The sequence below is a fragment of the Sparus aurata genome, chromosome 4 (genome assembly GCF_900880675.1).
Source record: "Sparus aurata chromosome 4, fSpaAur1.1, whole genome shotgun sequence".
Classification (NCBI taxonomy): domain Eukaryota; kingdom Metazoa; phylum Chordata; class Actinopteri; order Spariformes; family Sparidae; genus Sparus; species Sparus aurata.
The window spans coordinates 40,124,969-40,252,474 of record NC_044190.1 but is presented as its reverse complement, the minus strand read 5'-3'; the positions used below and the strand labels follow the sequence as shown (position 1 = coordinate 40,252,474).

Here is a 127,506-nt window from a genome sequence, read left to right as displayed (position 1 = left end):
TCTGATGATATAAAGTCCTCCTCTCCGCCTGATGATATAAAGTCCTCTCCTCCTGAGGATATAAAGTCCTCCTCTTCTCCTCCTGATGATATAAAGTCCTCCTCTCCTCCTCCTGAGGATATAAAGTCCTCCTCTCCTCCTGATGATATAAAGTCCTCCTCTCCTCTCCTGATGATATAAAGTCCTCCTCTCCTCCTCCTGATGATATAAAGTCCTCCTCTCCTCCTGATGATATAAAGTCCTCCTCTCCTCCTCCTGATGATATAAAGTCCTCCTCTCCTCCTCCTGATGATATAAAGTCCTCCTCTCCACCTCCTGATGATATAAAGTCCTCCTCTCCTCCTCCTGAGGATATAAAGTCCTCCTCTTCTCCTCCTGATGATATAAAGTCCTCCTCTCTCCTCCTGATGATATAAAGTCATCCTCTCCTCCTCCTGATGATATAAAGTCCTCCTCTCCTCCTCCTGATGATATAAAGTCCTCCTCTCCTCCTCCTGATGATATAAAGTCCTCCTCTCCTCCTCCTGATGATATAAAGTCCTCCTCTCCTCCTCCTGATGATATAAAGTCCTCCTCTCCTCCTGATGATATAAAGTCCTCCTCTCCTCCTCCTGATGATATAAAGTCCTCCTCTCCTCCTCCTGATGATATAAAGTCCTCCTCTCCTCCTCCTGATGATAGTAAAGTCTCCTCCTCTCCTCCTGATGATATAAAGTCCTCCTCTCCGCCTGATGATATAAAGTCCTCTCCTCCTGATGATATAAAGTCCTCCTCTCCTCCTCCTGATGATATAAAGTCCTCCTCTCCTCCTGATGATATAAAGTCATCCTCTCCTCCTCCTGATGATATAAAGTCCTCCTCTCTCCTCCTGAGGATATAAAGTCCTCCTCTCCTCCTCCTGATGATATAAAGTCCTCCTCTCCTCCTGATGATATAAAGTCCTCCTCTCCTCCTCCTGATGATATAAAGTCCTCCTCTCCTCCTGATGATATAAAGTCCTCCTCTCCGCCTGATGATATAAAGTCCTCTCCTCCTGATGATATAAAGTCCTCTTCTCCTCCTGATGATATAAAGTCCTCCTCTCCTCCTCCTGAGGATATAAAGTTCTCCTCTCCTCCTGATGATATAAAGTCCTCTCCTCCTCCTGATGATATAAAGTCCTCCTCTCCTCCTCCTGATGATATAAAGTCCTCCTCTCCTCCTCCTGAGGATATAAAGTCCTCCTCTCCTCCTCCTGATGATAAAGTCCTCCTCTCCTCCTGATGATATAAAGTCCTCCTCTCCTCCTCCTGATGATATAAAGTCCTCCTCTCCTCCTCCTGATGATAAAGTCCTCCTCTCCGCCTGATGATTAAAGTCCTCCTCTCCTCCTGATGATTAAAAGTCCTCCTCTCCTCCTCCTGATGATATAAAGTCCTCCTCTCCTCCTGATGATATAAAGTCCTCCCTCCTCCTGATGATATAAAGTCCTCCTCTCCTCCTCCTGATGATATAAAGTCCTCCTCTCCTCCTGATGATATAAAGTCCTCCTCTCCTCCTCCTGATGATATAAAGTCCTCCTCTCCTCCTGATGATATAAAGTCCTCCTCTCTCCTCCTGATGATATAAGTCCTCCTCTCCTCCTGATGATATAAAGTCCTCCTCTCCTCCTCCTGATGATATAAAGTCCTCCTCTCCTCCTCCTGAGGATATAAAGTCCTCCTCTCTCCTCCTGATGATATAAAGTCCTCCTCTCCTCCTCCTGATGATATAAAGTCCTCCTCTCCTCCTCTGATGATAAAGTCCTCCTCTCCTCCTCCTGATGATATAAAGTCCTCCTCTCCTCCTCCTGATGATAAAGTCCTCCTCTCCTCCTCCTGATGATATAAAGTCCTCCTCTCCTCCTCCTGAGGATATAAAGTCCTCCTCTCCTCCTCCTGATGATATAAAGTCCTCCTCTCCTCCTCCTGATGATATAAAGTCCTCCTCTCCTCCTCCTGAGGATATAAAGTCCTCCTCTCCTCCTCCTGAATGATATAAGTCCTCCTCTCCTCCTCCTGATGATATAAGTCCTCCTCTCCTCCTCCTGAGGATATAAAGTCCTCCTCTCCCTCCTCCTCAGATGATATAAAGTCCTCCTCTCTCCTCCTGATGATATAAGTCCTCCTCTCCTCCTCCTGATAAGTCCTCCTCTCCCTCCTGATGATTAAAGGTCCCTCCTTCCTCCTCCTGATGATATGAAAGTCCTCCTCATCCTCCTGATGATATAAATTCCTCCTCTCCTCCTCCTGATGATATAAAGGTCCTCATCTCCTCCTCCTGCTGAGGATTAAAGTCCTCCTCTCCTCCTCCTGATGATATAAAGTCCTCCTCTCCCTCCTCCTGATGATATAAAGTCCTCCTCTCCTCTCTCCTGAGGATATAAAGTCCTCCTCTCCTCCTCCTGATGATATAAAGTCCTCCTCTCCTCCTCCTGATGATATAAAGTCTCCCTCTCCTCCTCCTGATGATATAAAGTCCTCCTCTCCTCCTCCTGATGATATAAAGTCCTCCTCTCCTCCTCCTGATGATATAAAGTCCTCCTCTCCTCCTCCTGATGATATAAAGTCCTCCTCTCCTCCTCCTGATGATATAAAGTCCTCCTCTCCTCCTCCTGATGATATAAAAGTCCTCCTCTCCTCCTGATGATATAAAGTCCTCCTCTCCTCCTCCTGATGATATAAAGTCCTCCTCTCCTCCTCTGATGATAAAGTCCTCCTCTCCTCCTGAGGATATAAAGTCCTCCTTCTCCTCCTGATGATATAAAGTCCTCCCTCCTCCTCCTGAGGATATAAAGTCCTCCTCTCCTCCTCCTGATGATATAAAGTCCTCCTCTCCTCCTCCTGATGATATAAAGTCCTCCTCTCCTCCTCCTTATGATATAAAGTCCTCCTCTCCTCCTCCTGATGATATAAGTCCTCCTCTCCTCCTCTGATATATAAAGTCCTCTCTCCTCCTCCTGATGATATAAAGTCCTCATCTCCTCCTCCTGATGAATATAAAAGTCCTCCTCTCTCCTCTTATGATAATAAAGTCCTCCTCTCCTCCTGATGATATAAAGTCCTCCTCTCCTCCTCCTGATGATATAAAGTCCTCCTCTCCTCCTCCTGATGATATAAAGTCCTCCTCTCCTCCTGAGGATATAAAGTCCTCCTCTCCTCCTGATGATATAAAGTCCTCCTCTCCTCCTGATGATATAAAGTCCTCCTCTCCTCCTCCTGATGATATAAAGTCCTCCTCTCCTCTCCTGAGGATATAAAGTCCTCCTCTCCTCCTCCTGATGATATAAAGTCCTCCTCTCCTCCTCCTGATGATATAAAGTCCTCCTCTCCTCCTCCTGAGGATATAAAGTCCTCCTCTCCTCCTCCTGATGATATAAAGTCCTCCTCTCCTCCTCCTGATGATATAAAGTCCTCCTCTCCTCCTCCTGATGATATAAAGTCCTCCTCTCCTCCTCCTGATGATATAAAGTCCTCCTCTCCTCCTGATGATATAAAGTCCTCCTCTCCTCCTCCTGATGATATAAAGTCCTCCTCTCCTCCTCCTGATGATATAAGTCCTCCTCTCCTCCTCCTGAGGATATAAAGTCCTCCTCTCCTCCTGATGATATAAAGTCCTCCTCTCCTCCTCCTGATGATATAAAGTCCTCCTCTCCTCCTCCTGATGATATAAAGTCCTCCTCTCCTCCTCCTGAGGATATAAAGTCAAGGTGCGGTCGAGCTCGTGCACGTGAACACTTTCACTTTATCACTTTAAATCACTTTAAATGTACAAAACTAATAAAGACTTTAAAAACATTGAATCAGTCATTGAATAAACAGATAATAAACACATTCATTGACTGAATGTTTACATTAAATGTGACAAATTGAACTTAAATGAAAAAACATTAAATAATGAACAAATGAATAAATGAAGCTTTATATGTAAAAAAAACACTTGACTTTTTAGGCAAAATGCTTCTTTGCGTTTATGTTTTAGTGCACGTTTGTGTATTTGTGAGTAAAGATCAGGTTCATAATGTTCTCTCTGAGATCAGTTCATGTTCTGCGTGTTTCCCTCCATGTGTTCACTGTTTCACCCTCCTGACTGTGAATCTGATCTGAAGAGAAGAAAAGCTGCTTCTGATGAGAGTCGAGATATTCAGCCGAGCGGCTTCACCGTGTCCAGACTCAATAATTCATGCTTACAGAGCAGCGCTGAATTATTGAACTGAGCTGTTAGTCCGATGATGACACACACACACACACACACAGACACACACAGACACACACACACACACACACACACACACACACACACTCACACACACACACAGATTCAGAGCAGACGTCTGATCTTCTATCAGCTCAGCTCTGATTGATCGAGCAGCTGATCAGAAACAGCTTCACCATCATCTGTACTTTTACTCGTGTTATATTAAAATACAATCATAAGATATTTTGTACATCACTTCAATACTACTGTCTATTCAACAAAACCTCCAGCAGCACATTAAGTCATTAACAGTGAGAATTATAACTCAATAATACATTTTATTCTGAAATGTGGCATTCTGCAAAAATGCTGCTCATCCTAAAAGTACCATGAGTAAGAAGTATTATTGCAGAAAGTTGCAGAAAATAAAAATATAACATTTTCAGAGCTAACACAGCGTTCATCCGTCTCACGTGTGTTGTTCGTATCGCAGCTGATGTGTCGACCATCACTGTTGGTCCTTCATCACCGTGAACACACACCTGCTGCTCCCTGTGCTGGAAGGTGAGCCAGCACATTTACTCAAGTTCTGTACTTAAGTACAACTTTTAGGTACTTTTTGTTCTTCTTCTGCTACTTTCTGCGTCTACTTCACCACATTTATTTACAAAATGAATCAACTACCCAGCAGATGAACTATATTTACTTAATAAACCACTTTTACTTCAGTATTAAAGTGATGAACACATTAATGCATCAACAGTTATAATCCAATGATACATTCTTACATGTTGATGTGAATACTTTTATACTTTTATACAGTAAATATATTTGATTATTTAGTTTAGTTTACTCTGATTACTTCTTCCAACTCTGCCAAACACTCACTTGAGCTGCAAATGTGGATTAATCCACCGCTGAAAATAGTCCCCAACAAACTGAACCATTTCCTCCTGTCTGTTTAATAAAACTACAGTGAGCAGCTGTTTGATTAAATAAGACCAGAACTGGAGTCTCACTTAGTTCCAGTGTTTGTGGTGTAAATCTCAGCCAGCACTTTGGTTTGAACACTGTGGAGAGTTTCCTCGTCCTTCATGTGTTGGTTCGTGTCTGGATTCCTGCAGCTGGTATCTCCTCTGCACATCTGACCCCTCTGACCTGCCGTACTGAGATCTCTGCACTCGACCCGACTGAACCTGGCGCTGGTATGTGAGTCTGCACCGACAGACGATGCTGGTTCTGAGGCTCAGATTAACCCTTTAAGACACAGTGTTTCCACCAGGTGTTTCCACCAGGTGTTACAGAGAGACACTTCACTCAGTCTGTCAAAAGATGTTCAATACTTATGAACTCTGATATGATATTAAAAGTTGACTGACGATTGAAACAAGAAGCCGACCTGAGCTCTGAGGGGAGGATCACTGATGATGTTTGATAAAATCTGCTAAAGGACGGAGATAAAAGTGTAACTTTGTGTCACATAATGATGTTATGATGTAATGATTTTATAATTGTTACAATCACAGCATAAATGTCTTGTAATTTGTTTTTATTCCCATTGAATTTCCTGCTTGTTTTCATTGGCTACCAGTTGGTTTATGACCAGAGTTATTTCATTAACTGTCGTCCTTTATTTACAGATGAGAACAAGATGAGAAAACACCAGAATAATGTGAGTATGTTTCTGCACAGAGAAGCTCAAACTGAACGTTTCAGTAGGTTTTCTATTTCTCACTCTGTGTTGATGTTGTGGTTAAGTTCAGGCACAAAAAACAATTGTTAGGGTCAGAAAATGTGGCGGTTTGGATTAAAACAGCTGTTTTGGTCGCCGTGATGACAGACGGAGATGGTTCCAACTTCCTGTAATAAAATGTTTCCATTTTGATGCAACAAAAACAGCTTAAAATGTCTCCAGGTGCGACTCAAACTGTGCAGCAGCCTTATCAGGAAGCAGAATCAGTCTCCAATCACACGACCACGTAGTCATGATGTGAAGACACTAACCTTGTTAATATTTGAACAGCTTCCATGTGACCGCTGTGTCTCACTGACTTTGCTGCTGTTTAATTCTCTTCTAATTTGTTTCTAAGTAACTTGCCGTCCGACTTGTTAGAAATGTTTGATTTGACTTCTTTAAGCTGTGAGTGGACTGGATGTGTCACCTCAGTCTGACTCCCTGAACTCTTACTTTTATTAGTTTGCTGTGACTTTAGTGTCGTTCACTACGAGGACAAACCGTCTGCTGAGAGCTTCACTGCCTGTTGGATAAATGATGACTGCCCTCAGAGCTCGAGCCGAGGAGGAGGAGGAGGAAGAGGAGCTGCTTCACATTCAGGCGGCCGGTCGACTACAGTACCTGTTGGCTCACTGCAACACCTGGTGGTCAGCATCCCTTCACTGTAAGTATGAAAAATAATCAGTGTAGAACTTTTTATTAAAGGGATATTCCGGTGTAAGTTTAATCCATGGTCTAAATCACCGTGAAACTGTGTTAGACTCCCTCTCCAGAGATCAAGTTAGCAGACCGCTAATTTACAGAGTTTTATCAACCTCAGAAACGACCGCACGACAACAATACACTGCAGTAAATGGATCCAAATATAAACCGCCACCAAAAAGCCACAAATAATGCTCAGAACAGCACCAAACTTCAGCAACAGTACAAATAGGGTCTCAGCACATAGTCCGGGGCATCTAACCTCCGCTAGCTTAGCTGGATTTCTATTGTGAAGCTAAAAACAGATTTCAACTCTCCTCCATCAGCTTCCGGGTCGGGGAAGTCCCGACGCGACGATTACCGAGTGCGGTTAGAAATGCTCAATTCCGTTCTTTTCCCTGTCCACTCTCGATAATAACTGTTATAAACTGGCAGGTAAGACACATATGAACTTTGATTGCTTTTCCATGGAGTCATAATCATACATTTTCATCCATGAGCCGCGGAACTCTACTGCACTCGGTAATCGACTCGTCTGGACTTCCCGTCAACAGGAAGCTGCTGCAGAAGAGTGGTAAATTTAGTCAGCTGTTCAGTAGAAATCCAGCTAAGCTAGCAGAGGTTAGATGCCCCGGACTATGTGCTGAGACCCTATTTGTACTGTTGCTGAAGTTTGGTGCTGTTCTGAGCATTATTTGTGGCTTTTTGGTGGCGGTTTATATTTGGATCCATTTACTGCAGTGTATTGTTGTCGTGCGGTCGTTTCTGAGGTTGATAAAACTCCGTAAATTAGCGGTCTGCTAACTTGATCTCTCGAGAGGGAGTCTAACACAGTTTCACTGTGATTTAGACCATGGATTAAACTTACACCGGAATATCCCTTTAAATCTCCAGCATATAATGTGAGCAGGTAACGTGTTCTGCAGACCGCAGATACGTCCGAGGTCGACAAACGTGTCACATCATGTTCACATCATATGATTATTAGCTGACTGTCACAGCAGGAGGTGGAGTTTCACAGAATCGCACTGAGCGACATTTAGAGTGTGTGAAGTCGTCAACCAGCTGAGGAAACTGAGCTCAAGTGAGTGGACGCCATCTTTGAGTCCGGTGGTCAGTTCTTATTAAACTTCGATGTTCACACACAAGTCACCTCCTAAAGCATGCTGGGTAATACTTGGCTCCTCCTACTCTTACAACAGCCTGTGTGTGTGTGTGTGTGTGAGTTGAGTTTTATAGGATGAGGTGGTGGTGAGCTCCACCCTGATGTGTGTCTGATCACAGGTTTGGGTTTGACGGAGCTGACGAGCAGGTACAGATAATTACAGCTTTAATCACACCTGTCTGTATCACACCTGTCTGTGTCACACCTGTCTGTATCACACTGCGCCCACTTCTGCTGTCAGGATGAACCTGTTGACCTCCTGCGTTGTAAAGATAACTTGTAGCAGCTGAACTCAACCAGAGGAGCCTGTTGGGTTGAACTCCTGTAAGGACTTCAGTCACACTGCATCACCTGGAGACCATCACAAATAAAGAACACCTGTGTGCAGCCTGCTTCAAAACCTGCTTAAGAAACTTCCTCTTGAAGCTTTGGAGCCCTGTTGAGAGCTTTGAAAGGAATCTGTGGTTCTGAAACCTTCTGGAGAGCCTCTGAAACCACCTGAAGCTCCACAGCAGCTTCACTGATGGACCTCCTGTAAAGCTGCAGTCATGGAGCCTGCAGAGCTTCTGAGACCTCCTGATAACCTCTGTGACAGCACCAGATCAGAGCAGAGCAGAGTCCTCTGATCTGACATCAGTGTGAGGCAGGTGGACGGGTTCTGTAACGCTGAGATGAGTTAACGTGAGCGCTCCTGAGGCTTTTCACTGCAGGCGAACCGAGACCGCCATCCGCTTCAGTCCTCATCGCAGCTCTAAATAATCCTCCTATTCAGCTCTTTTTATTTCATCTGAACTAATTAAAGTGATGAAATCTGGAGCAACATCCTCGTTTTCAAATGTTCCAGGCACTGTGAAGCTTCTGGCTAAAAGGAAATTAGTAATAGAAAAAAGGCTGATGATGAAAAGGTGGAGAGGGAGGCGGCAACACGGCCAGCGGCAGGACAGAGACCAGGACCGAGGGAAGACCAGGACAGGCTCGAGTCCAGGACCGGAGGAAGACCAGGACAGGCCCGAGACCAGGACCAGAGGAAGACCAGGACCAGAGGAAGACCAGGACAGGCCCGAGACCAGGACCGGAGGGAAGACCAGGACAGGCCCGAGTCCAGGACCGGAGGGAAGACCAGGACAGGCTCGAGTCCAGGACCAGAGGAAGACCAGGACAGGCCCGAGTCCAGGACCGGAGGGAAGACCAGGACAGGCTCGAGTCCAGGACCGAAGGAAGACCAGGACAGGCTCGAGTCCAGGACCGGAGGGAAGACCAGGACAGGCTCGAGTCCAGGACCAGAGGAAGACCAGGACAGGCTCGAGTCCAGGACCAGAGGAAGACCAGGACAGGCTCGAGTCCAGGACCGAAGGAAGACCAGGACAGGCCCGAGACCAGGACCAGAGGAAGACCAGGACCAGAGGAAGACCAGGACAGGCCCGAGACCAGGACCGGAGGGAAGACCAGGACAGGCTCGAGTCCAGGACCAGAGGGAGACCAGGACAGGCTCGAGTCCAGGACCGGAGGGAGACCAGGACAGGCTCGAGTCCAGGACCAGAGGAAGACCAGGACAGGCTCGAGTCCAGGACCGGAGGGAGACCAGGACAGGCTCGAGTCCAGGACCGGAGGAAGACCAGGACAGGCCTGATCCAGCTGTAGGACTGCTTCATTTCATATTTGTGTCTTTATAATTCAAATCAGTTGTTTTGTTTTTAAACGTCACAGAATAATTAAAGGGTCAATTTTATTGAACCAAAAGATCCAAATATTCAAATTAAACAGCTGCATGTTTGTAACATGTTTTAAAAAGTGCCATACAAACAGTCTATTATTATTATTATCATTATTATTATTATTATTATTATTATTATTATATTAATGTATCTTAATTTCTTGTTTCACCACTGCAGTTTAGGAATAATGAAATAAAACTACCCTTCACAGATGCACGTGCACATTTTATTTTGAAGTTTTAAATGATCACATTGATCCGGTTCCTCCGGTCCATCAGAACCTCACGTGTGTTTCTTTATTATAACAATAATGTAATAAGTGAAACATGATGAACTGGAGGAGGTCAGGGTCAGACGGTGCAGCAGGACAGCATCATCACTGAGTGACCTCATTAAGTTGGATGACTGTTCTCCTCCTCAGGTTCTGTGTCCGACCCAGAGCATCCTCACAGGTTCTGCTGCAGGAGGTTCTGTCTCCTGGTGTCACAGACAGCTGCAGCTCTTTCTGTCCTTCAGTATTTGAGACTGGACTTTGTAGTTGCTGAGAGTGTTTGGACCGGATTTGTTGGTGGGTTCTGTCCGGTCCTCGGCCTCCAGGGAGCGCAGCCCCGCTCCGCACAGCGCCGCCCTCCCTCCCTCTCCGCCCGGCTTCTTCTCCTCCACACTGCGCACAGCAGCAGCGCTTCTCCCGCTGCTCGCACACCGCGCTCCGCCGGCCGGTCCCAGGCTCGGTTCTGTACTCCTGACTGGATTCTGTTCGTGTTTTTTGGAGTTAGTTTTATCGGTGCATGGATGGAGACTTCCCCGCAGGATTCGGTGAGCGATCCGGGCAGGAGCGGCTCTGAGCCCGCGGAGACGCCGGCGAGTCTGGAGAGTCAGCCGGGCGGAGAGCGCCTGACTCCGGCGAGGAGGCTCAGCAGCTCCGGGTCCAGCTCCTCCGGCTCCGGCTGCAGCAAAGGTCAGAACTCAGCTGGTGTCTGTTACAGCAGCCACACACACACACACACACACACACACACACACACACACACACACACACACACGGCACTGTGTGACACTTGTACCCGGCAGTCTGCCTCCTGTAGTCGGGCAGTGAGAGAGCTGACAGCCGCTGACTGCAGCCGGAGGAACTGAAGTTTGAGTTAATGAAGGGAGAGATGGAATAATTAACTTTATAATAATAATAATAATTAACAGATGTTTTATTGTTCTTCCTGTTCGTGTCAGAAGTTTGTTTGATGGGAGGAGCATGACGTAACGACAGTCCTGCAGCTGTGGGATCAACAGGAGCCGAATCGATTAGTTGATTAGTTTTAATAATCAGCTAATCGATTGTGTAGTATTGTCTTGTTCCAGCTCCTCAGTCAGGAGGATCTGATGCTGGTCTTGGTCAGAACACGAACGCTGACTTCATGTCTTTGGGTTTGTTCTGAATGTTCTGACATGTTTTAAACTGCCTGATGATGAAAAGCAGGTCAGTGATTCAGAGGTTAGAGAGGCAGCTTACCCTCCATTACCACCACTGAGCCTCAGTGGATCTGCTCAGTGGCTGCAGGTCCGACTGTGACCAGGGCAGAACTCTCACTGAAGAGATACATGAATAAAAATTACAGAAAGATCGATCGATAATGACAATGATTAGTCGCAGCCTTGATTTGAACCCGACTGTGAGCCGGACCTGATCACATCATCAGGATCTGAATGGGATCAAATCCTGCAGCCGGTTCTGTGAGTGAATGATGTGTTCATGAACATGAGACTGGTTCCGGTCCAGTGCAGATGATGATGAGGCTGTGACCTTCCTCATGAAGACTTTCAGGCTCTAGACGTCACATTTGGCTCCTTCAGCTGTGGGAAGGAATTTTATGTTTCTGCAAACCGTCATGTTAATATTTCTGTTTCACACAACACATGAGCTGACACCAGACCGGACCCGGAGCACTGGGTCGAGACAAGACTCAGAACAGAACCTGAACAAACGTCAAGTTCAGCATGTCAACATGTCTGCTGACCGGCTGCATCTGTTTCTAATGACATTTTATAGACGACATCAAAATAAACATAATCAATAGTTGTGACCACACACACACACACACACACACACACACACACACACACACACACTGAGCTGTTTGTTACGTAACAGCTGTTGACGGTGGAAATACCCACAGTGAGTGTTTGAGCTGTGAGGAAACTGTTTCTGAGACGAGTGAACACTGAGAGAAATGAGACGACACCACCAGAGATCAGCGGGTCACACGATGCTTTCAGGGACACCTCGTAATCTCAAGAAGGCAGTAATTCTGTGGTGTGAAATACTAACTTACTTACTTAAAGTACGTACGGCCTCTGATCCTGCTGCCTGTTCTGTCACTGTGACATCTTCTCGAGAGCTGCGTTCATGAGCGTGAAGCTTTCTGTTGTTCCTCATTCATCAACACTTTGAGAGTTTTGGCAGCGCAGAGACGTCCTGAGAAGAGTTTGTGTCTAATGGTCACTTTACAGAGCAGAGAGTCAAATCAAACCAATAAACACAATGTGGATTCATGAGCGAGGCTGCAGGGAGAAGATCTGACCTCTGACCTCCACCTCCTGCCAAACACAGAACACAGAACTCAGAACAGACGTGACTTCTCTGCAGCTAAACGAGCTCGTTCAAACTCATGTGAGGACGTTTGTCTCATACGGCTACACCTCTTTAAAACAGTTAATCAGGCATCTTAAGGAGGACAAATAAACACATCAGTGAGTTTCTTCAAAAGATCTTTAAGACTTTTTATTCCTCACATCAGTAAACAGATTGAGGTTCTGGTTCTTCAGAGTTGCTGTGCACCGTGCTGTCCACAAACTTTTGTCACTTTCTTATACTTTTTGGTTCAGAAAGTCTTCTAAATGAAATCAACACTGCAGATAAAGGAGAATAAAAAGTGAGCTTTGAATGAAGTATTGTGTAAATAAAGGGAATCGTCTCCTGTCAGCTCTGCTCTCACTCAGCTTCAGCTTACAGTCTTGTTTTCCCTGACGGCACTTGAAAGCAGCATGTGTGTTACGTAAGAGGAGCCTGCGACACCAACCTGCAGGACAACAACGTTTATTCATGCAGCTGAAGTATCACAGACAGTCTGTGGACACCAGCCGCTCTGAGCACCAAACACTGTTCACACTCTTCAACATGTCGTCGTTGTCCGAACAGGAAGTGTCCTCGCTTCTTAAAATAAGAAGAAAAAACTCTCTCTGGTCCTCACAAAGATAAAAGTACAGACACAGTTCGCTCTCATCTGTTGTCTCGTGTCGGCAGCGTCTGCGTCCTCTCACCGCTCTGATGATGTTTTGTTTTTCCTCTCCTCCGGGATGTGACGAGGATTCTCTGTGTTTCTCTTTCTTCCTCCTCCAGCGGGTTTAAGCATCATTACAAACAATAAATCTGAGCCTTGGTTTCTCCTCTCAGAGTCTCCAGGAGTCGTCTGGTGTTTGTGGATCATGAAGGTGTTTATCATGAACGATTCTGTGATTCTGTTTCTGATCGCTCTCTCGGTGTCACTGACTCCGATGCTGAAGCTACGAAGAGAGTTCAAAGATAATTCAAACGTCTTTTCTGATTCCAGATTCTGAAAGCAGGTCTGAGTTTCTCCTCTGAGCTCTGACTCTCTGACCTCCACAGACGCCCGTCAGGTCAAAGGTCGCTCTGCACAGAACTCAGATCAGGTTTTGTCACTTTCAGAGCAGCTGAATGTGAACGTGCGACCCAGTTTGCAGAGTTTGACTAACTGGGTGACGCTGTGCTCCGTTTGTGACTTGTGTGGAGTTATTTGGGCCGGCTGCTCCCTGGTGGCTGTGGTTTGGATGCTGCAGGAGGTTTGCTGTGTTTCTGGCTGGATGCAGCTGAAGTGAACTCCACAGGGAGCCGCTGATGATTTACTCTCTCCTTATTTTATACAAAGAAGAAACATAATCAGAGGATTTTGGGGTTGTTGGTGGTTTGCCGTTCAGCAGAGCTTCTCTTTAACCTCAGTGTCTGGAGATAAAACCTTTCTGTTTTTACAATTTTTTACATTTTAAGTTGAGTTTGGTTCAGCTAGATTCTGTTGTTCTGTGTTTGTGTTGGTGACACACGTGGTGATGATGAGTCGCTGGCAGCTGAAGAGTCCAAACACAGCTGTAACGTTCAGCGACTCGTTCGTCGCTGCCATCTCGTTACGTGAGCAGCGCTGTGAGTCATCCTCACACCGACTGTGAACGAGCGCCGTACAATCTGCTGCAGGTCGCTGACTCGTCCGACAGCCTGCGACGCTGGCGGCTGATTGTTCTGATCCGGCTGCCGGATCAGAACCGTTTACTGCTCACATCCGACCTGAAGGAGATCAGCTGGAGTCCTGAATGTAATAACTTAATGAGTGAAAAGTTTGGATCTGAAATCGTTAACAGGTTGACTTTTTACAAAACCACCAAAATAAAGTTTATTAAATAGCCAAAAGGTTTTTCTGTCAGTTCAGAGGAATGTCTGAAAACATTATTTACATTATTAACACTGTGAATTTATTCTTTTTCAAAGGTTAGCTTAGCTGCACGCGGTGTAACGCAAAACGTTCCCACAATAAAAGCTGCAACATTTGAGCGGTTGTAAGGCTTTTAATGTGAAAATTCTGTGTAGGAACTTTAATATTTAGTGAAACAACATCAAGTGAAACATCTGGACCTGAGATCATGAAGCGGTCCAGAACCTCTGGCTGGCTGTTTCTGCTGCCCCCCCTCTTCTTCCTCTTGTTCTTCCTCCTCCTCCACCTCCTCTTCCTCTTCCTCCTCTTCCGCCTCCTCTTCCTCCTCCTCCTCCTCTTCTTCTCTGACAGGTGGCTGACCCGACTGCAAATATCAATTAGTGTTAAAGTGAGTGGCTCCTGGTTGGACTCTGATCGGGTCCAGATGGCGAGGAGCGATGAGTCGAGGAGAATAAGACGAGATGGTTTCCTCACTGTGTCACACACGGTCACATGTGTGTGAGCCTACATTCAAATCCAGAGCTGTGATCAGAGCGATTGATTGATTGATTGGTTAGTTGACAGCAGACGTGTGTGTGTGTGTGTGTGTGTGTGTGTGTGTGTGTGTGTGTGTGTGTGTGTGATTGTGTGTGTGTTCAGAGAGATGCTGACAAACTGTAGCTGTCTCTTTAAAAACCTCTGGCTGACTCCGCTTCACTGGAAACCTGCGAATCTGTCACAGCCGCTGTTTCCTCCTGCACAGATGAGACAGCTCGCATACACACACACACACACACACACACACACACACACACACACACACACACACACACACACACACACACACACACCACACACACACTTGGAGAGGATCCTGGTTGTTTGAACACATTCTCTTAATCTTAAACATTATAAAAGTCACGTACTTCACCATCACATGTTGATATGATGAGTCATAATAACACTATCATTATTTATGTGCAGTTTTCACCTGATTGAATCTTCTTCGTTCTGTGTTTCTCATGGAGTCGTGATGAAAAGAGCTTTAATGATTGAAGGACTAAAGTTTATAGATGTGGTGGAACACAGATTGGAGGAGAAGCTGCAGCAGCATCAGTCACTGCAGTCGATCACATCAGTTCAGACTGTAATGATGAAATGATGAGGTCATCTGTCTGAGCTCACAGACACACGTCAGACTGAAGAGCTGGAACTGTTCTTCCTGCTGCACGTCCTCGTCAATCACCAGCAGTCGATCAGATCCATCCTGTTAATTAAAATGTTGAATCTGAATCATTTCATTTTCATTTCATCATTTTCATCCTCCCTCATCGATGAGAGTTTCTGATTCATTTGGAACCTGAGCAGGTTTGTTGAGCTGCTCTTCTACCTTTTATAACAGAAAACATTTAGTTCTGTAGTTATGTTTCCTCTCAGGCAGGCGCAGAACGTACGAGCTAGTTTGCGGTCGGCTGGAGTCGTGGTGGTGCGTTCAAGTGCAGCTTCTTGGCGACACAACAGTAAAGCGATGCTGTTAGTTGAGGTTGGTTTGGTGTGTCGGCGCCTGCTGGATGAATAGGTCTTTATATCTGGCGGCACCATCAAGTCAAGTGTGACCAATTTTAGAGTTTTCTAAAATGTCAATATTTCGCTCAGGAGAAGCAACTTGTGTCCTGCGTCACACACAGTGTTGTGTGTCTGATTCAGCTCTCGTCGTCTCACTTTGGTGTCGTCACACGAAACTTCAAACAGAAATGATTTTTACTCTTGGTGATCGTCGCTGCTCCGACCCTGTGAGAAACTAAAAGACGATGCTGACCTGCTGATTGGATCCAGAACATGTTCTTTATTCAAAACACACCTGAGATGAGGTGAAACACACAAACGAGTGGAAAACAACCTGCGTTGAAGCGTGCAGCGCTACGTCCTGCAAAACATCCCAGCAACGTCCTGCAGAAGTGAGATTCCTTCCCATCAGTCCTAGCTGTACGTTGTGTTTATGCTAACAAGCAGACTGTCGTTATGAGCGTGTTAGCATAACGTTAGCATTTAGCTCAAAGCTGCATCTCCTCACAGAGCTGCTGGTTGTTTCACACAGTTTCACTTTATGCACTTTATAGATTATGTGGTTGTATTAAATATTATTCTGATTGTTGTGTGTGTGTGTGTGTGTGTGTGTGTGTTCAGGTGAAGTTCCCCTGCAGGATTAAAGTGAGCTATCATTAAACTGCTGTGAATCCTGATCGGCCTCTCTCTGTTCGCTGGAGTCATGCCAGCCGCTGCCTTTGATGTCAGCGCGTTTATTCCGGCATCGGTGGAGGTGGAGTGGGTGCGAGGGTTGATTTGCATACAAAGCTATTCTCGCTTCCTCTTTGTTCTTGCGCAGAGTGTGGAGAGAGTAATTGTCTTCATCAGTCAGAAGTGTTTATCTCGTTGGTTTGCTGCAGATTCGGCGTGACGTCGAGCGACGGCAGAAAGTGCAGAATGGGAAAATTCTTGTGTGGAATTAGTGCCGAAGACGCCGGCATTGTTCTGTCGGATCACTGCAGTGAAACGGTGAGTTAACAGTTCTGACAGAAGCACAGAGGCTGCTCTGAATGGAGATGTGTTATAAAGTCTCGCTTCTGGTTTGACCTCCTGCTGTTTCTGCTTGATGTCAGGAATTTCTTATTTTCTCTCCACACACACCACAGCTCAGCAGAATCTCACACTCAAATTGTAATTACTTGTAATTAGGAGCCATCACATTCACTAACCTTTAACCATCCAGCATCTTTAGTTACATTCTCAGTCTGTCCAACAACTTCCACCCATAACGCCTGAACCAGACTCTGCGACATCAGGCCCGTAGTCGCCCAACCAAACAGAGAAACAGCTCTAAAGAAATGTAAATCCAAACATGTAAACGATATAAAGGAAAGGTGTGTGTACATTAAGGGAGGGAGAAACAAAATATAATATCCTGACAGCGATGTCTCGTTAAAAATATCCAGTGGTTTCATGCTGACAAATGTGTAAACACAGTCAGAACAGTGGTCACTGGCTTAGCAGCCGATCTTACCAAGCTGTAAACATTTTATTCTGGAAGCTGGACTCCAATCAAACTAAAGAGCTAAACATGTAGCAAACATCTGAGCACAATACAGAACAACAGGGAAACTTGCCTGGACCTGAACATACATCACAACTCAACGGTCACTGAAGGCACCATGAGATGTTTGAGGTGTCCTGACACAGATGAGACTTTGATAATGGAGGTCAGCTGGCTTTTAATGCAGCGCTGAGATGAAGTGATGACACCGACCAGCAGCTACAGCCGTGTGTGTGTGTGTGTGTGTGTGTGTGTGTGTAGGTGTGTGTGTGTGTGTGTGTGTGTGTGTGTGTGTGAATCCCTGAAGACTCTGAAGCCAAAAGAAAAATGAAAGAATCTGTTCTGCCTCTGATTATTTTTCTCTGTGTGAATCCACCAGGGAACCACACATGATGCAAAGATGTTTGTTTTTCTATCTGAGATGAAATAATGTGTGTGTGTGTGTGTGTGTGGTACAGAAAGCAGACCAGTGTGTCCTTCAGTTGATCATCTGCCAGAAAAAAGTGAAGCAGCAGCGTGTTCAAGGTGACATACTGTTATAATGTGTGTGTTCCTGCCTGTTAACACACACACACACACACACACACACACACTCACACACTCACACACACACACACACACACACACACGCACACACACAAACACACACACACACACACACACACTGTATCATCTGTCATCATCACGTGGATGTTTGATGGTGTGTGTTTATTCACTTAACTCCAGAAGCCCGATTACTTTAATCTACATTAGCTGTAAGTCAGCACTCAGCAGAGACTCTGGTTCTGGTTCTGGTTCTGGTTCTCTGTCTCCTCTCTGTAATGTTACGTTCCCCTCCAGCTCCAGTCAGCAGAACAGAACCTGGAGGTCCGCTCCGGATCACTGCTGCAGTCAGGCTGATCAACAGAGTGAAGATAAGTTACAAAGTCCTCTCTGAGCTCTGCTCCCGTCGGTAACCGGATCAGAACAGAATCTTCTCCCACGTGTTAAACTAAGTCAGATCATCAGGCTGTTTCTTTTTCTTTGCTCAGAATAGGTTTAAGTTCTGCAGATTCCTGGTTTCCAACATTTGGGTGACGTGTTGTAAATCCACCGCAGCTGACAGACGAACTGTAAACCTCCTCAGCATCGTCTCGGCACGCCGGACTGCAGAGAGAGAAACACCGACAGCCAGCAGCTCTTTGAAATGCAAAACTGAAGCTCAGCTGAGATCAAAGCGGGAGTTTCCTGTCAGCCGATCTGATCTGGTGTCAGTCTGCAGCTCAGACCGCTGCTGCAGTTCAGATAGATAGATAGATAGATAGATAGATAGATAGATAGATAGATAGATAGATAGATAGACAGATAGATAGATAGATAGACAGATAGATAGATAGATAGATAGATAGATACTTTATTTATCCCCGAGGGGAAATTAGGTCATCGTAGCAGCGGTACAATACAATCAGAAATACGAAATACAATCAGAGTACAATACGCAATTTAAAACACTATACACTATATACAATATACAATAAGATGCTTAGCAGTTCCAGATAAATATTAAATAATATTAAATACTGAGCAAAATTAAATTATGTGTGTGTATTGTGTGGGCGTTGCTGTGAAGCGTTGTAGAGTCTGATGGCACCAGGTAGGAATGATTTCCTGTGCCGTTCTTTAAGGCAGCGAGGTTAAATGAGTCTGTTGCTGAAGCTGCTCTTTAGCTTGTCCAGGGTTTCGTGGAGGGGATGAGAGACTTTGTACATGATCACCAGCAGATGAATTGCAAAAGTTTGATAAGAGCCTGATAGAAAGGCCCAAACTGGACTGAGTCACTCAGACAGAAGCTGACATGATATCGAAGGAAAAGAAAAGAAAACAGGCCGACATTCTTCAGTCGTGTGTTTTATATTGAAAATGTTGAGCAGTATTTAAGTTATGTGACTAAATAAACTGATAAAAGAAGGAAGAGGACCGAGAAGTTCATATAATGTTTTATTGGTGTCTGATGGTTCTCAGTTTGGTCGGTTTCAGATGATTTATGGGTTATAGAGTTTGTAAAGGTCGGGAAGGTTTCGGCAGGTTCTGAAGGATTTGATGTGGTTCGGGGGAGTTCTGGTGGGAGAGAAGTAAAAACTCTTCAAGGCTTCTTAAATGTCTTGAAGGTATTTTGAGTTTTTTTTTAAGAGGGTTTAAAGAGTTTCGGGGAAGTTTAAATTGTTTTTAATGGTTGTAAAAGAGCCTTTAAAACATTTGAAGGTTCTGGAGTTCTGAAGAGTTCTGAAAGTGTTTTGATGGATTTTTAAAGAGGTGGTTTAAAGACGAGTTGTGAGGCTCACGGCTGCAGTCAGAGGGCGGTGGAAGTCACGGAGCCTCTTTGTTGAACCTTATTAACTTTACAGGAACACACTGGTTCGACTGCTCCGGATCAGAACATTAGAAGACAGGACTATAACATGGAGTGTTTCTGTGGATACGATCAGTTGGACCATGAATCCTCTCACCACAGCTGCTCCTCTGGTGGAGTGTTAATGTGTTTGGTTTTGGAGGGTTTTCTAAAACAAGACGGACGTCCACGTTCCTCACAGAGCTGCAGGAAGTCGTCCAGATCAAGCTGAAATATGGAAATGGACATATATGATGTGTGGAGCAGTTATGGAGCTCTTTGCCTTGTTGTCCCAAAGTGTTCAGAGTCCTGCTGAGAGGACGTTGTGGTGAACATCACACATGCCGACACACAGTGTGGCCTCCTGCCAAAACAGCTCACATGACTTTGATCTGACTGTGGTTTGTCTCAGCCAATCAGGATCCTGACAGGTGTGGGCTTTGACCAATCACTGTCTCCTGGTGGCTTCCCAGGCCCCTGGACCTGCACCTTGAAGACCTGTAGGCCGTCCATGAGCTCATGTCGGTGTAAGGTTCAGGTGTCCACATACTTTTGGCCACGAGGAAAAGAGAAGAATCTCGTTGGATTAGACTTTTAAATCATTTGCTTTGTGTCTGAAGTCCACAACGTCCTGTTTTATCGGCCCTGTTTCAATCTGAAAGAGTCCTCGAGTGTTCGTCTAGTCCTCGGTGGTGACTTTGCTCAGGTGCAGCGGCGCTCACCTTGATCACCGCTCACCTTTCAAGAGCGCCACGAAGGACGCCGAAGCGGTGTCGGCGGCCATCTTCCTCTCTAAAAGTGGGACGATATCTGGGCAGCTGGTGATCGATGAGGAGCTTTCTCTCATCCTTTATACCAGCAGGTCGGTGTGAGCTGGTATTCTTAGACTGACCTGACACAGACACACACACACACACACACACACACACACACACACACACAGTTGTCTTTGTATAATAATTTCTCTGAAGGAGGTCGTCGTGTCTTCTCTCTGTGAGACGTGTCGGGATGGATCCGCCTCTGATGGAGGATTTGTCTTCCGTAACTTTGAGCAAAGTTAACCAAAGTTGAAGAGAAAGTGAAGCCTCACTTTTTTTTCTTCATCTCTCTGTTTCGCCCTCAGGAGCTCAGCAGCTTCTCACAGTATTGATTCATATCTGTTTCCCAGTTGAGATATTTAGGGAGAAAACCCGACATGCAGACTTACAGGATGATTGATAGCACAAAGAGAAAACAACCTACGGAGCCTATTTAAAGGTCAGAAGGGAACTTTTGTCTTCAGGTGACAAAACTTTACAGACATGATCTTCTGCGTTAGCAGGGTAATAAACTTAATGAGGTTTTGTCCCCTAAACGGAGTCTTAAAGGCATCATTTAATTTATTGGAAGAAAAACAGACAAACACAGATGATTTCTGATTTCTCTTCTAACTCACAGTAGACGAGTCTTGTTACATATCAGACGACATAATATACTGGCTTATTTAGAGGAGAGGACGAATCCTAATTAATGATGTAAGGGATGAGGAAGCTCCCAGCGAAAAGAAATGGTCTGATGAGGAAGCAAAGGAAGAGAGAACTTAGACAGTGAAGGAAAACTTGGAGCAAGGAAAATAAGAAGCACTTTATTTTGAAAAAGAAAGAAAACAAGAGGTCAACAAGGAAGGAAGACTCCTAAAGTTACCAAACATACAAGGAAACTTCCCTTTATAGAGCCAGAGAAGAAGAAGATATTCAGATACAAGGATGAAAGAGAAGTGTAGAAGGAAGCTTCCTGTTTAGGGAGGAAGGAAGTCTGTGAGTAAAAACCAGGAAAGATTGAAATCAACTCAAGCTCAATTCAGATTCAGATTCAGAATACTTTATTAATCCCCGGGGGGAAATTGTTTTTTGTTCCAATGCTCCATGCAAAGTAGAAATAGAAATACAGCATGAATGGACACAAGAAGATGAAGATGTAAATAAAAAGAAAATATTAAAGTAGACATCAAAAGAAAATAAAATAAAATATCAAAGTAGACAACAAAAATACAAATAAATAATAAAATAGTAAAGTATACAATCTGAAATATATACAATATACAATGAATGAGTATCCCAAGGAGGAATTTTCTAAATGAAAGAAGTGATGATGTTAATAATTCATGAGACAAGGATTAAAGGAGTGTACTAATATGGAACAAAGGAGAAAAGATTATTAGGAGGCGGGAAGGAAAGTTTTTCTCCAATAAGGGAGCAAGTAAAGGAAGGATCAACGTCAGGAAGCTTTTAAATAGAGAGCAAGGAACAGTGGAGTATCCTAGTTTGGACACAATACAGAAGAAGAAGAAGAAGAAGAAGAAGAAGAAGAAGAAGAAGAAGAAGAAGAAGAAGAAGAAGAAGAAGAAGAAGAAGATGATGATGAGAGGAGCAGGAGGGGAAGACGATTTCCTGATTTCAGTGGAAGGGTGAAGAAAGTTTCCTAATCAGAGGAAATGCAGTAGGATGCTTCCTCTATGAAGGGAGGGAAGGAGGATGCTTCTTATTCAGGGAAGTGAGGAAGATTCCTGAGGAAGGATAAAGCGAACACACCTCCAGCTCCCTCCCACCTCCACCTTCACACTGTCCATGAATCATCAGCTGATGGAACAGAAATATTTCAAACATTCAATTTCCCAAAGTTAATTTACTCCTCCGAGCAGGAGGCGAGCGGCCAATCTGACTTTAATTTGTTCACGAGGGAGAGGTGACGGAGAGGAGGTGACTGGGAGGAGGTTATGGAGGGAATATTAACCAGGAAGGACACAACTTCTATCTTATAGAATATTAAAAAAATGTAAACATCCATATATACCACCTCCTCCTCATCCTCCTCCTCCTCCTCCGTATCTACAGTGAGATGACACGCTTTAAGTTTTTCTGACATGTGACCAAACAACTTTGTCTAATTACAGTTTCCATTAATAAACAAACGTATAGAAACTCGTCAGGCTGTGGTGTGAATGATAAGCTCCAGCGCCTGATATTGGATTTTAAATGGGTTTGGAAACGCCAGCCTCCCACACACACATGTGGCTGAGAGATAACGCTGGACTGTGTGTGTGTGTGTGTGTGTGTGTGTGTGTATGTGTGTGTGTGTGTGCGTGTGTGTGTGTGTGTGTGTGTGTGTGTGTGTGTGAGTTCTGCCTCAGGAGAAATATTACACGCAGGATTTGACCGCTGACAGCTTGTTTTTTTTTCGACTTTGTGTTTCTGAGTCGCCTCAGTTTCAGTCGCTCTGGTTTCCGACGGCCCATGAATGCATCAATCATTTCAGCCTCTGGTCCTGATCACTATTTCTTCTTGTGTCCTCTCTGAGCTGCAGGTGCTTCTTCTTTCACGAGTGCAGACTGATGGAGGCTTCCTCTTTCTTTAGGAAACTCTCTTCATACACCGTTGTTCCACACACACACACACACACACACACACACACACACACACACACACACACACACACAGGTGGTGTTTGAACACATTCGTCTCGTATTTCACTCTGAATTTGAAGCACATGTTGCGTAACAACCTGCAGTTATATCACCATTTATCCAGATATTAACCGGAGGAACTCGTTCTCACATCAACATTTTCCTGACCGAGTGATTTCTGTTGGATCTGTGGATCCACGTCTGCCAACGCCTTAAAAAGTGTAGAAGCGAAGCTGCTGTACCTGCAGCAGTCTGAAATATAAAGACTTGATAAAGACAGACTCTCCTTGTCACCACACGGAGCTCCAAGTGTGAGTAGAAACACACACACACACCCACGCATGTTAGTCTACACGTGGCGTGATAGTGTGCGTTTGATTCGTCATCATTCTTCTCACCTCGTGACAGTGAGGTCTGCCGGGCGTCACCTTTCACCCCCTCAGTCTGCTGCGAGCAGATGGAAGAGGAGACACTCCATCACCTCTTCCTCCTCCACCACACTGAGGCGACACTGAGATACACGAAGAATAAAACAAAGACAGAAGAAGAAGAATAAACTTGTCATGGTGAACCGTGGAGGATGAATTTAGGTGTCTCAGTCTGAGGAGTGAAGCTGCTGTGCAGTCTGGTGCTACGGCAGCAGCTTCACTCCTCAACTGTGTCTGAGGAGTGAAGCTGCTGTGCAGTCTGGTGCTACGGCAGCAGCTTCACTCCTCAGGTGTCTGCACACATGTAGACCAGTGGATCAGTGGATCTGTGTCTCTACCCCCTTGTTCTAAAATCAACCAGATACAGTCACACCACTAGATGTTTGTCAGCACACTGAGCTGAGCTGAAGTTGACAAACAGCATCGTAATTTAGCTGTTCTTATGTTTAAGGTGCAAGAAGTAATAATTAAGACATGAACTAGGAGAATACAATATGAAAACAAGAAGCTGGAAACAGCACTGAGATGCCACTGCTTCATGTTTTATTTAGCAGAAATTAAAGATTTGTTTTAAACTTTGAGCAACAGTTGAACGATAACGGCCTCTCTCGCGCTGTCTCGCAGCAGATTTGTGATTCTTTGGCCCGACATCTTTCTGCAGTTTATTTCTGGACGGATTCTGATTACTCTGGTGGGATTCAGCTCCGTTTGATTTGTCTGACTGGTGTTTATACATTTTAGATATTTTTGTTTTGCATTTTATTTTGGCTGGTGTTGAACAGAAACGTGTCGGCCTTTGATTCGTCTCTGACAGTTTGCTGCTGCAGAGGCAGACAAACCCAGTGCTGCATTCAGGCTCCTGACGGAGCTTTGTAGTGCCGGTCTGTGATATGTGGCTGATGAAACGTTGATGTAACATGAACCCTCAGAGCAGTTTGTTAAGTGCTCAGCAAACACCGCCAGGACAAACTGCACAGATGTGGGCAGCTTCACATCTGTGGTTCAGTACAGACCAGAAACAAATGATTTAATCCTTCATTGTTTCACTGCTGCCAACAGAACAACAGCAGCTACAGACCCGATAACATGCACACCACTTTGTCATCTGGTTTGAGTTTATTTTACCTTTTAACAAGGCAGTTCAGAGTGTTTCACACAAGACACAAAGGCTTCGATATAAAAAAAAGAAATTTAATGAGAATTTAAAAGATAAATCTGAATTAAACATTGAGGCCAACCGAAACGTTGTCTCTTCTTAATTTCCCCAAATGAACTAAAATGACAGTTTATAAAAGGATTTGGGTTAAAATGGTTTAGTGAAAATGAACAACAAAGTAAACTCAGAAGCATCTTGACCAAGTTAAAGTGGGACAAAATGTTCCTCAGTCTGAACGAACAAAAGACAGCAGAGTTTCTGTCAACAAGGAATCAGAGCGCCTCAGGTGTGTCAGTCTCACCTGTCTTCAGCCTTCATGAGAGGTTCTCGTCACACTCTGATTGGCTGTGAGGGGAACCACCCAACCTGCTCTGCATCATTAATCAGGAGTCAGTCTGCACACAGCTGGTCTGAATCTCCTCCGATCGGTCCGGAGAGACTCTCTGAAAACTCTCTGAAAACAGAGATCAGTTAGCAGGACTGCTACAGTCCTGAACAGCCTGAAAAGGACACAAGACAACAAGCACTCCGGTCGTCAGCGGTCTCAGCGAGGCAGAACCATCTGGACCAGCCAGTAAAATGTGTTGAAAGCAGCGTTACCTCACCGAGCTACATGTGTAACTCCTGCAGGTCAACACGTCGCTGTGAGCTCAGTGTCACCGACAGACTGAGCAGTTTAAACTGTTTCCAGTCTGGAAACAATGATCTCACGCTCACACTGAAACACACAGAGCATGTTATCTTTGGAAAAGTCTTATTAAAGCAATTTGTTTCTGCTTCAACAATGAGTGATTGTGACAGTCGGGCAGCGAGCCGCGGAAACTCCAGATTCTAGAATGAGAGGGTGTGATGTGAGGGTGGAGGAAGCGGAGGAGGTGCAGGAGGTGGAGGAGGTGCAGGAGGTGCAGGAGGTGGAGGAAACACCAGAGATCACAGCTCCAGAACCTCCTCACTGTTTCTCATGACATGTTATTTCTTTAAAGATAATTAGTTTCTGATTCTGAACCAGTGTTGGTGGAACGAAATGTGGTAATTCTCGTTTCTGATTCGCTTTGTTTTCAAAATGACCAGAAACAGAAATCCATACTGTTGGTAATGTGTGTGTGTGTGTGTGTGTGTGTGTGTGTGTGTGTGTGTGATGGATGCAGTGCGGAGCCTCAGGTAATAATAGCCATGATGGATTCTCACCTGGCCTGGTGAGCTACGAGCGGCGAGCTTCGGCACGGTCGAGGAAGATAAAGATGTGTCGGCGGCGCTCGGGGTCCGAGGGGGCCGAGCCGGGGGAGATATTAATGACACACACCGTCACACCGATTGGTCCTCAGCTAACAATACTGTTTTTAGGGCAACAGCATCAATCTGAGTGACTCCCAGCATGCAGCTTAATTAAAACAGGGAAACACCTCATGAGTTATAAACATCATCAGTTTGACACAAGGATGGGAACATCAATGAGTCATTCTATTATATTATATTACATTACATTATATTATATTATGTTATAGAACATTAACGGCGCTGACAGGTGAGGTGGATTTTGGGAGCTTTGATATTTGTCACTTGCAGGATGTGTCGTATTTCCTCTGTCACTCGTATAAAGTACAGATTGAAATACCTAATGAAAATGTTGGAAGTTTAATCTTAAGAACCAACAACAACAGATAGCACATTTTGCTGTATAGAGATCGTGTTCTGAGTCCTGCACCGGGCCGAGTCTTTGCAGGGCAGCAGAGATATTTCAGATGTTTCTCGATGCTCCTTGGGGACGAGCGGGCCGGTGCCGGCCTGTTTTTAGCTCCTGAAGGTCCGGAGACGCTGCAGTGATTTATTCAGCCTCTCTGCTGCGGCTCAGGTGAGAGTCGACTGTACCGACAGGATGAATGAACGGCTGTCACACCTGCTCACACACACACACACTCACAGCTTTATGTTTGGACCGTGTGTTCACTGTACATCCAGTCAGGTTAAATAAATAAATGCTCCTGTGGTGGAAGTCGCTGGTGTTAAACACACCACTAAACATCCTCACTGCTGATGAGACTCTGTCTCTGTGACTCAGACGAGGTGTTTTAAAGTTTTCTTCTCGTTATGTTTCGTCTCATTCACAGACTTCCCTCCTCTCTCTGACTCTCTCCGGAAGTTACAGCGACAGGCGACCAGATGAAACGCACGCTTATCTTGATTAAACTTGTGGATTTCTCTGGTTTGAACATTGTTGGAATCAACCCCGAATCCATTTTTGGGAGTATTTCCTTTTAGTGACAGAAGCTGTAACAACTCATTCCCTGCAGTGAGCTTTTATTTAGTGTTCATTTTTAGACTGAGGTCTTCCTGGTGTCAGTGTAACCCTCAGCCTCACTGCTGCTGCTGCTGCTGCCATCTTTAATCCACACAACACTGTGCAGGTACGAGACACGAGGACGTCAGGGAGAAGCTGCCTGTAGTAAATCTATTAGTCACATTTCTTCACTTTCCCACCTCCCAGTCAAGTAGAAGCACGGTTCACATCTTTATTTGTTCCCTCTCTGCGCTGCACTCCCTCCTGCTTCCTCTCACAGTCGCAGCTTTCAGACTTTCTTCTCTCACCAGATTCCTCCCAACTCCCATTTCAGCGTTTATTTTGGTCGCCCCACGGCAAGGATACGGATAAAAGGATTAACTTATCGTCTACCAGTTTAGAGCTCTTAAACTCAGCCTGACGGCCCCCCTGAAAATTGACAAGATGGATGCCAGAGAGGCTCCATTCAATACGTGTTAAATTCATTTCCAGTGTTCTTGACACAGATGGATGTTGATGTTTGAAGCCTGAAGAGTTTGAACAATGAAACATGCTCCATCGGTTGGAGCAGATAGGATGGATGAACCTTTGTGTGATGGATAATGTTGGAGCTAAACTTCGCACTCTCTCAGGAAGATGAAGTCCGGTGATCCGGTCCGACTGGCAGCCCGACGCCGTTTCTGCTGGTTTCCATGTTTCCACTATATGAATGAATAATCTCAAGTTCTGTCCTGTGGAGCTGCGACTCAAACAGCAGCAGCTCCGAGCACAGAAATCATCTGATTCCAGTTTATTCATCTTATAATCTGTAAACACACATGGTGGCTGAACTGTAAACACTGTTATTAACCAAAGTAAACAAACAAACAAACAGACAAACAGACAAATAAACACACGGCAGCAGCAGAGGAGCTGAAGCTCATCACCAACACACACCCACTCTGCTCCCAGCAGATGTCAGTGTTACATAATGACTCTCTGATGTAACACACACACACACACACACACACACACACACAGAACAATTGTTCACTGGCACAAACAGACGAGGAAACACAAAGAATCTACTTGAAATAGCATCACAATGTTGCAGGAGAGGATCTGAAGTCCACTGAGTGTATTTATGGAAAACATGTAACGCAAAAATCTTATTTTTCTGCCACAGTAACAGCTGAACATGTTGACTTCACTCTGCGTCCACGTCCTCACCTGCCGTCTGCCTGCTCGTCTCTTTATGCTGTCAGACAAAACACAACAACCAACCGGAGCATTAATGATAGAAATAACAGATATGGACCTCATATTCTCATATCTGCCTCAGTTAATCCGTGCTGCGTGTCAAACTGAACAGGGAAGCTGTTCGAGGTTTCCCCTGTACTGTAAATACACCTGAGGCAGAATAAGAAAGACTGACAAACTAAAATAGTTGCACTTCACATCAGTTACCTCGTTAGCGTGCTCGTGTGTAATGCAAGCAGACTTCCTCATTGAGTGAGATAGTGAACAGTACAGTGTGCTTATGTTAGCGGTAGCTAGCTAGCAGTGTGCTAGAGAACCGACACTAACATGAGGTCACTTACAAATCTGAAAACGTTGTGTCGTGCAGTGGTGTGGAAGTGAACGTTATCCGACGTGTCCGTGGTTTGCAGGAACATTAACTGCCCACGTTTTGTTCTGGTAACTGGGCAGATTTCAAGGCCCGGGTTGAGGTCAGGTGACTGAAGATGAGTCTTTTGTTCTGTGAGATTCTGATCTTTGGGTTTCAAACATCCAGCATGTGACACACTAACTTTGTTCTTGTGATGTCAGATAATATCTTGATGTGAGCGATAAGACTTCAGGAACAGTGGGCCTCTGATGAGGACGTGACTTTCAGCAGGCAGGTGAAGATTCAGCTGAATAAGTCGTTGACAGTGAGGATTAATGAGAGCTGCGACACCGTCAACAGCTCAGTGAGCCGTCTGACTACAGGTCCAGTTCTTATCCACTGGATGATGTCATGATGTCTGTAGCTGCTGCTCACAGCCGGTTAATCAGTCTGTCATACTTTACTGTGACTCCACGCTCACCACAGAGACTCCAGTAATTGTGCTCCCAGTACACCTCAGAATCACATTTTGACATCCACACAGTCTTTAACGACTCACTTTACCTAAAATAAGACACCGACCTGCTGAGGCTGCTTTTAGCTGCTAGGCTGGAACAAACCGCCAGAAAGCTGTTCCTCAGGAGGTGGGATTGCTTCACCGTTACTACAATAAAAACACAAACCACGGCTGTGCACACGCTGTGTGAGGAACACAAACCCTCTCAGGCTGTGACAGGTTGACGTGTTTGTTGCACATTTGGAGGAAAGTTGCAGGGAAACAAAGCGAGATTGAATCACACGCAGACACGTTCACAGTTGGAGTATCTTCAGTCCTTCAGCATCGCGTCTGTCTGCAGAACAGAACAGCAGTTAGTGCAGAGATAACACACACACACACACACACACACACACACACTGTGCTGTCACAGAGCTGTGTTTACCCCCGAGGCCTTTGCAAACACACACACACACACACACACACACAGATCTTGTCAGTATTGTATGAACACCTACTGTTGAACCTCCAGCATGTCGTTATCAGGACGTGAGAAAAGCAGCTTTGTTTTTGTATGAACTTCCTGAGACAGCGGCGGCTGAACGCAGCTCTGAGACGCCACAGACGCTCCTCTGGTCTGGGGGATTTACCGTACAGACACCTAAAAATGACCAGATATACGTGTCGTGCACATCCTGCAGAGCACATCTGACTGCTGCAGCACGATCATGTGACAGGCTTTCACATTTATTTACGGTTTAGCCGTCATCTGAGCGAGTATCTCAGAACGGCCATGAAAGACGATGAAAACTACAGCGGGACAAACTGGAGCTCACAGCTAAAACCTGTGAGTAGTAATAGAGTTAGCAGACATGATTGCAGGTTTGTGGCTGAATGAATCAGGAGCTCATGTGAAAGTGGTGAATTTTGCAATAAATCACGTGATCAGGAAGAGAGCTCCAGGACTCTGCACCTCTCTCAGAAAAAGCTGACTGAGCAAAAGATGTTTTGCAGAATGAAACGTGACGACTGCGTCTCGAAGCTGCTCTGCTATCTCTCCATTTCAATCTCTAGTTTGGACAAGAATCTCGTTTGCACTGTCACAGAGCAGGTGTGTGTTCATCAGTGCTGGAAGAATTATTCAGATCATTGGTTTGCACGTATTGTGTTAATGAGGTCACTGGTTTGATTCTATGGTTGCATGTCAAGTATCCCTGAGCAGGACACTGAACCAAGAGTTGCTCTTCAGCTTCTGACATCAGTCTGTGAAATCATCAGCAGACTGGAAGGATCACCAGCCACATGGTCATAAGTGAAACCTGGTTCCACTGGGGATTGAACCCAGGACCTTCTGCGTGTAAAGCAGACGTGATGACCACTACACTATGGAACCTGTTTGCGGTGAATCTGTAATCTAATTATTGAATAAATTTAGACCTGAATGTAGTTGAGAGGTAAACTTTGCCATCACAGATGTTCTACACATTTCTATCATGTGTCTGAATCTGAGTTCTAACTTACTGATTGAAGTAACACTATAATCAAGTAAAGTCATCATTTCACACAAGTTCTTTCTTCTCTCAGATACAGAAACAACATCAATATCATGACTGTATTGAAATGAATTGTGGGAAATTAGTGAAAGCCAGTTAGGTTTTCAACCAAACCTGTCTTTCTGAGTGCTGCGTGTGTGCAGACATCAGTGTTGTTGGTTCAGTTATACGTTTTTTGTTCAATCCTCAACTTGGACAGCACTAAGAGAGAATTCTGGTTCCACTGGGGATTGAACCCAGGACCTTCTGCGTGTAAAGCAGACGTGATGACCGCTACACTATGGAACCTGTTTGCTGTCCCTTGGTAAACTTTGCCATCACAGACATACATTTCTATCATGTGTCTGAATCTGAGTTCTAACTTACTGATTGAAGTAACATTCCAATAAAGTAAATCATCGTTTCACACATAAAAAGTTATTTTCTGTCAGATACGGAAACGACTTCAACATCACGGCCGTATTGAAATGAATAGTGGGTGATTAGTAGGAGTGTCACGATTCTCCAAATCCTTGATTCGATTACATTTTCGATTCTAAGGTCACGGTTCGATTCTCGATTTTTACATGTATTTTTTTAAAGCACAGGTTGCTATGCCATTTTTAGACTAGACTTTTATGCAATATAATATCTGACCTTTGTTCGCATTGTACCACACTATATTGTCAAATTTAAAACATTTATTAACAACATAATGAAACAATAACTTATATCTTAAGTCAATTGGAAACAAAACAACCTGCCATCTAGTTTCTGCAGAGCTTGCAAACTGTGGCTTTTTTGTCGACAACGCGACTGTTATCAACAAAACTCTCTGGAAATCCAAAATACTTCCACACCTGAGACTTCAGTGAAAAAGGAGCAGGTTCAAGTTCTGTCGATGGGTCTCCTGCGTCTGCAGTTGCCATGGTTGTAAGAGTGGCGTAGCCCCTTTCAGGAACAGGGCGGTGTGTGAGGTGTGTGTGCGTCAGGTGCGTGAGGTGTGTGTGCGTCAGGTGCGTAAGGTGTGAGTGGGCGAGCGAGAGTGAGGGAGCGTGCGTGCCTGAATGAATGAGAGAGGAAGGAGAAGTGAAAGCAGTAGCAGTAGTAGCGACGGCAATAAAGTGTACAATACAGTCTGCAGTCTGGCTGTGAATAAAGGCGACGGCTCCTCCAGATACAGCAAAGCTCCCTGGTATCATTTCCCGACCGGCTCAACACGTGAAGGTGTTCACCCCGCAGGTAAACACAAACTGCGACCCTGGAGGAAATCATCTCCCCTGTGCTTCCCGACCACGGTCCAGGAGCCGGACAGGAACGGTGTGACACCATGCTGTCGTTTGACTGGCTGTAGCTAATAGCTGCTAGCTTAGCTAATAGCTGCTAGCTTAGCTAATAGCTAGAGGAGGTTGACTCGCAGCACGTCAACACTGGTGTTTTTTTTCTGCTCACGTGACGTGGGGGTGTGGCAGCATCGACGATCCCATTTTTTTATTTGAAGTTTGAGATTGTGAATTAATTTCGGTCTAATTAAAATAGAAATCGTGGCAACCTTAGTAATTAGTGAAAGCCAGTTAGGTCTTCAACCAAACCTGCATTTCTGAGTGTGTGCACACATCAGTGTTGTTGGTTCACTTACATGTTTTTTGTTCAACCCTCAACTTGGACAGCACTAAGAGAGAGTTCTGGTTCCACTGGGGATTGAACCCAGGACCTTCTGCGTGTAAAGCAGACGTGATGACCGCTACACTATGGAACCTCTGACATGATGACAACTTCATCACAGAAACACGTAGTTAAAGTCTTAAAATAGAAATCACTGAACATGTAGAAAAACCCTCTTTTAGAAGGTCTGTTCAGTAGTTTTGGATTCGTCCTGCTGACAAACCAACAGGTATCGTTACAACACTGCCACCAGAGTCACACAAGAAAATAGATGTTTTTATTGTTTACTCTCATTATCAAAAATCTATAAGTATAAGTACTGTTACAGAGTATTATTGATATATTTCGACCAGCCTCTGAGCTGGATGAGCTCTGTGGGATCAGAGGAACTCTGTACTGTGAGACATGTGCAGCTCTATATACTCATGTCTGTGCAAGCTGCTTCTAAAAGACGCATCCATCAGGTCCATATGGGGCCCCGAGGGCGGGAAGGGGGTGGTGTGTGTGGAAGTATGTGTGTGTGTGTGTGTGTGTGTGTGTGTGTGTGTGTTGGGGAGGGTGCACAGAAGGCTGAGCAGCATGTTTCTCTCTCAGTATGGGTCCAACTGGATCACCAAGAGGCTCAAACTACCTATTTAATACATTTAATAAGCACAGGAGGAGATGGTGTGATCTGTGTGTGTGTGTGTGTGTGTGTGTGTGATCTGTGTGTGTGTGTGTGTGTGTGTAATCTGTGTGTGTGTGTGTGTGTGTGTGTGTGTAATCTGTGTGTGTGGGTGTGTGTGTGTGTGTGTAATCTGTGTGTGTGTGTGTGTGTGTAATCTGTGTGTGTGTGTGTGTGTGTGTGTGTGTGTGATCTGTGTGTGTGTGTGATATTTATGTTTTTTATCTCGTCAATAAATATGGCGTGCAGAAATCAAGTAACAAGTAACAAGCAGTGTGTGTGATGTGTGTGTGTGATGTGTGTGTGTGATTGTGTATGTGTGTGTGTAATAGTTGTGTGTGTGATCTGTGTGTGTGTGTGTATCACAGGCTGATCTGTATCTTCTCTGTGTGTCACAGAGCTCCGTGAAACAAAAATATAATGAGCCACACTGTTGTTTCTTCATCACCATGAACACACACACACACTTAGTTTGTTGGGTGGTGCTGCTGGTGCTGCTGGTGCTGGTGGTGCCGGTGCTGGTCCTGCTGCTGGTGGTGCTGGTGGTGCTGGTGGTGCTGGTCCTGCTGCTGGTGGTGCTGGTGGTGCTGGTGGTGCTCGTGGTGCTGGTGCTGGTCCTGCTGCTGGTGGTGCTGGTGCTGGTGGTGCTGGTGCTGGTGGTGCTGCTGGTGCTGGTGCTGGTGGTGCTGCTGGTGGTGCCGGTGCTGGTGGTGCTGGTGCTGGTGGTGCTGCTGGTGGTGCTGGTGCTGGTGGTGCTGGTGCTGGTGGTGCTGGTGCTGGTGGTGCTGCTGGTGGTGCTGGTGCTGGTGGTGCTGGTGCTGGTGGTGCTGGTGCTGCTGGTGCTGGTGGTGCTGGTGCTGGTGGTGCTGCTGGTGGTGCTGGTGCTGGTGGTGCTGGTGCTGCTGGTGCTGGTGGTGCTGGTGCTGGTGGTGCTGCTGGTGGTGCTGGTGCTGGTGGTGCTGGTGCTGGTGGTGCTGGTGCTGCTGGTGCTGGTGGTGCTGGTGCTGGTGGTGCCGGTGCTGGTGGTGCTGCTGGTGGTGCTGCTGGTGGTGCTGGTGCTGCTGGTGCTGGTGCTGCTGGTGCTGGTGGTGCTGGTGCTGGTGGTGCTGGTGCTGGTGGTGCTGCTGGTGGTGCTGGTGCTGGTGGTGCTGGTGCTGGTGGTGCTGCTGGTGGTGCTGGTGCTGGTGGTGCTGGTGCTGGTGGTGCCGGTGCTGGTGGTGCTGCTGGTGGTGGTGCTGGTGCTGGTCCTGCTGCTGGTGCTGCTGGTGCTGCTGGTGCTGCTGGTGGTGCTGGTGGTGCTGGTGGTGCTGCTGGTGGTGGTGCTGGTGCTGGTCCTGCTGCTGGTGGTGCCGGTACTTCCCCGGCTCAAACACCTGAGGAACACGGTGCTGGAGCTGCTTCAGCTGCCGCAGTGTGTCAGTTGTGTTTGGCTGCTGGTGATAAGCTGCTGCTGTTTCATGTCGGCAGAGAACGTTACTGCGGTTAGACAGGAAACAACTACCAGGAGCCCTGAGTGTGTGTGTGTGTGTGTGTGTGTGTGTGTGTGTGTGTGTGTGTGTGTGTGTGTGTGTGTGTGTATTATACTGTTGCTGTATATATTTACACTTTAAATGTCGCTGTGTCTTCTTGTTTCCAGTCTTTGTGCAAAGCAAACATTCATATAAGTAAATAAAAAACACATTTCAGAGATTACATTTTTTTAATTTAGATTTAATTCTGGTTCTTAACAACAACATCAAGTTTTAGCTCTTAGTACAAAATGAAAGTGTTGTGTTTCACAGTCAGATACCTGAAGCTGCTCCTCAACAACAGACCGGATCTCCCTGCAGGAACTCACGACCCGATTCAGGGAACAAACAGCACCACAGTTGTTCCCACATTGATGTCTAACACCTCCTGCTCAGCCATCTGAGTCAGAGCATTTACAGATCGGATGAAGATGCTGAAATAAGGTTCTATAGTGTAGTGGTCATCACGTCTGCTTTACACGCAGAAGGTCCTGGCTTCAATCCCCAGTGGAACCAGAACTTTGTCCTCTTGCCATCAGAAGGGTCATGGTTCTGGTGCGGCAGGGATTTGTGGGTCTACCTGTTTGAAGGTGAGTCTTCAAACAATGATGCTTGTCTCGAACAGTACCGCTAACAAAGTGGATCCACTAATTCAGTGACAAACTCATTTCATTTCCTCTAACTTCTTCACAATAAAATAATTACTCAGTAATTTAACAGCTTTTATTGTGAAGTAGCAGGAAAACTGTGGGACGACTTATGGGTTCTATAGTGTAGTGGTCATCACGTCTGCTTTACACGCAGAAGGTCCTGGGTTCAATCCCCAGTGGAACCAGAACTCTGTGTCCGCAGTGACACAAAGCTGTTTCTCTTTCAGCCATCAGCAGCAGCGTTACTTACTTCCTCTTGTCCTTTTAGAACAAGTCACCAGGAGTTCACTCACATCTCTCCGTCTAATCCTTAAATCTGGTTTTATCTGCACCATCTTAAGTCCTCGGTTCATGTGATGCTGCGGGCGACTGAAGGCGGCGAGAGGAAGGGTGGCTTCTTTTTTCCTTTTGTTTTGAGCTCCCTGATGAGCGCCGATGAAATGACTTTGGCGGTGACGGCTAATGCGCTATAATTGGTACGAGGGGCCACTCGCTCTGAACAATTATAAGATGCGGGAGCTGTAATCTCTGCTGAGACTGAGGGAGACAGATTCTCTGCATCTTCGGTGTCAGCCTGCTGTGTTTTATATCTTTCCAGGCTTTAAAACTGTTTTCAGACGCAGTTGAAGCAGCACGTGTCGTCTCTGACAGCTCAGGTTGAACCTGCTGCAGCCTGCAGGACTGACACCTGACAGCTTCAGTCCTGAAAAGGTTCTTACTTCACTTTCATTTGGCAGAGATCAGTCTCGCTAAGCCCTCTGGATGTTTACATTGAGTACATTTATCACAAAAAGTAATGAATGCTTCTCCTTTTTCATAAAACATGAAACATGAAACATGAAATTAAATCTGGAACATTGTTCTCGTCTGTAGTTCTCCTTCTTCTTCTTCACTTCTGCTGTATTGCTGTGTTTCCTCTCTCTCCAACACTGAAGAGTCGGCAGGGTTTTGTATTGTGTCCTTTATCGCATTACATATTTTATTTAAATGGATTTAATGAACATTTCTGCAGCCAACAACCTGTAATCACAAAGTGGAGACACACTTTTATATCGTTCAGACTGTTTCTAAACTGAGTTCCTGTTTGCTGCGATTATTGAGAGATCTGTAGAACCTGATTGGAGTCCACCTGCAACTGATGGGGCATAATTAATTAGTTTTGTGTGTGTGTTACAGTTCAAAGTGTTTTTCAGACTAGAAAAACGAAGCTGTGAAGTTTACGGGACCCTCAGCAGATGAGCACAGATCAGGTTAAGTGTTTTTAGAGCAGGCTGTCCCTCAGACTCCATAAACTGGCTTGAAGATGGCAGTAAGAGAAACAGTTCATATAAATCAATCAGTGTCCATTTACACGTGAAGCTCCGAGAATGTACCGTGTGTCAATCCAAAAACTAACCTGACTCCTGAACTGCTTACAGACTCATCAGGGCTGATCAGAACTAACATGTCTCATATTTAAAATACGGATGATGCTCTCCCATCCAGATCTCAACAGCCAATGAGAGAGACAGTCTGGAGCAGCTGACGACAGCCAACAACAGTAAACACTCTAGCCATTGAGGCTAACGTTAGCTAGCATACTCCTGTCGAAAGAAAATTAAAGTGTCACCTTCAGCTCTCTCTGAAGAATAAAACACTGACGGTGTCTCTGCGATCGTCCGGACTCGTTTGACCTCCTGCTTTCGTTTGTTTCTCGCTGCAGAAACTAATCTCCATTTTGTTTACGTCTGCTTCACCATGACATCACGCGTTAGCACCGCTTCAGTCTGCAAAGTCATGAAACCGGAGCGCTGAAGCCACGACCTCGCTGCTCCACGGGGTCGTTGTTACTGTTCACCCAGTCTGAAGTAGATCTGATGTTCTGGAGCTACGTGAACAACATCCAGACAGACAGAGAATCCTTGTTTTACAGTCTGATGAAGCAGCATCAGCCTCCTCGTCGCTCCGCCCTCTTCAGGTCGTCGTCTCGCTCTAACATGTGAACGTTGTTCAGTTGATCTCTGAGGTCTGAGAGCAGCTGTGAGCGTTCATCACACCGTGCGGTTCTGAGGGAAACCTCTGAAGATGTTTGGATCAAACAGAACAAAAATAAATCAAACGGGTTTGAAATCAAAATAGAAAAATGTGCAGAGGGAGTTGAATGAAATGACAATGTGACATCAGGATAAAAACAAAAACTAAATCTTTTCGTTATTGGATAATTTCCTTCATAAACTTCTTGTCAAGGTGACAAAAATATAAGCATCATTTTTACTTCAGGGAGGCTGAGCTGTTTTCTGCCGCCTCGAGGTTCTGAAACATTCTGAAACAGGCCCGGGAAGATATGGAGCAGCTTCAGTGACATTAACAGTTTCCATCTTGATTTTTTTACAGAATGCAGCTAGAATGTTTATATCAGACACTTCATCATGTTCAGACTGAACACAGCTTCAGCAGCTGAGCTCTTCTTGTAAGTGAAACACGTAACGACAGCAGACAGCTGAGTGAAATATACATGAGCAGAGAGAGTTTGTGTGTGTGGAGCAGCTCGGTGAGAGAGAGGACGTAATGCAGATAAAACAGTGTTTGTAGAGAAGCCGTTCCTGCTGATGGCAGGATTAAGTTGGATGTCTGTCCGAGCTGTTCATCCGTCCCAGAAGAGTTCTTCCTCCAGCGTCCTCCAGGCTCGGGCTCGTTGTGAGCAAATGTTTGCCCCCTCCATCCATCAGAGCCCGGAGGGTCCGCTCACCACGTCGCCTGCTCCTTGTTAATGCCTCCTCTCTCCGCCACGCCGTCCAGCTCAGGTCCAACCCTACAGGGAGGCCGCTTCTATGTCCCTCATGTGTTTCCTTATGTTGCTGCCTTCTGCTCAGCTCCACTGATGAATTATGGAGGAGAGCAGGATGACAGAACACCCCGGTGCTGAGTGCATCCTCAATGTTTGATTAGATTTAGAGTGTAACAGTAAAATGAGACTGAGGCACAGAGCACAGAAATCCTTTGAGGATTTACAACAGATGACTGAAGCCTCTCTCACACACAAATCCAGAAATACCATCGTGACTAAAGACTCGTCTTTACGCCGGCTTAGCTGTTATTGTTTTACACTGAACCAAACATCACTTAGTGCTGCTGCAGTGTGAGTTTAGAGTCGTGATGTGTAACACAACAACGCTCTCAAACAGAAGCCGATTTGGCTTAAAGGTGGACCAACAAAGCCCCTGGTTCTGTGTTCGTATCCTCCTGAACAGACTGTGCAGCCGTGCTGACAGCCCAGTGAAGCTGTGTTCAGACACAGCAGTCCTTTCAGCTAAATGCTAATGACATTATGCTAGTTTGCATTTAATAACTAGCACACAAAGCACAGCCGAGGCCGACGGGATGTAAGTAGCTTCGTAGCTTTGAGTGTAGGAGAAACTTCCTGCCAGCTGGTGGCACCACAGGAGACGTCAGACGATCAGATCCGTCCTCTGGAAACCATGAAAGTCTCAAACTAAACTTCACAACAGTCCATCCAGCAGTTGTTGAGACATTTCAGGCTGAACAGAAGCTGCACACCGACCACACCAGCGTCAGAACCACGCAGCCGGGCGCGGCTCACAGCGTCACACGGGTCAGAGTAACCTGCTGAACGGCTGCAGCTTTGTTTCATTTTGTACCGATTTGCAGTAAAAAGTCAGTAACTACTAATCTACACAGCACAGATGTGATTGGACAGTTCCTTCTCACAGTGTTGTTCATTCCTGCATCATTTTCTTATTCAGCAGCTCGTTAGAACAGAAAGTCGTCGAGCTCGTTGATCAAAGTCGTTCTCACGTGGTTGAATAGCGCAGAAAACAAGTGTGTGATTGGTTTCAGTCTGTCGTGTGTCAGTAATGAAGTTAAAACCTCTGAGTTCTGTTGGGCCGCAGCAGCACACACGTCTCCAGGTTCTGTTGGGCCGCAGCAGCACACGCGTCTCCAGGTTCTGTTGGGCCGCAGCAGCACACGCGTCTCCAGGTTCTGTTGGGCCGCAGCAGCACACACGTCTCCAGGTTCTGTTGGGCCGCAGCAGCACACGCGTCTCCAGGTTCTGTTGGGCCGCAGCAGCACACGTGTCTCCAGGTTCTGTTTGGCCGCAGCACATGTGTCTCCAGGTTCTGTTGGGCCGCAGCAGCACACGCGTCTCCAGGTTCTGTTTGGCCGCAGCACATGTGTCTCCAGGTTCTGTTGGGCCGCAGCAGCACACACGTCTCCAGGTTCTGTTGGGCCGCAGCAGCACACACGTCTCCAGGTTCTGTTGGGCCGCAGCAGCACACGCGTCTCCAGGTTCTGTTGGGCAGCAGCAGCACACGTGTCTCCAGGTTCTGTTGGGCCGCAGCAGCACACGCGTCTCCAGGTTCTGTTGGGCCACAGCAGCACATGTGTGTTCAGGTTCTGTTGGGCCACAGCAGCACATGTGTCTCCAGGTTCTGTTGGGCCACAGCAGCACACACGTCTCCAGGTTCTGTTGGGCCGCAGCAGCACATGTGTCTCCAGGTTCTGTTGGGCCGCAGCAGCACACGTGTCTCCAGGTTCTGTTTGGCCGCAGCACATGTGTCTCCAGGTTCTGTTGGGCCGCAGCAGCACACGCGTCTCCAGGTTCTGTTTGGCCGCAGCACATGTGTCTCCAGGTTCTGTTGGGCCGCAGCAGCACACACGTCTCCAGGTTCTGTTGGGCCGCAGCAGCACACACGTCTCCAGGTTCTGTTGGGCCGCAGCAGCACACGCGTCTCCAGGTTCTGTTGGGCAGCAGCAGCACACGTGTCTCCAGGTTCTGTTGGGCCGCAGCAGCACACGCGTCTCCAGGTTCTGTTGGGCCACAGCAGCACATGTGTGTTCAGGTTCTGTTGGGCCACAGCAGCACATGTGTCTCCAGGTTCTGTTGGGCCACAGCAGCACACACGTCTCCAGGTTCTGTTGGGCCACAGCAGCACACATGTCTCCAGGTTCTGTTGGGCCGCAGCAGCACACGCGTCTCCAGGTTCTGTTGGGCCACAGCAGCACATGTGTGTTCAGGTTCTGTTGGGCCGCAGCAGCACATGTGTCTCCAGGTTCTGTTGGGCCGCAGCAGCACACGCGTCTTCAGGTTCTGTTGGGCCGCAGCAGCACACGCGTCTTCAGGTTCTGTTGGGCCTCAGCACATGTGTCTCCAGGTTCTGTTGGGCCGCAGCAGCACACACATCTTCAGGTTCTGTTGGGCCTCAGCAGCACACACGTCTCCAGGTTCTGTTGGGCCACAGCAGCACATGTGTCTCCAGGTTCTGTTGGGCCTCAGCAGCACACGCGTCTTCAGGTTCTGTTGGGCCGCAGCAGCACACGCGTCTCCAGGTTCTGTTGGGCCGCAGCAGCACACGCGTCTCCAGGTTCTGTTGGGCCGCAGCAGCACACGCGTCTCCAGGTTCTGTTGGGCCGCAGCAGCACACGCGTCTCCAGGTTCTGTTGGGCCGCAGCAGCACACGTGTCTCCAGTTTTCTGTTGGGCCGCAGCAGCACACGCGTCTCCAGGTTCTGTTGGGCCGCAGCAGCACACGCGTCTCCAGGTTCTGTTGGGCCGCAGCAGCACACGTGTCTCCAGGTTCTGTTGGGCCGCAGCAGCACACGCGTCTCCAGGTTCTGTTGGGCTGCAGCAGCACATGTGTCTCCAGGTTCTGTTGGGCTGCAGCAGCACACGTGTCTCCAGGTTCTGTTGGGCCGCAGCAGCACACACGTCTCCAGGTTCTGTTGGGCAGCAGCAGCACACACGTCTCCAGGTTCTGTTGGGCCGCAGCAGCACACACGTCTCCAGGTTCTGTTGGGCCACAGCAGCACACATGTCTCCAGGTTCTGTTGGGCCGCAGCAGCACACGCGTCTCCAGGTTCTGTTGGGCCACAGCAGCACATGTGTGTTCAGGTTCTGTTGGGCCGCAGCAGCACATGTGTCTCCAGGTTCTGTTGGGCCGCAGCAGCACACGCGTCTTCAGGTTCTGTTGGGCCGCAGCAGCACACGCGTCTTCAGGTTCTGTTGGGCCTCAGCACATGTGTCTCCAGGTTCTGTTGGGCCGCAGCAGCACACACATCTTCAGGTTCTGTTGGGCCTCAGCAGCACACACGTCTCCAGGTTCTGTTGGGCCACAGCAGCACATGTGTCTCCAGGTTCTGTTGGGCCTCAGCAGCACACACTTCTCCAGGTTCTGTTGGGCCGCAGCAGCACACGCGTCTCCAGGTTCTGTTGGGCCGCAGCAGCACACGCGTCTCCAGGTTCTGTTGGGCCGCAGCAGCACACGTGTCTCCAGGTTCTGTTGGGCCGCAGCAGCACACGCGTCTCCAGGTTCTGTTGGGCCGCAGCAGCACACGCGTCTCCAGGTTCTGTTGGGCCGCAGCAGCACACGTGTCTCCAGGTTCTGTTGGGCCGCAGCAGCACACGCGTCTCCAGGTTCTGTTGGGCCGCAGCAGCACACGTGTCTCCAGGTTCTGTTGGGCCGCAGCAGCACACGCGTCTCCAGGTTCTGTTGGGCTGCAGCAGCACATGTGTCTCCAGGTTCTGTTGGGCTGCAGCAGCACACGTGTCTCCAGGTTCTGTTGGGCCGCAGCAGCACACACGTCTCCAGGTTCTGTTGGGCAGCAGCAGCACACACGTCTCCAGGTTCTGTTGGGCCGCAGCAGCACACACGTCTCCAGGTTCTGTTGGGCCACAGCAGCACACATGTCTCCAGGTTCTGTTGGGCCGCAGCAGCACACGCGTCTCCAGGTTCTGTTGGGCCACAGCAGCACATGTGTGTTCAGGTTCTGTTGGGCCGCAGCAGCACATGTGTGTTCAGGTTCTGTTGGGCCGCAGCAGCACATGTGTCTCCAGGTTCTGTTGGGCCACAGCAGCACACGCGTCTCCAAGTTCTGTTGGGCCGCAGCAGCACATGTGTCTCCAGGTTCTGTTGGGCCGCAGCAGCACACGCGTCTCCAGGTTCTGTTGGGCCGCAGCACAAATGTGTCTCCAGGTTCTGTTGGGCCGCAGCAGCACACGCGTCTTCAGGTTCTGTTGGCCTCAGCAGCACACGCGTCTTCAGGTTCTGTTGGGCCTCAGCACATGTGTCTCCAGGTTCTGTTGGGCCGCAGCAGCACACACATCTTCAGGTTCTGTTGGGCCTCAGCAGCACACACGTCTCCAGGTTCTGTTGGGCCACAGCAGCACATGTGTCTCCAGGTTCTGTTGGGCCTCAGCAGCACACACGTCTCCAGGTTCTGTTGGGCCACAGCAGCACATGTGTCTCCAGGTTCTGTTGGGCCGCAGCAGCACATGTGTCTCCAGGTTCTGTTGGGCCGCAGCAGCACATGTGTCTCCAGGTTCTGTTGGGCCGCAGCACATGTGTCATGTGTTTTCTTCTCCTTCTCTTCCTGACAGAAACTCGGACTGAGTCACACAAAATGACATGTAGTTTATTAAATAAAACAAAACAGATCATGTTCCTGAGTATCATGAACTCTGTGAGCTGACAGTTTGGGCTTCATCTGATTTGTTTTCTGTTCCATTTGAGTTGTTTGTTCCAGACTGTTAATGTCCTGAACGATGAGTCTTCTGACAGAGCGGCAGTCGGTCGTCTCTCTCCTCAGTGGAGCTCTGAATATTTCAGCAGAGAGCTGCAGGTTCTGGGTCAGTGTGTCAGTGTGTGATCTGTGTGACAGACTGCAGAGACACTGAGAGAGGGGCAGGGAGGAGGAAGAGCAGGAGGAAGAGGGGGAGGAAGAGGGGGAGGAAGAGGGGGAGGAAGAGGGGGAGGAAGAGGAAGAGGAGGAGGAAGAGGAGGAGGAAGAGGGGGAGGAAGAGGGGGAGGAAGAGGAGGAGAAAGAGGAGGAGGAAGAGGAGGAGGAAGAGGGGGAGGAAGAGGAGGAGGAAGAGGGGGAGGAAGAGGGGGAGGAAGAGGGGGAGGAGGAGGAAGAGGAGGAGGAAGAGGAGGAGGAAGAGGGGGAGGAAGAGGGGGAGGAGGAGGAGGAGAAAGAGGAGGAGGAAGAGGAGGAGGAAGAGGGGGAGGAAGAGGGGGAGGAAGAGGAAGAGTATGTTGAATGATGACATCACAGACAGATCTTGGTACTGTAGAATCACAGTGACGCTGATGAAACCACAAACTTACGGATCCCGCTTCTATACTACTAAGACCCGCCCACAGTGCCTCTGATTGGTTGTCTTTGTTTGTTGGGTTGTGAGATGTGTCAGCATGAGCCAATCAGAGGCAGAGTTAGTGTCGTAGCAGAAAAGAAGTGGGATCTGTAATAACGCGTTCCTGTCTCAGTCGTTTAGTCTGACTTGAATTTTGAATTATTCATCTTCGAGTGCCGACATGTGAGCGGGCCCAGTGGGCTCAGCTTCACGGACCCACATGGGACCACTACAGCCACCAAGAGACCACAAGGAGACACAGAACAGCTACAACGCTGCACAAAGTGTCTACAAAGAGACGACACAAGACTGGAGAGATGAGCAGGAACCGCTGAAGTCCGACAAACGTGCTGTTTGGTTTGACTCACATCAGCCCAGCGGGGCCAGGCTGAGTCTTTAACTGATGATGCAGTTGTCTTTACCAGAGGTCATCGGAGTGACTTCCTCCCTCCAGTGCTGTTAAAGAACAAAGCTGCACCAATGCAGAAAATAAATATGTTTCATATCTTCTAAATTCTTCATAATAAACGTCTCCCATTGTTTATTTATCATGAAAGAATCGATCATTGATTTCAAACAGAGGTAAAACAACAGGAACACTTCCTGATCTCCGGGTGTCTTTAGTTTGAGTTTACTTCGTAATGTTTCCAATTCAGTTATTTGTAAAGAATGACCCTTTAAAATCATCTTAAATGCATCATAACGCTGATGATAGTTTATCAGAGTACAACAGAAAAGCATCGTGTCGTCTGCGTAGGAGAAACTCTGTTGTTCTTCAGCTCCGTCTCCAGGATATAATGTCAGCAGTGACGATTCTACAGGCCACAGATAAATGTTCCATCAGCAGGTGGAGGGGAAGGTGACGGAGGTGTTACAATCACAGTTTGATTCACACCACTCGATGTTGTGAAGGACACCACAAACAAACGTAACGTGGCAACATAACGATGGTTATGCAGAAACGTTAGCTAACATTGGGTCGGTGTTCTGGAGGGTAGAACTCATGAGTCCTGGTCAGGTTTGGTCTGTGATCTGAATCAGAATCTGTGATTTGTGGTCATATTGTTTATTGTTTAACAGTTATGAAATGTATATTGTTTTTTTAATTTAAAAGAGTGGGTCGTTACAGGAGATGTTAAAGCAGCCCGCCTGGTGAAAGGTCCGGCTGTGGTCCTGCTAGAGGTGGTCCAGGCTCGGCAGAACTCAGCACATCAGAGCGCCGAGCTCGCCATGGCCTGAGGTGCCAAACCTCAAACATCAGGAGTGTAAATCTGGACTGGAGCCGTCTGTAACTCCCTCACACCACCGTGGGAGGCAACAGGACGACGACCAGACACAAAGAGATGCAAAATGATCAGAAGAGACTTTAAAACATCTGAGAAGAAACACAATGCGTCTGATATTCAAATATGTATCTAAAGATCTCAGTTTCATTACTTTGATTGGACTGAGGATTACAGATACCGATCTGAGCGTGGTGTCAGAGAGCAGAGAGGATTCTCAGATTGTTGTGTTGACTCACATCTTCTTCCTGCCTCACGCTGACAGGCTGCAGCAGCTTCTCCTCCTGCAGCCTCGAGTTGAAAAGGGCAGAGCTAATGAATATTCTAATCTGGCCTAGATTCCATGATAACGCCTCGTAGGTGCCTGACGACGCCTATTATCATGTCTTTGAAATATGAAGTGTGTGGAGCGTGTGTGTGTGTGTGTGTGTGTGTGTGCAGGCAGGATTAATTTTTGGAGGCAGTCAAAGGTCGCTGCAGATAAACGACGTCGCCCGCTGAACCTGGAGAGAGAGCGAGGGGGTTTTCTGCAGATGAGGGTTTTCTTATTCGGGTGTAATCAGGCTGTTTCCAGGTCGGCGTCGATGATCAATGAAATCAAGTGGATCGTTATGTTTTACCTTTTCTTTTCTCCCCCTGGAGCTCCGGTGCCGGCGCGCACCTCGCTCAGGTTTTCTCAGTGCAGTCGGCGTTCGCTCTGACTCATCTGACAGGAAGCAGATCAGGTGTCTGACACCCATCAGCGACTGACTCAGCTTCAGTGATGGGAAGCGTTAATGATGTAAACAGAGACACTTCACCTCCTCCAGATGTTTACAGAGCAGACAGTGACATGAAGTTCAGCTCCCAACAACTGAATATACAAACGGATCATCACAACTTGGATTTAGACTTTTCCTGTCAGTGTTCACGTCGTGCTCCTCATACACAGTTTACAATAACAGCAGCAGATGAACTCAAAACATTTAAATTCATTTATAAAAGCCTCTGTAATGTTTCCAATTTAATTATTTGTAAAGAATGACCCTTTAAAATCATCTTAAATGCATCATAACGCTGATGATAGTTTATCAGAGTACAACAGAAAAGCATCGTGTCGTCTGCGTTGGAGAAACTCTGCTGTTCTTCAGCTCCGTCTCCAGGATATAATGTCAGCAGTGACGATTCTACAGGTCACAGATAAATGTTCCATCAGCAGGTGGAGGGGAAGGTGACGGAGGTGTTACAATCACAGTTTGATTCACACCACTCGATGTTTTCAAGGTCACCACAAACAAACGTAACGTGGCAACATAACGATGGTTATGCAGAAACGTTAGCTAACATTGGGTCGGTGTTCTGGAGGGTAGAACTCATGAGTCCTGGTCAGGTTTGGTCTGTGATCTGAACCAGAATCTGTGATTTGTGGTCGTATTGTTTATTGTTTAACAGTTATAAATTGTATATCGCAGAAGTTACCAGGTGTAAGATTGGCTGTTGTTCTTTAAAAAAGGTAACAGAGAAGCTCAGAACGTCTTTAACTGGTTCTAACTGTTACAGAACATCAGCAGATCAACTCTAAACTGTATTAATTAGGTTTAGTCACAAAAACACCTGGTCAGTGAGAGAAAACTTCACGGTTTGACTTGAAAAATATCTGTTGTGGTCGCCACGATCTTGGACAGAGATGATTCAAGTTTATATGAAAAACAGCTGGATTTGACGCCATGAAAACGTCTGGAAATGTCCACAGGTCACCTGAAATATCCAGCAGCTGGACTGGAACCAATCCGCAGCCACTTTATATATATTGACTGGAACCATTTGAACCTCCTGACCTGAACGTGACATGAGACATCGTTCTGATCTCAACAACTCTGTGATAAAATGTGGTTCAGACATTCCTGTTCCCCTCTGGATGAACTGCACCATCATCATCATCATCATCATCATCAAGTCAGTAATGTGTCCAAAACCTGCAGAACTAAAAACATTCTTTGCTCAAATTCATGCTTAGTATCAATTAGCGAATCTTAGCATGCTAACAAAGTTAGCGTTGTGATGTTGCTGCACAGCCGTCCTCACAGAGCTGCAGCTTCAGTTCCTCAGCTGCTGCGTTACGGCTGCAGTAAACTCTCGTGTTTCTCTCTGAAACGAGGCTCGTTTGGTTTCTGTCCCATTTTTTTCCTCCCAGTCTGACCTGGAAACCAAACACGCCAACAGGCATGAATCACCTTCTGTGGCCCTCAGGGGACCGTCGTCATGTTCCCGCGTGATTATAGGCAGTAAAATGTAAAACAGGTGACATACAGAAAGGTTACTCTGATCTATCAAGGTCATTTCTTCTCTGTTAGTTTTTCATTATCTTGTTCCACTGTTTCATGGACAGTTTGGGGACAAACTTCTGCCAGTCTGAACCACAAACACCTTTATTCTCCACTTTAACACCACGCTGTCCTTGTTGTCCTTCAGGAGTCACTCGGAGGTGAAGCGACTCATCAGCGCTGAAGGAGCAGCAGCTTTTCTTCCTGCTGTCACAGAAAATAAAACATTAAACTGAACCAGAAATGAACCGACAGAGGAAATAAAGAAATCCTTCTCTGCTCTTTAACACATCCACACAGTTCAGCCTGAGCCTCAGAATCAACACGTCTTTCAGTTTCCTTCACTTCAGTAACGAGAGGCAGTTAACAGGTGTGAATGTTGAAGCTCATTAACAAAACACATCTGTGCTTTAATCAGAAGGAGAAGATGTGACGAACACACACTGTGTCTGCAGGTCAGATTCTCTTTTGTTTCTTGTCCGTTCTCAGCTGCAAACCAAAGAACCGACTGTGGAGGTTCTGTTTGTAGTAGTTTTTAAGTAAGTTACTTTAAAATGTACTCTGAGTAAACATTCTCAGATTATCTGTCTGTTAAAACACATTCAGGCTTCAGTTGCATTAAATGTCAGTCACAACTCGGAGCTCTGACGTCCGAACACAACAACAAAAACATGATGACAAACCTCCATCAGCGTCCTCTGAGCGTCCTCGCTACACTTCACCTGTTAATCAGAAACTGATTAACAGGTGTAGTGGGAGAATCTGTGACACGAGTGTTGGTGACGTCATCAGCATGATGTCATTGTTTCCTATCAGTGTTGTACGTGTCGCTCGCTGCACGCCATTTAAATCACAACACTCGTTCTGAATCACATACTTAATATTTTTAGGACACTCTTCAGTAACATCTTGAACTTTGACCCTCTCGGTCGCTCTACCTGTCGCAGCCTGAGTGTAAAACAAAAGGTGCTCACACCTGAACGTGCTGTCAGGTGTCGTCCTGTCAGCGAGCTGTCAAACGTTTGTGCTCTCAGTTCTGTTTGTGTTCATCTGACGCATCAGGACGTACGTGATGGACCCTCGGCTGTGCAGAGGATTGTGGGTCAGAACAGCCAGTGAAGTGTGCTGGGTTGGCAAAATGTGTTTGGACATCCTGGTATCTCTGGAATATTACATTTCACAGGCTTCATATTGGGACTTATTAAATCCTTTTTTCTGGCACACTGAAGAGGTTAGTAGTCTGAATATATGTTTTTATTTTCATTCCAGTTCACGTTGAAAGTGCTGATTGATTGTAAGTTTGGAATACGTCCAGCAAAGAAACGTCAGAATTCAAAATATAAAATGTGTTTTCTGTGTACAAACGTGCGATCAGAGCTTCAGTTACCTACAGGAATGAATATGTGTAGTTTACGGTTTGAAATAATGGAAAGTTTATATTGTTAGTTGTTGTTCTCAAATATCACGAGAGACTTTAATAGAAGAGTTTGTTCTGCCTCTGGTGATGAACAAGGAGACCCGACGCTGCACGTCTGTCTCCACAGGCTGTGATGAAATGTGTGTGTGTGTGTGTGTGTGTGTGTGTGTGTGTGTGTGTGTGTGTGTGTGTGTGTGTGATGGCAGACCACCAGATGGCTGATGGGAGGAGATTTGACAGAAGAGGTGAACTGTACCAGAGGGGAGAGCTGAGTGAAAGAGCAGACAGTACACACAGTTAACTCCAGTATCTGAGGTGATGGGGGACAGCGAGAGTATACCCTCACCGCCCACCTCCACCACCTCCACCAGCTCCACCAGCTCTCAGCCTGCACTGTTCTCTCTCTTTATCCTCTTGAACTCGAGGGGGAACAACATCGTCATACTTCGTGGTGTTGGGCCACCCAGCAGGCTGCTCATTCATTACATCACAGATTCATGTGTGTTGTTATGTAGCGTTCATAGAAAACTACTCGATCTGCTCCTGAAGAAACCAAACTCCCTCCAGTCTGCAGCGATGGCGACATGTTCTGCTCGATGTCTTCAGTGTCTCTGTATGCTGTGATGTGATGCTAATCTGAAACATGAAGCGACATTACCCGCCTGACACCGTCCTGTTCATGGCTGCAGTTCTGCCACATCTCCATCACATCAGCCGGCCTGACTCTGCTCCGTTTGACTCATCGCAGCAGGGATTTAAATTTCCACCACAACCTGTCTACCTGCTCAAAGGTGCGTCTTAATCTGATGACGCACTCATCTCGATCCTGCAGAACTAACGAAGAACCACCATCAGTCATATAAAAGCTGCTTTTATTGTGAAGCAGCATCATGTTACATGTTTAGTTACTGTTGTGTTTTCACGACCAGCCGAAAGTGCTCGTGGAGAAACAACGCAAGAAGATGATGTGCTGCAGATGAACCACACACACACACACACACACACACACACACACGTCCTGTATGATCTGCACCTGATTAATAACTTTGGACCGGTCACCACGGTAACAGCATCCACCTCTTGCTTGCTGTCGGTGTCGATGTGCAGAGAGACTTACACACAGGTGGACACAGAGGCCGACACACAGATTGAGATGACTGTAATCTCCTAACACACACACACACACACACACACACACACACACACACACACACACACACACACACACTCTGTGGCCTGGTCCAGATGGGCTGAGCGAGCAGAACGCACCAGAGGAGCGATCACAGATTTTGGCCCCGGGACCGTCTCCGGCCCCCCACCGTCTCTGGAGAGAAGCCAGAAAAAAGAGCTGCGAGACTCTCTGATGCTCTGTGTCAACATTTACCCCCACATATCAGAACCGGTACCACACTGAGGTGTGTACATCAGAGTTATCGTTCTGTCTGTGGTAATGTCTGCTGGTTTGGTGTGAAACATGAAGGACTGACTCACAGAGACGGAGCTGGTCGAGCAAACGCTGCAATAACACCATCAGCTGTGCGTTAAAGATGATCTTCTTCATGTGTTCATGTCAGCAAACATCACATCATCATCACCTCCTCACTAAAACACACCTGAACATCCTGCGAGAGACGACAGAACCTCTTCTGAAGCTGACTGAGTCTCTTTGTGTCTGTGTTGCAGGTTCGTCAGCGGCCGTGAAGAAGACGCACACATGTGAGTTCACTGTTTGTTCGTCTGTTTGGATGTGAACTGAGAATAACCACCGAGCTTTGTGGTCACTGATGCTCCGGGTTGTGTTGTGTTCACTCCTGGTGTATTTCAGCTGCTGGCCTGTTGGCTTCAGTCATCTAGCTGCAGATCTAGAACACGTCTGACTGTTCAGAATATGACCGTGGTGAACAGCGGGTACTGACGGTCATACATGGGTTTTGTCCTTCGGGGACGTCTGACTCATCATCCCAACTGTGCTCCAAGAATGATATACAGTAAATCAGGACGGCAGCTCACGAGTTTTATCAGGATGTATTCTGAGCTGCTGGGACGGTCCGAGCTCTGTTTCATCGTGATGCTCAGCACCTTCGACTTCTGTCAGACGTTCTGATCTGAATGTCTGATGTGGCCGGACGTCGTTGGATTATCAGAGACATGAACACTGTCCCTGTAAAGATGCAGTCGTATTGAGGACTAGATGATGATAATTTGGGTGAACTGTAGATGAAGTTGATCCCACCTGAACTGTAACATGTTCAGTATGTGAGTGTTATACACAGTTTCTGCTCTCTGGTGAACTGTGAGTGCATTTCTTCCACATTAGCAGCAGTTGGACAGTAAAACAGGGAGAGCTGGTGAGTTTTGCGGATTGATGAGGATGAATGTGTGACGGGGGAACTGCTGCCAGAGCTCAGCCTCTCTCATTAGAGCTGATAAGGATGGATAATGGATGTGAGATCCTCCTGCAGTCGACTGTGCGTGGGATGATCGGAGGGAGAAACACTGACGCTTCAGGCGCTGTGGAGGCTTTTTCCAAACAACTCGTAACGTGCTGCTGTGAGTCTATTGACGGGGTGTGATGAGGGGAGGCGGAGAGCTCCGCCGCCAGCCGACGAGCCATTCGAAGCGTAAATCGTCCCCCTGTTCTGCCAATTTAGAGGAAGAATGAAGCTCCTGCTGCTCCTTAGTTTCCCCTCTCTGCTGGCAGGAGTCGCTCTCGCCTGCAGCCCTCACGTCTTCAACACACTCACATTTACTCTGCCGGCTGTTTTCAGGCAGCTTAATCATTTTCAACGAGGCTCCGCGGCTCAGGCGGGATTTGTTTTATGAAGCAGAGTGGGATGTTGGTAGAAGAACCTTGTTAGCTGGAGATGCACTTCAGTATTTCTGTTACGTAACTTTATTTGTTCTGAGGAAGTTTTCTGTGTTTCTACACTGAGACAACAGAAGCAGAAGCATTGCTGAAGGCACTGAAGTGTTGCAGTGGAGGGCTGATGCAGCCGGTCAGCTGAAGTCATATAAGTCTGCAGTTTTATTCCTTGAAGACATTTAAGATTTCTGCAAACAAATGTCTGAATCAGCTCGTCCTTTGTTCTTCCTGTTGTGTTCTGACGTCATCACAAAGTTCAAACCAGTGAAATCCTCAAGTTTACTCAGTAACGGTGAGTTTCATCTGCTCGTCTGTCGCTGTAACTTCAGGACAGAGTCAGGAGGAAGGAAGTCGTTAAAGAAATCTATAAAACAGCTCGTCTGTGAGGTCGACCCGTCAGGCTGACGACAGGAGTGAAGATAAATCCACTTTTTAATACCAGAAGTTATAAGTTGTCTCTGAGCTCTGCTGCTGTCGGTAAACGTCTCCGGATCAGAGCAGATTCTGATGAGACTCCAGGTGTTTCTTCCTCCAGGACGTCTGGATCGGATCCCTCTCTCCTCCAGAACCGTCCGGCTCCTCTTGGCCCTGGTGGCCTCGATATCTAGAGGTCCACTTTGTAACACAGAACCTGACAACAAACAACAAATTCAGATGTCATCAGGTTTCTAACAGAATCAACGATGTGATGTCGAAACTAAAATCTGTCAGCTGAGTGTTTTTGTGCTCGGCTGCTTGATGATGATGAACAGTTTTGTGTGTTTGTGTGTTTTGTTGGTCTTCACTGTGGGAGCGGTGAACAGCAGAGTTCAGTACAGAAGGAGTCTGAAGGTGATCGGCTGTTTTTTATTTGATATGAATCCATTAAAATGTGACCAGATCTGCAGCAACGAAGAAGATCCAGTTTCCATTTCACCAAGTCACATTTTTTACTTCTGATCAGCTTCAGACAGTCTCGGCCGACGCAAAACGACTCGCTTGTTAATCTGGAGTTTTTTCATTAAGCTCCCTTTTAAGTGATTTTACTGGATCTTAACTGAAACGAACTAAAAGCCACGCCGAGGTGTCGAAACTGTGTCGGGCAGCTCAAACTGAGTCAAACTGATCGACAACAAGTCTGCAGTCCTGACACAAACTGCTGACTGAGTTTGGGATGGAAACCAACAACGTGAAAGACTACACGACATTTCTTATTTCTTGTGCGGGGTCGACTTCCTCCTGTGGGCTGAGGACATCCTGCAGGGTCTAATTGAGCATCTTTAATCATGAAAGCTGATGAGCCGTCCTGACAGGCAGTCATTGATGATATCTGTGCTGTGGGAGGATGAAGAGATGTGACGGTTTCTTCTGAAGCTGCGTTTCTCTGTTATCTTCCTCTCTGGTTTTCTCTTTTCCTCTGAGAGTGAATAACCATCGCTCTGTTCTCTGCATCACACCTTCTTCCTTCCTTTTCATGTCTTCTTCCTCTTCTTTCTCCGAACTGTTTGTTGTGTTAACCGCAGTGACGAGAGGAGGACGCACAAACACGCTGTGAGTCTGTGTTGTGATGTGACCATCAGGACCCACAACATTCAGATCCACATGTAGCGGACGCTGTCGTCCAAAGACACTCACAATACGTACATTTGTTAAATGTTTTACAGCAACATGAAACTCTAAACTCTTGATTAGAAATATAAAACAAATGTCCAGAATATTGTCAGAACTCGTGTGAACATGCTGACATTCAGCTCAAAGCGGCGCTCTGCCTACGTGCCGCTGAGCACGGCGTCATCACTGTCTCATCTGTTCACTGGTTGATTCATTTCTGGGAAGATATAAGAGATTGAATGAGGAAAAAAAAGAGAAGCTTTATCTGAAAATATAAATCTCGAGCTGCTGTCGGTATGTTAGCTTAGCATAAAGACTGGAGACAGTTGGAAACAGCTAGCGTGGCTCTGCACTGATGTTACATCCTGAAGTTTAATCTGGATGAAGACTGAAGAGGAGAACCAGCAGCGCCACTGATTCTGGACTGGACCCGGAGACTTCCTGTCAGCAGGTTCTCCTGGTTGTTGTTGTGAGTCAGCTGGTGGCGACAGCTTCACCTGTGGAGACAGAAACATTAACATATTATAACATATTGTTAGGATAACATATTATACAGTTTAACAAACAAACAGACAATTAAAATATTTAAAATAAAAATGGGATAAAAAGAGTGATGTCTGTAAATAAATAAATATATTTTAAACTGAATTTTGATCCAAATCTTTATGGAGACGTGAAGACACACACACACACACACACAGACACACACACACACACGCACACACACACACACACACACACGCACTCACACACACACACACACTCACACACACACACACACACACACACATGCACACACAGCCCATCTGAGCTCAGGCTTTCCTCTCCTCTCCTCTCATTGGCTGACGTCCCTGTCAGTCAGAGAGGCGGGCCTGTGGAGGGCGGGGCCGCCCGCTGACGTCACAGTCACATGGACCCTCATGTGGTGCAGAGAGCAGCAGAGGATGACAGAGCTGAGAGAGAGCTGCTGCTGATCACACTCACACTCAGAGGGTGCTGCTGGTTCTGGTGCTGGTTCTGTTGCTGGTTCTGTTTCCTACATGAGTTTGGATTATAATTATGTATTTTGTGATTTCTGCCATGAAAGGTAAGAGAACAACTCTCTGTGGTGTGTGTGCAGCTCACCTGAAGTTTAGTTTGTGTGCTGAGTTCTGTCAGAGATGTTCTGTCTGAGAAGATGCTCCACTCTGTCGCTCGTTTGCTGTCTGTCGTCTCTGAACAGCTGATGTGATTTGGTGAAGAACTCATTTTAGCAGTTATGGAAAGTAACTAAGTACATTTACTCAAGTACTGCACATCACTTGCGTATTTCCATTTTCCCCTGTAGCACGCTGCTTTACACTGAAAGTCTTCTTCATTTTGGGAGAAACAATATTTGATTTTTTATTCTGCATTTATTTGACAGCACAAGTTAAAATGTGTTTATATATATTTAGTGATATATACACAACACAGCAGTAAATAAAAAGAAAGTTACAGTTACCAGAGGCATAATTAAAGTGAATGACACATAAATGCATCATTGATTATAATCCAGTAACATATTTTATTCTGAAAGGGATCTACAGGAGGAGTGCTTTGTATATTTCTGTACTTTTGTACTTTTACTTCAGTTACATTTTGAACGGAGGACTTTTGCTTGTAACAGAGTATTTCTACCTGCTGGTGAAACTACATGAGTACTTCATTAGTGTTAGTGTGCAGTTGTTCAGGTGTGTGTGTGTTCACTGTGGAGCCTGGAGACACGTCACCTTCACTCATCGTCTTAATACTCCTGGGAACTGTCCGTCAAATTAATTTCCCTGTGCAGGAATGTGATATGAGAGAATATGGAGCAGGAGATGAGGTGTGTGTGTGTGTGTGTGTGTGTGTGGACAGGTGGAGGATGTGAAACAGGTACAATGAGGATGTGGTTTTTCAGATTTGCTCATGGTTAATGTAATTAGGCAATTAGAGTAAATAAAAGTTTCCCATGTGCCAGATGGTCATCAGATGTTTACACTCCACACAATCCCAGTTTCTGTTATCAAGGCAGCGTATTCAGGTTTACCTGGATTAACAGCTAATCCAGGTAAACAGAGTCACCATCAGGGACAAATATACAGAGAGGTGAAGAAGAACACGACGTCTGAAACGTTGGTTTGTGAAAATAACAGCAGGATTGATAATTCAAACCCCAGAGGCAACATCCAACATGTGTCTGTGTGAGATCCCCTGAATGTCGTAGTTACCCAGAATGCATTTTACTTTAAGGTGACTTAAAGTGTGTGTGTGTGTGTGTGTGTGTGTGTGTGTGTGTTTGTTAAGTGTGTCTGGTCCAGATTCAGTCTGTGAGAAAACGCCACAGGAGGCGTTTGGCCAGCCTGTTATGTCACAGGATTACAACAGCCAGCAGATTATTTAACTGTTCTGTGCAGGGAGGGGCCGTCGGGCCGGTGACATCACTGGTGACATCACTTTTACCTCAGCCACTGAAACACATGAAGAAACATCTGAAAGCGACGAGCATCAGTCCAACTTTGTTTTATTCCCTGGTGGAGCTGCTGCATCCTTCTCCTCTCTGCTCGTCACATGACCACACGAGCTGAGATCTGATTGGTTCCCATCAATGACCCTGATGTAAACTGATGGAGGGAGACAGTGGAGACAGACTGAGGTGTAGATGAGGGACAGAATTCAGGTGTCAGAGGTTACACAGACGAACCGACCCGAGCAGGAGGAGTCAGGTGACTGTGAGGCGGTTAGCCCGGGAGGAGGAGCTAAAGATCGGACCGTGGGAGAAGAGAGCTGTCAATCACCAGCCTCATCACCTCAGCAGCAACTCAAGCTCATTATGTCAGATGATTAAAGGTGCAATATGTAGGAATTTTGGTTGTAAACATAAAAAAAACCTCTAACAATAATAGAATCAACAATAATAATGTAAAGAGATAACAGTGTTGAACAGATGTTGAGTTAGCATGCTAACTTCAGTAGCATGCTTGTCCCTGTCTGGCATTAACATGAACACCAGCGCTTCATGCACAGCTAATCAAGCTAACAAGCTAACAAGCTAACAAGCAGCGACAGCGAGCAGCAGTTAGTGAGTTCCATCTTTAACCTCCGGCTCTTCATGTTTAGATTTTAGCTTTGAATAGAATCTCCTCTTAAAAAAATTAATCTGGTGAGCCAAAGGACAAAGAAATGATTAATCCACATGAATAGAATCTTCTTGTTAATTAATTAATCTGTAGCTGAAGAGAAGAGAGGAGAAGAGGAGAGGAGAGGAGAGGAGAGGAGAGGAGATGGAGGGATGGAGACTGGTTTCCACATCCAAAACAGTCCTTGACATATTTCGGAGCCTCGGTGTCTAAGCAGCTCTGGTCTCTCGTCCCTCTTTGATCCAGAGAAACTTTATTATTTTTCAGCGCTGTGTTTCACATAATTTATCCATCAGGGAGCTGTTTTGCTCGAGCTTCAGCATTTTGGAGTAAACACAGTAACCGGCGGTGACTCTCATGAAATTCTTCCAGCTCATTAGCCTTCACGTAGCACCGTCATACTGCTAATTACACATTATACAGCGGCATCTATACAGCGAGCATCTGCAGCGTCCACAGGGAAAACTGTGGAGGGTTTATATGCAGCTCTGAGTTTAATTACATTAGATGCAGAATATGGTTAAATCGTCGGACCAAAGGATCTGAAGACGATGCTTCAGACGATGAGAACAAAGTGTGAGACGTGCTGCAGAGGACGAGATCTCTGAGCTGATCACCTGTTTGTACTCTGACAGAGAAACAGCGACGATGTTGAAGCTGTTCATCAGAAACTCGTCTCCTCAGTTCAGCAGCTGGTTCAGATTCAGTCAGACGACAGAAGGAAACAAGACTAACGGCCCAAAAACACCAAACTGGTATCAAACAGCCGACTGCTGCGTCGCATCACGTCTCCGGTGTCTCAGCATGCACCTGAACACACCGCCAAGACTGCAGCCGCCGGCCGACGAGCTCGTTCTGCCTGAGAGGAAGTAACTGTCAGTAACACCAGGCGGCGTTAGTCTACAGTCAGAAAGGGAAACTGAAAAACTGCAGCTAAATAAACTGTTTGTATGATAAAAAGCTGTTAATGTCAGCGGTGAAGCGACGGAGGAGAGACAGCTGCATTCCTTCTTCTCTTCTCATGCACTGATTTTACATTTGAGATGATGTTTTTTAATCAGAAGTAGAAGTTTTGTAGCTGCGCGTCTCTTTACGTTCATCTGTTGGTAGATTAGCGTCCAGAGCTGCTGTGAGGTGACTAAGCAAACCGCCGGCTGCGTCTGTTGAACCAGCAGCTGCTTCGTCTGCTGACAGGCTCAGTGAGCGTGCTGCTGTTTCTCAACGTGCTGCCATATGTCTGCCGTTATTACATCCTCTCTGAGATTATCTGGAAGCTGGACGAGCAGATTAAAGAACCGCGGCTGCTGGCGGGGCAGATGTTTGGCCCATGAGCAAGGCATCTCATCATCGGCGTGCTGAGCATTTATAGTCTGTGAACAGGCTGCAAGTGGTTCAAGACAAACTGCAGCGGTGATGTCTGTGTGGAGCCGCAGCACTTCATGTCGGATGTATCTCAGTTTGACTGAAACTCAGTGACGAAGACAAGAAGGAGACTTTATCTGAGAGGAGGTGAGGAAGAGGAGGAGGAGGAGGAGCGTCTCAGAGGGAGCGTCACACTCAGGTCCAACATTCCTCTGATCCACCAACATGAAGGCTGCGACACACTCTGCTGTGTGCAGCCGAGCTGACGCACGTGAAAGCTGAGCTGAGCTGATGAGTCACTGCGACTGTTTCCTCTGAGCTTCACTCGTTTAGAAGATGATCTGAAGCAGGAGGACGAGGAAGGCCCGGTGCATCATTAAAGGTCCAGTGTGCTGGATTAAGCCACATCCAGCAGTGAGTTAGCGCCTCACTTCACCTCCACCGCTGTGGCCCTCAGCGTTTGGTTTGTCTGTTCAGGGCTCCTGTAGAAACATGGCAGACGGATATAAAGGTTCTTTATACGGTGACAGAAACACGACAGTTCTTCAGGTGATTCTGAAACAGATTTCTGTGTGTTTGAACATTGTTGGAAACATTTGACGGAGAGTTATGAAATATGTATTTAAGATAATATGAACACAACTGACCAAAATATATTGAAGGTTGTTTTTAGAAATTTAAATGCAGAAATGTTACACGTTATATGTTACATCATTATATCTTTAACTCTCAGGGAGAAAGAGAAGAACCACTGAGCATTAATCTGGAACAAATCCTGCTTCACTGTTCATTCACTGCGCTTTAAACCACGAGGGCTTCGTACTCAGAACCGCTGCAGGAAATAAAAATACATTTACTGTTTCCCTGGATGTGACCTGAAACCAGCTGAACACCAGGTTGACCTGCGTCGTTGTTCTGATGTGGAACAGACTCGCCGTCCTCTTCACCGTCGTTCCACCGGTTTCTGAAAGGAAACAGAAGAAGCTCAGAAGCCTTCAGAGCTCCTGCAGCGAGCCCGAGGCCGGCTGAGAGAAACAAAGCAGATGTTTGTGTTTGCAGCTGGATGAGAGTATAAATATCTGCTGCTGCACATCGCCTCTAATTTCAGGCGGTGGCTTCGCTGAACGACGTCTTTGATGTTGAAATGCAGAATTCAGAGGGGATTAACACTCGGAGAGCTAATTACTGCAGAGAGGAAGCTGTGTGTGTGTGTGTGTGTGTGTGTGTGTGTGTGTGTATGTGTGAGAGGCATTTTTTTCTTTTATAATTTTATTTTCTTGATGCCAAAGCTGAGCTAGTCTTCCATACTGTTCATCTGTTTCTGTGTTTATCATCAGTCCAGTTGAATTATTGACATATTATTTATTCTGAAGTAAAAGCACAAAAATCTCTATGAATTCATGTAAACAATGAATAAGTTATAACATACCTGACTCCAGTCTTTATGCTAAGCTAGGCTAACCGGCAGTGTACAGTAACACATTACATTAAGCAGCAGTGGAGTGGTTTAATGTGTTGTTAACACAGTTAGCATGACGTTGTTGTCCTCTGTGTCTGTGAAAGTCGACTCACTGAATCGTTTCCTTCTCAGTTGGAAACAGTCGTGAGTCTCTGAGCAGCTGGAAGTGTTCTGTGGTCACAGAAGAACTTCTTGTTCCCACTAAACTGATGTTTGTACTCACGCTAACCGCCGCTTCTTGAAAGTGTGAATACCACAGCAACACCCGACTGGTCTGTGGGCATCCTGTGTGCCGACATGCTAACGGCCAGAAGCAGTCAGCTGATCTCTGCAGACGCAGCGAGGAGACAGTCTGCTGTTCTGCTGCTCTGTTGTTCCTGCATGTGTGAATGTGTTGGACTTGTTGTGTCGACACCTTGAAGTGACTAGTTTAGTATTTGCTCCTCATGACTTCAGTGTCTGAGTGAGGAGGGAAACCTTTCTATAACAGGCTGCACAGCGTGACACACTCATGTCTTCAGTCATCACGTGATGTCACGATGAATCGTTCACGTTTCATGTGTCCCTGCTGGATCCTCAGGTGCACAGAGGGCTGATGTCACAGAGACAACATGTCAGGTGGCGTCCTCGCTGACGCTGTCTGTGTCCCGCGTGAGACCACAAGCCAACTATGACTGATTTTAAACTTACATCATAACTTTTACACTTCAAACCAGAACAGTCATTTTATAAACCTGACCCATGAAGACGAAGGTGACGTGATGAAGGTTACACCGTTTAAACACAATTATAAAAGTAAAGTCACAGAAACATTCTGACTTCTTCATGATGATAAATCAGAAAGCTGATTCAGTCTTCTGTTGGTCTGCATCCATCAGAGGAGAAGTTCAGGTACTTGTGTAAAAACAGACTCTGGTAGAAGTAGAAGTACTGATTCAGCTTGTTTACTCCAGTAAAGTAATAGATTACAGGCTCTGACATGTACTCAGAGTATCAGAGTAAAAAGTCTCCCTCTGAAGGACATTTGTGCTCAAAGCTAACTGAAGCTCACGTTATATTAATAGAATTCAAAGACTATTAAAGTTAAAGGTAGAATCAGTAGGATTTGTCCCAGCTGTTCCTGAACGCACCACAAAGACAGTTGATTGTTGAGTCTCATTCCCAGGACGTCAAATAGACACATGTTGGGTTGGTAAAGCGTCCCGAGCAGCAACAAAGAGAGAAAATCAGAAACTCTCTGCAGATACGAGACACTAACACGCCTTTTCTCCACATTCCAGTCTCCCTCTCTGTCTGTTTACGCCTTCTTACGGCTTTTACGTCTTTGTCTCGTCTCGCTGCGTCTGCCGTGCGTGATGTGCTCTGATTGGTCCACATCAGTCTGCTGATGGTGGGAAGTAACTAATACTTTGTTACCAAAAAGGGTCATTTGTTGTTTTGACTGACTGAGAGAGGACACACACACACACACACACACACACACACACACACACACAGTTAATCGGAGGTCACTGGGTGGTCGATGCTCACGGAGGCTCACAGGGACCGAGAGGTGAAGAGGTTTATGTGCACTAATTCTGTTTCCTGGATTTGTGTGTTAGCAGAAGGAATCTGACAGCTGATTGGTTGTCATGTAATCAGATCCCCAACTCAGTTAATTTATTGATCTAATTGAAAAAACGTAATCAAGTGTTCAGTTTGTCACCAACTGACAAACAGCTGGGAGACGATCCGGTCTTTACTCAGCGTCCAATGACTCCTTTATACCCTGTTGGTCGTGTGTGTGTGTGTGTGTGTGTGTGTGTGTGTGGCTGCACACTTACATAACTTCCCACTACTATATATAGCAGCTCAGAGTCGAGCTGTCACACAGTTATAAACTGCTGAGTGTATAAATACAGTCAGTCAGTCAGTCAGCCATGTTTACAGATTCAGTCTGACTAACTGTCACTAAACTCTTCTGGTCGTCCGTCTCAGGACTTTGACTTGGACCTGGATCAGAACCACATGAATCAGATCCTGGTTCCCTTCTCTGGTTACATGTTGACTCTCTCCAGGTTCTGTTATTGTCTCGTGTCCCGTCCTGCCGCCTCAGATCCTCTGAGGTCCAGACTAACACAAACAGGCTGACAGAACCAGTGCAGCTCTGATCCACGGCGGCCTTTAAATGTTTTTAGACTCTGTGTTACTTGTTAGTTGAGTTTTTATGCATTATTCTCTTCTCTCAGTGTTTTGAAGGATGCTGTGTGCATGAAGTACAAATCAATCGATCAGATCAGCTGAGTGTAGTTGATCACTGATCGATGTCTGTGTGTGTGTCGGGATATATGTTAAAGGAAATGTGGAAACTGAAGAAATGTGTTCGATTGTTGAACTGTATTTTTCCGCCTGGACAGAAATCAGATTTCTTGTCGATGAAGTATCAAATAAAACATGAAGGTGAAATATCTAATGTGATGAGTTTATTATAGTCATGATTTATGTGTGATGAAGAAGCAGCAGAACTTTTCCATCTGTCCTGAGGTTCTGCTGCCTGTCTGTCTTTGAGTAAACAGAACCAGCTGTTGTGTTGAACCTGCTGCAGCTGCTGACAGGTGTGTGGATGTGAGGAGTGTGTGGTTCTGACACTGTGTTCTCTCCGTGTGTCTGCAGCTCAGATTGAAATCATCCCCTGTAAGATCTGTGGAGATAAATCCTCAGGGATCCACTACGGGGTGATCACCTGCGAAGGCTGCAAGGTAAGCCCCACCCCCTCCTCGTCATCACCTCACTTCCTGTTCTCAGTTATTTCCACTTCCTCTGTTGTTCCGTCACTTCAGACTGTGTGTGTGTGTGTGCTGCCAGTGTCACCAACACAACTGAACTGTCCATCAGAATCAGGTCCCTGTGACTGTGCCCTCAGGTGTGACTGTGTCCTCAGGTGTCCTCAAGTGTGACTGTGCCCTCAGGTGTCCTCAGGTGTGACTGAGTCCTCAGGTGTGACGGGGCCTCAGGTGTCCTCTGGTGTGACTGTGTCCTCAGGTGTCCTCAAGTGTGAGCGTGTCCTCAGGTGTCCTCTGGTGTGACTGTGTCCTCAGGTGTCCTCAGGTGTGACTGTGTCCTCAGGTGTCCTCAGGTGTGACTGTGTCCTCAGGTGTGACTGTGCCCTCAGGTGTCCTCTCAGGTGTGACTGTGTCCTCAGGTGTCCTCAGGTGTGACTGTGTCCTCAGGTGTGACTGTGCCCTCAGGTGTCCTCTCAGGTGTGACTGTGTCCTCAGGTGTGACTGTGTCCTCAGGTGTCCTCAGGTGTGACTGAGTCCTCAGGTGTGATGGGGCCTCAGGTGTCCCCAGGTGTGACTGTGCCCTCAGGTGTCCTCTCAGGTGTGACTGTGTCCTCAGGTGTCCTCAGGTGTGACTGCGTCCTCAGGTGTGACTGCGTCCTCAGGTGTGACTGTGTCCTCAGGTGTCCTCAGGTGTGACTGTGTCCTCAGGTGTCCTCTCAGGTGTGACTGTGTCCTCAGGTGTCCTCAGGTGTGACTGTGTCCTCAGGTGTGACTGTGTCCTCAGGTGTCCTCTCAGGTGTGACTGTGTCCTCAGGTGTGACTGTGTCCTCAGGTGTGACTGTGTCCTCAGGTGTCCTCAGGTGTGACTGTGTCCTCAGGTGTCCTCAGGTGTGACTGAGTCCTCAGGTGTGATGGGGCCTCAGGTGTCCCCAGGTGTGACTGTGCCCTCAGGTGTCCTCTCAGGTGTGACTGTGTCCTCAGGTGTCCTCAGGTGTGACTGCGTCCTCAGGTGTGACTGTGTCCTCAGGTGTCCTCTCAGGTGTGGACTGTGTCCTCAGGTGTGACTGTGTCCCTCAGGTGTCCTCAGTGTTGACTGAGTCCTCAGGTGTGATGGGGCCTCAGGTGTCCCCAGGTGTGACTGTGCCCTCAGGTGTCCTCTCAGGTGTGACTGTGTCCTCAGGTGTCCTCAGGTGTGACTGCGTCCTCAGGTGTGACTGCGTCCTCAGGTGTGACTGTGTCCTCAGGTGTCCTCAGGTGTGACTGTGTCCTCAGGTGTCCTCTCAGGTGTGACTGTGTCCTCAGGTGTCCTCAGGTGTGACTGTGTCCTCAGGTGTGACTGTGTCCTCAGGTGTCCTCTCAGGTGTGACTGTGTCCTCAGTGTGTGACTGTGTCCTCAGGTCCTCAGGTGTGAGCGTGTCCTCAGGTGTCCTCAGGTGTCCTCAGGTGTGACTGTGTCCTCAGGTGTCCTCAGGTGTGACCGTGTCCTCAGGTGTGACTGTGTCCTCAGGTGTGAGCGTGTCCTCAGGTGTCCTCTGGTGTCCTCTGGTGTGACCGTGTCCTCAGGTGTCCTCAGGTGTGACCGTGTCCTCAGGTGTGAGCGTGTCCTCAGGTGTGAGCGTGTCCTCAGGTGTCCTCAGGTGTGACTGTGTCCTCAGGTGTCCTCAGGTGTGACCGTGTCCTCAGGTGTCCTCAGGTGTGACTGTGTCCTCGTCTCTCAGGGTTTCTTCAGGCGCAGTCAGCAGAGTAACGCCGCCTACTCGTGTCCTCGCCAGAAAAACTGTCTGATCGACCGAACGAGTCGCAACCGCTGCCAACACTGCCGGCTGCAGAAATGTCTGACTGTGGGCATGTCCCGAGACGGTGAGACACACACACACACACACACACACACGCACACACACACACACACACACACACGCACACACACACAATTTGTCAGTTAATTGATTCATTAATTGATTAATTGATTATTAGACCGAATTAAAAATTATTTCCCAACTCTTCTCTTCAATCAGCTTCATTTCTTTACATTTGTTGTCTGCGCTCGTATATAAATCAGTAAGCTGAGCAGGACACAGCAGACAAAAACAGTTTAATGATGTTAATTGTGGACAAATAAAGGAACAGTTCACCTAAAAATGAGAGTTCAGTCATGATCTCCTCTCAGATTGGGGATGAATTGATCCCCAGTCTGAATCCATCATCCACATTCACACGTCTGACTGAAACAACGAACCTCTCCACAGCTGTAAAGTTTGGTCGCATGTCCAAGAAGCAGCGGGACAGTTTGTACGCGGAGGTGCAGAAACACCGCCTGCAGCAGCAGCAGCAGCAGCAGCAGCAGCAGCAGCAGGGCTCCATCCTCGCCTCCCACCCGGGCCTCAGCAGCCCGAGCCCGGCCGAGTCTGAGCCGGTGTCCCCACACTACTGCCTCTCCTCCACCGGCCTGACGGAGCTGCCGGATGAGCTGGGAGGCTACATGGAGCAGAACTCACCTGAGGGAGGCTCGGTTTCATCCAAGGTCTGTGCTGTTCACTTTTCACAGGTGTTGGAGCAGAAACTGGATCCTAAAACTGATTTAATGACCAAACGTTTACTTCCACAAACAGGCCGACTCTGGAGGAGGAGGAGGAGGAGAGGGAGGAGGAGGTGGGTTCTACCTGGACTTCCAGCCATCTCCGGACCAGTCGGGCCTCGATATTAACGGTATCAAACCCGAGCCGCTGTTTGACTACGGATCCAGTAACGACTTCTTCCCGTATTGCTCCTTCAGCAACGGAGACACATCGCCCACCGTGTCCATGGCTGAGCTCGGTGAGAGGGAGGAAAATGGATTTATAGTGTTGATAAGCAGACAGCAAAGTGTCAGCGGGAGGTGAGGGTGAGGACGTCTCACTGCTGCCTCTGTGGAGGAGCATTCTGTCTGCAGGTGGAGGCAGGTGGAGGCAGGAGGAGGCAGGAGGAGGCAGGAGGAGGCAGGAGGAGGCAGGAGGAGGCAGGAGGAGGCAGGAGGAGGCAGGAGGAGGCAGGAGGAGGCAGGAGGAGGCAGGAGGAGGCAGGAGGAGGCAGGAGGAGGCAGGAGGAGGCAGGAGGAGGCAGGTGGAGGTCCTGTTACAGGTGTGATTCCTCCATAATGGATATAAAGTCTGTATCCAGGTCTAGAGAGATAGAAAAGAGTAAAACTTATACCATCTGTTAGAGGGCTGCAGAGAGCTGCAGGGAAAACAAACAGAGAGAAGATGAGGAAACATCCTGAAAGAGGTGAAGCAGAGATGAAGAGGAGGAGGAGGAGGAGGAGGAGGAGGAGCTGGTGGAGGAATACGAATCTGAAAAGAAGAGTTAGAGAGACAAAAGAAAGGAAAGAGAGGGAGGTGTGGAGCAAACAGAGGCAGAAAGGTGTTTTAAAATAGCAGGAGGGTGAAGCTCCTGTTCAGAGCTCATTAAAATCTCTGTGTGGTAATTAGTCGGCTGTTAATCAGGCCGAGCGGGACGTTGCAGGGCACTCGATGGGGGAAATCATCTCTGTGTTCTCCCCGGAGATTTTTTATCCACTGATTTTTTTCTTTCACAAAGCATATATCATAACACCCCTCCACCTCCACCTCCACCTGCACCTGCACCTCCACCCTCTGATCCAGAAGCTCTCTGATGTTTTCATTCATTCATTCATGTTGGAGCAGCCGCTCACACAGATGCTGAGCGTTACTACTGTTACTGTGTGTTCCCCACTGAGCTGCGTTCACAAACAGTTTCACACAGTGTATAAATGTGAGTAGAGGACTGAACTCCTCTTCTCAGCAACAACACTCGTCTCCGTACAATATCAACTCATCTGATCGCAGGCGTTCCTTTAAAGTGCACGATTTTATTATTTTATACACACTCATAGATTCACATCCCAGTGGATCTGTGTTCACCAGAAGTGGATCAACAATATTCTAAATATTATTGATGGTAAATAATATGATCACAGTCATTTGACCCTCTGTTAACGACCTGGAGTTACTAAGCAGGTGATTAATGAAATAATCTAGAAAAACATCATCCATCATCTATTCCGACAGGTTTTTGAGTTCTTGACTTCCACTGATTATTGATCCTTAGGTAAGGATTTGAAATATATGAAGCGAAAATGTTTGCTTCATATACTTAACCCTCCACCAGCATCCTGACAGACCCTGTTGCATTATGGTCCGGCTTCTGCAGCCTCGCCATGACGAGTCAGTCTGAACGCAGCTCATTCTTCATATTCCAACATCTTCTGAATAACTTCTGAACTCATGAAGAGTTAAAGTCTCTAACTGTTGATGCTTCCTCGGTATAAGTTTTAAAGTAACGATCTATGAACATGTTTGCATCTTGTTTTGTGACAGTAGAAGAAATGAGGAATTAAATCGAGTCAGTTAAATCCAAACACAACAGTTGTGAACATTACAGGCAGAAGAAACACAACTACAGCAGTGAGTCTGTAACGCTGCCAGAGGCTAACAAGCTAACAAGCTAACAGGCTAACAGGCTAACAGGCTAACAGGCTCAGATGCTGCTGTGACTCTGGAACATGAACAAACATGTTGAGCCTGATGAGAGCCAGACAGACTCTGTCACACTGAACTGAGTCTGTGCCTGTGTTTAAGGTTTGAATAGAGAGATTCACTCCTGTTATTATATTTTATTATCCTATCTGAGAGAAGCAGGAAGCCAGAATATAACACTCACTGATCCTGCAGACTTTAGTGACTGAAACACTCGAGGATGTGTGATGCTCCTGATCCGTCACCAGCTCACTGTCCTGTGTTGTTGTGCTGCAGATCACCAGGTTCAGCTCATCTCCAAGTCTCACCTGGAGACGTGTCAGTACCTGAGGGAGGAGCTGCAGCAGATGAGCTGGCAGAACTTCCTGCAGGACGAGGTGGAGAGCTACCAGAGCAAGGTGTGTTCAGCGTGTTGACTCTCTGAGGCCTCACGTTCATCACACACTGTCACAAGTTCTAACTTCTTCATCTTACATTTCTGCTGTCTGCCCGTCTGTTCTGTGCAGCCTCGTGAGGTGATGTGGCAGCTCTGTGCCGTGAAGATCACCGAGGCCATCCAGTACGTGGTGGAGTTCGCCAAACGCATCGACGGCTTCATGGATCTCTGTCAGAACGATCAGATCGTGCTGCTGAAAGCTGGTGAGAGGGACCGACACGGGTCTGACGGGGTCAAACTGTGTCTGTCACAGCATGAATTATCTTCTTCCAACACACTCAGCAGGATGAATGTTAGCTCAGTACGCTTCTGCAGAACCACAGATCAGTTCAAACTGAATGTTTCTTTATGTTGCACCGTCACCGTCACGTTTGTTTAGGTTGAATCTTCTCTTTGTCTGTGCTGATGCTCTGCTCCACACACAACACTCAGTCAGGGTGAGAAACATCCGGTTTAGATTAAAACAGCCACAAACAACGATGGAAACGTCTCCAGGTGTCGAGTGCGGTGACGTGTCCTGGCTGTCATAATTAACATGAATCTGGACTTTATGTGTTTGAGGTGTTTTGAAAGATTTACGTCTTCAGTGTGAACTGAAGTGTTCAGATGAATCAGAAGCACACAAACGTTCTCTCAATATTCAAAGTGGAAATTTGGTTACCGGTTTAAAAGAAGTCATACAGACGCCTTCTTCAGCGTCCTGTATGTTTCTTTTCTGTCCTCCTCCGACATTTTACAACATCTTCTATATGTTCTTGTTTATAATAAAATCAGTTTCCCGTGTTTTAAATCTCTATCACATGTTTCAGAGAACACAATGTCAGAACGCTGATGTGACTTTTAACATGCTTCTATGTGAAAATCATCTGGTCTGAAAAGGTTCCTCAGTTAGTAATGACTGATTAATCAAATGAATCAGATATTAAGAAGTGAGTCATTAAATGATCATTAGATGCGACATCATTGGATGAGACATTAATCATCATGTTTGTCTCTGCAGGCTCTCTGGAGGTCATCTTCGTCCGGATGTGTCGGATGTTTGACTCTCAGAACAACACCGTCTTCTTCGACGGGAAGTTTGCAGGTCCGGACGTCTTCAGAGCGTTAGGTGAGAGGAGGAACTCTAACCCTAACCCTCATGACTGTCACGCCGTCTCACAGGGAGGACGCTGCTCCTCCTTATAGTGGGAGACTGCAGTGCAACATGTATTTTAATACTAATACTTTAACTTAGTGTGTGTAGGTCAGTGGAATCAAGCTGATTAATGCACACAAACATGTCGTCTCACCTCCAGAACACGAGTCAGTGTTTGGTTTGTCCATTCTGGGCTTCTGTAGAAACATGCTGGACTCTTAACATCCGTCTGTAGATATTAAAAACTCTCCGGTTACACAAACACAACAAGCTTCAGGTGACAATTCAGGTGATTAATCACGGATGGAAACATTAATCATTTCCCTCTCTCTCTCTCTGTGTGTGTGTGTGTGCGTGTGTGTGCGTGTGTGTGCGTGACCAGGTTGTGACGACTTGATCTCATCAGTGTTCGACTTCGCTAAAAGCATGTGTTCTCTGCATCTGTCTGAGGACGAGCTGGCTCTCTTCTCAGCGTTCGTTCTGCTTTCTGCAGGTACGTCTCTTTACTCAGGTGTGTCCAACTGTGTTTATTCATCCCCCAGTGTCTCATAGTGTGTGTGTGTGTGTGTGTGTGTGTACAGACCGGTCGTGGCTTCAGGAGAAGCTGCAGGTGGAGAAGCTGCAGCAGAAGACTCAGCTGGCTCTGCAACACGTCCTGCAGAAGAACCAGAGAGAGGACGGACTGCTACACAAGGTACACACACACACACACACACACACACACACACACACACACACACACACACACACACACACCACAGTTACAGTCTGGCTGCAGCCATGTGTGGACAGAGAGCCACTCTATATTTGTGTAAATTGAATAATTTAAATCAAATATTAAATCTGCATGAACATAAAAATGAAACATTTCCAGCTGATTGCAGCTTCTGTTGTTCACATATGAAACTCTCAGGTAAAGACAGGCAGGTAGAACATGGCCTCACACTGCCCTCTTGTGGCAAGATGTTAAACTACAATCTTCACTGTGAGCATGTTGAAACAACAGCTTGATGATGAAATACTAGAATGTTTGTGTCCTGACCCTAAAGAGACTCTAACCATCATTTGACAGTAAAATCACTTTCTTCTACTGGTGTAATAACTCCTCACCTCTTCCTCCCTCTGTCTCCTTCCCTCCTCTGTCCTCCTCCCTCCTCCCTCCTCTGTCCTCCTTCCCTCCTCTGTCCTGACTCCTCCCTGTCCTGTCCACGTCTCCTACCTCTCCCTCCTCCTCTCCTCTCGTCTCCTTCCCTCCTCTGTCCTGACTCCTCCCTGTCCTGTCCACGTCTCCTACCTCTCCCTCCTCCTCTCCTCTTCCCTCCTTCCCTCCTCTGTCCTGACTCCTCCCTGTCCTGTCCACGTCTCCTACCTCTCCCTCCTTCTCTCCTCTCGTCTCCTTGCCTCCTCAGCTCAGATGTAAGGTGTCAGCGTTGCGTTCACTGTGCAGTCGACACACAGAGAAGCTGTCTGCGTTCCGGGCCGTGTACCCCGACATCGTTGGGACTCACTTCCCTCCTCTCTATAAGGAGCTGTTTGGTGCCGACCTGGAACTGACTCTGCAGACCGACGACGACTAAAGGTCGACCGCGCTGCCAGATCCGGATGTACCGAGCCCGGTTTCTGTGGCCGCGGAGGACCGGACGATGACTCATGCTGTCGCTGCACTAATCCTGGACAGTCCACACAATCGGGGAGATTTGAACTCCTCCTTCAGCTCCTCTCTGGTTCTGGATGCACTGAGGAGTCCGGTGGTCTCCCTCCTCACGCACTGACACACGTCTGGTATTCAGGATCAGGGATCTGGATCAGATTCACCTCTGACTTTAACAGAAAGCTTCAGCATTCGCACTGAAAGTTTCATATGTGAGTGTGGCGCAGCGCAATTCATTTTTATGTCCTTGAGAAACCGGTTCACCTGGAGGCTGGGTGACGTGGTGAACACCAGCAGACAGCAGGTGACCCAACAAGACTTCACAGCACTGTTGTGGAGCCGTTTATACTTCGAGCATAGCAGGTTTTATAAAACTGGATGTGACAACAAGCTGTAGCTGCTCCTCTCCACCCGCAGATCTGCAGACTCAGGCCTGACAGTGAACGCCTCATCTGTAGGTTTCCATGTAAATGTTCCACCTTTTGATTCCGTCTCATCTTCTTCATGTTTGTACGGCTGCACCACGTCTCCAGATCATTTTACAGACACATCTCCCAAAATTCAGTCTGAAAACTTTAGTATCTTATGAAGCAAATAACGTCTGTGAGGTTTGATCGGTACGTTACAGATTCAGACGGGTTTAGATGATTTAGTCCAGTCACGCCTTTGATTGACTGTTTCCAGCAGCACCCAGTTATTCCAGGATCACTGGGTGGAGTTTTGGTCTGCTGACCGGTCTGATCTCTAATTTCTTTGTCAAGATAAGAAGTCCAGTTTCATCACTTCATGTTTAATTGCATCCTAAAATGACCACTGAGCTTCTTTTTTCCCCACAAAGCAGAAACAGGAGGTTTCTGTCGTCTGCTGATTGGACCAGTGAAGTTGTTTCTGGTTCAGGTTTGAATGAGTTCAGCTGGTTCCGTCTGAGCAGAACGTGTTCTCCTCCTGGTGTCTGTTCGTCTGTCACTCAGGTCAGCTCAGATCTTTATGATCATGTTCACGTCTCTTCTCAGGCTGAAATGTGACGGCTGCAGTCGTCATCTCATCTGAGGTGAAAATGGATTTCCGTGTTTGTGGCTGTTGATGATTCGTTGATCACGTTATTTTGATGAACAGCTGATCCAGAAACAGAAAGCAATAAAGTGCAAATGCACACGTGACTCAACACACAGCTGAGTACAAACAGTGATATCTCCTGTTCATGAAAACATTCAGAGCTTCTTGAATATGATTTGATTTATTGTCGTCTCCGGAGCAGCGACTGCTGAGGCTCATGGGTACTGTAGTATTTAGAGTTGTTCTTAAAAGTTTAAAAGTCAGTTAACAGGGAAAATGAGCTCCTGCTGATTTTACTACTCTTTAAAACAGAACAAGTCGTCACTTCTCCAACAGTAACAACAGAGCAGCAGGTGACTTCAGACTTTGTTCAGGAGTTCTGGTTGGTTTTATCGTGTTTCACAGGAATAATTTCATCCTCCATGATTTCATTCCTCCTCCCAGCAGCCTGTCTGATGCTTCTGTGCTGCATCTGCTAACTTCTGCAGACAGCAGCACCAGACAGAGACTCACTCACTCTAATGAAGCAGTGGACCTGTAGCACCATCTGGTGGCTTTGACCCGACAGTGCCGGTTCTGTTCTCCTGTCAGAGTCTCTGCTGCACTCATCCAGTCTGAATCCTGTTAAATCCACTTTGAATCTGATTAGGAGTCGATCCAGACGAGCTCCAGGGCTAACGATGAGCCATGAGCTAATTACCTGATTCTCTGGTGATCTGCTGTGTTTTATTTTAAAATGACACCTTTGAGAAAAACACATTGAAATCTGTCGGTTTTGAGAGTCGGTGACGTGCTTCTCCTATTAGTCCTTATTTTTATTATCACCATCAAACCTTCATGTTCATGTCCGACTTCCTGTCTGCATTGTGACGACAGATATAAATTAAAAAACCCTCAAAAAAAACACATTTCCATGCTTTAAAAATAAACGTCCTTAAACAGCTGCTCACTGAGTGTTTTCAACGTCGGATTAAAAGTTGTTGAAATGAAACAAAACGAAGAGAGAACTGCTCAAACCTCAAACATCCACTCAAACGTTTGTATATTTACACATTTAATGAAAGCAATACTTCAATAATCACAGTATGAAGAGCAATATAGACGACTTCATGAAGAGAAACTATGCAGACTCGAGTTCGGTGAAGTGGTGAGAATATTAACATGTTGCACTACAGAGAGCCTACTGCCAACCCAACAGAGTGTGTGTGTCTGTGTGTGTGTGTGTGTGTGTGTGTGTCTGTGTGTGTGTGTGTGTGTGTGTGTGTGTGTGTGCATCATCTCAGCGACTCATTCCATCCTGTCGTTCACTGTTCCAGCATCCAGAATGAGCGTCCGTCTCAGCTTCAACCATCAGCTTAATATTTTAACATTCATATTTGTATTAATATAATTAATAATGTCATCATGTTTTATCTCCTGCTGCAGTCTTGAGGTCTAACGCTCAGTAATAATGTGTATTTCTGGCAAATAATGAAGAAAACTTCAGCCATACCTGAATGTCGAGCAATAATGTATAAGTGTATTTTTATGGCTGTTTATTGCGTATTCTTTGCAGCTGTGGCATGTCAGTGAGGATTCTCATTCATACGTTTTCATTGGAGCCGTGTCATCAGCTTCCTGTTGTGTCTCGACCCGTCACGTGATCCCATACGCTGATGACACGCCCCTCTCCCTCCACGCCACATGTTTTGGTTCCTCGTTCTGTAAGTAACTTTATTGATAAATCTGTACAGGCCACAGGAAAAACTGCTATAGATGCTGACGAGCATCAGACTTTTTATCTGTTGATTGATATGCATCCTGATGTATAATATCTGGTTTGATATGCACTGCTCTTCTTTAGATTTAGTTCCAGAGAGCGTCGTTGTGTTTTAGGCTAAGCGTGTGGTGCTAGGTTACCTTTTGTTAGCGGGGTCTTGATTTTACCAACTATGCCACATTGTTCGTTTCCCAACAGGGTAAAACATCAAGAGGAAAATTCTGTTTTTCTTTTTACAACCTGAATGCAACCTTTTCAAGTGTTTTGCATTTCCTGGAACTATTGTATCCTGGGATTTCTGGTGTCCAAATGTTTATTCAGAATAATGTCATAACTCAAGTTAATGATTGATAATAATACAGTTATCTGACACAACGTATCAGTTAAAGTCCTGCAGCCTCAGTCATATTTTGGGTCGTGGTGCACAAAACCAGCCTGCTCCAACCAGCAATTTATGTTCCTCAACTTCCTGTAAGTTGTCATGTCAATTAATTTATATATTCAAAGGGTACAGACACTCATTAGCAAAATACTAACAAGCTGAACAGTTGCGACCTTGTTGGTTCATCTCACCTCTGAGCCAATCAGAAACGTCTGTGTACTGAAGCTAACGAGTCTCCTGAGCTCGCAAACCTTCAGGTTCATTTTGTGGAACATAAAACCAGGAAACTGTTGTCAGAGTTGTATAAAAACAGAATTTTCCTTGAAATGGTCAAATGTTATTATGATGTTGAAAATATCATAGTAGAAACATGTTATTTCCCAGCCTGCACCTGCATCAGCGTGCCGGGCTCGGGTCAGTTTCTTTGTTTAAACAAGTCGAACGCGACTTCTGTTGTTGTGATACGAAGCAGAACTGCTGCATCTGAAATGTCTTTGAAATAAAACAAAGAAATGGATTTGTTTGTTCTGGTTTCTTTCAAACTCCGTCTGCTGCTGATCAAGTATTAAAGCATAAATGATGAAAGTGATAACACAAACTGTTTATGGTCCTGGGTGCTCACTTCCTGTCTCGGATCTTTCAAAGTAAAATACAGTTTGCAGTGTTTGAACAATGAACCTTTACAATCTTGAAACCAGCAGAAAGTCTGAGGCCAAATGTACAAACTGCGTTCACACAGAAGACAACACAACATTTCTACGCAGGTTTCAGAAGGTAAAAAAAGAAATCCATGTGCGATAAATGAGACGTGGCTTTGATTTTTACAGTAGGAGCTTTTTCTGTTCTGCTGAACTGGACCTCCATCGACAGTACAGGTGTTGATAACAATCATCATTTTAGTGTCGGGACCTTTCAGTGGGACCTCGCAGGCAGATCGGGGACATTCAGTCCGTCCTGAGCCGGGTCATCCCCATGATCTGCAACATCAGGCCCAGAAACACAGGAAGATTCTGGAGTATTGACAAGTAGAAATAGTTCAATTAGAGTAAAAAAAATGTGGAAAAAAGTTATCAAAAGTCAACACTTGAATGAAATTTGGAAGCATATTTCTTCTTCTCTGGACCGTTTTCATTCATTTTCTGAGCTCAGTGAGTCGAGGGCGTGCGTGTCGAGGATCGTTTACATGCTGCACGCTCACGTCAGCGCCGGGTCACCTGGTACCATCACACACATCCAATCAGACGCTGGAACACTCCCGTTGATTTGTATCACTGTAAGACGGAGACTTGAGTCGACTCGTCTGTGTTTTTATTCATTTGAAGTATTTTAGTCCGTCAGTACTTCACAGATTAAAAGTGATGTGAGGGTTAATAGTGTGTTAATACATTGATTTGTTTTTGTTTAACTGTACATAGTGTCAGTCATAATCCATTGTCACTTTAGAGGAACCTTCTCATTTCTGTTTATTAAGAACAATGACTGCAGAGTCTTTGGGACACAACCTGCGACGTGACTGAGGAAAAGTGACTTGTGAGTCACTTATCTGCTGTTAGATCAGATAAAGGGTAAAACAGGAATCTTCTTGCAGAAACTGGGAGTGTTGGCAGGTTTGGCTGTGAGGTGGCATGATGTCATCATCAGGCCCACATGTGTGCAGCGATGTTCTGTTTCTTTGATGTTTTCTCAGGTTGACTGTAGACGCTGCGGGGCCGGCGCTCCAGCAGGATGGATCTGTTTACAGAATCAGCTCAGATCTTTGGTGCTGCATGAATGACGACGACAGAAGTGCTTTTAAATGTCCACGATTCATTTCTACTGTCTCATACTTCACATCAGCTGGCAGGGCCGTCACCTGCAGAGACAGAGTGCAGCTCAGTGGTGAGGTGTTGTTCCTGCACCTGCCTGCAGCCTGTCTGTCTCTCAGTAGATGGCGCTGTTGTACAGGTGTATCTGTGAGAACCTGCAGAGGTTGAGACATGCAGATTAAACCAATTTTCCTCCTGACACACACTGCAGAGCTCACACACTGTGTCTGAATCACATTCCTTCTGCTTTATGGACTTTGTATTTATGTGTTCAATATCAAGTTGTACGTTTTCACAGGAGGAACCAGCCGACAGTCATGAATCTCTCTGACAGCTGACAGACTCGCTCCACTTCTCTCTCATTGTTTTTTTTACAGCATCGTTGTTACACTTCAGCACCTCCTCGCTCGGTGTTTGGGATTTCTCACCGGCTCTTTACAAACTCTGAACTTTAACACGTAATCGCAGCTTCAGCGGGAGAAGTCGTCTTCACTTCCTCTGAGTGTTCTCCACCCGTCTGTCAGACCTCGTGCTCTCTGCAGACTGTCCTCCTGACAGAACATCACCTTCAGCTCCTTTTGTCTTCAGCCCGTCCTGAACGTCTCTCATATAAATTCGTCGGCCGTGACCTTCAACACATGTCAGGAGTTGTTTTTCTTCTGTCATTTGGTTCCATTTTACAGACTGAAACAGTCCAGAGAACTGAGGGACTCGTTATAAAACTCTCCTGCAAACATTCTGCATGAGAAATTGTGACAGTTGCGACACTTCAATGAAAAGGTTCGAACACATTCATGCCAGCTCTGCTGAATCTCCCGGGGAGGGTTGGATCTGTTCCAGCAGACGGCCTTTCTGTCAAATATGACGTTCCTGTCCGCCCACGTGGACCCAGGACAGGATGGTCAGCACCAACACCTCCGTCAGACACTTCTGCTGAGCTGTGGAAGCTGTGTGTGTCTCTGTGATCAGACTGTCTCTGTCTTCTCATCTGTGTCCCTCTGCTCGGTCCACATCAGACTGTCAGTTTGGTGGATGCCAGACTTATTTTATGTATTACTGTTTTTGTTTTGGACTTTCAGGGTCCTGCTGGACTGATTGCAGTGGATTCAGATCACCTGTGTGCAGGTGTGGACGCTGAATGACAGCAGCTTGGGTCATTCCCCTCTCAGCCAATCAGGGTGTGACGACGCCCTCCTGTGAAGGCTGAAGAGAGGTGAGACTCGGCTCTGTTCAGGTCCAGTTCTGATTCCTTTACCGTCCTTTCTCTTCATAGTTGAGGGAAACTGTGAGCGGCTGGTTAGTGCCGAGTGTCGCTGCTCTCAGCAGACGGACACTTCTCGTTGTTTGTCTTCACTGAACTCTGACAGCCGAGTTCAGTTTGTTCCCATCACATCACATTACATTACATCACATTACATTACATTACATGAGGGATGTAAGAGGCTGTAACAGATGAAATACTGAGTTCCATTATTCTCTAAAGAGGCATTTCTATGATTATCAAGTCTGTGTGACCTTTAGGATTCCCCTTTAAATAAATCTATGTTTTGTTTAAATCTTTCTGTGGTGTGTGAAGAGTTTTACTCGTGCTGTGCTGTTGGAGCATTTCCTGGTTGTGTCACCAGATGTTTTACACTTACGTCACGATTTCTGCCGCTCAGGCCCGCGAAAGTGACGATCTACGCCACACAATGTCGCCATTTTCTCTCTTTCTTTCTTCTTTTTTGGGCGCGTAAAGAATCTTGGGATATGTGAGGCTGTGAAGGATCGTAGCGGTGCATCCTCCAGAAACAGGGAGCAGAAGGAGCATCTGGAGGAGCCTTCAGACTGGGACAGCCTTCACACAGCGTTGTGATGTAAATGGCCTTCAGATGCTCCTCTGAAGGATGCAGACCTGAACTGAGACACAGCAGCTGTCTGTGTCTGTTCGAGCTGTATGAGGCTAAAACCACAACGTGTTCAGCTTCTGTTAGCATGAAGACGGGAAGCAGAACGACAGTCTGGTTCTGTTCAAAGTTAAAAACTTGTTTTTTCATGCAGAACTTATAAGAAAAGCTCATTTTCTTCTTGCAAATTAGAGTTTTTACAGTCTAAATGTATTGAAGTCAAACACTCAGTGTAACTAGCTAGCATGCTACATAAGCATGTCGTGTGGAGTGTTTTTCTTCGTGGATCAGAGATATTTCAGTTCTCCTCAGACTGAATGTGGACTCCAGAACCAAACATCCATCTCAGACTGAGCGACGAGCCGCTACACAACGTGAATTGCCACAATTTGTCATAACTGATTTTCAAAATTGGATTGAATCGACGCTGCTGAGAAACGTTCCCGTGTCTGTGTTTCTTCTCCGGGATGATTACTGGAGGCTGATTGTTTGTTCGCTCACAGAGCTCATTCACCTCTCAGAAGCTAAATGACTTCATTTCTTTTCGACATGACTTTAAAACTTTCAATTTCAAAGTTCAGTTTTACTTTGTGATTAAAACTCCATCAGAAGAGCACCTGCAAACTGATCAGTATGAATTATGTGACATCTAACTCATACAAATTCACCACAGACTAAGAGGGGAAATTGTGTTTGTGTCTGTGAGGAAGTAAAACTGAGGCATCAAATGTATTAAGTTATCTCCTGTAATGAGAATCCCTTTGACGAATCAGCCCGTCGCTAATGAACAAGTAACAGAAGCTGTGGAGGGACTTTAATGAAATAGGAAGTTTTAAACAGGTTACAGCAGCTCATTCTGTCGTCATTACAACCTGTTTAGCCTCACACACGTTCAGGAGGGATGCAAAGATCAGGGGAATATTAACAACAGACACCCGAGACGGATCACGTTCAGACGAGATCACGTTCAGACGAGATCACGTTCAGACGAGATCACGTTTGAGCGTCTGTGAACACGTGAACAGACGTTAGCTGGCTTTCTTCAGTCCGATGTCAACAGTTTATGAATCATCACTGAATTCATGAAAAGACGGACAACAAGAGAAAAAAGTGGCTGCTAGCAAGCCAGTTAGCTTTATTAGCTAACTCAATCAAATGTTTTACCAGTTGAAGCAGAAGAGTTAAAGGGATATTCCGGTGTAAGTTTAATCCATGGTCTAAATCACCGTGAAACTGTGTTAGACTCCCTGTCGAGAGATCAAGTTAGCAGACCGCTAATTTACGGAGTTTTATCAACCTCAGAAACGACCGCACGACAACAATACACTGCAGTAAATGGATCCAAATATAAACCGCCACCAAAAAGCCACAAATAATGCTCAGAACAGCACCAAACTTCAGCAACAGTACAAATAGAGTCTCAGCACATAGTCCGGGGCATCTAACCTCCGCTAGCTTAGCTGGATTTCTATTGTGAAGCTAAAAACAGAGCTTCAACTCTCCTCCATCAGCTTCCGGGTCGGGGAAGTCCCGACGCGACGATTACCGAGTGCGGTTAGAAATGCTCAATTCCGTTCTTTTCCCTGTCCTGCTCTCGATAATAACTGTTATAAACTGGCAGGTAAGACACATATGAACTTTGATTGCTTTTCCATGGAGTCATAATCATACATTTTCATCCATGAGCCGCGGAACTCTACTGCACTCGGTAATCGACTCGTCGGGACTTCCCGTCAACAGGAAGCTGCTGCAGAAGAGTGGTAAATTTAGTCAGCTTTTCAGTAGAAATCCAGCTAAGCTAGCGGAGGTTAGATGCCCCGGACTATGTGCTGAGACCCTATTTGTACTGTTGCTGAAGTTTGGTGCTGTTCTGAGCATTATTTGTGGCTTTTTGGTGGCGGTTTATATTTGGATCCATTTACTGCAGTGTATTGTTGTCGTGCGGTCGTTTCTGAGGTTGATAAAACTCCGTAAATTAGCGGTCTGCTAACTTGATCTCTCCAGAGGGAGTCTAACACAGTTTCATGGTGATTTAGACCATGGATTAAATTTACACCGGAATATCCCTTTAACTCTTCGTGTGCAAACCAAAATCCATGTTGGCACTTTTTTACCAAGATCATCACCATCAACAGGTGGAGCGTATCCAGATGCTAACTAAAAGACACAATTGGTGCACAGGTGAGCTGTGGACGGTTACAACAGAAGATCTAAAGTGTGCAGTTTCATGACAACACGATGAATCACACTGTTGGCTGACAGCAGGAATGAACACAACAATCCTCATGTTCTTATATTTATATGTAAGCTAAGATTATCTTCAGCAGTGTGCTTATGTTCACTTCATGAAGACGCCTGCTGACACACCTGAGACCTGTCAGCTCGCCATCAGCCTGGTAACGACTCAGTCATCTGAATCAGGTGTTGATGCAGAGAAACATCTACGTTATCTTAAAGTTCACATGATAGAAATATGACTGGACCACCTTCTCTTCAATATTGAAAATAAAAAAGGGAAAGTTAATCTTAGTTTTGCTGTCAAATGTAAAAACGTGAAATAAATGCAAATGTGTGTGCAAGCCAGCCGCCCCTGATAGTATTGGCAGCCTCCCTTTGCTTTTTGGAGCATTGTTCACACATTTGTTTTTTCTGTCCTCGTCCTGGCTGAAGACAATCTGCACATTAAATCCTGCGAGAGACCAGTTTTAGAACAACCAGGATAAACAGCCAAAACAGGGCTCAGCAGCGCCGGTCCGTTCAGCGCCAAGCTGTAATGACCAAACACTTCCTCCGGCTCTGCAATGAGACTTTGATTTACACAAACAGCTTACATGTGCCTCCTCTTCTTTTACCTCTTTACCCCGTCATCCAGCCCTCCGGCTCTAATTACCCGGACACACGGGAGGACGTCCCTGACGAGGGAGCGAGGGGACGAGGAGAGGAGGGAAGTCGCTGGGGAGGAGTGTTTGTTAATGAGATGGATCAGACTTGGCAGGCAGCAGAGCCTGGCAGCAAACTGTGGACAGAGAGAGACGGACGCTCGAATCTGTGAGCTCCACTCACACTTAACCAAACAAATCTGGAGCAGCAGCAAAGACCTGGACTGTAAATAGCCTCCGAGTCCATTTTAGAGCCGGGGGATTATCTGCATTTTCATACCGTCAGTTTGATAAAGCCTCAGTGAAGCATATGTGAAGCGGGGCTGCTATCGTGGAGGAGCAGAGTGAGCACAGAGCTGCAGAAAGAATCCTCAGCAGCACAAATCACCGGGCAGAAAAGTAGATCTGGAGCATCTGGCCACACCCCCAACGGTGATGTCACAGCAGGTGTTTTGACTGCAGCCCACTCAACATGATGTGATGTTAGCAGTTAACATTTCTGCAAACGCATCCAAGGTTGACATTTGTAAATATTAGCGTGTCATTATACACACACGTCACAGAGAGGTGGAGGTGAAGGTGGTGTCGCTCAGCTGGCAGCAGGCCGAGTCACAACGTGTGGTTGGTTTTAAGGACAACACTGAACATTTCCAGCCGTAACCACGGCGACTAAAACAGGTACATCAGGACCTGAGCAGGACCGGATCATTCACACAGAGCTGAGACAGCAGAGGCATCAAACATGAGCCTAAACAAATACAACATAAAGAATCCTTCAGTTTTAACACTTCTGTTGTTTTGCAGAAATGTATGATGACCATGAGAATATTACTGTTTTGGGTGAACTGCTCCTTTAAGGCTGTTTATGTCGGAAGTCGATGTTTCCGAGTCGGTATTCCCAACTTCAGATGGAAATGCTTCCAAGTGTGTTTGCACCTGGACTCCCGTAGTTCACTTCTGATTTAACAGGTTAGGGCTTAAAATAAAAGGCGGGAGGATCAAGACTTCTGAATAAAAACAGCAGCACAAACACTACAGCTGTGATGTCTGCTGGGTCTTGCCTCAGGTTCTGACCCGGATGACTTTTTCTCCTGCACTTTTCTGTCTGGGTCTTTTTTTTTCAGTTCCAGGTGCAGTGAAATGAAGCATCATCCCACCATGTGCTGGTTGTTGGTAGCCAATTGAAATCCAGAGCGAGGTGATGAAATGGATCCGCGAGTTGGAAGAAGAAGCTTCCATTAATCCTCGAGTGATGACGAAGCCCATCTGAAGTCTCTGCAACCCACTTGGAGTCGAGCCATCCGAGGCACGGCTCGGCGCGCTTTAAACCGATAATATAAATGCAAATCAAAGTGGCATGGTTTGACTTGGCATGGAGTCCTGCTGCTCCATCTGCCTTCATTTCCTGTTCCGTCTCTGCTGAGTCTCCCTCACCTGATACGAGTCGAGATATTTCTGTCTCGAACAGTGAACCCACACTGACCTCAGGCCACTCCGCTAGTAAAGCTAAATATCTACCCACTAAAATCCCGTGATTTTCCTACAATCAACCATGAATGAGGCTCGTCCTGCAGTGAGTTTCCTCCCAGCAGCCTGAGACAGCAGAGCGGAGTGATGCTGACAGCAGATGAGTGGCAGCCGAGCGCAGAGCTGCAGGACGGACGCCCTCCGGCTGTCGCTCACCTCAGATGGATCACATTTAGCAGCTTTCACCCCTGCATGCTCCATCCGCTGTTCTCCAGTTTCTCATCTCCACCGCCTCCACACACACACACACACACACACACACACACACACACACACACACACACACACATACTCCTGTCCATCATATTATCTGCTCGGCGAGGCCACATCTCCTGTCTGCCTGCCTTCAGTGTCGGAGGCTCTCAGAGGTTCATCACTTCCTCGGTCCACTCAGAGTCGGACGCAGATCGTCTGATAAAAATCACATCATGGTTTCTGTCCAATGACACGCCTGAAACTGCTCCGGGGCCAAAGCCATTAGCTTCTCTTCATGGTTGTTTTCACTCAGGTCCTCAAACACTGCAGCTGTTGACTCGATTCATTTCATTCCCGGGAGACTTCAACATCTTTCATATCATCACGCGCTCACGTAACACTGTGTGTTGGTTGTAGTCACGGTGCGTCTGAACTGATGTAAAGACAAACTGGTCACAGTGGAAATAAAGTGATGTTGTTGACGACACACTTGTTAAAATCCATCTGCAGTCAAACATTTAGAGACTCATCAGAGGAACGGTGACGATGTGAACCAGGATCAAACGGACACCTTTCAAAATCCACCTGAGTGTTTGTAGATGGACGTTCGCTTCATCTGTGTTTCTATTTCAAAGACAGGTCTGGGATCTGCTTAGCTTAGCACAAGTCTATACTGGAAGCAGGGTCAAACTGCTAGCCTAGCATAGCCAGTGCAGGTTTGTCTGTAGATGAACTGGTTGTTGGAGGGCGACACGATGAACACAACCTGACTGCACATCTACATAATCATTAAATAAAACCTTTATTGAATTGATTGATCATTTATTAGTTTCAGCAACAAAACGTATCAATAATATGTAAATGACTGTATTCTCATTAAAATCAACATTCACACGCAGAGAGCGTCCCAGTCTCTGGTGTCTGTCCCTCCCCTCCCGTCTGTCAATCCTGCTCCTGTAACTGCACATAAATACTTCTATATTTGCTGAAAAGAATATTTAAAATGGCTCAAACACGACCAAGAGGAGAGGATCAGGTTCAGCTCACACACAGTTGTCACGAGGAAATGAGCTGTTGAGACCATATTTTCCTCAGCAGGCAGTAAACGTGTATTTAGAATAACTCTCTCTTGGAGCCAATCGACTAACTGCAGTTCTTGTTCTTTGATTTCAGGCTGCAGTCAGTGTGTGCAGCAGTATATTGAGACCCGGCACTATATTTGTTGATTAGCATATAAACCGTGTGTTATGATGTCAGCTCTGTCCTCTCACATCCTCCCTCTGCAGCTCGGATCATCTTCTTCCGCAATTCAGTCACAAGCTTCTGTTTTTCATCTCCACCTCCGACATCCTTCATCCACTTACCTTTAACCCCATCTTCTTCCATTTCCTCCAACTAGATCCCATTACCACCACCCCCTGTGTTCCTGCGTCCCCTCCTCCACCCGACACTCTCCTGCATCCATCTATTTTTTCCTCTCTCTCTCTGTGTTTGTGTCTAAATCACACACGAGTGCCAGCAGGACTCATCCACGCCCTCCATTACCTGCCCCCCTGCCTTCCTGCCATTTTTCACTTATTTCCCAGGTTCCCCGTGTCTCCGCGGCGCTCTGATCCTCTCCCGTGGCGTGTGGAGGTGTGTGGAGCGCGGCCCGCAGCTTCTTCTCCACCTTGTTACATTCAGAAATAACTTCCTGTTAGCTGAGTGTGGAGGCAGAGATCTGAGATGGGCGGCTCCGTCACTTTCACCGTGTTCTCACTTTCATCCTCCACTTTCCACCTCACTCTCTGTTGCCTCTCCGGCTTTGCCTCTTCCCTTCTGCTTCACACTCTGTGTTCCTTCCTCATCTTTCCAATCTCCTGACAAATATTCAGCTTTGTCATCTCTTCTCCGGCTCAGCCTCCACGTCTCCGGCTCAGCTGTGTTTCAGTGTTTCTAAAGAGGTCAGCGTCTTCAGATAAGTGGCGAACTAAACTGGACGTAGCTCACGTCGCGGTCTTCTTGCAGCAGTTTGCATCGGCAGCTGCCATTATAACCTCCTAACACTAATGACTCATCATCACTCGTGCAGTTGTCATGACAACAGAAACAGAGTCATATGTAATCAGCTGGAGTGTGTGATCAGCTGTGACTAAGAACCACATGATGATGGTGAAGTACTGGAACCAGAAGAAGAGGGAGTTATGTTATACGTTGTCATGGTTACGGCGGCACACGTCCAGTCCATGGAAGATATATCCTGTCGTCATCACCGGAGAAGAGAGCAGCTGTTTATGAACTATGAGCAGCAGACTTTGAGACAATCGTGACCCGCGGCGTCTTTCAACCGTCCAACCTGCTCGCTTGGGTCGACCCGGGGAGAGAGTCCGAGAGAGAGCGGTGCTGACCCAGCTCGGGTTAATGCTGCTCCTGGTTGATGTCCAGTCACAGGACAAGGAAGTGGACACACTGAGACGCAACATGATACCAGAGACTGTCCCGTCTCCACCACAGCATCTCAGATCAAGCTGTGCAGGACTGCAGCTGGACTCTGTGTTTACAACATCGATGCTCGGTGCTCACATCACCATCTTCTTGTTGCTGCTTACATTCACCATGATGCAGATTCACAGATGCAAATACAAAGATCTGATCCTGTGGACTCGGACCATCAGTCTCTGTGGTTTTGGGCAACTGTTTAATCTTGAATGCCCTGAAAGACAAAGTTTAGCTGCCAGTTCTGTCAGAGGACAGTAATCAGGAGAAACTCCACAAAGTGAACTGGAGCTCACAGGTTCAGATAACAAACGTTAAACTATAAAGTGCTGACATGTCGGGGCGACCGTGGCTCAGGTGGTAGAGCGGGTCGGCCAACTGCATCATGGTCGTTGTGTCCTTGGGCAAGACACTTCACCCACCTCGCCTCGTGTGCATGTGTATGACTGCTGTTTGAGGTGGTCGGAGGGCCCGTAGGCGCTGAATGGCAGCCACGCTTCCGTCAGTCTGCCCCAGGGCAGCTGTGGCTACTATCTTAGTTTACCAACAGACTGTGTGTGCATGAATGAATGCCAGCGACTTTGGGTCATTGAAAAGCGCTATATAAATAAAATGAATAATAATAATGTCACCGTGTAACTGTAGAGACTCAATCAGAACATAAAGCTGACAGGATGTGAGTCTCTCTTTCTTAATGTGGTAGAATTCTTTTGTTATTCTTACTTGTGACTCTTGACAAGCTTCATGTTGTGGTTGTGAATCTGACCGTCTCTTCCCTGCAGCCTGTGGATCAGATCCTAATGAGCAGGTTATTGAACAGGACGTGACTCTGATGATGACGCTTTTTTAAAGTCAGTAAAGTTTGTTGCCCACATCTGTGAGCAGCGGTTCACTTTGTTATATATTTAGAATATCCTGTCTGCTTATCAGGCGACCCCACACGGAGTATTCAGAGCCTTCAGTGATCGTACAGATCCCACAGCGTGGTTGGAGTTTATTTGGTTTAAGATGGAGGAGGATTTTCTCCACATAAAAGAAGGCTTCATCCTTCAGTTTATCACAAACAACTGCAGAGGCATGATTTTACCTGGACAGGAAGGGGATGGAAAATAATCTGCAAAGGAACTAAACTCCATCTGGCGGAGGAGAAGTGTGCAGTTGACATTTAGACTTTTCTGTTTGAGTTCTGCAGAACATCAGTAAAACTCCTCTGAGCAGCAGCATTACAGAGCAGCCTCTCCAGGTCCCAGCTAACATCTGAATCCTTAAAGCAATCAATGTTTTTATCATTTATGGCATGAATCAATAGTCCTTCCCAACTCTGCAGCTCCTCCTCTCTTCAATGTTATTTCCAGTTACGCTGTTACTCAGGCAGCGGATCAGGCTGCCCGAGGCATCAGTGTAATGGAAGTGTGGAGGGCTGGGCAGCAGGTCGATGGACATTGATCCGCCTCATTATTCCGCTCCATCGAACGCTCACCTCGGCCATTAACGGCTAAATAAAAACCAAATGCTCTCCTGCTCTAACTCTCAGTAATATTCCAGCGCTCGGCTCTACCTCTGCTCTTCATTGTTGTTTAAAAGCTGCAGCACTTTATCGACTCTTTGTTTAGGCGAGTGGCTCGCCGTTCCGGAGAGGTGGAGGTAATTACCGGCTGTTTTAGCTTTGGTGGGGCTTTCGGGTGGAGCAGAGGAACCCAGGAGGCGACGGTCGATGGCGCCTGGCAGCGCGGCGCTCTTATCAAGAGACCAGAGATCTAATACAAACTCTCAACTTTCCACTTTCGTGCACCTGGGGAGGAAGGAAGGAAGGATACAGGCTGTTAGTGCTGCATCGCTCTGCACTGTGGGGAAGATCTCCACCAGGCCACACACACACACACACACACACACACACACACACACACACACACACACACACACACACACGCGCGCACACACACACACGCACACACGCACACACACACACACACACACGCACGCACGCACGCACACACACACACACACGCACGCACGCACGCACGCACATGCACACGCACACGCACACACACACACACACACACACACACGCGCGCACACACACACACGCACACACACACACACACACCGTCCCTGTCAGTATCAAACCATCACATCAGTAACTCCGCTGCTCCTCGATCTGTCCTCCGGTTTCTTTCTATCCTCCAGGATTTAAACACTCTGTACAAACTTTTCAGTCTTCAGGAGCAACTTTTGATTTCTTTTCCACCCACACAGTTTTAATCATTGTTCCTCAGTTTTTTCTAGTTTTCTGAAGTTCATTTTGACACAACACAAATCCTGTCTGATCCTTTTTCCACTGGTTCTTTTTGTTTTAACAGTATTTTGCTTCCCGTCTTTGCAGCTGAAGATGTGACAGACGTGTATGTTGAATTCATGGAGGACACATAATGTGTGATAACTAATCAGTAGTTTGTGGCGTTATCTTCTCTGGTGTTCATTAAAGAGGAAGCAGCGTTCTTCAGTCCGTGCACTGGAATCAGTTCCACACTTTGCTAAAGGCTCATTAACTCTTCCTTAACTTACAAAAAGCCCGTCAGTTTCAAACGAACTAACCATCGCTGCACACGTACATCCAGGCTTTGTTCACGCTGGTGTGGATGTTGAGTAAAACAACCACTAGAGGACGCCACCGTCCAGTCTGCTGCACGCTGTTCTGCAGTAACGATCCGTCTCTGTGCACGAGTGAAGTGTCATCATGATTGATCAAGATGATTAAAACTTCTCAACAACTCGCCTGAGCTCTCCTCAGAAAGCTACTTGTACAACTTCTTCCCTTTGAACTATTCCCCACATTGTCCTCACATAACTACAGGAGGTTCTGCTCTGTAAGCTCGGCCCATATCAAATATCAAATGTAGAGCATAAATCAGCCTGAAGATGTTGATGATGGAAACATGAACTGAAGCGTTTCCCTCAAAGCCTCCGCTCGCTGCCGGCCCGGCTGCAGACGGCTGTCCTGACGAATGAGCTACAGACACCAGAACCAGCAGATCACACTGAGACGTGTGAGATGTGAGTGAGCTGAGATCTTTTAAGGCTTCAGCTTCATTCTTCCCACTTGCACATGATCGGGTTTGTGAGCTGTCACAGTCTCCTGAGAGCTGAAGGATCCATCAGTGCTGCCGCCTCTTCAGCGAGACTCGACTCAGCAGGAACACAAGTGAAGGTGAAGCTTCACCTCAGTCGAGGAACTTTACCTGACTCTGCACTTCATACTGTGTGTGTGTGTGTGTGTGCTCAGTTTCTTTATTTGTGCTCATATTCGTGTTTACAGCAAGATAACCTTGACAGCTCTAAAATCTCACATTTTTTATTATTTCAGCAGCGTTGTGTGTGCAGCCAGATAAGAAGCCTTATTTGGGATAAATCTGAGCTGCACAAAGCTACTTTAAACTGCAGGAAGGCGGATAAACACATTAGAAGATGGTAAAAGCGTTGATAAGCTCGGCGGGTTTCTCTGAGCATAATGCTGTTTTGCTGCTATCAGGGAGGAAATACAGAAGATAACAGACATGAAAGGAAAGTGACTTCAGCTCAGATTCCTCAGCAGCTCACATCACCGCCTGACTCGCCTTCTGTCCTCCGAGGAAACACGTTCTACAGCAGAGTACAGCCGGGAAACACATGCAGACTCACAAACGCCTCCTGTGTCCTCACCAGATTGTTATTATGGCTGTGATCGGTTAATTACCCAGCATGCACTGGGTTTACATGAAGGACGGGGATGCACTTTATATGTGCAACTCTGCATCTTATAAATGGAATCAAACTGTTGTTAGCAAACATTTGCAGCCAATCTGCAGAGATATAAAGTTAGCAGCTAACGTTGCTTCACACCACAGATACATACAAGGTTGATATTTGTACTGATCATCATTAGCTGACTTTCACATCAGCAGGTGGAGGAGATGGTGGTGGAGTTACTACAGCCAACAAGCCCCTCACAACGCTGGATATATCCAAGACGCCTGCAGACATGTCCAGTCGTTTTTGTGTCGACCGAAGCCGATTATTTTAATCCAAACCAGATATTTCTCTCCCTGACTGTCCTGAACCTAACCAGAGCATCAGCACAGCATTATAGAACAAACACACGCTGGTCACGCTAAAAATCATTCAGGTTTGGTTATTATTGTAGTCAGCTGCCGCACAACAAGAAGGACTTGAGTTTGAGACCAGGCCGGGTTCTCCGGGTGCTCCGGCTTCCTCCTACAGTCCAAAGACATGAACAGAAGTCAGGTTGACCAGTTACTTTGTCTGTAGGTGTAATTGTGAGTGTGAGTTGTTGTTTGGTTTGTGAATTGGCGACTTGTGAAGCAGTTTCAGATGAAAGATGGAGGATTTTATTGTTGATATTCCCTCGTTTCCCCTCATCTGCTGCCCTGTGTTTCACACTTGCAGCCATCAGAGGACTTTCTTTTATTGTCATTACAATAAAATGACAATTTGCTCAAACCCGGTGCAATGCATCTCTCCTTGTTATATACAGGGTTAATGTTTTATTGTGCACTGTCCTTTCAAATAAAGAAATAATAATCATTTGATTTACACTTTACAGCGCAATGGGAACAAAATTTTGTTTCAGTGGCTCAGGATAGTGCAGGATAAAAAACAACAACATATAACTTTCAGACGTTGGAAAGCATCATGGAGGGAAGCGGCGTGTGCAGATTTGCCTTTAGCTTAGCTTTTAGCTCCGCTCGACAGCCACGCTTCCGTCTTCAGTCACACCGCCTCCGCTTGCTCCTCTGTCATCTTGTCGTCCAGTCGCGTCTATGAAGCTGAAGTCACTGATGATCCAAATTCCAGCAAGAGATGGCGATCATGGATTAGTTTGTAAAGATTTTTGCCGGTCCTCGGCATCGTACGCAGCAGATCTTGATAAAAACATACTAAACTATCATGAGCAGTGTAGCTGCAGCCGGACAGAGCGCCGCCATCTTTGAAAGAGATTTTTTTTGTATATGACGAGTTAAAAGCGTTATTCCAGATCCACATAAGAAAAGTGGAACTCTGTCTCACTCTGACTGACTGCAGTGTGCTCTTACCTTTTGACCCCCCCCGGCGACATCTCTCTGCACTGATCAGGAGTCTGCTGGAGCTCCGACCTCAGTGACTCAGCGCTGAAAATCCATGAAAAGGAATCAGGAGTGCAGAGAAATCCACATCATGTGTGTCGTTCAGGGTTCATCTGTGGAGAGAGGAGAGCAGCTAGAGGGAGCCGGAATCAATGGAGCGGGAAATTAGGCCTTAATTAATAAATATTTGTATTCAGCACATCCACCGCTGCAGGAGGAGACACCTGTGTGCATACTAAACATGACACACACACACACACACACACACACACACACACAGGATTATATAACATGTTATCAGCTGTCTGCTTCCTCTCACACACACGTTGATACAAATCCTTCAGAATATATAAAAATAACTCGTTCTGTATTCTGAGCACTTTATGAGTTCTCATCACTTCCTGTTCCACTCGACTCCTGCAGTGTAATTAACTCCGTCTGTGTGTGTGTGTGTGTGTGTGTGTGTGTGTGTGTGACGCTGTGCTTCAGACAGGTGAATGTGTTTTGGTATTCATTCGTCACGCTGTCAGAGTGCTTGTTGCTCATTTGGTGTTTAATTCCGTCACTAATGAGGTGATGAGGTGTTTCACAAACGCACGTCACATCTGAACCTACCAGTGATTTCTGACCGAGGGGAGGCGGTCGAGCTCCACCACACACACTGAACAGCTGTTTCTCAAGTTGTGTAGCTATCTTGTTAGCAAACAGCTGCCCTGTGCGCTACCTGAACAGGTATTTACCTTCCTCAGCTGCTGGGTGAGAATAAACTGTGTCTGTTAAAATCAACCAGTACTTCAGGACAGTTCACCTCATCAGATACAGCAGCTCGGTCTGTGTGAGAAATAATAACATGCAACATCAGGTTAATTTTGAGCTTTATAATTGTTTATTTCACGGCTCTTCTTAATGCTGCAGAATGCTGCATTCACTTGAATGAGCCTTCTCAACGTTCAGCGGTCAATTATTTTCATATAATTGATCGTTGCTAAGCATATTTGACCGTCGTCAAGGAAAGTGGCCTTTTTGCCTCTGATTCATGTTTCGTATCACTCCGCGCTCTAAAGTCTTTGCTCCACAAGTAGTCCGGTCACTCATCACTCCAGCGTCTTTGGTTGCTAAGCAACGTCAGCTGATCTGTAGTCTACTTCATATCGGAAAAAACGTCCTCCTAGGCCACTAATATGGATGAGTTTCACACTAACTTTAATATTCTTGGAAAATAAGGTGATTTCAACTCTTGGCAAAAGGCTGAGTTGTCGTCACCGGTCAAGAAAATAAAAAGAGAGGAAAGCTGTGTCAAGTTTTTATCGTGTTGGCAAGTGACCGTGTAATAATCGGGATAATGTATAGAATGGTGGTCGATAACGGGAAAATAAGTCCCTTCGGTTCTTCCTGTCGGGACTTATTTTCCCGATAGTGACCACCGTTCTATACATTATCCCTTACATATGTGTTACTTCTATCACAGGTTTACATGTTTAAATGTCCTCTGCCTTTCAGCTCCTGTCTCTTTAAGGCTGAATACTCATTGGGTTCTGATTGGACACCTCACACCTCACTCTGTGTTTCCAGCTTCCAGTTAGCTTCACCTCCACCCTGCTCCTGTCCTACAGGAGGGCGTCCAACAGGTGAAGCTAGCGTGGCGGCTACAGACTGACTGCTGTGTTTGACGTGTTGATAGTGAGAGCAGGTTGTCCGTAGCAGCAACACTTCCTGTTCAGAGAGCCTCGTTAGAAGAAGGAAAAACTCCCATGAAATGTTTTAAAGGGGGGAAAAATGGGAGAAACCTCAAGAAGAGCGACAGAGGAGAGATCCCTGAGACGGACGAGTGAGTGAGTGAATGACACTGTAAGACACTGAAAGAGTGTGGTCATCAAACAGACCATAATACATCACTGATGCTGATGTGAGCAGTGTCAGGATGAGGAGGAGGGATACGCTGTTGTTCTGTAAATAGTTCCTGAATATTCTGTGGATTCTATATTTGTGTTTGTGTGTGAGATAGAGTTCATAAGTCGGCTTCAGAGGAGCGTTATGAGTCACCAGTCGGGTGTAATCAGGTGCAGGATGACGTCACACGGGCTTTTTACAACAAGTCATCACCTCCTCGTAACAATGTGTCATCTCTACTGATGGAAATGTGTCGCCAAACAAATAAAAAAAGCCCGTCTGACACGACAACCTCGTTCATCAGAGAGCAGTCTCCCACCAGCGAACACGCCTCTGTGAAACATGAGGAACATTAATTTCCGGCGGCGGCGGTGACAGCAGATTCTCAGGGGGGCAGTTCGGCTCCGAGTGGCTTCCTGGGAGCGCTCAGGTGGGTGCGGCGACAGCCGAGCGGCCGCCACGACTCATTCGCTTGTAAATTGGGGGAAATAACACGACCAGATGTTCTCATTATTTCTGCTCGGCCCCGGAGCATCACTACCAGTCAGTGTTTCAGACAATTTCCCACAACCAGAAGCTCTCATTTCACAGAGAGCTGCGTCCCTCGCTGCTGCTGCTGCTGCTGCTGCTGCTGACGACAGGTAACAACAGGTGACATGTGACTCCGGTCAGCTCGACTACAAACCTGTTTGTATGGATGAGTCCACAAACACTGTGAGGGATGGAAGCTGTGCAGGAGTCAGTCTGAACACAGTTACTGCAGTTTCTCCATCTCCACGTCACTCTGAGGGAATTATGTGACATTTGTAGAAACAGTTCTAAACATGTTTAGCTTAGCTTATCTTAGCTTAGCTTAGCTTAGCTTAGCTTAGCACAAAGACAGGACGACGCTGCTCACCTGGCTCTGTTAAACGTGTGTCCTGTGAGCTGTGTTACATGATGTCAGCTGTTTAAGTGCATTCAGCCCCTCAGACGACTGATCTGGGACCAGTGGCTGCATGAAGCTTGTTGTCTGTACAGAACTATGAAACTGGAGGAAACTCGGTCTTGGACTCGTCGATCGGTTTCCTGCCAAAACAAAATACAACATGTAGAAAAGTTTGGAGATTCTGGAGGCTGATCGCTGCAGCTCGAGTCAAAAATAGAATTTCAGAATTAAAGTCAGCCAGTTACAGTTGTGTGTTTCCATGGTGACATTATTTAGATGATGGATGATGGGAGACAATCTGATCTCCTGCAGAGAAAAGTCATTATTGTGAGAATGTGTTCGATCATTATAAACTTTATATGCAGATGGACAAGTGGAAAGTTATGGACAATAATTTTGAATATCTAAATGATATTTTAGTCAGGAGTGATTATGATATATATAGCTGTGAAGGCAGTAATGAAACCTACTCACAGTTGATTTTGGAGCTAAATTTGTCTGAGAAAAGTGAATAAAACTAGCTGAGTGTGTTTGTGAGCGTCCCAGTCAGTCAGAGTATCTTTAGTGAGTGACGGTGAGGAGGCGAGAGGAATCCACCTCGACAGGACGGCTGCTGCTCGCCGCTCCTCTGAACGTAAAACAAACCGACCGGCCCGGCTGACAAATGTTTGCCAACCTCACGTCCGCCCACTCGCCGTACATCAGGCGCACTCCAAGCGCCGTGTTTGCCGAATTGAATTAGCGCCCGCGGTCTCGTTAATGTGCAGCATCAACAAGGCTTAACGGGAGCCGGAGCTTTGATTGGAGCTGGTGTGGCTCGACAGTAATTCCCTGGCAAACAACGCTATCAGGAACGCCAATGACCAGGCTCGGATTAGTGCTGACTAAAGTATAATTGGATTTCCTGTACAGTTAATTTAATTGGGCTAAGTGTCTCTGCCATAGTTTGTTTTAGGGTTTGGTCGCCTGCACAGAATATTTCAGACTGCTCACATCTGAATACCAAAACCTGAAGGTTTGTGGTGCACACAAAACACATTTCACCTGCTCAACATTAGCATGTTAGCAACTTTAATCAATCAATGATTTTAACACGTGATCGTCTTTATTCCAGAGTAGTGTGGCATATTTCTCCTTTCACAATGTATTTTCCTTCAAAATATCTTTGAATCCGTCGCGTTCAGTGGAAGAAGAACAGATCTACAGTGTGCAGCTGGAGATGTTCTGAGGAAAGTTTCATGACTTCTATTAACGTCCTTGTAAGAAGCTTAAAGGTTGAATATGTAATATGCTTATTAAAAGCTATATTTTTTCAAAAATAATACATCCACGGGGCGTTTAGAGGGGCGCAGATTAAAAGTAATGCGTTTCCTTGAAATACTATATTTAGTCTGAAATAAATAATTTAAGAAATTTTGACGGGTTCGACAATGACTTCCTGTTTACATCGTACCAGCCAAATAGCGGCCGGCATTGCGGGTGGCCAATTTCGCAACCTCGGCACAGCTCGGCACAGCTCGGCTGACACTGGGTAACATGGCGGAGTCTGCAAGCTCTTCAGAGCCCCAGCGAACGGTGCGTTATCTGTCCCAGCAGCTGAGTGACCGGAGAAGAGCAAAAACAAGGGTAAAGGATTTCCACGGCATCAAAACACACGCGGAAATGGCGAACTTTCTCCTGGATCGGTAAGCTAACTCGCTTGCTAACTTAGCTAACGTTACCTGTCGGTCAAACTCCTCTGCTATACTTATTTTCATTATATCACGTTGATCCTAGATATGAGAATACTGATCGTGACCCATCGACCTCCACACACAGTAAACGGAGGAAACGGAGGCGGCTCAATCCTCCTGCCCTGTCCAAACCTGGCAACCCGACCGCTGGAATTACCTTTTTGTTGTCGCGAAAACGATCTTGAGACACTAGATGGCTGCATTCAGCTCATATTCCATATTTCACCTTTAAGATTAGTTAATAGGTAAGAAATCCTCAAAACATAAAACATCACTAATCCCATTTACAAAAAGTGAACTGGCACAAAGTTGAGAGCATCACGACCCGTTAGCGTCGCTGCGTCCTGTAATCTGTAGAGAAACTGTTAATGAGGCATAAATAAACTTATATTTATTTTTATTTATTCATCTTAATAAGGTGTTGTTCTCACTGTTCAGTTAAAATCTTAATGAATGCATAATGAAGTATGAATCATAAAGCTTCGTAAAGGTTCAGTAAAAGTTTCTTAAAAATGTTTTATAATCCAAAATAAACCTGTTTGTTATGATTTTAACATTCATATAGTCTTATAAACATTAACAAACACCGTATAAGAACTGAACTAACGCGTCTTTAAAGAGCTGAACCATGAGGATCACTGTGTCTGCAGACATAGCAGCGTATGAAAGTGAAACCGGTGCTGATGGATGAAGAAGTAGAAACATTCAACATTTCTTTGTGTGTAAATTGTTCTCATTAACGTCCTCGGGGCCGTTAATGACTCATTAACGCTGCTCGGTGTTTTCTGCAGTGTGATCTCGACGCGTCGTCACAGAAACTCCAAACAAGACGAGTCACGGGTCGATGAGGCTGCGGCGCCGATGGGCCTGCAGTGCAGTGTGGGTAATTAGGCAGCCCAGACAAATCAACCGTCGCTCTCCTCCTTCTCTTTTTATAAAGGAGCAGATTAGCAGCTGTGTGGTTCTTTAATGGGTTTCACTGAATCCAACCAACAACACGCTTTCTGCTGATGTCTCACCTGTCAGCTCTCATCACGTCACACACCTGGAGAACCTTCAGAAAATGACTGATCACCGCTCCTGATGAAAGCGATTAACAAAAACCTTAAACTGATAAAACTGCAGTTTACTCTGTCAGCCGTGATCGATGCAGACGGCCGTTTGGACCAATCAGCAACAAGACGCTCACAGCTCGTTACTGAGCATCAATTAAAAGTGAAACTAATCCAGAAGCTTTTCAGAGATGAGAGGAAAAACTCACATTCATTAAATTAACATGAAGTATCATATGAGATGGTTTGACACGTACAGAAGAGTCGGTGGCGCTCTGCTGTGACATCATCGGCTCTCGGTGACATTTGGAAGCTGATTCTCAGATTTATAGTCAAAGTGTTTTTTTTATTATTGTCGATGTTGTTCGACCTTCTCTGTCTCTGTCTGCTGAACAGGGAGCAGATCTAACACTTCTGTTTAACACCTGAACACACCTGCAGGGATGATGACATCACAAGCAGCTCAGAGCCAATAGTGGTCCAGTGTGGAGAGGAAACCTGAAGCCTGCAGGCGACAAACACTTTTGTGACGGTTAGTCTGCTGTCCTAATGTCAGGACATCACCTGCCATCTTCTGCAAAAGACTCAAGACTCATTATTCAGACTTCACCTCAGCTCAGCTTTGCATGACTCCCTCCCGGCGCCAGAGGTCCACCAACACTGGAGAGGTCGAGGAGAAACAAAGTCAGAGCGGAGGAGACGCAACAAATCAGAAGCTAGAAGGTCGGCCATCTACAACGCTGCAGAGTCACAGTGTTCACCCAACATTAGACTGTTTCTGCAGCAGATTAATCCACGCTTGGTGCTCGACTGAGTTCCAGTGGCAGCAGGACACTGTGTGTGTGTGTGTAGGTGTGTGTGTGTGTGTGTGTGTGTGTGTGTGTGTGTGTAGGTGTGTGTGTGTGTGTGTGTGTGTGTGTGTGTGTTCATGCTGATAGAGGAACAACACTGTGGCTCTCTGATGTGTTTTTAATGGAGCTCTATGTCACAGACGCAGCAGATCCGTCAGGCTGTGAAACGTTCACCCTCACAGCGTTTGTTGATTATAATACAAGCGTAGAAAAAACTCCAGCGTTGTTCTGAGTTGTAACTTTCACACCGACATATCTCACTGCTCCTACAGTAAGTACACACCAGGTAAACAAAACACTTTGCCCTCAGACAGGATGATAAGATGCAGGTTTGCAGCCATTTCTCTCTGCTGCTGCAGCTCCTTTAAAGTGGTTCTCCCTCCGGATGGAGGCAGAGTGGAGTAATATCCCCCGTGGAGACCGGTCGGACTCCAACAGGACTTTCTCCAATAGCTCAGCGGGAGAATAAAGCTCTTCAGAGTCACGGTCGATTCATCACGGTACCGAGGAAGCTGGGAAACATCACCTCTGCTGGGGCGCCGAAGCCCAAACTGAAGCAGTGGAGGACACGAGGACGGAGAGGGAGGAGGGAAACCTGCTCGCTAAGGTCGCCGGGTCAGACGGAACCAGCTTTTGTGGATTTTTGCAATCTGACAAAAAACTGCCAGAGAAAACTGAGCTGTTGCTCCTCGTTCAGCTGACTTTAATGTGAGCTTAGAGCGACAACAGGTCTGCAGCTCCAGTCCCAGCTCCAGTCCCAGCTCCAGGACCAGCTCCAGGACCAGTCCCAGTCCCAGCTCCAGGACCAGTCCCAGTCCCAGCTCCAGTCCCAGTCCCAGTCCCAGCTCTAGGACCAGCTCCAGGACCAGCTCCAGGACCAGCTCCAGTCCCAGTCCCAGTCCCAGCTCCAGGACCAGCTCCAGTCCCAGTCCCAGTCCCAGCTCTAGGACCAGCTCCTGGACCAGCTCCAGGACCAGCTCTAGGACCAGCTCCAGGACCAGCTCCAGGACCAGCTCCAGGACCAGCTCCAGTCCCAGCTCTAGGACCAGCTCCAGGACCAGCTCCAGGACCAGCTCCAGGACCAGCTCCAGTCCCAGTCCCAGTCCCAGTCCCAGCTCCAGTCCCAGCTCCAGTCCCAGCTCCAGTCCCAGCTCCGGGACCAGCTCCGGGACCAGCTCCGGGACCAGCTCTAGGACCAGTCCCAGCTCCAGTCCCAGCTCCAGTCCCAGCTCCAGGACCAGCTCCAGGACCAGCTCTAGGACCAGTCCCAGCTCCAGGACCAGCTCTGGGACCAGCTCCAGGACCAGCTCCAGGACCAGCTCTAGGACCAGTCCCAGCTCCAGTCCCAGCTCCAGTCCCAGCTCCAGTCCCAGCTCCAGGACCAGCTCCAGGACCAGCTCTAGGACCAGTCCCAGTCCCAGCTCTAGGACCAGGACCAGCTCCAGGACCAGCTCCAGGACCAGCTCTAGGACCAGCTCCAGTCCCAGCTCCAGTCCCAGTCCCAGTCCCAGTCCCAGCTCTAGGACCAGTCCCAGCTCCAGTCCCAGCTCTAGGACCAGTCCCAGCTCCAGTCCCAGCTCCAGGACCAGCTCTGGGACCAGCTCCAGGACCAGCTCTAGGACCAGTCCCAGCTCTGGGACCAGCTCCAGTCCCAGCTCCAGGACCAGCTCCAGTCCCAGTCCCAGTCCCAGCTCCAGTCCCAGCTCCAGGACCAGCTCCAGTCCCAGCTCCAGGACCAGCTCCAGTCCCAGCTCCAGGACCAGCTCCAGGACCAGCTCCAGTCCCAGCTCCAGTCCCAGCTCCAGGACCAGCTCCAGTCCCAGCTCTAGGACCAGCTCTGGGACCAGCTCCAGTCCCAGCTCCAGGACCAGCTCCAGTCCCAGCTCCAGGACCAGCTCCAGGACCAGCTCCAGTCCCAGCTCCAGGACCAGCTCCAGTCCCAGCTCCAGTCCCAGCTCCAGTCCCAGCTCCAGGACCAGCTCCAGTCCCAGCTCCAGGACCAGCTCCAGTCCCAGCTCCAGGACCAGCTCCAGGACCAGCTTCAGGACCAGCTCCAGGACCAGCTCCAGTCCCAGCTTCAGGACCAGCTCCAGGACCAGCTCCAGTCCCAGCTCCAGTCCCAGCTCCAGGACCAGCTCCAGTCCCAGCTCCAGTCCCAGCTCCAGGACCAGCTCCAGGACCAGCTCCAGTCCCAGCTCCAGTCCCAGCTCCAGGACCAGCTCCAGGACCAGCTCCAGTCCCAGCTCCAGGACCAGCTCCAGTCCCAGCTCCAGGACCAGTCCCAGTCCCAGCTCCAGGACCAGCTCTGGGACCAGCTCCAGTCTCAGCTCCAGTCTCAGCTCCAGGACCAGCTCCAGGACCAGCTCCAGTCCCAGCTCCAGTCCCAGCTCCAGTCCCAGCTCCAGGACCAGCTCCAGGACCAGTCCCAGCTCCAGGACCAGCTCCAGGACCAGCTCCAGGACCAGCTCCAGGACCAGCTCTAGGACCAGTCCCAGTCCCAGCTCCAGGACCAGCTCCAGTCCCAGCTCCAGGACCAGCTCTGGGACCAGCTCCAGGACCAGCTCCAGTCCCAGCTCCAGGACCAGCTCTGGGACCAGCTCCAGGACCAGCTCCAGTCTCAGCTCCTGACACTTTGTTTCTCATCAGGAGTGACAGACTCGTCACCGCTGCATGTTATTTCCTCGTATGATTTCACTGTAGAATCACATCCAGTCAGAGGAGACGACACTCAGACATGATGTAAAAACTCTGTCAGCACAGGAACGAGCTCCGTCTCTCTCTGGTTTCATTCATGAATGTGTTCCTTATATCCGACTGTCACTCATATCTCACACACACACACACACACACACACACACACACACACACACACACACACACACCTCTCCTCCTCTTTGTGTAGCTGCTGTGTGAATATGTGTTCAGTCCGTGCTCTTGTAAAACAAACCAGAAAACGCCCGGAGGTGAAATCCTCCCTCAGCGCTGCAGGTTGTGTATCCGGGACTCATTACGTCCTGAGCGTCCTTGGCTCATCAGGTTCACCTCTCTGTGTCGTGCATGCTGAACGATTTCTTCATCTCATTTGGAAAATCTTTATTTAGACAGAAAACATCGAGCTGATCTTCCATTCTGCAGTGATGAGATGATCTTTGGGTCAGCTCGTTAAAAAGTCCAACTACAGACTGAAACATGTTGAAGACTGTTTTCATTTACTTCCTGAAGGTTTCAGTGAAACAGTTAATTTGATCTTTAATCAGTCAGTCAGTCAGTCAGTCAGTCAGTCAGTCAGTCAGTCAGTCTGACAGCCGCGGACCTGAAATCCTCCCAACAAACAACATGTCCATCGTTTCACATGACGGAGGAGAAACATAAAGATTAGAAGACGCTGACACGATCTGCAGCAGCACTTTACTTTCAGATTCTGGTCCAGTTCTGTATTCAGTTACATGTTTTGTTTGCAAGTACTAATATTTGCATGTCTTGTGCAACTTTACATATTAAAACCATCAGTAATTTGATTTGCCACAAAGTAGCTAACTAAAGAGCTCCCTAGCTTACATCTTTATTTTCCTTCTTCTTTCTGTGAAACAGCTCAGTTCACTTTCTCTTTGTGAACGAGGGGAAAATGAAAGTGTGGAGCAAATTCGATCAAATCAAAATATTATCTTGGTAATCTAATAAACCAATTTTGCCTTAATTAGCTCTATATTTATATATTTAAATTCTGTATTTTGTGTGAAGCATCCGGCTTAAAAATAAAGCTTATAATGAAGAAACAAGATGTCTGAGCTGCACTTCACCTCTCTGACCACTCGTAGAGCCTCGAGCTGTGTTGATGAGCCTCGTCTCTCCGACACACACACACACACACACACGCACACGCACACACACACACACACACACACACACCCTGTTCGGTGTGTATCATGTACGAGGATGCTCGAGTGTGTGCGTGAGTCCTTCTGGTCTCAGATGAGCCTCTCTGCAGCCTCTTCACAGCAGTCCTATCTGCACATAATGGACTTAAAGAGGTTGTGGGGCCACCAGCAGCGCTCCCTGCTCCTCTCTGCTCTGCTGTAATGTGCTCTCCATTGTCTCTGCTCCATATTGAATGTTTCTGTAACTCTGAGTGAAGCTCTGGCTCGTCAGAGATTGCTGCTGTGTGTTTTGTGTCCGTGTGCATGTTCGTCCTGTCGGCTGGCTGATAACGCTCACAGAGGAACAGAACCGCCGGCCTCCTGCGGGACCAGATAAGGAGCTGCAGACCGGGGTTATGACGGAGGAGCCAAATGTCAACCTGTCACGGCGCTGATGAGTCACATGGTGGAAGAGCCGCGGTGACATTTCAGCTCAGACGAGGTGTTGATGGATGGAGGGGACGGAGGAGGAGGTCGGGATGAGTGTGAGGGTGGAGATCCTCACCGTTTCCACCGTTTTCTCTTCAGCAGCTGCTTGAATGAAATTAAAGATGTCACAAATATCTGGCGATTGTCAAGTCAATTTTATTCATAGAGCCCGATATTACAACTTTGCCTGAAGGAGCTTTAGAACCTGCACAGCCGGCAGAAACGTTCTATCTTTAGACCCTCGATGCAGACGAGGAGGACGCCTCAAACACAACTGACCCGGGAGCTGAGGAGGGATCCTTCTTCAGGCCGGACACACAGGAAACAGAAGTGTGTGACGGATGACAAGATGATTGATTGTAAATATAGATGAAGGAAATGGATCTGTGACGACGCTGAGAAACTTCAGGTGTTGCCCTCCACACAGAGAGGATGAAGGAGCGCACACACCTGGAGGAGAGGTCGGAGATCTGGATCCAAACATCTGGAATGAGGCAAACATCTGTGGTTCCTCCAAAACCTGCTGCTGACATTACCCACAATGCAACGCAGCCTCGGACAGTGAGGTGGGAGTCAGGAGCGATGCAGCAGAGAGGAGGAGGAGCTACAGACGTCTGGTCAGCTCACTGCTCTCTAACTCCGCCCCCTGACACGGACTCGAGTGACATCACTTGAGGTCATTTGTCATCGACAGCTGCTCCTGCAGACACTGAAAGATTTCAACTAATTAAAGGATGCAGTGAAAGTAAAGATGGTGTTATAATATTACTTCAGTCAAAGTGAAAGTCAGATATTAAAAATACAGATAAATATACGTTTAACATTTATTCACTTTATGTATATATTGTTTATTCTGCTCAGATGATGATCAGATCTGATGTTATTGTGTTTTTAATTATCAGAATCTCTTTGATCTAATATAAATATGAGTTTCTGGCTCTGATGCAGCAGGTCATCTGCACAACGTGCCTCCAAAAGGAAGCAGACGCACAAAGAAGCAGAAAATAGAAATACTCAAAGAAAATATAAGTACCTCAGAATGCTGCTACAGTACAGTATTTGAGTAAATGTACTTAGTTACATCCCATCGCTGCCTCTACGCTCCTCTGATGTTTAAATAAATGATAGTTCTGTGTGTTTTTCTGAACCAGGTGCAGAAGTTTTACTTTAAATATGATTTAATATTCATCATGTTTTAAATGTTTGACTGCATCATGACTTTCTGAACTCTGGAGCCTTTTTTATTCTCATCAGACGGTCTGAGTCCATCAGCTAGAACCCGGTTCTGTTCTGACTCTGCAGCTGAACTAGTTTGTCATTTTTAGACATGTTTCTCTTGACATGTCTCAGATTACAGAAGACGTGACCGGAGTGTTGGAGGGTCGGCGTGACATGAGGCGAGCGGTGAAACTCACCAGCACATCAAATGAAATCTTCACACATGTCAGTCTGCGTCTTCAGCTCAGCATCACGCTCGTGATTGGCTGCTGCCTCCTCTTAAAACAAGCCGACGGCGGTGTCAGACACAAACCGCCTTGAAGCGTCAAACCTCGAGGATGTCTCATCAAACAAACTTCACGGCCCCTGCAGCCGCGAGGGTTTTCGTGGTTTTTCTGTTCTCGAGGCCAAAAGACCAAAGACTGACGGGAGCTGACATGACAACCGCTCCGCTGCACGTATCTGCTCTGAGGCGAGGTATACGCTCGTCTCCTCCAGAGACGACCGAGGGGGGAAAAAATAAACCTGAAGGCAGAATGTTGACTCGAGATGTGCAGATTATAGAATATATTAATAATATTTCAGGAGAAGTTAAAAAGGAATCCAAAGTTTTAATGGTCTGATATGACATGGAATAAATAAGGCAGAGATAGCGTCTCAGTCAAATTGGTTTTCTATAATTAAAACACGGCCGGCGTGGTCGTGGACTCACTGCGTCACACAGGCAGCGTTGAATCCCGGCTCAGATCTCCCAGATTAGGACTCATTTCTGGGGATTTGTGTGGCGGTATGGCTGCAGATAAGAACGACTTAAATGAGCAGACAGTGTGAATGTTTGACATGACGACGGATTTAAACACGGTTCGCATCAGTAACGCACACACGTACAGAAACGCTCGGATTTCTTTCATTCACTCTTCTGAGAATCTGAACCTGCGTCGCGATAATAAGAACTGTAACACAGTTAGAGTCAGAACTCTGTCAGCTGGAATAACATTTGGTTTTTAAGATCATCAGTTATCAGATACTGAGGGACAGTTACTGGAACACAGTCGGACCTTTTGATGAAGGAAAAAATGCATGAAATGTACAAAAAGTTTCCCAAATGATCTCAGCTCCGCTCAGTGTTAGCGACATGGCTGCGCTGTGTGATACACGTCGTTGTTGGAGTCATCGTGATCGACCTGTCGAGTCCTTTAAGAGTTGAATCTGCTCCTGAATACATGTTAGCTGAAAGCATACAGATAATCATGGTCCTAGCATCTCACTCCTGTCCTGCAGCTGTCTCAGGGTTTGACGTTTCTGAGTAACTGGCTGATCGACCGCGACTCGCTCGTCCATTTATTTTAGGAGGGAAGATTCATGGTGAGTGTTTGAACGATCGTCAATCAGCTTCTTCAGATGTGGTGCGTAGTTTCTGCTCAGTGGACGAGCCCGCAGAGCTTCATGTGGACTGTAAACTCACTTTGGACTGCTCCTCCTCCTCCTCCTCCTCCTCCTCCTCCTCCTCCTCTCTCGGGTGAGGAGTCCTGAGGGACCGCGCTGTTTTAGAAAAGCTCCGTCTCTGATGTGATTGATGCTTCTGCTGATGGCGAGCTGTCGGCTTCCATCGGCAGCGGAGATCTGCCGCGCTGCTCGTCCTGAATATCAAACGGCTCACGACCTTCCCCGAACTTCTTCTGCTCTGTAAGACACACATGGAGGGTGACAGTGTGTGTGTGTGTGTGTGTGTGTGTAGACTCTGATGCAGTTTCTCAGCTCGTCGGTCTCTGGCAGAGTTGTGGTTACAGTGACGAGTCGTGCAGAAGCATCTTTGTTATGTAAAGTGTGACAGACTCTTTCTCGGAGCATCTTTTGGCTCAGTGAGCGTCGTGCTGCTGCTGATTGCTGCGTCTGAAGGACTGTCTGGGAGGACAACATTGCTCTGAAGACTTTGGACCTTCGGGAACACGTTCGATCCAACAGCGGCGCTCCTCTCTCTCTGTTAGCGATGTCTGAAGTACTTCCTGCCCCTCAGGACCCGACCGTACTGAGTATACCTGCAGTGTGGATCACTTTTGATTGATTTTCAAAGACAGGCTGATCCAATAGCGGGCTGATAATCGACTGTCCCTGCAGCTCCGGGGACACGTATCCTTGAGGGACGGCAACTTTTTCTATAAGAAAACAAAACAGATTGAGTTTCAAGGATGGCAGAAACTTTAACACTCCTGGAGTTTGGAGTTCTGCTTAGTTGACCTACTTTTTAAAGTGTCGATGTAGAAAAATCAACCTGATCATAATAAATAAAACACACATGAAGAATGCTGTGACTCTCCGTCCTCTGTCGCTCCGGTCGCTGACTGGGAACACTTGTTCTCAGAACCACCTGAAACAGAGGGCTGTTTCTGCAGATGACTCATTTTGGGCCATTTGGCAGGTTTTTTTTGCCAGGACAGGAGTGACGGGGCGGCGGCGGGGGGCGGCGGGGTGTCGGGGGTGTCGGGGGGCGGCGGGGGGTTCTGGCTGCAGGTGAAATGGAGCGACGTCGTTCAGCTGCACATAAACTGCCAAAACTGCAGCGATACAAAGCTGAATGACAATCAGCAGAGATCTATTTGGGCAGATTTCAGTTTCACAAGACAAAGATGGAGACGAGGTTCAGCCAGCACACACACACACACACACACACACACACACACACACACACACACACACACACACACACACACACTGTGTTTGTGTACCAGCTGCTATTGTTGCTGACACATATTATAATCGTCATTAGAATTTCAAAGCAACGTGTGTCAGTGCACAGTCAGTGTGTGTGTGTGTGTGTGTGTGTGTGTGTGTGTATGCCTGATGGGACGATTCGTCACTCCGTCACCTGCACACACACACACACACACACACACACACACACACACGCACACACACACATACATATTCAGAGGTACTCAGATCCCAGAAGTATTTCTGCTCTACTTCCTCGGCTGCGACTGGCGGTCTCTTGCTGTCTCTTGCTGTCTCTTGCGGTCTCTTGCTGTCTCTTGCTGTCTCTTGCTGTGGAGCGTTTCGGGGGAACAAGGTGCAGTTCACAGCGTGGAGAGCCGGGATGTCACAGAGAGGTCACGGCCGCTGTTGGCGTGTTTAATTTGGAGGCATCATCAGGAAACAGGCGTGCTGTTCTGATGACCGTCGTTATCTCGGGTCAGACTTCAGCAGTTTCGCGTCTTTAATTGTGTTTTTGGGGCGTCGGCACAAGTTGTTATCACCGTGTCAGAAGATTTACAGCTTCATCGGGGCCAAACGGGTGAATCACTTCAGCTTGACAGTTCACTCGTCTGCAAATCTGCACACAGTATATTAAGGGTGCAGGTAACCATAGCAACAGTGGTGATGCTTCACACTGGTACCTGTTAACTGAATAGTGAAATTGACACAGCCAACCTGACGAACGACAGCAGACGGGGAATATTTGGGCACACATGAAGCTCTCGGCTCCACACGTGAACTTCTGCAGGGAGATAAACTGAGACGACCTCATGAGCACGACACATCATCAGAGAGTTTACCTCTGTCATCACAATGACTGGGTCTGTCAGCTGGAGGTTACATTCAGCCTCCGTGTATCACTATCATCATTTCACAGTTATTAATCTTACAAATAGATGAAATTATTCATCCTGCAAACAGTTGATGTATTCTGTCCTTCTCTCATCATGATGCACGAGCCGGTCAGATGAAAGTTTCTTGTCGCTGCTTCATTAAAAGCTTTTAGTTAAATCACTGAGAACGATTCATGAGATGCTCTGATGGTTCAGTCTCCTCCTGATGGTTTTGTAGGTTTGTGTTACGTTGTGTTTTTGTCTCTGTGATCTCTGATGAGTTTCACCTGTCCTGATTATCCTGCTGTGTGTTTCCTCTTTCAGCTGTCAGAGTTCTCCCACTCTTCATCAGTTAGCTCTTGGTTCACTCTTGTTTTTCTCTTTAGTTTTCTTCCTCTGTTTGTGTTTCTTCCATCTGTCGATTCCTTCCCGACCCTGAACTTGTGTAAGAGGGATTTACTTCTGGCTGAATCGGCTTTATTTTTTATGGTTTTGGACAATGTCATCATGTGTTCTCTGATGTGAACCCAGAACATTTAAACATGCATGAATATGTGCAGACATAAGAAACATAAGAAAGCACAAACACAATGCTCGTCAATGTAAATGGGTCAGAAACAGAAACATGTTACATGAGAAAACCAAATGTAGACACGACAGACGTGATCGTCTCACTGCAGACGTGTCTGAGTCACAATGATGAATCAAAGTCAAACGTTCACTCTCCGTTCGCTCTGTTTCTGGTTCCTGTGTGGAACTGAAACTTATCTAAAGTTTGATGAAAACCTGTCGAGCTGACTCTGAGTCTGCTGAGGGAAGAACAGACATTCCATCAGAACTGTGAAAGTAAACACACAATTACACAAATAGTTTGTTGGCCAGTTTTACTTTGTGATGACTTGTTTCTGCTTCAGCACTCTTAAATTCTCACTGTGTGATTTGAAGAAGTTTGGGATCAGATGTGAGTGGCTGTAATCTGTGAGCGCTGCTGAAACTGTGCTCGGCTGCAGAGGAAACACTGAGATGAACAAAGACTCGATTTCTTAAAGCAGAAAGAATCGTTCAACAATAATAAACAGTGAAATGATTTATATGTAAATCCTCAGTGGAAGAGCTGCACAGCCTCACAGCAGCAGCGAGAGTCTGAACGAACGACTCGTCTTCTTTTAAATAATGTCCTTATGTTATATGACAGAGGCGAGAAGCTGAGCCATAAATATGCATCACTGCCTCCTCTGTGTGTGTGTGTGTGTGTGTGTGTGTGTGTGACCTAAACAGCAGGTGGTGGGGGGGCTGTGACAATCATTACAGGTGATAAATATTTAAATCGCTCCTCCGCCTCGACGGCAGCAGGAAACATTTACTGTGGAGGGAACAGAAGCTATTTGCTTTACAAGCTCGAGTGTACCGCAACAGTGAGGCAGGTGTGTGTGTGTGTGTGTGTGTGTGTGTGTGTGTGTGATGGAGGAGGCAGGGAAGCAGTTAAAAAGATTGAATTCCTCCCAGATTTAGACAAACTGCACAGCAGCTGAGTGATTCCTGCTCTGTGTGTGTTAACCGATCCAAACACTGACCTCCGCCCGGCGTCGCCTCCGTCCATCGTGACCTTGAAGGTTCCTGAAAGCTTCTGTCTGCCAGGCCGAGACACAAACATGACAGAGAGCCAGCGGGACGGAAATCTCTGGTCGTGTCTAAAGATCTAAAGACTACACAGCAGTAAACCAACAGGATATTAACAGCTACCTGGAATCTATTAACACTAAATATCCTGGAGGTGTTTTCAGACGGAAGCCGGGTGAACGTTCTGCTCACATCTGTGTGAATCTGACGTCTGGACTGTTTGTCGGACCTCCAACAGAGCGACTTGAGTGGAGCGAGTACTCGGCAGACAAGAGTACTCAGTACAGATGATGTAGTTTGTCTGGAGTACAAATACCATCCAAGTATAATGTGTTAACATCTGCACTCAGGATAAAACAGAGTCATCAGGTCGCTGACTGACGTTGGTTCATTAAAGTAGAAGTGAAAACTCTCCACAGTGATGCACCCTGGGTAAAAGTGAAGCTGTTTTCTGATAGAGAAGTAGAAGTAGTCAGATTACTCACTAATCTCACTACATTTACAGGCTCTGGACTTTCTGAATCACCTCCACCGCAGACATGTGGGCAGTGACTGCAGAGGTCAGAGCTCCAGCAGAACCAAAGTACTGGTGTCCATGTTGCTGAAGGAAGAAACTGCTGTACAACTGACTTCTGTTTACTCCCAGCGTGTGTGTGTGTGCGTGTGTGTGTGTGTGTTAGTGTGTGTGTGTGTGTGTGTGTGTGTGTGTGTGTGTTAGTGTGTGTGTGTGTGTGTGTGTGTATCACTCTGGACGCGAGTGCTTTTCAATTTCTTCCGCCCACTCACAGCAGCAGCAGCAAAAGAAGCACACGACTGTAAATACATGGAGAAAATCCTCAGTTCTGCTGCAGACACACACACGCACACACGCACACACACACACACACACACACACAGAGTTTTTATCACTCCCGCGTAACGTAACAGATGTTGAAGCTCTCGCTCAACAATAACTCGCTTCTTAAACTAATGATCCGCGCTGAGATAAATAGATGAAGAGTTCAGAACAAGAGTGGAGCTGGTGAAGAAGCGTCGCAGCTCGCAGAATAAAACTCGAGCGTCTGGCAGCCGACCATATGCTCATCCTCACTTTAAATGCAATATTGACGCGGTTGGAGAGTCGGGAGCGTGCTGTGATTCTGAGAGCGGCTCGCCACACTGGGCTGAGCTCTCAACAGGAAAATGACTCAATGATGCTTCATAATGCAAATTCAAACTACAGTGTTGTCAGGAGAAGTGATTGATTCGCTCACGTCAGCTCACCTCTGCTCTCAATTTCCCTCGATGCGATCGTAGATGTGAGCGTCCTCCCGTCGCTCTCCATCCGCCTCAATCAGCAGCTACAACTGTCGCAGCGGGCGGCAGAACGATACGATCAGTCGCTGCTGCACATATCACAAGTCACGGCATATTCCCACAGGCCAACGCTAATACACGGTTTAGCTCACATCGAGAAGGTAGATGGAGTTACGATGGGCTCACGCAGACACGCAGCAGCTCTGAATCTAATGTATGAAAGTGAACAGAGGAAGTGTTCTGGATATGAAATCATTCTCTGTGTGCTCGGACACGAGACGATATTGATTCTGGACACATTTCTCCAAATGAAAGTGAGATTCTGTGTCGTTTATCGTTACAGGGACAGAAAGGACGGAGACGCATGTTGGTGTCTGAATCTGACAGCGGTGGTGCAGAGCTGGTCAGCTGTGGAGGAGAGAGTTGGTGCAGGTCCAGATGTTCAGGAGGAATAAACACCTGGAGTCTCATCAGGTTCTGTTCTGATCCGATGGCAGCAGAACTCAGAGACGACTTTTGAACCTCTGGGATTAAAAAGGTGATTTCTCTTCACTGTTGATCAGCTCGACCGCAGCAGTGATCCCGAGCTGACCTCCACTGTCGGGGGAAATGGACTTCACTTCATGAGCGTAACATTACAGAGAGGAAAACCAGAACCAGAACCAGAACCAGAGTCTCTGCTGAGAGCTGACTTCACTCAGAGGTTGAGCTGAACTCAAACACACCCTCCCTCAGTGTGTGTGCTGTCTGCTAGTTTCAGACTAACACACTGTAAAGTCATCTGGCTGTTTGAGGCGAGTGGAGACAAATGATCCTGGTGAAACTGGTGAACACCATCAGAACACATCAGAATCACTCTGACACGACTCAGACGTTCACTCTGACTCTCTGACTCTCTGATGGAAGTCATAACGACAGCCGGCCAAATGAAACACACCGTTAACTTTGATGAGAATTTCTGAGATAAAGCACAAAACAGCAGATAAAACAAAGGTTGAATTGTTTTTAGACATTTTAATGCCTTTTGCATTTGGATCTGAACACTATGAGCCATGAAAACTGTTCTAACTGCTGAGTATTATGTGCAATACTTGTATTATATTATAAATTATGCCACACAGTGCCCTGGATCCAGGCTGGCATCAGGACAAGTGCCATTCAGTTTGCCAAATGACAGCAGAGTGAAACCACAGCCCACAAACCAGCAGCAGCGTGCCAGTGGTTTGTCTGAAGCACAGCGGGCCTGGAGCGGTTCTGCTTCACTGTGTCCGCTCCAGAACCAAAGTGCTCGTTAGCCTCTCAGCATCTGAAACCGTCCTTTCGCTGGCCGACTCTTTGTCATTTTTCAAAACAACAATCTAACGGTTCTGCTCACTTTAGTCGTGCACACGTGTGATTGACCCGGTGTTAACGGGTCAGAGAGCGGACGTGTCGTCTCTCAAACTCTGATGTTGTTCTTCAGACACAACAGCAAAGAAGAGATGTGTTTGAGGAGAGACTGATCACATGTTTCCTCTCTGTGGCAGGTTCTGATGGAGCGGGACCAAGTGGAACAGCTGGAAACACTTTGGTCTTTGGCGACTTTGTTCACAGGACTGAATTCAATCAGTGAAAACGATGCGTTCAGGTTCAACTTTGATTTGTACATGTATGCAGCAGTTTGACTGAAGCTTGTCCTCTGAGGAAGATTAAGAACGGGTCAGTTAAGAGGCCGGAGTTGATGGTACGAACACATCTTTTTATTAATCTTTTGAGTGAACTTGACTGAATTATTGAATGAAATGATGGACAACATTTCAGGAGGGAGAAACAAAGTGGCACGTCAGCGGATTAACAAACCGATTGGTCTGAAGGCAGCACGCAAACAAAACAAGCTGAAATGAATAAATGAAGACGTGTCTGTCTCCTCCTGTAGCCTGAGTGTCTGTAGATCCAAGAATGAAACACGAAGCTTAAATCTGTATCGCTGGAGGACTTCTCTATGTTCGAGCCATGTGGGGAAATTGTTGTTAATTATTTATATGTAACTGCATTTGATGAACTAAGCATCAACAGCTCTGTAGTTTAATTGCAGAATCCTTAATTAGAATTAAACTGCAGCCAGCGCTTGCTACTGATTGGTTTAAAGGTACGCTGCCCTGCGCCAACTAGTCTTTATCATTTAATAAGTGAAGCACACTGGCTTGACTATCTTACCTCCAACAGACAGACGGGCCTGATGCAAATTAATTGTTCTGAGCGTCAGAAGGAAGTGGCCAGAGGAGACGTTTATTCACACAGCAACAAACCCTGCAATGCTTTTAATAGCGAGTTTATTCAATTTCAGTCCTCGTGGATTCACAAAGAATAAATCAGCACACAAATTCCCAGTGAGAGACTAAGAGAAAAACGAAGGAATAATCAGTGAGTGCTGCTGTTGAGCAGCCTCTGAGCTGCAGCCTCTCAGCTCAGCAGAGGCTCATCAGCCTGAACCGCCGCCCGCTGAGCAGCAGCACCGATGCAGAATATGTAAATAGCATAAGTGCACTTTCTGTAGGTACATAACACGCTGATGATTACTGAGGAAGATAACATCTGTGGAGGATGTGAGCTCCATATCAAGGTTGAACATGAAGGTTACGAGTGTTCGTCAACAGTGAGGAATAAACACTCGTTACCAACAGACAGACAGCTGCAGCACACGTGATGTCGTTCATGCACTCTGAATGCACCGCGGCTGAATCAGCATTTAATATATATATGTATATATATATATACATATATATACATATATACATTAGGGCTGTTTTCGACTAAGGATTTTCATAGTCAATCAGATTCGTCAGATTTTGCGGTAGTCGACTGATCGTCAAACCTTTTGGTTTTTTTTTAGATAGCAGGCTCTCGTTGTCGTGTGGACGGCAAATTTGCATACTTTCCAAAGCGATGACGCCATCGCCCCGCCCCTCGACCTCTGAACCCCGCAACGTCTCATAACAACAACAACAACAATGGTGGACTACATGCTCGTGTTCATGCCGCAGAAGATATTGAGTTTTCTTGCATCTTACTCGCCTTGAGTTGAGTGTGAGTCGCAGCAGCAGTTTGCCCGTGTGGACGGGGCCTTCGTAGCCATTGTGAGCTAATAAATCCGTAAACGCTAACGGTCCTGTAGCGTGCTGCTCATCTCCACTCATTTGGATTGTGCAACTGCAGTGGGTGAAGAAGCTAAGACTACTGTTTAAACACACACATCATTTTGAACTCTTTATTAACAGAAAGTAGGCAGATTTTGTATCAAAATAGGCTTTTATATAACGAAAAAGAGACATTCTATGTAACAATTTATGCTCAGCAGCCGTGGGCACCCCCATATAGCCAGAATGGTACGGTCTTGTTTACATAACAACATTTTCGGACCATTCGACTACAAGGTTCATAGTCGAATCAGACCTCTCCGAATCGAATCGTCATGTGTATATATATATATATATCTCACAGGCTGTTTGTTGCTGGCTTTACTTCCTAACAGCATGTTGCAACATTCAATTCTGAGTATTTGTTTAAGCCTGAAAAGGGGAAACTGACACAACACTTCCACTCACTGAGAATCAAATTATTACATTATACGAAAATACATATTTGTCCTGCAAGTCCATGTTTCTCTGGTTTTCTTCAGTCCATAAACAGGTAAACAAACAGGTCAATGTATTTACATTTTTCTCTTTCATCCGGTCAAACCAAAAACTGCAGGTAAGTAATGAAACATACATTTTAATTAACTCAGCTGTGACGGGAATAACAAGATGTCAGACACTCTTATCTCCATATTTGTTATATTCCTTGTTCCTCCTCAAGGTTTCCTTCTACAGTTGCTTTAGAAATGAACTTACAAACACATCTGCAGCATTATTCTCTGTAGCTGGTTCTGACTGGTACCGTCATCAAACTGCACATAATACGGGTCAGACTTCAGCTTTCACAACATCTGCTGCCCGTGAGAGGACGGAGCAGAGCGAGCTGCTGACCAGCAGGCCCGTCAGGGATCAAAACATCAGCATGTTCAGTAGATATCACAGATTCACACCTCTTCTTTAAACATATTGATTAACCCGAACCTGTTGCAGAATGTTTTCCTGAAAGAGCCCGTTACAGTCCTCATCGTACACTAACTCCACTAAAAGCTTTTCTGCTGCACCGACTCTTTCTGCGTATGAAAACAGTCTCAGTGAACGGGCGCTCGCTGTGTGTGTGCGTCATGATGTTTGTGTCGGTCTGTTTCCTTTGTGTCGATCAGGAGAATCTTTTTCCATTTTAACTCTGCTTTTGTCCTCAGTGAATGGAGGCAGCAGCAGTGCGTCTCCTATAGACATGAGCCCTGCAGGAGGGTGTTTCCGTCTATCAGAGGACATTGATTCAGTCCATCAGGGCTTCAGTGGACACTGTGTCTTCAGATTCAATCAGAGCTTTAATGTTCTTCTCTGACTGAGGTTCATCGCAGCAGGAAGCTGATTCAGAGAGACGTCGGACGTTAATGTTTCAGCTGATGTTCAAAGTGTTCCAGGAATTATTATTTTACGATGGACTGACTTCTGAGTGATGAATCCATTTTAACATCAACCTGCCTCGTCTTCCTCCACGTCAGTTTATCATTTCCTGTATTTCCCAAAATGCCCTCTGACAAACTCCAGCGAGAGGACTTGATGTGTTGTCTTCAGCCGCGGGGTTTCATGTGCAGGCTGATGGAGAAACACTTCCTCCGGTTTAGAAAAAGCACGAACGAGCCACATGAGCTCTGATGTCCTTGAATCAGTCATTAAATGGTGTTTGTGTCCTGCTCCTGTGGGCGTGGACAGAATCAGGTGTTTGATTTCTCTCTGATCGTCGAGTCACGTTCACCTGATGAAATTTAAGATGAGTTCAATGAATATTTTAATAACAGCTGGACACATGTGGTTGTGACATTCAGCGTGATCTGAATACTGTCAACCAAAAAATCGATCCTATTTATTTATTATCTGATTATATTTGCTGACATTAAACCTGTACGTCAGTTTGTTTTGCCGTCATTTTGTTCGTCTGTCGTTCCGTTCCATCCGGCGCTCTGTGTTAAGTGCCCTCGGCCTGTCATGAAGATTTGACAGCTCATTATGGACGTGATTAGATGGACCAGGATGAGCAAAGCTTTTAGCTTGTCTCAATATGGCAAAACATAATTTCCCTCCCCTCAGACAGGCCGGTCTCCAGCCGTAATAAGTGCGGGGCAGAGTGTGTGATAATGGATGGACGTGGAACAGAGGCTGACAGAATAAAAAGTTCTGTCTGAATTCTGTCGTCAAAGTTTCCATGGTGAAAAATTCAAAGCTTGTTTTGTGAAGCGGAATTATTCGTCTGAAAGAAACTCTCGTCAGTGTGAAGATTTAAGTCTTTACGTTTAATTATAATGATGAATTTAAGTCGTCAGTAAATTTATCCTCTGACTGATTTCTGTGTTCAGGTTTTCAGGTCTCTGCTGTTCCTGCGGCCGTATCGCTCCATCAGCACTCTGTCACAGCTGAGGACTCGTGTGTCGATGCTGCTCAGGTCAGCGGCGGCGCGGGCTGTACTCAGTGCTAAATGCTAACACTAGCATGGCATTGTGTTCACAGTGACGATGCTAATGCTAACGATGTAGCACAACAGGAGGAGTGTTTATCACAGTCAGCGTCTTTAGCATGTTAGCATGCTATAATGTGCTACTGCACTCTCACTCTGTGGTCAGTGTTTGGTGTTGGTGTGGATTGTTTTTAAAATTCACATCTTAAAAAGAGTTTTTATGTGATATATGTTTATAACTCACACCGTCACATGCGTCTCTCTTTGGATATTCTGCACATATCGACTGTTCTCATCTGATGGTCGTCTCCATGTTGGGAAACATCAGCTGGAGGGAGATGAATCAGGTCTCCATGAGGTGGAGAAGTGTTTTATAGACAGGCAGTTATTGAATATGTGTGAATATCTTTCATGTATTGGCACTGATGGATTGATCTGTTGCCTCTCTGTTCATCTATTTTAGTCGTTATTGATTCCAGCTGAACTCGTCTCAGTAACAGCGTCTTCACCCACCAGAGCAGCAGAAAATAGACCAGCATGCACTGCAGCGGCAGCAGGTTGTGTTTGAGTGCGGCTGAGTGTCTTCATTACCTGAACTACAGACTGATGGTATCTATCAGTGTGAGTTTCCTCAGGTGGCTTCTTACTTTGACTAATTAGAAGATAACATTTACTGCCTCGTCTCCTCGCTGCCGTCTGCACCGTCTGACTGTCTCTCTGCAGCTCTTCACACGTCCCTTCGCACATTTCCCTCCTGTGCTCACCCACTCACATGTGGAGAAGACGTTTTGACATTTCCGTGGCTGTGAGGGCGGCACCGCGCCGTTATTGTGTGAAAAGAGGCCAACAGAGTGAAAATACGTCCGGGCGGAGCTCCCACACACAGAGCTGCAGTGGGGTATCGCAGCCGTGACCTTTCTGCTCCTTCATACACCGACGGAGGTGAAGCCGCCGCGATGACGACAGGACGGCGAGCGGCTTTCAGAAAATCCATGTGGGGAAAAAAAGGACAAGAAAAATCAAAGGACCCCTGACTCGCTCTGAATAAAGGAAAAGTGTTTTCTTTCCAGTCCAACAATAACCACCAGACTCCAACGTTAACGTCTACCGCTTTGACAAGTCGGCAAGTTCACATGAAGTGAAGGTTTGTGACGACGAGTGGGACGTTTGGTTCAGTCCAGAGTTTCTTATCTTCCCCTCGACTCCGGCACCGACACTGAGACTCAACACAGACAGAGTGAATGTGAGATGCTGATGTTGTGTGAACAGAGAATACAGTATGAACGCTGAAAAGGGAAATCAGACATATGAACCACGCGGACACATCGTAAATAAATGAAACCAGCTTGTAAAGGCTATTATTATATTATTATACTATTCTACTATTCTACTATTGCATAATCCATATTCATCTTCTAGTTCTAGAGGAGGAAGGAAACCAGGAAATATTCTCATCTAAGAAGCTGTTAGAATAATTGGTGATTACTCAAAGAGTTGGCAACTAATTGATTAATCATTGCAGCTCAAAATAAAACAGACACCTGAACACACGTCGACTGTTCAAAAAGGTGATGTGCACTCTCTGATCATTGGCGGAGTCATCGACCTGCACCTGTGCATGACCTCACCTGTCACTTATTAACTGGACTCATTCATTAGTGAAGTGTTTCTGAGATGGGTATGACACAGTCTGAGATATTTGAAGCATAGCCAGGTGTTTTGACCAGATGTTGCATGTTTGTAGTCACTAACTGGACCGTCGATCTGTGACGCAGGTCTGAAGTCGGACAACGAACAAAACAGGAAGAGAAGTAATGATGAAGTGACTCCAAATCTTTGCTAAGAGAAAGAAAAGCACATCAGGAGGATCCTCGTAGATCTGGAGTTACACTCAGGTTACTAATAGCAACACTTTAACCTGAAACAACCTTCGGTCCGCCTGGTTCTGGTTCCGTCTCCTGTGAAGACTCTGCAGCCTGTTGTGGTTCCTGCACAGAGGCTCGTCACAGGGTGGGATCATGGTGGATGAGGCTCCGGGGAGAAGAGCCCATCAGGGTGAATGTTGTGCGCTGGTCAGCTGTCAGCGGACCACACATGCCCCCGGGCCACTACCAGCCCTCCCATTGGTCCAGATGGCCGGCGCTGTGTTGCCTGAAGGGAGAGCGAGGAGGATAATCTGCAGTCCGACCACAAACCGCTGCTTTGAAATATAAAGTGTGCAGATTCACAGAGAAACCTGTCGTATGGAAATCACTTCACAAGTTCTCTAATGCTCACAGAACTGAACGAGACTCTTCTTCTGATCAAAGTGTCGCAGTCAAAGTTATTCTGCTGATTTACATCTGATCTAATGAACCACGTGAAGCAAAAATTGAAATCTGGTGTGTCAGATACATGAATGTATTATTCATACATGAGTTTTTATCAATACACTGATACTAACTGAAACACATTTTTGTGAGACTGGATTTGCCAACAAACCAACCAAACACAGACGTTCTCTTCCGCTGTGGAAACACTAAACTTTCAACTTGTCTTTTTCTGGAAGACCTTCCTCTTCTTCCTCTTTGTTTCCTCAACAGAAACACAACCACGTATGTTGACTGTGAGAGGAGCTCTTTCATGACACAGTGACCTCTGGTGGTTGTAGTTGGTATCACAGCAGCACAGGAGGAAGTCGGTGAAGCAGCTTGAAGAGCGACAAAGTAAACAAGTGATGACGGTCCAGTACGGCTGGTACTGGTCCGGTCGTGTTGTTGTGATGTCACTGCTGATCTGTTCAGTCCTTTATGACTACTGAGGACACAAAGACACAGAGTCCATTTGTGCATGTTCTACTCTAACCGTGTGGGTCCGATCCAGTTCTGAACACATGCAGGTGCACAGGTGAGTCTGAACTTCCTGTCTGTGTGAATGTGAGTGTGGGTGGCTGCAAAGAAAGAAGCGTTATTACAGATAATGAGTTATTATGGCTGGATCAGTATTAAGAACTTGTGCAGCAGAACCTGGACTCCCACCTCAGTTGGAGCTACGACATGAATTATCAGCGTCCGTGTGAGGAAACATCCAGGAAGCGGTACAGCTCGGTTCTGGGTCAGGCCCTTTTCTTTTTTATAGCAAACAGTTTTTAGCTGATGTAATAACTGGAATCATCTCCTCCACGAGGGGCAATTAAAGAGCTTTACATAGAAACTGCAGAGGATGAAGAAGAAACACAGATGAAAGAGGAGATGAGCAGCGAGCAGAATTAATGGCAGACGTGAAGAAATCTTTTGTTTTTTTTTTGCTTCCTGGAAAAATAAAAAGCTTGGGAAAAATGTCGTCTTTGAAACCGTCCCATCCTTTGTTCACCGCGGGCTTAAAGTGAGTGTGAAATGATTATAATTATCTAGAAGCCGGGGTTTTATTCTCACACTGAAACCACAACACACACACACAACACACACACACGTCTCATAATGTTGTCTTCGTGGTCTGTAGTCGAGCAGAAAATGACAACGAGGCAGCTTTTATAAAGAAGTGTAAGAATATAATTATAAGTGCATCTCTGCAGGTTGTGTGTTTGAAGCGTCGTGCTGTTGTAATTAAGCTGGACTCTGTTCTGGCTCGTGCTTCTCATTCTACTTTATTCTGTAACTGCAGCAGCACGCAGCACGATGTAAGCTACGGCACGTCACCGAAGATTTACTGCTCTGTGCTTTCTGTGAGGAAGACGTTTCCTCGTCCTCAGGAAACACCTTACATAAATATCTGCCCCGACAAGCTGCCTTTGAATCATTACCACAGCAAGAACAATAAAGTTTTCAGTGGGTCTGCCAACAGCAATACGTCTTCTCTGAGTCCGAAGTTTTCACAAACCTGAGCTGGCATCAGAACGTGACTTCATCGGTGAGTAACTGTAGAGAAACTCCTAAAACTGCAAAGTCACACAGAAGGGAAGCGCGAGCGTAATGTGGAGGAGCGTTTTCCGTAGAAGATGTTTATATGCCGACCAACAATCAGCAGTCGGAGCTCCTCTCGTCTCTGCTCACTGAATTATAATCAGCTGATGGAGGAGCTGAAGACGAGGAGGACGGAAATAATGACGGTCTTTAAAGTCGAGTCAGAAGAGATGTTTAAACGTCAGACGCCTGCTGTGTGTCAGCATCAGGACCGTCTGCAGTCTGAAGCTCCTGATCACTTCATTCAAACTGTTCATTTTTATGATACCTTATATATAAAATGGTCATATTGTTAATAGAGAATATGTGTTTTGCATCCCCTCTTCACTGCTGACCGTCTGCCTCCCAGTGAATCCTATGAGAACGATGGAGGCGGTTTCAGAACCTCGTTTAACTGCTGCTAATTTCTCTGCAGTCAGTTATTGATGCATTTAGCAGTTCTGTTAGTTGGATCTGCAGGCTGTCAGGAGCCAAACCGGCCGTGGTGCCGCTGTAAAGCCTGTTCAGCTCTACTTGTTACTGTAAAGGCCAAAAACAAGTCTCTCCATAAGTGCCTACAGTACCAACAGTAATAAATACAGTGAAGCACAGTGAAGGTGATGGAGGAGAGCAGGAGGGTGGATATCAGCGGTGCTTGTGCTCGTCGATGGGGAACAGCCCGGTTCAGGCAGCGCGTCCCGACCCAGCTCGCCCTCGTCTGCTCTGCTCGTTCCCTCGTTGCACCTTCATCATCATCTTCCTCTCTTTGCTTCCTCAAGGTCGTCTCTTAGAGAACAGCTTTGCTCAGTGATGCATATTTTATTCTCTTTCTTCGTCATTATACGTATGTGTGCCTTCACCTTCACCTCTGAGCCTTCATCTCCTCCTCCTCCTCCTCCTCCTCCTCCTCCTCGTCCTCCTCCTCCTGCACTCTGTCGTGTGGAGCATGATGGTTTAATTTCGGTTGAATACGATGTTTCCACGTTTCTCATTACTGCAGTAAATATCGTCTGTGTCTTTGGAAAAAGCTTCTGTCTCCTGTTATTGGGAAGTTGTGTCTACAGAATAAGTGGCTTCCCAGAGAAACAGCATGAAACAAAGCATCGTATCAGCGCCTCCCGTCCTCCCGGCTGCCGCGGGCTAATGAGCAAACACACCGCTATGAGCCGAGTCGGCGCGGCTGAATGAAGGAGGCATGCTGTCAGCTACAGATGCTTCTTTAGATTTAAAGCTCTTTTACTTCTTAATCGTATATCCCTCCACGCCCTCGTCCCTTTGTGTCGCTCCACTACAGATTGTATCTCGGTTTCCAAAGCTGCGACTTTCATCACAACAAAATACCAACAAATAAGCAGGATTTATTCTGCGTTATTAGACTGGAAGCTGATTTCACACAGACTGCTGAAATATAAAGACATTCAGACGCTGGATGTCGAACATTTCATGTTGCTGCAGGCTCGGTCCAGTGATGAGCCGCAGTGTTCAAGAGATGTTTTGGGGCTTTTTGAAATCCATCTGATGTTTAGGAATTTCTGCATTTAATGCGCGCTTTGATTATTTTTTAAAGCCGACCGCCGGCAGAGCAGCTGCTTTGTGATAGAGATCTCACATATGCAACAGAGCTTCAGACGTTGGATGTTTGTGTGACCAGATAACATCGTACACAGCATCGTACTCCGCTCTGACTCCATCTCTGCTCAGGACTGTCGGCTTCACTGACATCTCCTACACTGTTTTGTCCTCCGCTGACCTTGAAGTAGTTACTCTTGCTTTATTCATTCTGTCTGATGTAATTAAACAGTCAGTTCCTGATTCAAATGAGAGTCCAGGTTGATTCGAGGAGCTTTTGGTGGATCAATATATTTCGTCTTCGTAGTTTGAGCGCGTGGTTGACGTGATGCTCGGTCCTGTCGATGGTTCACGCTGACCGACAGTGGAAATGACGACGTGAGCTTCCAGTTCTCCAGAAACTGAGCTCTGCACATCTCACTGGTTACCATGGTTACAGCCGGCCTGTTTACACAGATTTTAGAAGAATGCCCGAAAGCACAATGTCAGTTTTTCTTATTTTTACACTTTATTTTCACTGAAGAATCGTACAGACTGCAGCTTTTGCACACCTGAAGATGGACAGGTGAGCAGGAGAAGACCGACGGCCGATAAAGTCCGGAACAGCGTCCACTTCACCTGCAGACATCAAACACACCTGGACCAACTAATCTAACCCAGGAATGAAAATCTTTTTTTTTTTTTGAAGACATACTGTGAAGACTCGTTAACATGCAGCACAGAGACAGCAAAGATGTTGTGAAAGCTTCATATCGTCTGTTAACCCAGATGTTGAATCCCTGCTGCAGTGTGTCAGCCATACTGTGTGTGTGTGTGTGTGTGTGTGTGTGTGTGTGTGTGAGGCTTTAGCAGCAGATTAACGCTGGTTTAAATTCAGCCTTGGATGTTGATAACGCTGAAAAAAGGTGCTTCAGGGAGCAATTGTTTATTGTTGGAGGGGATTTCCATAATCTAACGTCTAATTATGATGTCGCTGTGGATTCATCTGCGTCTGACTGCTTAATACGGCCGCTGGAGGAGGAGAGCGCTCGGCTATTGATCCGAGGCGCTGAAGGTTACAGCCATCAATCAGGTGCTGCGCCGCCGCTCTGTTCTGGTGCCAAATGGACCATTTAACTGAACCTTTTGTCCACTTTGGCCTCGACTCAAAGCTTTTGTCTTCCTTTAAATTCACTCATTCTTCAGGAGATTACTCTTCCTGCTTCCAGCCTCGTCCAGACAGCGCAGGCGGATGAGGTGAGGCTTATTCCTGTGACTCAGTGTTCAGCACCGCTGCCTCCTGGGACCTCCCAGCCTGGCAGGACCGACTTACTGTGGCTGGCACCGGGCGCACAGCTCCGTCTCTTTCCCCAGAGACTCGGGCTTTGTAGTCGGTCCATGACAGAAGTAAACGGTGCACCCTGGGACTGCTACAGGCACTGATGGAGACACCTCTGGGACCTGCAGGACCTTTGATGAGGTCCTGCAGGTCCCAGAGGGAGAGAGGACATCAGACACCTGCAGTCACGGAGCTCAGTGTGGACAGACACTGTGTGATCGTGTTACTCTGATGTGTTGCTCTGGTAAATTCTTCTACATTCTTTGATGTCGTGACTCTTTTTAATACCTCGTCCAGCATCAGCAGGTGTGACAGTTTCATCTTTCTAAAGGTAAAAACCACCTGATTCGAGTTTGATCCATCCGGTCCAAGTGTTGTTATGGTGCGTTCCAGTTGTACTCGGAAGTCGGGATTTCCGAGCTCCGAGTTGGAACTTTCAACTGGAACGAACCCCGAGGTCGGATTTCCGACTCGGAAAGTCAGACATTCAACACAACCCCCGAGTTGACATTTAAAGATGGCTGCCCCGGTTGTAAACAGTAAAAATCTATTTAAATCTACATATGATTGATAAGTTGTTAAGAGCACTTGCCCGTTATTTACTGCTGACCGATCAAACGGCGATCGATACTTTTGTAAACAATGAAATACGTAGAAAGAAAAATAAAGAAAAAATATGAAACTATCTGCGCCTTCGTGTTTCCTCTTCATCCACCGTGTTTGCAGGTTGCAGAAGGACCGTTTATTTGTCCAGAAGTCGTTTATATTCGGACAAGGCAAGTGCAACAATAACTTTATTAGACGTAGCCATCTTGTTTCCTCTTCTGTTTTTTGGCCGTTGGCTACTTTTTTCCGACTTTGTAACTTCCGACTCGGGTGTGACGTCATTCCCAGCTCCGACTTCCGACTTCCGGGGTACATGGAATGCAGCATTAGGAGGCTAGCTATTAGCATGCTAACTTCAGTAGACACCTCTGTGAAGGAGAACTGAGCCGTCGTTGACATGAACACTGCTGCTTATCCTAACGATCAGTTCTTCAACGATCAGCTGTTCTGTTCTGTTCACACAACACGAGATGGTTTGAGTTCATGTTGCTACGACGATGATTCATTGTGTTAATGAGTGAAAGTCGACATTTAGTCAAATTGGCCTTTTTCAGTTAATGTGCAGAGTTAATGTGCAGCGTCGGTGGAATACTCCACTACTTCACTGGAGAACAAATCCATGTGTTGAACTGCTCTCAGTCCTGAGTGGAGGACTGATGACGCTGGAAGTTGAATCAGGCAGGCATGAAGAGCAAACTGCTCCCTCGGAGGTGTTTCCTCACCTGGCAGGGTCCTCACTAATCATCCTCACCCAGGCCCGCTGATTAGTCTTTAATATGTTTGTTACACCTTCCACCACGGCTCATTACAGGTCAAGATGTTTGTGATTCATCAGTTAGCTCGTGCAGTCGCTCGTGACAGATTGCAGCACATCACGGCGAGGCAGCACAGCGCTAACAGGTAGAAGTGTGTGTGTTTACATGCCCCCGTGTGTTTCCTGAGGCAAACGGCTAAGAGGGGTGTTGATGCAACATTTGTGTGTATTGCCTACGTGTGTGTGTGTGCTCTGGGATCATTGGCAGGGAGGTTTGCAGAGGCGTTCGGGGAGGTTCTGCCGGTTTGTTTGATTATTGAGTGACAGGAAGCTCAGGAGAGAAGCGCCTCGCTAGTTCAGCTGGCGCCTCGGGGCTTCAAGGTCGACAGGATTAGCATTTTAAAACCTCTGCTTCTCAGATCTGTGAGAGCAGAGAGGCGCTGGAGTGGCAGCAACCTGCCTGATTCAAAATTGGATCTTCTTCCTACTTTCAGCTCCTCCTCATCTCATTGAGATGTGCGGTGTAGATAGGGAGCGGAAGTTTACCTGTCTCGTTACACCTCATCACAGGACGGCTCAGACTAACAGGAAGCAGTCGGATGGTTCTTCAGCTCTGCAGGCTGCTCGCCACTTCACCCACAGATCTGTTACAGCAGTGACGCTTCAGCACATTTTCTGCAGTATTGGTGTAAGTTTTAGTGAATTTGTACTCTTCTAAAACAGCCTGACAGTCTGAAGCTGTCTCACAGTTTATGTAAATCCTCCACAGGAGACAGGAAACCGGCTCTGAGTTCTGGACCGGTTCTGATGAGCTGATGTGCCTCCGGGACGCTCAGCAGCAAACTTCTGACATCTCCAGCTCCACATCTGTGACTCAAACGGTCCATGAACATGTTGTACAGTACGGAGGCTGTTGAACACATCTGGAATAAGCAGGACGAGCAGCAGCGGTGCTCACGTTTGCTGCCGCCGGCTCAGTGAAGACGCAACGCCTGTTAAATGTTTCAGCGAGCATCGGACCTGAAGAAGAAACACAGACGGAGACGTGATGCACAGAGTGTAACGCAGCTCTACATGTTCAGTACCGGCTGTAAGAGTCTTGATGTGGTGGTAAGTTTATGTCACTGTGGCTGTTTTGGTTAGTTTCAGCATGAATCTCCTCGACTAGGTCTGGAAAAAGGTAAGTTAAAGCTCGGGTCTGTAATGTTGTTCAGAAACACATTTTGTTATACTGGGTGAAATGATCCTGCTATCCTGAGAGTAGTCAACACATTATGTATTCTGAAAAAGGAACGAAAATAATCGGACCTCTGTGGCAGCTGCAGGACTGAGAAAAATCTGACCAATCCGTGCCATCCGGCCAGGACAGCACGGATTGGTCAGATGCCTTCATGTCTCGTTCTGTCCCTCCCTCCTCCGCGCGTGCACACGTTACGTTTTAATGATGCCGGAAATATTCAGCACACTCCTCTGCAGAAATACGGAGTTGCAGGAGAAGACGTTCATTTGGTTACAATGGCAGAGAAAATGCAGCCAGCGTTACTTGTAACAGCTCATCCTGCTAAAAAGGCAAAGAAAAGAAAGCTTGAGGCAGGAAAGTCTGCCACGAAAAAGGCTCTGGATAAAGAAAGAAGTCGGACCAAGTCAACATCGGTGCTGCGTTTGAGCGGTGGAGACAACTGGGGCATGTGAAGGGCCTGAACAGTGATGCAGAGGTTGCTCTGTTTCTGCTGGACAGGTAACTATTTGTTTTGTTTCAGGGGGATTTGTTATTTTCATGAAATATGTGAGGTTTGCCAACTTGGCTACGTTTGTAGCTCGTGTTAGCCCAATGCTAACGTTAGCTTCTTTGTGTGCTGTTTTTAGCCATGAGAATGGCTAATGAGTCGGCCCAATTTCCACTGGATACGGTCCGCTGCGTTGCGGCTCCGATCCGGTTTTGCTCCATCTTCCGACAATCCCCACCGGTTGCGGTTTGAGTCCACAACGGCGCAGTACGGTAGACAGCTGGCCTCTCCAGGATTGTACCCTAGCTGTGAGGGAAACCACAGTTGACTTTTACTTTCACATGGGACACAATCATCCTCATAATCATCATGTGTGGAGTGATGCTACTTATGTCACCTGACTTCCTCCTTTGCTTCATTATCATCACGAGCCACTAGAGGTCGCCACCCAACAACACACGTAAATATTGTTGTTGGTTACGCAGACGAGCAGCGACGGGCTGCGCTCACCTGTTCTGCACAAAAGAACCTGCATGAAGAAATAAAGTCACGTTGTCTTTGGGGTATTAAAAATGCAGCAGCTGTTTGGTCTGCAGCAACACTTAATGCCCCGCTGGAAACATTATTCTCTCAAACCTGTCACCGCAAAATGAAAAACATCAATACGACGGCGTAATTTGCTGAACCTGGCTCCACTCAGACCCTCCGGAGGCTTCACGCGTCTGCATCCACAACATTCTCCTCCTCAACTCATTTAGGTGACATTATGGTGTTTGTAGATTTTATTTTAATCAGTTCAATCAGAACACTTCAGGGGATTCAGCACAATACAGTAAATACATGGAGCTAATTAAACGACCGCCTGTGGCCACGAGTATTGATTCTGTAATATCTGGCCGAGGTTGCTGAAACTCTCGGGAGAAGTTAATGATTCAAACTGAGATTCTGACACGATCGACCCGCCGCAGAGCGACGACAAGCAGACGATTCACATCATCATCTGAAGTCAGCACGTCTGCATCATGTCATCGACAGTGACACCGGCTGACACTGAACCTGAACCAGGTTCTACACAAACAGTCAGAACTTGAATTGGACCTCCAGCTGTACTCAGAGACGTCTGAGGCTCAGTTATTGTTCTCTGTGGCTTTTTTATTTTCTCTCTGGTTCAAATGATTTGGAGACTAAATTTTTGTATTCAGGTCAGTAATTTATGTTTTATTTGAGTGTTTTTAATCAGAACTGGATGAGGCCCATGATTGGGGCCCGGGCCTCCCTGGAGTTTAGATCCTGTTATTCATTTTATGTGTTTGTTAATGTTGTTGTTGTTGTTGTTGTGTTCTGCTCAGAGAGTCTGACTGAAGCTGCTTCACAGCTCACCGAGTTACTGCCAACAGATTGTGGGAGAAACTAAACAATTCAGTCATTATTAGTTTGACAGAATTTAACCTTAATAGAGGTACATTTAAAACACATATTAACATTATTCTGGTGTGTCTCCTGTTTCAGCCTCAGTTTTGATTTTACGGTGAATAAATGAAGTGTTGGGTTCAGTTTTGGTGACAGAGATAGATATTCTGTTCTCTGAGCTGAGCTGAGAACAAAGCAGAGCTGAAAGCAGAGCGACTCGTCTTATTGGACGTGTAAACCAACTATAAATAAGAAAATGAGTCAGCAGACTTTGTCGTGCTTTAACGTCTGCTGTGTCTCAGTTCAGGGTCTGCATCCTGTAGCGTGGTCGGTGCAGGGGAAGGTTATGGTCCGCTGTCAGTGGCGGTAGCTCCGGTTAGCTCAGACGACACGGCAGGCAACATGTGGGATTTCTGCACATACTTTTATTCCACTGTAACTTACAGACCATACCAAGCCAGGTCGCTACCGCACTAGTTATCACACGCATACATGCCTGGACACACACAGGTCGAGGATCCTACATCACAATATAACATGAAATAAAAGGCTGGTCTTCACTCCGCTGGCGGCATTGCTACGCATGGTGGAGCGGAAGCACATCAACTCTTCTTCTAGGTACAGGTTACATTATCCACTTGACAATAACTCCGACTGTTAATGCTGTGTCTCAGTTCAGGGTCTGCATCCTCTGAAGGACTCGGCCTTTGTGGTCTTTGAAGGCGAGTCCTTCAGAGAGACCTTGTTAACCTCGTCAGCCGTTGTTAAATGTGACTGTCTAGCCTTTGGAGCATTTCCTGGTTGCGTCACCAGATGTTTTACCCTTACGTCACGATTCCTGCTGCTCAGGCCCGCGACAGTGACGATCTACGCCACGCGATGTCGCCATTTTCTCTCTTTCTTTCGAAGGATTGTAGCGGTGCATCCTCCAGAAACAGGGAGAAGAAGGAGCATCTGGAGGAGCTTCAGACTGGGACACGCTTCATGTTGTGTTGTGACGTAATTGGCCTTTAAATGTTCCTCTGAAGGATGCAGAGCCGGCGTTGACAGTCTCCCCTCATTCACCAACAGCAGCACGTTCATCATGTCCTTCTGTTTCATATCTGACAGTTTATTGTTGTCAGATAACTTCTGCAGTCACACACAGAGAAGGCTCCGCTGGTTCCTCTGAGGTTTGCTGGACATATTTTAATACATTTCCGTCAGAGTTTCCATTCCGACTCCTTCCCGTCTCCTGCGCCTCCTCTTAAACCCGAACACATTTCTCTCACTTCTGTGTTCTGAGTGCGTCATTAGCATTTTAAGCACACGGCGCTCATTTCACAGCATTTCATCAGACTCAGGCTCACATCCAGCACGAGGCCGTGCAGCTCGCAGGTATGTGTGAGCGCTCTCCTTCCCTCAGGGCTCAACTCAGCTTACATACATGTGTTTTCATGCATTACCGTCCCATTATTGCAATTAACGACACATCTAATGCTCATCACTGCTGTCATGGAGGCCATTAGCAGCTCCGGCTTGTGTGGAGACGATGAAAGCGGCTGATGGCTGAACAATGAAGATGTCAGGATGACGTCCTCGTTCTCTGGATGTTCCTCAGACCTCCATCTGAGACAAACTCAGTGAGACCAGGAGTTAAATAATCTAAAGAAACTCATTCCTTGGAGTTTATAAAGCAGCTTTTAATACTATAACTCTTTTTCTGTGATGATGTGTTCTGACTCAGCGTCTCTTTGTGTGGATTTCCAGCTTTTCTATGATTTGATGTTTTTTACAGCAACAAGGACGAAAGTTTAAACCGCCTCGCTCTCGCCTGCATCGTCGATATACAGGGTGACATTTAGCATGGCGAGCCGACCAGCATGAGCAAAATTAAAGCCTGATTTATTTCTTTCTTCATCGTTCTTTAGAGACTGATGAGCCGTAAGTGTTGTTGTTGCCTCTTCATGCTCAGTCCTGATTGGATAAAGTTGGCAGGGATACCCAAAAAAAACATTTTCTGCAGGAGGATCAGTGGGAGTGTTCGGGTCACACTGTCAGTTGTATTTGCAATAATTTATTGCAGACACTTGATCACAGCCTGGACACAGATGTTGCAGAGAGCATTTGGACCAGAACCGCCTGCAGTCTGAACACACCTGAACTGTGACGGCGAGTCCGCGGGCGGCGCTGACCGCTGGGCCTGCACACAAACACCGCCGTGTAATTTGCATCTTAAACATATTTATTTCTGTATTTGTTCTGTTGAACAAATGTCGCCACACCACTTTGGGTTTTTTTTTCAATTTGAGATGCGTGCTGTCCCTGAAAGCGTTGAGTGCAGATAATAAAAAAGGTTTTTCTATTCAGCAGATATTTATCTCTGCCAGGTCATTTCCCTTTCAATGTCAAACAAGTGACATTTTCAAATGCGTCCTTTTTTCCTGCACTGCAGCTGTGATGTTTCTGTGTGCAGCCGTCGCAGCCAGGCGGGAGGCGTTTGTCTGAAATTATCCCGTCATGATCTGCTCGACTGACGGATCCATTAAACAAAAGCAACAGACTGCTGCTCTGAATCTGTGATGTGTCCTGCAGCTGACTGGTCCTCCGGGCGGGCAGCACATTCAAACACGTGCTGTTGTGTGTCTGCAAAAGAAAATACTGAGTTTGAAAACTACGAACACCAGAGTCGTCCCCTGCAGGCCTGACAGCCTCTGGTTGGATGTGGAAGTCCTCAGACGAGTCTCAGCTGTGATTCTGAGAGACGTTTTTAAACAAGTGAGAACGTCTTTTGTCCATCTCGGTGTTTCCAGGGTCGTTTCTGAGGAGACGTCTGCACAAATGAAACATCTGATCCAAAGAAAGTCTCGAGGTCGTCAGAAAAAGATGTTTCCAGGTGAGTAAACACGTCTCAGTGTGGATGCAGGGAGGGAGGTCATGGTGGACTTATTCTCTGTGTGAGGATTGGTTCTGAGACCAGGTATTAAATGGACCCTGAGGTTAGATTATTAAAGGCAGTAGTCCTGATAATCTCTCCTGTTGGAGAGACAGCAGAAGATATTGAAGACACCCAACAATGATGCATTTTCTCTCTTCCCAGTCGAGGAGAGAGAAGTTGACATCTTGATTGCTGCCGTGTGTCGAGTTATCATCAGCAAGACTGACAGCTGCTGTTCGGTCCAATAGAAGGGACTGCAGCCCGTCAGACCAGAACTCAGACTGGTCCAGTAATCTATCGAAGGTAACCAGCAGCCAGATGACAGTAATGTCTATGTGTAAGTAAACCCACATGTCTACTGCTGCGGTGAGGAGCACGAGCTGGTTGAAGCAGCTGACTCGGGTCCTCTTGGTTGTTTCTTGGTTCTCTGACTGGTAGGAGAGTCCGGGCAGGTCCAGAACTCTCTGGAGTGAACACATATCTCATCTGGCCTGGGAACATTTCAGGATCAACCAGGAGGAGCTGGGAGGTGTTGCAGGGGAGAAGGACGTGGAGGATAACCTGCCCGGGCTGCTGCAGGACCGGATGGATGAGCGGTGGTCGGTCGACGCCGTCAGACCGCCGTCGGACTGTAAAGCTCTTGTGTGACTTCGTTGTGTTAGCATCTTACAGCACCACAACTCTTTGTTCTGAAGGTCTTCGCTTTCTTTAACTTATTATTTCAGCTGGCAGCCTTTTTACTTCCCAGTGTCTCGTTCTCTTTTGCTTGTGTAATTTGCATTTCAATGAGCGTTTATTGTCCTCTCGTCTCTCCCTCTAAAATGTCGATGAATTCCCACCTGTGTTACAGTTCACAGCACAACCTCTGCAACCGTGTTTATATACGACTGGTTTCCTTAAACTGTTCCTTCTTCTTGTTGACAGATTCTTTTGCATATATTGGTGTGAATAATCCTCCACGTTACATCCCAGTGGAGCTGATTTAGAGCGATCTTTGAAGCCACCTCTCTGCACAAAGCTTTCTTACCCGTTGGAAAAAACCCCTCTTTGACCTAAATACAGAGGCTGGGGCACTTGGAAGAGAAATCGCCTGCAGGCATGGCCACAAACACAATGATTACTAATGGAGGAGTCTGAACCATGTGTTGTGTTGGAACCAGTTATCATGAACAG

At 46.6% G+C, this 127,506-nt stretch overlaps 1 protein-coding gene and 5 non-coding genes across 7 annotated transcripts; 3 read left to right on the top strand and 3 right to left on the bottom strand.

Annotated features, from left to right (window-relative positions):
• The first annotated feature begins 10,205 nt into the window (after nucleotides 1–10,205).
• Nucleotides 10,206–72,647, top strand: LOC115580548 (nuclear receptor ROR-alpha A-like). Of its 2 annotated transcripts, XM_030415042.1 has the most exons (12): nucleotides 10,206–10,490; nucleotides 49,687–49,719; nucleotides 61,070–61,155; nucleotides 62,898–63,039; nucleotides 63,426–63,700; nucleotides 63,789–63,993; nucleotides 65,988–66,109; nucleotides 66,218–66,350; nucleotides 67,148–67,255; nucleotides 67,665–67,775; nucleotides 67,864–67,976; nucleotides 68,692–72,647. In XM_030415042.1, the coding sequence occupies exons 1-12, from the start codon at nucleotides 10,325–10,327 to the stop codon at nucleotides 68,857–68,859; spliced, it is 1,662 nt and encodes a 553-aa protein (XP_030270902.1). In that variant the 5' UTR covers nucleotides 10,206–10,324; the 3' UTR covers nucleotides 68,860–72,647. The 2 variants fall into 2 exon arrangements, with proteins under 2 accessions (XP_030270902.1, XP_030270903.1); XM_030415043.1 differs by lacking the exons at nucleotides 10,206–10,490; nucleotides 49,687–49,719 and adding an exon at nucleotides 53,365–53,543.
• On the bottom strand, nucleotides 30,175–30,247 carry trnav-uac (transfer RNA valine (anticodon UAC)). The gene has a single exon. It is a non-coding gene; the product is annotated as a tRNA-Val (tRNA).
• Nucleotides 30,623–30,695, bottom strand: trnav-uac (transfer RNA valine (anticodon UAC)). Its single transcript has one exon. It is a non-coding gene; the product is annotated as a tRNA-Val (tRNA).
• On the bottom strand, nucleotides 32,073–32,145 carry trnav-uac (transfer RNA valine (anticodon UAC)). The gene has a single exon. It is a non-coding gene; the product is annotated as a tRNA-Val (tRNA).
• trnav-uac (transfer RNA valine (anticodon UAC)) lies at nucleotides 34,667–34,739 on the top strand. The gene has a single exon. It is a non-coding gene; the product is annotated as a tRNA-Val (tRNA).
• Nucleotides 34,986–35,058, top strand: trnav-uac (transfer RNA valine (anticodon UAC)). Its single transcript has one exon. It is a non-coding gene; the product is annotated as a tRNA-Val (tRNA).
• Nucleotides 72,648–127,506: the final 54,859 nt, after the last annotated feature.

What these genes read in the sequence shown, in the direction of transcription:
- LOC115580548 (XM_030415042.1), top strand. Translation starts at nt 10,325, where the DNA reads ATGGAGACTTCCCCGCAGGATTCGGTGAGCGATCCGGGCAGGAGCGGC. An exon ending in CGTGAAGAAGACGCACACAT is followed by an intron (nt 49,720 to 61,069) that starts GTGAGTTCACTG and finishes GTGTGTCTGCAG; the next exon opens with CTCAGATTGAAATCATCCCC. An exon ending in GTTCGTTCTGCTTTCTGCAG is followed by an intron (nt 67,776 to 67,863) that starts GTACGTCTCTTT and finishes GTGTGTGTACAG; the next exon opens with ACCGGTCGTGGCTTCAGGAG.